General features: G+C 43.3%; 1 protein-coding gene across 2 annotated transcripts; it reads right to left on the bottom strand.

Annotated features, from left to right (window-relative positions):
• Positions 1 to 30,952: 30,952 nt before the first annotated feature.
• On the bottom strand, positions 30,953 to 128,936 carry LOC144817816 (endonuclease domain-containing 1 protein-like). 2 transcript variants are annotated; one of them, XM_078674648.1, is made up of 3 exons: positions 128,758 to 128,936; positions 34,716 to 35,028; positions 30,953 to 32,599 (listed from the first exon to the last, which is right to left on the bottom strand). In XM_078674648.1, exons 2-3 carry the CDS (start codon positions 35,001 to 35,003, stop codon positions 32,045 to 32,047), a joined length of 843 nt encoding a protein of 280 aa, XP_078530774.1. In that variant the 5' UTR covers positions 35,004 to 35,028; positions 128,758 to 128,936; the 3' UTR covers positions 30,953 to 32,044. The 2 variants fall into 2 exon arrangements, with proteins under 2 accessions (XP_078530774.1, XP_078530773.1); XM_078674647.1 differs by lacking the exon at positions 128,758 to 128,936 and adding an exon at positions 125,223 to 125,388.
• Between the last annotated feature and the right edge of the window lie 15,243 nt (positions 128,937 to 144,179).

Genomic DNA, 144,179 nt, shown 5'->3' with positions numbered 1-144,179 from the left:
GCAATGATAAACACAATCCTAAAAACATACCCTCACACAGCAATCCAAGGTTGCTACTACCATTTTAACCAATGTATATGGAAACATATACAAAAAACTAACCTAAGCTCCCAATACTGCAATGACAGCACTTTTGCCTACTAGGTAAAAAAATTAATTGCAATAGCCTACGTTCCTGTTACAGACGTAGTAGAACATTACAACCTATTAATAGACAGCCCCTACTATAAAAAAATGAAACTAAACTAAGCCCTCTCTTAGATTACTACGAAGACACATGGGTAGGAAGACTACACAGATCAGGACACAGAAGGCAAGGCAAATTCCAAATACCCTGGTGGAACACTAAATAAACAGGCTAAAAGTAACAAAGCAGTCGAAGGATGGCACAATGCTTTCCTAGCAAGTACAGGCAGAACTACCCCAACACTACATAAACTACTCCAATCATTACAAAAGGAGCAAAGTTACCAACAACTCCGAATGGAACAATCTGTTACACTAATTGGCTCTAAACTAAGTAAAAAAAAAAAAAATGTACAACACCTTACAAGAACAAGTTACCCTATACCCAACAGCCAGAGGGCTACCATATCTTTCTATGATCGCAAAAACAATTCTTTAAACACATCTAAAAATACCTATACATAACAAATAATTCACATAAAATATATGCCTAAAATACATGCTAGAATATGTAACAAAATTGTCAAATATATTTTATATGATTTTATAGAAATATATCTGAACAGTTTTCTTACAATTTCAAACATATAACCTAAAAAACTTTAATAATTACATAAACAATCCCACCCAAAACATAAAACTTACTCACTTTGTTGCTGAAGACAAACCTTTGGAATGAAAGAAATACTTCCATATGAGTAAACGATCGAAACTATCCAAAGTAACCCATAAAAATAGCAACAGATGCAAAAAATATCTTCTCCAAACCGATCCACTCGAAAACCCATAAAAACCCGAATAAACTTATCAAAAAGTAAAAAAACGCTCCAAGGAAACAAAATAGAAGAAAAAAAAATAAAACACATCCATGACGATTATTCTCCAAATCCGATGCAACAATAAACCATAAAAACCCGAAAAATGTAAAAAAGAAAAGAAACGCTCCTTGAAAACGCGAAAAATTAAGAAAGTGTGTTTAAAAATTATTAAATAATAATCTACACACTTCTTACTATAAAAAAACGCAATTTTCTCCCAAAAACGAGATCCACGCGAAGCACCTAAAAAAGAGAAAATAAACATACCCACCCACACACAATACACCCAAACATACATTTACAAACATTATTAAACATTACACATATCATTTTATCAACAATTCTAATGCTATTCCTACCTCAACATCGTAAGCCCAAAACGAGAAACCGGAACCAAGACAAAAACCGTAACTACCACCTAAAACACACACATCCTACAACTACACAACACTAGAGAACCCATACACACTCCACAAACACTCAAAAAATATATCTAACTAAAATAATATACCTAAAATGAAACGTACCCTTCCACACGCGAAACAGCGTCCAACTGCGAGCTCTTCCATGCCGATATAACACAAAATAACATTACGCGGTTACAAAATAGTCCCTAACAAACAAATAGTCCCATTCATATTAACATTAAATAACATTCTAAATACATTTAATACATGTTTAAATCAATATTATCAAATTATTGTATTTTTTTTTAATTATCTAAAAATATAACATTGTTATAAAAATTACTAACAATGTCCTAAATGTTATTTTCAGTTACTTATTATTAAAGTAGCAAACAAATAACTATATTATTGTATAAATATGGAACAATTTAAAACATGTTACTATAATTTACTGTTTATTTGTACAAATAATTAAAAAAAACATAACCTATGGAATAAAATGTAATCTCTGTAAAAATTAATATTATTAATATTTTATATATTAATAATCTTTATTTATTAAAAAAAAAAATCAATTATATCTCAATGTGAACAATACCTACTTATTTTTGATGATATATATTAATGTTTTCTTTCAAAAATGCGTGAATATACAAACACTGTATTAAAAAATATTACATATTTTAGTTCTATATGTATTTGAAAAAAAATCTTTGTTTCCAATAAAAATTGTGAAAAAAAGTAAAAAATGTACACTGAATAAAACATTTATTTCTTTAAAATGAATGTATGCAAAATGTGTATTTTGATCAAAAATATTTTTCACCAATAAAGAACTATGACAATAATATAAATATGTTGTTAAACTATGTATCATCCAAATAAAAAAGTGTACTTACCATTGATAAATATTAATACATTTATTTTCCGATTTTATAACACTCTTTTGAACATAATAAAATCATTAAAAACTGTTGCAGTCTAATTATTATAATTAGTCTTATTATCACATAATAATTATTTATATATTTTTTAAATTTTTACTATATATTTTATATTTAAATAAGCTTAATATCATTACATATAATCTTAAAAAATACTATACTGTCAATCCATAAAATGTACTATTCCCACTCCACCAAGTATAAAGTCAGAGAAGGTGCTGGACACTAAACCCATACAATTTACTATTCCCACTCCACCAAGTATAAAGTCAGAGAAGGTGCTGGACACTAAACCCATTTAATTTACTATTCCCACTCCACCAAGTATTAACTCAGGGAAGATGCTGGACATTAAACCCATACAATTTACTATTCCCACTCCACCAAGTATAAAGTCAGAGAAGGTGCTGGACACTAAACCAATTTAATTTACTATTCCCACTCCACCAAGTATTAACTCAAGGAAGGTTCTGGAGACTAAACCCATTTAATTTACTATTCCCACTCTACCAAGTATCAAGTAAGGGAAGGTGCTGCACAGTAAACCTATATAATGTACTATCACCACTCAAACAGACATAAAAACATTAAAAGTTAAACATACTAAACACTAACTATTAATAATTCCACTCCAAAAAATAAAGATTATGAATATTCTTTACATTTTTTTATATTAAAATGTGTACTAATATTTTTACAATTTTTTTTATTTGATTTCAAATTACAATATAACACAAACAAAGAAAAATAAATGTAAATTAATTATATTATCTATTATTTAAACTTTGCATAACCAAATAAACTTAAACATAATTTATATTTAATTCAAAAACAAAGTTTTTAATTTTTAATTTCACATTCAAAACATTCAAATACAATTTGCAAATTTAAATACAATTTTTTTTAAATTAATACACATCCTATACACACATAAATATACATAACAAAACATAACTACAAACAAATAAAAAAATTATAATTTACAAACAACACATTTTTTAAAATTATATAAAAATCAGCCCCAAATTATAAAAAATATCACATCAAAATCACTTTTTTTCAAAAAATTCAAATTTCAAATTTCAAATTTGAAAACAAATTTTTACAAATTATTTGCAAAAAATGTGGACATCAAAATGTTAACATTCTCACAACACTTTTCACCTTAAATCCAACATACCAATCATGATATTTAAATAAATTTAAAATAATTTTTTTTTAAATTACATTTTTAAAATATAACTAAAAATGTTAAATTATTTTTAATTATTTTAAACGAAACACACCCTATTCCCATAAAAACTCACATCCCATTGTACAAAATTATTACACCATTTTTAAAAAAATATTTCCAAATTTTAAAATATTTTAAAAATGTATTAAAAAAATGTTATTCAAATTTTAAATCCTTAAAACACTCCTCACCCTATTCCCCTAAAAACCAACATCCCACTCCTTAAATTTAATACACATTTATAATTTTTTTAACAAATTTACAAAATGTTTAAAATTAGATTTTATATATATATTTTAAAACACTCCCCACCCTATTCCCCTATAAACCCACATCCCGCTCCTAAAATGTATAATACATTTTCTAAATATATTTTTAAAAAAATCATACATTTAGAATATTTTTTTACAATTTAAAATGTATATATATATATATATATATATATATATATATATATATATATATATATATATATATTTTAAAACACTTCCCACCCTATTTCCCTATAAACCCACATCCCGCTCCTAAAATTTATTATACTTTTTTTTTAAATATAAAATTATATAAAAAAATTCACAAATTTCATTACAATTTAATTTCTATTTACTTAAAAAAATAAAAAAATATTTTAAAAAAACAACAACATTTTTCGAGATTATTAACAGTCTATATTTAATACATCGATATTCTAACACTCTATATTATGTCTTTCGATATTCTAACATTCAATATTTTATTTTTTGATATTTTTTACCTCTCAAACAATACGATATTTTAAACATTCGATATTAAGAACTCGATATTTTGAACTTCGATATTTTTTTTTCAAAAAAAATTTGATATAAATAACATCGATATTACTAACCTCGATATTACTTACTTCTCGATATTTCTGACTCGATATTCTTTCCATTCGATATTAAAAACTCGATATTTAGACTGTGCATCATCCCAAGTCATGCCCCTCGCTCCTGTGCTCTGCAGTATCCTGCACTGCAAAAGAATCCTGTGCGCTGCAGTAGCCTGCACTGCAAGAACATCCCAAGTCATGCCCCTCGCTCCTGTGCGCTGCAGTAACCTGCACTGCAAGAGCATCCTGTGCGCTGCAGTAGCCTGCACTGCAAGAGCATCCCAAGTCATACCCTCGCTTCTGTGTGTGGTGATCCTTCCGACATAACAACTGTGAGAGGATCCCAAGTCATGCCCTTCATTCCTGTGCGCTTCAGTAGCCTGCCCTGCAAGAGCATCCCAAGTCATGCCCTTCGTTCCTGAGCGCTTCAGTGGCCTGCCCTGCAAGAGCATCTCAAGTCATGCTCCTCGGTCCTGTGCGCTGCAGTAGCCTGCACTGCAAGAGCATCCCAATTCATGCCCCTCGCTCCCGTGCGCTGCAGGATCCTGCACTGCAAGAGCATCCCGAATCATGCCCCTCACTGCCGTGTGCTGCAGTAGCCTGCACTTTATGAGCATCCCGAGTCATGCCCCTCGCTCCCATGCGCTGCAGTAACCTGCACTGCAAGAGCATCCCAAGTCATGCCCCTTGCTTCCGTGCGCTGCAGGATCCTGCACTGCAAGAACATCCGGAATCATGCCCCTCGCTCCCGTGTGCTGCAGTAGCCTGCACTTTAAGAGCATCCCGAGTCATGCTCCTCGCTCCCAAGCGCTGCAGTAACCTGCACTGCAAGAGCATCCCAAGGCATACCCCTCGCTCCCGTGCACTTCAGTAGCCTGCACTGCAAGAGCATCCCAAGTCATGCCCCTCGCTCCTGTGCTCTGCAGTAATCTGCACTGCAAGTGCATCCCAAGTCATGCTCCTCACTCCCGTGCACTGCAGTAATCTGCACTGCAAGAGCATCCCAAGTCATGCTCCTCACTCCTGTGCGCTGCAGAAGCCTGCACTGCAAGAGCATCCCAAGTCATGCCCCTCGCTCTCGTGCGCTGCAGTAACCTGCACTGCAAAAGCATCCCAAGTCATGCCCCTCGCTCCCGTGTGCTGAAGTAGCCTGCACTGTAAGACCATCCCGAGTCATACCCCTCGCTCCCATGCACTGCAGTAACCTGCACTGCAAGAGCATCCCAACTCATGCCCCACTCTCCCGTGCACTTCAGTAGCCTGCACTGGAAGAGCATCCCAAGTCATGCCCCTTGCTCCTGTGTGCTGTAGTAACCTGCACTGCAGAGGTTTCATCTTTGGGGTGCAAAGACCAAAAGGAGAGAGGATACTGGTTGGAACAAACTCTGAAGGGAGACCAGCTAGTGACCCAGGGGATGGGATGTAGACCTATCCCAGAAGACCGCAACTGTACTGAGGCACTGTTCCCTTCTCCAGAGAAGTGGTAGGCATAGTGTTGCATGACCAAGGGCAACAGTGGGCCTAGTTAGGCTGAGTCCATGTAGACTGGGAGTGACCTAGAGGTATCTAACCTAGAGCCCGGAGGCTTCTTAGGGTAGTGTGGGACCCTGTTATGGGTGAAGGTCTCATGAATTGGAGGAGTAGGTGGTCTGAGCAGACAACTGTTGAGTAAGGAGGGTCTGTCCAGAACCCATTATAACTAGTTATCGCTGACTACATGAAGAGTACCCATGTAGAGTGGCTAATTCTACCCTGTAGGAATCAGCTAGGCATGGCGAGTGTTATAAGGTGGTTCGGACCATCTGAGCCGCACAGATTTTTTTGCTTTTTGGACACCTAATTGTGGAGCTTTTACTGTGGGAGAGCCTCACAATTGGGACTCACCCAGACTGCATGAGGATTTTACCGGTGTCCCCCTGGCTGGACTAGGCCACTACGCTGCAGCTGGAGTAAGGGACACCGGGCTGGGTACAGGCAGACACATGTGTACATACGTGTGCACACATGTAGGTGATGCACAGGGGAGATTCCTGGTGTGTGCAGCCCAGTAGCAGGTACAGATAGAACGGTGTGGCAGGAATTATGCAGAGCTGGGTGTGACATGGAATAGGCTTTATACAGTGGGAAGAAACAGCCAGGGAAATTCAGTGTGCTTTACGGTTTTTCACTTCATTATTCTCCTATAAGGATGAGAGCACCTGGGCTAGTTTCACTTTCCTAGGGCCTACAAATTCCAGACACACACTAAAGTCCACTGTAACTTATGTGGGAGGAAGTATTCTGCAGAGTCCAAAGTCATATTTGTACTGCTTTTGGGTCATCCAGAAATGTGAGCTTTCTTTGAGTCAGCTCATAATCAGATCATAGCTGGGCGGACCCTACCAGGCTGAATTAATGACCTTCCTTCCCCAAGCCAGCCCTGCACAACAAGCATTCCAAGGGCGAAGGCCTCTACTCCAAGAAGAGAAGATGGGTGGAGCTACAGGTTCATCCATCAGCAGCTGACACCTGGTGCCAGGCACCTAGCTGCTCTGGAGAAAAGGCAGTGAAGGGGGAAGGGGCTCTCAGAGATCATGTGGCATGAGACCCCTGGACGACGCCATTTTGAACAAACCCAGAGGCCTGGGCAGGAAGAAAGGAACAGGGGCAGAGAAGTGATTTGTTGCTGTGTGATAGGGCAAACAGAGACTTCCTGCCAACCCCAACCCCAATATTTTAGAAAAGTCTGCACAGGAAGAGAAGCTCTCTCTGGGGTGTGGTCTGCTGAGGAAGACTGGTGCTGGAGCCTGGCGCCATGGGCACCTGGAAGGAAGAACCTCCAGACTGGCCCAGGACCCTGCCTGGCGCCACAAGTGAAAACCAGGTCCAGTGAGCTGAAGTCTGGGCCTCTGCTCAGGGAGAAGAGAGGCCCAGGAGGAGAGCCAGGCAAAAGGCCTGCGCAGGGAAGAAGTGAAGTCTGCTGAGTAGCAAAACGATAATTCTGTAAAGGGCATATATTATTTGAACCCTTCCGTGTGGGAGACCCCCTACTCCTTTAAAAGAATGTCGATAACTTTCTTTAGAAAAAGAGTTAATTGTTACATTGTGTCCACGCTCATGTTTGTGGGGCCATGTATATTTAGTCATGCCCTTTCACAACAAGAGTGTATGGCTATAGACAGACACAATTTCACGTCATGATATAAAAATAGCTAGGGATATTGTAAAATAATTTAGTGATAATCCCCCGCCAATTGATGGACTATAGAATGCATATGTAGTTGTTATACGGAAATTCCGATGGCGCTTAAATCGTCAATTATGACAAGCTAGAACATGCGCAAATATAACAGCCAATGTTAGCAATTAGTTGAACAGCCAGACAGCCCGAGACCAACGGATTGAGTCCCAAAACAACAGATAGTAATCATGAAAAATATTCGTGGGAATCATTAAGTATACAAGGGTACAACAGTATATTTAAGCATTAATACAGTGCCGCTATTTACGTAAGAACGAAGGTGAAAACAGCCTTGTTTGTCGTTCGCAGATGGTGAAATTGAAAAACCACTACCTGAAGACAATCACAGGCACAAACGCCCAGATAATACACGCCCGCATCCAATTACGCGTGCAACATCAGTCCCTTAAAAATGATTTTGGTAAGTGACTTTACTTGACCCTTGGGCATAATAGACTCTTCTAAAATGAGGTTTATAGTATTTATTATATTTTTTGTTTTACCTTTTGCTCCTGCTGCCTCTCCTAATGAATATTTACAACGGTGGCTCCAATGTACATACAGACACTGTCCTATTAAGAAAGAATAAGGTAATAATTAATATAGAGACGTAATTAGTAGATATAAATATTATCATCAGTCAAAATAGCCTGGTTCTCTCAGTTTCTCTTGCTTCTCAAGGCTGTTTTAAACCAGAAGGACAATTGATCTCCTGTTATCTGATAACTCTTACGACTTGATCCAAGTATGCAATTTAGTGAACGATCATAGTTAGAAGAATGTAATCAAGATATTGTTATTCCATGTGCAGAATGTACAAAGGATATCAAATATGGTATATATAATTGTGCTGACCATATATGTAAGTTGTCAGAAAAACCATTAGATATAAATTTGTTCTGTAGCTCTGAACCTTAAATAACAGCTGTGCCCTTATTAATGTTCTTGGTTCAAAAATGTGTTTTTAAGCCTTCCAAAGTTGTACTAAAAAATATAAGATGTATATTATGTTGATAATTAATTGTATGTTTCTTATCATATAGAAAAACTGTCCTGAAGAAGGTGTAAATCCCCAAAAAACGAGACACTGCGTCGACAACCGTTTTTCCTTTTTAACTGTGTTTTTAGTGCACTTCCGTACAGAACCTTGTATTGTACTAAATAAATGATGTATGTTTAAATTACAGTGTTTTTTATGGATATGGTTCTTGAGCTCTGATAGATTTTATTATTTCAGTTCAATTTTTTGAGCCATATTTATGGACTAAGCGTTAGGGACTCTTTTGTTTTCTATATCTTTCCCCTTGTCCCAGATTGGATTTGTAAGGGGACCTCCCTTTTTTTTGTAGATGTCTGGAAAAGGGCATTCCCTGGAGAAGAAGATGTGTAATTGCACCAGAAATGCATTTACTAATGTGGACCTCTTCTGCCCCTCTGTTGAGCCAGCTTCACTGGCTCCCGGTCAGAAAACAAGCTATTTTTAAGATGCTCTGGGGTTCATTAGGATGACGGGCGGACTTTGTCCACCTGTCATCCTACCGGTAAATGGGACCACCCGCCATAAGGGCGGGGGTCCCGTTTTACATATTAAGATGCGCCTGCCACAGTGGCGGGCGCTTCCCGCATTTTTAGCATTGCGCCCGCCGCAATGCTAAAAATGCACGTTGTGCATTGAAATGCAGGGGGGTACCATAGGTACCCCCATGAGCATCCCCTCCAACCCACGGAGTCCCAGGGGGCCCGCAACGGGCCCCCGCAGGGGGACTCCGCATGCCTTTCCGTGGCGGCACTGCCGCCACGGAAAGGCATTCCCAAATGCCTATCCTAATATGGCTGGCGGTGTCTAATAGACACCGCCACCATATAAACCCTTTTCCGCCCCGGCCGCAAGGAAAAACGGTCTTTCCGTACGCCGCGGCCAACCATGCCATGATAATATGGCGGGGGTTTTTTTAGTCAGGATGGCGGGCGGATTCCCCCAGCCAGGCCGGCGGTGGCTACCGCCTGCCTGGCGGGGGTAATCCGCCCGCCATCGTAATGGACCCCTTAGTGTGGTCTTTAGATCACTACAGAGAAAAGGCCCTGCCTATCTTAGAAATAAACTCATACGGTAACAACCGGTTCAACAACTATGATCAAGTAGTGGCAATCTCCTGTGCATCCGAAGAATACACAGGGCTAGGATGGGGGGAAGAGCTTTCTCGTATCTGGCTGCCAGTCACTGGAACAGTCTGCCGCTTAACATTATGGCCTGTGGTGAGCTAACCAGTTTTAAGAAACTTTTAAAGACCTGGCTATTCTAGATGTGCACGCCCAATGAGTACCGTTTCATCAAAGCGCCGAGAGATCCCCTGGGGACGATTCACATGAGCTTTATAAAGAGTAAAATGAAAATAAATAAAGGAGTGATCGGTGTTGGTGATAAGGAGAGTCTCCTCAGTCTGGGAGAAAGGGCCCACAGCCATTTACACTTCCCAACTATTAGCATCGTCCCTGACAGTCTGGCAGGAGCTCTGAATCCCCTCTGATCCTGGCTACAGAGGAGATTAGAAATGTGCTGGATGAGGGTGGCAGGACGGCTCTAATACTGCTAGACCTCACGGCATCTTTTGGCACCGTAAATAAATCAGTGTCAATTAATAGGCTGCAGTACATGGGAGTCGCCGGTAAGGCCTTGTGCCTTGGCTCTTCTTTTCTCGAGTCCAGAAAACAAATAATATACAGGGAAGGTCTTAGATCGGAACAGTTCATCCTCCCGGGTGGAGTCCCCCAGGGCTCGGCACTTTCACCCACCCTGTTCAACATCTATGTAACACCATTGGCAAGACTAATCAAAAGTCACGGACCAGCGCTCGTGTCGTAAGCTGACGACACACAATTGGTAGTGTCAGTCACTCAAAACGACAATATATCAGCTGAATGTTTTTGTACCTGACTTTCCTCGGTTATGTCCTGGATGAATGCCAACTTCTTAAAATTAAACACAGATAAAAAAAACGAGATTCTGGAATTTGGAAAACAACCTTCATTCTGGAACCACCATTGGTGGCCCCCTGAAGCCGGCATTTGCCCGTCACTGGTGACCAAGGCCAGAAACCTCGGCTTTCTCATTGATATAGATCTGACCTGTGCTCCCTAAATTAACCAAGTGGTCTCTACGTGCTTTTTCACACTCAAGATACTGCGCAAAATTCTTCCATTCATCCCGGGTGGTTGGTGCCCTTATCCTATCAAGGATAGATTACTGTAATGCTCTTTATTTGGGCGCTGGAGTAAAACAGCTGAATAAGCTTCAGTCACTTCAAAATGCTGCAGCTAGAGTTCTGTATGGTCTACCAAAGCACCATTCCACTTCGGCCAGTATTAAACAACTACATTGGTTAACAGTGAGCTGACGGGTGGAATTCAAAGCCCTATGCCTAGTGCACAAAGCACTCTATGGAGGTGGGGCGGAAGACGTGCAACGACTATTGCCCCGTTAGATTCCTTCGCTTTGCTTAAGGTCCTTGGACAGTGGGTTGGTTCTTCCTCCCAGGAAGAAAAGGGTCAGGTGGGGGGATGGGAGGGGGCTGGGGGGGCACTCTTCATTCCAGGCAGCCAAACTATGGAATTCTCTCCCCGTGCCTCCCAGATTATAGCCTTCTTGGTCCATCTTTAGGAAAGCTATCAAAAACCAGGCTTTTTACACAATGCCAATTGAAGGTGCATTCTCAGATCACCCTATCCAGCGCCAAGACGCCTTAGCATAAGTGCGCTTTACAAGTACCCTCAGTCAGTCAGTCAGCTCTGAAGGTGAGACCAGGGTGGAAGTGCAGGTAGACCATGCAGGCAGCACATCTCAACAGGCAGACAATAGTGCTCAGGCTTAACAAACAGCAAGCATGAGCTGTGCAGCATTTGGCTGCCGCTGCACTCTGAACACACTCGCCAGGAAAAGGCATTCTTCAGAGTCTAGACTTCTGCTCTTTAGTACCAGGTTGGAGAGAGGACTGTAACATGCAGTTTAATTCTTGTACAGGTACTGAGATGATGAACTGTAGCATTCCTCAATGTCTGAAAAAATACAACAGTGCAAATATAAATAATTGACTTGGGACCTCGAATTGTAGGGGGGCCAGCTGAAAATAAAGGCTGGGCTGGCCCTGCTAGCCTTCCGTTGGCTATGCCCTGGTGTAAGGCAACGCCAGACACTGTGTCGGGGAGGCGTGCCATGGGCGTTTGTTAGAAGGTGGTTCTGAACATCTGAGCCACCAGGATTTTTCACTTTTTGAACACCTAATTGTGGAGCTTTTACTGTGGGAGAGCCTCACAATTTAGGACTCGCCCACAGTGAACTTATGATGGAAGAGACTGCATGTGGATTTTATCTGTGTCCTACTGGCTTGACTAGGCCACTGCGCTGCAGCTGGAGTAAGGGACACCGGGCTGGGTACAGGCAGACATGTGTACATACGTGTGCACATATGTAGGGGCTGCGCAAGGGAGATTCCTGGCGTGTGCAGTGCAGGAGCAGGTACAGATAGAACGGTGTGACAGGAATTATGCAAAGCTGGGTGTGACCTGGAATAGCCTTTATATAGTGGGATGAAACATGCCTGGGAAAGTCAGTGTGCTTTACTGTTTTTCATGTAATTATTCTCCTACGAGGATGAGAGCACCTGGGCTAGTTTCACTTTCCTAGGGTCTATAAATTCCAGACATGCACTAAAGTCCACTGTAACTTAAGTGAAAAGAAGTATTCTGCAGAGTCCAAAGTCATATTTGTACTTTTTTTGGGCCATCCAGAAATGTCATATTTCTCTAAGTCAGCTCATAATCAGGTCCGGGCTGGGGCCGACGCTGCCAGGCTGAATTAATGACCTTCCCCCCCCCCCCAAGCCACTCCAGCACAACAAGCATTCCAAGGGCGAAGGCCTCCACTTCAAGAAGAGAAGATGGGTGGAGCTACAGGTTCATCTATTAGCAGCTGACACCTGGCGCCAGGCACCTAGCTGCTCTGGAGAGAAGGTAGTGAGGGGGAAGGGGTTCTCAGAGACCATGTGGCATGAGACCCCTGGACGACGCCATTTTGAACAAACCCAGATGCCTGGGCAGGAAGGAGGGAGGGAACATGGGCAGAGAAGTGATTTGTCGCTGTGAAACAGAGACTATCTGCCAGCCCTCGCCCCAATCTTTCAAAAGAGTTTGCACAGGAAGAGGAACTCTCTCTGGGGTGTGGTCTGCTGAGGAAGACTGGTGCTGGAGCTTGGCACCATGGGCAGCTGGAAGAAAGAACCTCCAGACTGGCCCAGGACCCTGCCTGGCACCACAGGTGAAGATCAGGCCCAGTGAGCTGAAGTCTGGGCATCTGCGCAGGGAGAAGAGAGGTCCAGTAGGAGCCGGGTGAAAGGCTGGCACAAGGAACAAGTGAAGTCCACTCTCTGCTGAGTCCACCCCTTTGGAGACCAAGAGGGCAAAAGAAAGTGCTCCCAGTTGCTGGGGAACGCCACCAAGAGCAAGAAGGGGCCAGAATGGAGTCGATCGGTTGCCTGGGGGTTGAGATATGCCCCCAGAAGGTAGGCAGTCCTCTGGAATGCCCAACGACAAAGAGCGTGGGGCTCCGCTGCCAGTCCATGATGTGCCCCCGGGGTGGGTCAGGTCCCAGGGGCTGCCCCGAACATGAAGAAAAGCCAGGGAGCGCCATCGCGCTCCCCGTAAGGCGGCCAAGTGGGCAGCCAGGAGCCAAGCAAGGTAAAGCAGCTTTTTCTTGGCTTGTGGTGGCCCCAGGAGGATGAGTTCACCGTGAGAAGTGTTCAAAGGTGCAGGGAGAGCTGCAGGAGCAACGCAGTCTCCCCCAGCACTAAAGAACTAACCCCTCAAGGGCTCAGCTAGCATTTAATCATCTCCTAGGCTTTGAACTTTTGTTCTACAGCTGGGGGTGCATTGAGGAGGGCATCAAGGTGTGAAGGACTGAGTTGGGGATGTCTGGAGAAGGGCATTCCCTGGTGATTAAGAGGTGTAATTGCACCAGAAATGCATTTACTAACGTTATTTCTTTTAGAGGTAATGAAAGTCACAAGTGTTATGTGAAGTACCTGTGAAAGGTGACGTCATAAGCCAAATGGGGCTATGTTGCTAGACATTCCTGCTAGGGTGTCTGGCTGTATATGCTTAATCTTGTGATTTCATCTGTGATGCCTTTTAGAGGTTGTAAGTACAATGCATTATAAATGTTACCAAATCTAATAAGTACCTCATTTTAAAGGGATGCCTAAAAATGTATTCTTGCTGCTGCGTTAGGTGAAGAAGAACCCAGACTGTTAGCCCCTAAGATGTAGAGCTGTATACTTCATGGTTGGTATGGGATACTCAGCCAGGGTTATATGTCACCAGGGCAGGTGTGCCTATTTTAAATGCTGGTTGAGAAAATGGGGTGAGTCACCACTGGGATGGTGCCAGTGCGCAGGGCCCTTGCTCCAGGTTATGTCCAACTAACTGCATTAGGGGGCAAGATGATGTGCATACATGGATGTGGTGGTGCTAAACCCCACCCCCTGCGGGATGGGTGGGAATGTTAGGCAAGGTCACAAAGTAATTCCAACAGCTTATGTATATTTGTAAATTGGGCAAAACCAAAGGGGATGATGGACGGAGTGTTGAACATTGCAAGCACTCACCCCCAGTCAACTGATCTGTGTTTAATCCATTATCATCCTTTAGCCCACTCCATCACCCCAGTTCAGACATTGCCATATGCAAATCAGTCTGACCCTTTGCCTCAAGGGAACAGTCAAGCACGAACTGCCAAGCCATGTCTTCCCTGGACCGGAAACAAGCATCCTGGGACCGGTTTCTGGCTATCAGCCGTCATCAGCCAGGCTAGCTTTAATCCAGTGGCAAAGTGAGCAAGGCACCCACATCTGGGCATACCCTGCCAACTTAGGGTAAACGAAGCAAAACAAAGCATCCGGTCCCCGGAGATGTCTATAGGAGCTGCATACAAGCACCACCCATGCATTGCAAATGTAAATGTAGAGGTACTTGTATAGCGCACGACTACCCGGAGGCCTCTCGGCGCTTGTACGAATACCACTGAGAAACCCTTCCTGGCCTTTCCCTGTGAAGTGCCCACTCTTGGGCACCCCCAAGGATCCTAGCATTGTTGGGGCCATTGTGGAGATTAAGCAAGCTATTGCCCAGAGTTGCAGATTGGGACTCATGATTAGAATAGGCACCAAGGCGAGAATTATCAGGTCTGAAGAAATTGAGCCCAAGACCCGCCGAGGCGGGAATTGAACCCTGGTCCCGGGCCAGACTTCTGCATCAGGGTCTACCACTCTAACCATTGAGCCACACTTCTCCACATTCTGACTTCAGCTGCTTTCTTAAAGGCTGTCTACACCCTCAGGCATAGAGCCTATGGGCAGATTGGGATGACCAGTGTGCCGATTTCTAAATTGGGACTTTTTGGTAGGAAAAAGAGCCCACTTCAAGCATAGGGAAGTTGTGACAGTCAGTCAGAAATCTGTGATTATATAGTGTGTTCACCAGAAAAGATTGTTATCAAAGGTAAGTAACTTGTTATTCTGGTGGCTACAGACACCTTGCCTTGTGGATATATACCATATCACTACCTCCTGAGGTGGTGGTTCTGTGAACTGGCTAAGTCCAAAAGTTCCTGCACAACTAAACTGGTAAAATGACCCTCTTGATGGAACTAGCTGTCAAGGCAGTAGTGCTTCGTGAGTGTGTGTACTGGTGCCCACGTAGCTGCCTGAAAAAACAGGCCCTCCGCATGCAAGTGTAGTGGCAGGAGCTTTGGCTCTGGTGTAATGAGCCAGTAAGCCTTCTGGAGGCTGCTTCTAACCCAAGTGCATAGCAAATCCTAATGGGAAGAACAATCCATCAGGAGATATCCACTTTTGCACTGCTTTAACCTTCTTTTTCCTGTAGAATCCCACAATGATCTGATTGTCTGCCCAATGTTCTTTGGAGCTACCTATAAAAAAGCTTTGTGCCATCCTAGGGTCTAATCAATGAAACGTCTTTTCCCTGCTTAGCTGGATGAGGCGGAGAAAAGAATGCTGGAAGGATGATAGCCTTCCCGACATAATTTGAGTGAGCACTTTGGTATTAACGAAGCTCGGAATGATGGAGCAAGGTTTTATGTGTTAGAAACTTGCTTGAACGCAAACCTCTCGAATAACATGTAATTCATTAACCAACAAAAGACTGATATATCATCTTAAGACAATACCTGAAGAACCTGACCAGGTAAATGGGGTAACAAGTCAGTCTGGACCTTCAACAGAAATTGCAAGAAGGAGAAGTCCACGATTGAAGAGACTGAATAATAAATTCAAGGGTCTTGAATGAACATATGTGAGTCTCGAAGGTTTGGAAATCTGGAAATAAATGGAGAAAGTGATGAAGAGCTGAATGATAATCAAATTGACAAGTAAGTGAGACCAACTTGAAAATAACTCCTCAGGTTGTATTCTGAAAAAAAGTTACAAAGAGGGGAGAGAAATCTTCCTATTCTGAGATTGCCTTAATAGATGCTGTAAATTATGTATATGTAGCATATTGTTAGTGCTTATAGTATGGTTAGTACTGACGATAGCTATTCCCTATCTAATGCCAGTAAATAAACAGAATAACACTAGGACACATGGAAAGGTAGCTAACATTAGGCAATACAAAGTAGACTTAGAAGCACCAGATGACACCAATTTACATCACAAAGAAAATAAAAACGATACAGATTTAAATGTTTTTCCTGACTTGCTAGTGCATTATGTAGAAACCATGGAAGTTAGTGATTGTTATGCTTGTATGAAATTTCCAACATCTGTAGCAGAAGGAGTAACATATCATCATTTACAATTGACATATGGTATTTCATGTAGTATTTTAGCTACTTTATTTTATAGAACTGAAAAATTACAATATCATTATTCTAATTTAGATGTGATTTTCTCTGAAATTCCCCTGCGTAAGTGTGAGAGGTTGGCCTGGCATATGCTGTCCACTATTCTAGTGGGCACCTTGCACCAGTCCAAATGACCCTTATGGATGGTAGGTTAAAGACAACCTTTATTGAAAGCTATCCTAGTGGTAGCTGTGGAGAGCAACCTTCAGGCTAAGGGCTCCATCAGGATGACGGGCGGACATTGTCCGCCCGCCACCCTATCGTAGAACGGGACCGCCCGCCATAAGGGCGGGGGTCCCGTGGGGGGAATTAGGATGTGCCCGCCACAGTGGCGGGCACATCCTGTAGTTTTAGCATTGTGGCGGGCGGTGCACTCTGCACCGCCCACCACAATGTTAAAAATGCTTTTTTGCATTTGCATATGCAAAGCGGCAGGCACAGCGCGGTGCCTGCCGCTTTGCATATGCAAATGTGGGGGGGCACCATAGGTACCCCCCATGTGCCCCCCGACAGTGGTGGCAACCTGGGGGCCCTGCAGGGGGCCCCCGCAGCAATCTCCGCCTGCCTTTCCGTGGCGGCATTGCCGCCGAGGAAAGGCCTCTACTTTTGATGGAGCAAGGTTTTATGCGTTAGAAACTTGCTTGAACGCAAACCTCTCGAATAACATGTAATTCATTAACCAACAAAAGACTGATATATCATCTTAAGACAATACCTGAAGAACCTGACCAGGTAAATGGGGTAACAAGTCAGTCTGGACCTTCAACAGAAATTGCAAGAAGGAGAAGTCCACGATTGAAGAGACTGAATAATAAATTCAAGGGTCTTGAATGAACATATGTGAGTCTCGAAGGATTTAGGTGGGGAGGGGAGTTAGTGTTGGATTGGATATCAAAGAGGACTGCATGATGGTCAGTCCAAGGTAGAGGCAGGACAGGTCCTAAGACAAGGTGCTGGTGATTAGAAAAAAGTCTGTCTAATGTGTGTCCAGCCGAATGTGTGGGGGAGGCGATGATTTGTGTGAGGCCTACCGCATCGAGTTCGGATAGTAAGGCTGCGGTGTCTTGGTCATCCTCTAGCTCCAGGTGGAAATTAAAATCTCCTAGGATGGAGAAGTTGTTTTCGCCTGCCACTAATTCGAGTACACATCCTATGGACACCAATGTGCCCTCAGTGCAGACCTCAAATCACTCCTGAAGTGCACCCAGTCCTAATCCACTAAAGCCTGTCTGAGAGGTGGTTACACCTCCGTGCAACAGGAAACCTATTGTCCAGGCCTCCCCTGCCGGAGTTTCGGTCAGCACCAGGAGGCTAGACTTGTGCCTGTGGCTGCAGTATCCATTTTGTGTTGCCAGGCCTCTTTTAAACTGTTACCGGGTAGACTGGTGTGTACATGTCTCTCACTCTAGAAGGATGGAATTCTAAGCCCGCCGACCGGTCCTGGTGGGGGGGGGGGTAGGATTCAAAAGTGTTTGACACCAAATACGATATGTTTCCGTGCAGCCATCCCAAAGTTAGCATTTACCGCGAGGAAGAGTATATGGTCAGGCTGCATCACAGAACAGCCCCAGAGAATAGGTTCTGGAGGCTGCAGAGGGACACTGCTCATCCATGGGCACCCTCTCACATGAAACCAAGCACCCTGCTTTCAGGATTGATAAGGCCTGCCATAGGGGTGACTGATAGGTCTCTATTTATTTATTTATTTATGCGTTTTTATATAGCGCGGACTTTACCCAAAGGTGTCAGAGCGCTTCACAAAAGGAACAGAACTGATACATGAGAACATTACAAGTGAGCAAAAAACAAAAGCAAACGTTACATTGAATGAAGCAAAAATGACAATCGTGAGCCAGCAAAATACAAGAGGTAACAAACGGTGCATTACAAAAGTGACAATCGTGAGCCAACAAAATACAAGAGGTAGCAAACGGTGCATTACAAAAGTGACAATCGTGAGCCAACAAAATACAAGAGGTAGCAAACGGTGCATTGCAGGAGGAAAAAGTGACGTGTGCAGGTTACAAAAGCATACAAAATAAACAGAGGTATAATACTGCAATATATGGAGGACACTCAAGCACAAGAACAAACGTTACGTAGGCACTGGTGGCACTTGTGCAGGTATCGAAAACAAACAAAAGTAAGAGGTAGAAAACAGTGTGTTACAAGAGAAAGTGACGGGTGCATGTTACACAAGAGTCCCAAACACAGGTAGAAGGATAATACTGCAATAAATGGCAGACTCTCAAACCACAAGAAAACAATGGGAAGACACTTCCATAGACATGTAAAGTAGATTTTTCAATAATTGAAGGGCTCCTTCAGATAATAGAGAGGGCATGGATTACATTTGGAAATATCTTTGAAGTAGGAGAACTTTGAGGTCAGTTTTGAAGGCCTGGGAGGAGGTGGTGGTCCGGAGCTGAGGCGGAAGTGAGTTCCAGATTCTCACTGCACTGCCTGAAAAGGATTGGGCGATCGATCTTTCCTTCTTGAAAGTGGGAGGTTCAAGCAGTAGATTTTCCGCATTTCGTGATGGTCTGGAGCCTCCAGAGAGTTTCAGTTTATTCGCCAGGTAGCGCGGAGAGGAGGAGTGCAAGGCTTTGTGGGTGATGCAGGCAGTCTTGTAGATAGCTCTAGCCTCAATGGGAAGCCAGCGGAGGGAGGATAACATGGGAGTTGTGTGGTCGCTTCTTTTGGCCCCATAAATGAAACGAGCTGCTGAATGTAGAACAGACTTAAGGGGGGATAGGTGGGATTTGGGGAGGCCAGTCAGAAGAGAATTGCAGTAGTACACTCTGGAGAGGACCAGCGATTGGGTCAGGGTTTTAAGGTCATGCTCCGGGAAGAAGCGACGAATCCCCCAATGAAGGCGCAGTTGGTATCGGGCAGACTTTGCAATTGAATTAATGTGGTAGAGTAGATTGAGTTTTGTGTCAAGTATGACACCAAGGGATTTGGCGCTGTCGACAATGATGGGTTTATTGTTCAGCAGATTCATCTGGTCCATCCATGATTGAACCGGGGGAGGAGAAAGTGAGGAGGAGAGGAGGAGGAATGCAGTTTTGGAGGGGTTCAGAATCAGTTGATGTGTTGACATCCAGTTATGAATGGAGTCGAGGGTGGAGCTTAGGACAGAGAGATCGTGAGTGGAGGCAACCTTAAGGTAGATTTGAGTGTCATCTGCGTAGAGATGATAGTTGACCCCAGATTCACTTAGGAGATTTTCCAGAGGTTCCAAATAGAGATTGAACAATGTAGGTGCAAGAATAGAGCCTTGGGGAACACCTTGACCCACCGCTAAAGGCGATGAAAGACTGTCCGCTATTTTGATCATTTGGGATCTATCAGAAAGGAAAGAAGCAAACCATTTAAGCACTGTCCCCTCCATGCCCATTCTCTGTTGAAGAGTGTTGAGGAGGGTGTTGTGATTAACAGTGTCAAAGGCTGCCGAAAGGTCAAGGAGAATTAGAAGACAAGACCCCCCCCGAGTCTAGTATTTGCAGCGCATCATCGATCACTTGCAGCAGGGCAGTTTCAGTGCTGCAGTTTTGGATGAAGCCGGACTGAAAATTGTCAAGAAGATCATTGTCCTTGATATGACGAGAGAGTTGTTCTGCAACACATCTTTCTGTGATCTTCGCAAGAAAGGGTAGGTTAGTGATGGGGCGGAAGTTGTTGCGGTCATTCGCATCCGCAGTGGGGTTTTTAAGCAGAGGTGTGACCTGCCCAGTTTTGAAGGGAACAGGAAGGGAGCCTTGACAGAGGGAGAGGTTGACCAGAGTGGTCCAATAGGGAAGAGAAAGGGTGTAGAAGTCAATGGCAATGGCACTAGGGATGGGGTCGAGCGAGTGGTTGGAGGGCTTTGTTTCGAGGATGCACTTGAGGAGGACATCTTCAGAGATGGGGTCGAAGTTCTGCCAGATGGCTAGTGATTTGCGCTCCTCTGGAGGGGTAGGATGAGCGTCCTGAACCACAAGTGATTTCACTTTTTCGTCAAAGAACACCGCGGACTCAGCAGCTTTCTTTGTAGAATCCTCCAATTTGGAGGTTGGGGGAGAGTAGTTAGAATTCTTGATGAGATCAAATAGTTTTTGGGGTCTATTTTTGGCTGAGTCAAGGAGGGTTCTGAAGTGTGATGCTTTCCCAAGGAAGATGTGCTTGTAGTACTCGGATCTTGCTGAACGAAGCGTGGCCAAATTATCGGTGGAGGGTGCTTGCCTCCATTGTTTCCCCAGGAGTCTTAGGTGCTTCCTTTCTTCATAGATAAATTTGCTGAACCAGAGGGAATGGGCCTTTTCTTTTTGCTTTGGAGAGGAGCGACGCTATTGATTTCGACTGCAAGGACTGAGAGGCATTGTGAGGTGAGATCGTCAACATCTCGGTTCGGGTCAAGCCTTGGAAGTGACAGCAAAGCTGATTCACAGAGGGAAACAGTGTCAATATTTTGTAGTGATTTAAGGTAGTTATAGGTAACCTAAATCTTAGTAAGGCGTACATGCACCACCTTACCCAGGCTGCAGTAGCAGTCCTGTGGTGTCACTTTGGAAGGCTTCCCAGGGGTGGTACAATACATGCTGCAGCCCCTGGTAGGCCTCTGGGGTACATTTGCCCTGGGTATATATTATACCATATACAAGGGACTTATAAGGGCATTGCAGAATTCAATCTGTGGTGTACTTAAAGTACAAGGATTCCATTTTAGGGAGAAAGCAGATAGCCTGGGGTCCTGAATAGCAGGATCCCAGCCAAACTAAGTCAAAAACCAGCAAAACACCAGGAAAAAAGTGGGCACAATCATGCAGTTAGATTCCACTTTCCTACAGTAAGAAAATGAACCCTGTCCTTAGCAGATGCCCAATTTATGGGTGAATATTTTCTAGCAATGAAGAAAATAGATATAGCTGAAGCACATAACCGCAATTGAACACGTAAGTTACATGAAGAAGCAAATGTGTTTTTTAATTTAGTAGAGCAAAGGAGGCAGGATTGCCATAGAAGAGCTACTGAACTGAAACCTCAGATACCTATGAGGGCTGAGAGAGAGAATCTTATTGCAACTGGTAAAGATCATGCTGCTATGTCCCTGAGAGAGAGGATCTTATTGCAACTGGCAAAGATCATGCTGCTATGTCCCTGGACCTTGAAAAGAAATGGAACATCTGTCTTCATAGGTTAACAACAGAGTATAACAATATATGTATTGGTTCCAGTGAATGTGAGCACAATTTCCTGATAATTGGGGGTTGGGGACTAAAAGGAGGAACTGATCCAGTATTTGGTCGTTTGACTATCAGCTATAAATTGTGCTTGGATTACGAGAACTTAAAAGATATTATTGAACGTGAAAGGGTAAGTAGATTTATACGTATGGTGATTGAGTGAAACAATCGATCTCAGCATTTTGTGGGAACTGGTACTGACGGTAGCGTTGTTCTCCCCTTGTTTATTTGTAATAGAATCTATGATGAGCTTCAATAATAAGAAGTATTATAAGGAATAAGTTGCTTAAGGTGAGTAGGTCAGTTTAATATATAGAAACCATGGGATACTTTTGATGGTTTTATAACTCACGCTGCACTGCACTTATGTGGTATACAACCTTTACAACGCAACTTTTACAACGACCTACCATTACCACGCAATTTTTACAACGCAGGATCCATTACAACGAAGTACCATTACAACGCATGTATTTACAACGCAAGTACTTTTACAACGCATACCATTACAACGTAAGTATTGGTAAGTATATAATTTTATTAAAAATATTATAAGTTTGGGTTGGGTAAAGGGGTATTTTTAGGGTTCAGGGTCAGTTTGGGGTTTTTGGGTAAAGGGGTATTTTTAGGGTTCAGGGTCAGTTTAGGGTTTTTGGGTAAAGGGGTATTTTTAGGGTTCAGGGTCAGTTTTGGGTTTTTGGGTAAAGGGGTATTTTTAGGGTTCAGGGTCAGTTTGGGGTTTTTGGGTAAAGGGGTATTTTTAGGGTTAAGGGTCACTTTTGAGTTTTTGGGTAAAGGGGTATTTTTAGGGTTCAGGGTCAGTTTTGGGTTTTTGGGTAAAGGGGTATTTTTAGGGTTCAGGGTCAGTTTTGGGTTTTTGGGTAAAGGGGTATTTTTAGGGTTCAGGGTCAGTTTTGGGTTTTTGGGTAAAGGGGTATTTTTAGGGTTCAGGGTCAGTTTTGAGTTTTTGGGTAAAGGGGTATTTTTAGGGTTCAGGGTCAGTTTTGGGTTTTTGGGTAAAGGGGTATTTTTAGGGTTCAGGGTCAGTTTTGGGTTTTTGGGTAAAGGGGTATTTTTAGGGTTCAGGGTCAGTTTTGGGTTTTTGGGTTAAGGGGTATTTTTAGGGTTCAGGGTCAGTTTTGGGTTTTTGGGTAAAGGGGTATTTTTAGGGTTCAGGGTCAGTTTTTGGTTTTTGGGCAAAGGGGTATTTTTAGGGTTCAGGGTCAGTTTTGGATTTTTGGGTAAAGGGATAAAGGGTAAAAATTAAATATAATTAAATTTAAATTACATTAAATTAAATTGATTAAATTAAATTAAATTAAATTAAATTATTTTAATTAAATTAAATGAAATTAATTAAATTAAATTAAATTAAATTAAATTAAATAATATTAATTTTAATTAAATTTACAATTAAAAAAAGATTATAAATTTAGCAATACTTACGTTGTAATGGTATGCGTTGTAAAGATACCTGCGTTGTAAATACATGCGTTGTAATGGTACTTCGTTGTAATGGATCCTGCGTTGTAAAAATTGCGTGGTAATGGTAGGCGTTGTAAAAGTATGCGTTGTAACGTCATACATCCCACTTATGTTGGTTATAACTTGAATAAATTCAGATTGGTTTGAGACATGTTATGTCTGGTATACAAGGTTTTGGCTCGTTGAATAAATCTTTATCAAAAGAGCCTGCCTTAATTCACTTTGATTGGTGGCTCTTTTTGTACTATACACAATTTGGTTGTCTTTATATTCTCGGTTTCCGTTTCTCATTCACATCTTTTGGTGGAGGTTAGGCTTAACTTCTGACTGGGAAATGTGGTAGATGGTAATGGGTTATGCATATCTATCTATTACAGCCCTGATGAAGTCTTTTGGAAAATTTACCATAGACGAAACACGCATGTTGGCTGTATTGATGGTATTGTCTGAAAATTGGATCTGTGTTTAACAAGTCTTCGTGAGAAACCACAAGAATACGAAAATTAAAAAACTACGGATTTATGCTCATTGTTATTGAACTTTTTTGGGACTTATGATTGGAAACTTTATTGTATAATATAGAGATACATATACTGTGTCATTGCTCAGGGAATCTCAGCAAACTTTTGTCTTAACAATTGCTTGCAATTGTGATTCAACAGCACAGTGTGGTGGCTGTTTGAAGTTTCCCTTGGATGCAAACTTTGTGAATTTGGATTGAGGATATTTGGCCCATCAGACCTTGCGCAGCAGAGACCTTACTGCCCATTTGTGGAAATCAAAGTAAATTATGGGTGACAACATAGAACAATTAAACCAAATATGATGACTTCATACTAGTATGGTGTGATGACCTCTCCCCATCCCAATGACCAATCGAATGCAGGGAATATACGAATATTGAAACATTTGAGGGAGGTACATACACTGAGAATAGTATAACTAAGGTAGGCTTAGTCAGTTAGATTGTCCGACTTGTCACAGACCTGTCCCTGACCCAACGAAAACTGAAGAAGGTGGATGCCGCGGAGGCCAGAGGGCTAATCAAGCATTCTGGGAGAAGAATCGTTTGATTGCTGAAGAAGAATCGATCCATGTAGAGGGGACGAGAGTAGCACCAGAGAGGGGTGTAACGCTGGTGATGCACTTAGAGGAGGTTATCTGTATTGTCCTGCACCTGTCCTGATCAGTTGGTTCCTGGTTAGTTGGGAGCCCCCTTTTCTTTCCAGCCCTTGGCCAGGGGTTAGTCCTCGTACCATTCAAGGTAAATATAATCTATGTGGTATGTCCTTCTACCGTTCTTTTTCTCCACCCTTCCCAAGTACCAATGTCATGCTATTTACTAAGTTTTTATATTTTTTCTTTAAAATGTAATTGTCCTTGATAGGGTGGTGTTTTACATGTATTGGTATTTGAATCACAAATTATTGCATAGATAAAGATTTTAACCCCTTGGATGCTCATGACGAGCTCAGCTCGTCATGAGCCACGGGGCTCGTGTACTCATGACGAGCTGAGCTCATCATGACCGTTAGAATGCTCTCACGTGGAGCAAATTCCCCTGCTGTGCGAGCGTTCTACAGGAACAGGTGCTAGTTATGACGAGCTCAGCTCGTCATGAGCACACGACGACCGTGGCTCATGACGAGCTGACCTCGTCATGAGCATGGGGGCGCTGTGAGCACAGCACAGCGGGGGAATGTGCCCCGCACGGAAGGGGTTAAAACTCTCCCGAGTCTGTGGTCATTGTATGAAATAAGGTAAATTGTTGTTTATGCCTATTATTCTAACAACCTGATCTGTCGACCTGAGTAAATTAAGAAACAAAGTGACAAGAAATTGGTAAGATATGGTCTACAAGTATAACTCATTATAAGGTTAAATATTATTTCCTGATTCACAGCGAGTAGGTTACCAGCTTATTGTATGTATGTTTATGGGCCCAGGTGAGTGTGGTGTTTTAGATTAATCCAAGCTTGTAACCCACGCTCCATCAGGGTCCTCAACAACAATTTATCTGTAAGGAATGGTGTACAAAGTTGATTAACCTAGAGAGTCTGCAGTTTGCACACACACCTAGCAGTGGTATGTTATGGGATGAGAAAGGGTGTTTTATGCGTCAAACGTTTCAAGGAACAACTGTGCAATGTCTCAAACGAGGCACAGCAAAAACATTGAGTACTAATTTCAGGTCCCTCTGTGGTACCACAAATGTGGTTTGACAGAAATGATGCAAACCTTTAAGAAATCTCATCACAATAGGTGATTTAATTAAAGAAGGTCGATGATTTAGACAACTTGGCTTGCAGTGTATCAATTTGGTGGGCGCCGCACCAAGCCGCAAATTTGTCCCAACAACAGGCATATACAGATTTTGTAGTGGGCTACCTCACTGCCAAGATGACATCAATGACCCCAGGAGGAAGGTCAACTGTCACCACTCAATCCACTAAAGCATGAAGATTCCAATGATGCAGGTCCTGTGCAGTGCCCTGCCCAGCTGCTGCAAATGAAAATTCCCCAGAGTGGCAGCTTGATCAGAGAATAGATACTCATGTCCAAGAGTTATGAGTATCACACTCTCCTGGACCAATCAGTGCCATTAGGATTACTCAGGCCCCATTATTCCTGATCTTCTGCAGAAACAGGAGCAGGAGAGGCAGCAGCGTGAGACTTCTCGGGACTTCTTGGTAACGCCTATATGCAGAACTGCTGACATTGAGTATTCTCGGCGTTGGCTAAAATATCTAGCCGGTGTTCTCCCAATTAATGGAAGATGCCCTGCACCACCTCCAAGTGTACCTTTCATTTGTGGTCCACTAAACGTCAGAGTTTGACTTGGTCCATGTCCAACATGGCGTTTATAGATCCTGTCAGGTGGCTTACCAATAGAGAAATTCCTTGGTGCTCCTGCCACTTACATAGATGTAAAGCCTCCTGGCACAAGACTCAAGACCCCACTCCTCCCTGTTTGTTGCAGTACCCCATGCCAGTGGTGTTGTCCATAAGCAACTGCACCAGTGTTCCTCTGATGGTAGGCAAGAAGGCCTTCAATGTCAAGCACATTGCACTCAGCTCCAACAAACTGATGTGGAGTCAAGCTTCCACTCGAGACAAGCGGCTACTGACTTCCAACGCTCATAGATGGCCTCCAGAAGCTACACTTCCATCATAATTGTGAAATCTGGGTGGGGAAGGGCATGCCACTGAGCCAATCACAGTCCAGCAACCATAATTGCAGGTTTCTTGCAGCTCCTGGGAAATCTGGATACAATCTGACAGGGTTCCTTGGTGCTGTGCCCACTGGGACTTCAGGTCACACTGCAGAGCCAGCATATGTCATCTGGCAGTTTGCCTAGAAAAATGCTTTAAAAGCTGTAACCAAGACCCTTTTCTAACCCCTGTTCCAGCAGGCAGAGCCCCCTTGTTACACGAGAGGCTGGTCCTTGAATTAGACTCATTATGTGCAGTTCTTCGCAGTGTGTTTGAAGGCAGATCGATGGCCATCACACCCCTTTCAACTTTCACTCGCACCGGCAGATCATTCGAGGCCGGCAGGAGGTGTCACTAAATACAACTCCTTTTGACGACGCCTCATCCCAAGGGCTGTAGTCCTAGTTAAGTGGGTATTCGGGATAGCCAGTGCCTTCCCCTGAGGTGGAGTTAAATCCTGAAGTTCACTTGTCCTTCCTGTTGTGCTTTGCTCTCTGTTATATTCAAAGATACAGGTCTAACACGATGACCAACCATGGTACATCCCGAAAAATGTATTTACTTAGGTTACAGTTTAGTACTTGCAGTGCAACTCTTACCATAAACAGTGATGGGCTCTGTGCTTTCTAGTTTAAGACCAACCAACCCACCTGTTAGCAGCACAACATACAGAGGCCCAGATACCTGAAACCATAACATATTCCACAAGAGAGCATAGAGAAAAAGGCCTAGACCACACACTCAGATGTGTAGAAACCAGAAAACAAAACACTCCTCCCTCCTTAAATTCCAAACCAGGTTATCCTAGCAATTTACATACTGTGCTTTAAATCGAGTGCTATTAGACACAAGTCAAATATACGTAAATACAAACACACATGCATAACATAACATTTGTGCCATATTGCATTTATCCCAGGATAATAGATTGCATGGCTAAACACTTATAAGGTCTAAAAGGCGAGATCTATTGGCTACGAGAATACTTGTTCTGTTTTTAGAATTAAAAAATGGAACTGGGCGGGGCTAATCATTACTACCGCTTCTATGTAGCGTGTGGTCGTGTGTTTGCTGGTCTCCATGGTTAGGGCTAGTCAGCATGTTACTGCGGGACAATGAAACTCATGCTGTTCTTGCGTGCTATTCCCCACCAGGTCAGTGCCTTTCCAGAGATTCCATCAGCTTCACATTACACTCTTGTATGTTTGTGTGCACGAACTTGGGCAACTGGATTTTAAGAATTATTTTGATGGGTAGGATAACTTTTCCCATGCATGGATCTAGTACCTGAGGTTTATCTTGGGTCCTAGGGAGGGAAGAAAGGATGCAGCTTTCTCTATATTTTGTAATAAAAATGGGTAGGACACAGATCGCTGAACTAGCCATTAGTCTCTGTGAGTACAGGCTTTTGACCTCACAGAGGACCCTTACATCAGTAAGGAGCCGGATTAGGAAGCGATGCAGCATTTACGCATCATCTTAATGCCCTGGCGGTGTAGGGTTCGAACCACCATTTTGTGCTGGCGAAACATCAACATTTTGTACAAATTGTATATCAGCTGGTAATCGTCTGCCCTCAGTTATGCGGTGAGGACTGAGCAGCTCTCTTACTTTGCATATTGTGCTTCAGATCGAGCTTCTGTTGCAGTTTTATGCTTCCAATATAGTGCATGCAGGAGTTGCTTCCTTATGGGCCGGAAGGGGCGCTGGGTTTACTTCATTATTATTTAACACAAATATGGCGCATCGAATCATCCCGAGGGGGCTCTCTCGGCGCTTGGGAGCACATTGCAGGACCCTCACCCACTCATACCCTCTAAAACATCCAGGTTTTTAGACATTTCTTAAAATGCCCCAAGGAGGTGCAGCGTCTGATCTCTTCTGGTAACCTGTTCCAATGAAAGGGGGCAAGATAAGAGAATGTACGCTCTGCCATTCTTGATTTATTAATCCTGCACAGGGATAGTAAATTCTGATTACTTGATCTAAGCTGGCGGCCCGGGACATACTCTGCACTTGCACATAAATAATAGCAGAGTGTAAATAGTTGGTTGAAAAAGTAACCCGCGTCAGGAAGGTGCCTTTCAGCCAGATCTGGCTACACTACCAGCAGCACTTAGCAGTCTGGAAACTATAGGCACTTAGGGGTCAGCGCTGTGGATCAAGAGAGGGGCAGTTACCTCAAACAAATGCAATTGTTTAATCTGCAAATTAAAAAAATTATCCAAAGCCAGTGTTGGTTTTAATTGTAGAATACCTTGAACATTCACATTTACAACAATATATTCTATTTCAGAGGTAAGGTAATGATGTCACCAGCTCAGGTCTGCAGCACGTGCTTTTAATGAACACTTTTTTATAAAACAAATCTGTACTCTACGTACTGTTTGATTCCTTCATTACACAACACACCACATGCAACCAATCCACAGCACAAAGTACCACATCATCCCACAAAATTCAACTGCACAACACACAATTCCACTCCACAAGACAAAATATCAAACTGTATATTTACATTCCCTGGCAAACAATCCCACTCTACATTATTTCAGTACAATAAATACCACATAATTACTATCCACATAATTCCACAAACACACTTCGCCACATAATTCCACAACACAAATCATGGACAAGAGGCGTGTACTAATGTCAGGGAGGAAACTGCAGTGCCATTGTCCTCTTAGGGTATGCTGTAGTGCAATGCCCTTCCACTAGCGTGTTGGGAGCATTGCTGTATTATAGCCCCTCTGGTGTGACATAGTGGCATAGTTGCCACTAAGATTTTGTGCTGCAGTGAACTGCATATTCTGCGGTAACTTCAGGAATGCTGCTCATGCCCTTTCTTAAAATGCCTCCACCCTTATCAGAGATGAATCCACAATGGCGCGCGCACACACACACACCGCACCCCTGCCACAAGCACACAAAAATACACCAGACTTAATGCCTTTGTCAGTGCTTGTTTATTAATATGTGAGCACATCATTCAGCGCAGTTGCAAGGCAGCTTTGAAGCAAGTAGGAAAGAATCCCAAAGTCCTAAATACAAATGATGACATTGGCGCCTTATCAAGCTATTATATTTACATTCATTTAAAAGATTGTTTTGCTCTGAACATAAACCCTTTTATGAGGAGGAGAAATGTTTTTGCAAACAAAATATATTTTTAAATTTCACTGTATGTTTTGGCCATTTCAGTTTCTGAATCTTAATCAAAAGATTATTACCACTTTAGTAAGACTATACATGGGCAATAAGTGACTAGATTCATATCAACATATGAATCACATTATCATGTTATATACATGCTCCTCTGTGGTAAAAATCGTCCTTTTGAGGTTGCAAAAAGAAAAATTTGGAATCAATTAATCTGAAAGATGCCTCTAATATCGTATTATGAATGGCGTTTAGAAACATAACTGTAAAAGAGCACACAAGGGATTTCCTGGCAGCCAATCGAATCCCTAGTACATTTCAAGATGGCGGCTCTCATATACACATCTCTTTAGGCCGATAGCCCGGTTACCTGAGGTTTCCTCCTAGCAGGACTCCAGTCAGGATTGGGATGACTCACCAGTCTCTGCCTCTCTAGTCTTGAGGCCTCCAGAGGAAATTGTGTTTTGAGTACATGACGTGTCGTCATGCCAAAGCCCCGTGTGATACTTTCGTTCTGACCAGGTCACCATTTTATAAATCTTCGTGTCTGGGATATTTTCAGTGTGATATAGGACATCCCCTGGCACCATGGATTGTATTTTGGGCAGCTTTCCACTGTAGCTAGCTGGTTGTCAGCATCCCTCCTTACTTTGCCTGGTGGCTAAACTGTTCCTGTTGGAGCAGGACAAAGGCTGATTTGCATGTGACTGGTTCATGTCTGGGCAAAAAAAAATGCTGTCAATTTGTTTTGTATTCCTCCATGTGCAGCTGCGGTCACTGCAGGTAAGAGTGGTTGGGCCAGGTGGGGGGGAATTCGAGAGACGACCTTGAGGGAAAATTATTTATTTACTTAATTAATTGTCCCTTGTGGTCGTCTCTCAGAATCCCTAACCCCCCTCAGCGTGCCCCAATATTCTTTTCTGCAGCAGCTGTCCATGTGATGCCCTAAGTGCGATGGGTATGCCCAGGTCTGGATCCCCTGCTCACTGTGCCACTGGAACTAAGCTGCACTTTAAACCTGTATAGGCCAAGACCGAACTGGGCTGCCTGTGTTCCATTTTAACCTTTTCGACGCTGATGACGGAACCGCTCCGTCATCAGCCGCGGTGGCCCTGTGCTGATGACGGAGCGGTTCCGTCATGGCCCGCCCAACAAGCCTGCGCGGCGCGTTCTATTGAGCGGGCGGGGCCATGACGGAACCGCTCCGTCATCAGCACAGCTCACCCGAGGCTGGTGACGGAGCGGTTCCGTCACCAGCGTGTGAGCGCCCCGCAGCCCCCCTGCCCCCTTAGCGCTGCGGCGGAATAGCCGCCGCAGCGAAGGTGTTAAACGTGACCTGGAGTGGACTGTTCCTAATGGAGAAGACCAAAGCTGATTTGCAAATGGCTGGTTCCAAGGTCACATGGTGGGCAAAGAAAGATTGACCAGCATGCAGCCCTGACAAGCATCCCCCCACCCACTTCTTTGTGTTCCTTTCCAGCTATCAGGTTGCAGGGTCTCCTTTGCATATCACCTGCCTCTGTATAGAGCTTAGGTGTCAGATCTCCTCTCATCTGTTTAGAGCTTTGGTGTCATAGTTACTCTCACTGTATAGGGCTTTGATGTCTCATATCCTCGTATCTGCATAGGGCTTTGGAGTCATAGTTCCTCTCTCTGCATAGGACTTTGGTGTCAGATCTCCTCTCTCTGTATGAGGCTTTGGTGTCATATATCCTCTCATCTGCATAGGGCTTTGGCGGCATTATTTGAGAGGAGCGGGAGATGGACTGTGCATTCCATGCATTATTTCCTAGGAGTGGTGTGTGCGTCTTCTTGTTGGGCTTGGGTTATGTTTATAGCAGATCCAGCATCACCAGTGAGGCGTGGTGGGTTTGGGGAGGATACTATATCCAAAACAAACTCACTATGTTTCCAATCGGTATCTATTATATCTGTCATCTCATTTTTTTTATACATTTAACTATTTTAAGGCAAGGAACAGTGGTAGATGTATTTCTTCTATGTTTGTTCTCCATTATATGAGTTTTTGCCTTGAATGCATGTGCCTACAGGGTGAGCTGTACACCAGGGAGGAGCTTACACAGATAATATCCCCATAGCTGGTGGGTCTGTGGTCCTTTCAGTGGAGAGAAGAGGCTTCTAATAGGATTCTGAACTGTGATAGACACTGACTAGCATAGGATATAGATCACATGGCAGCCCAGGTATCCCTGTTCTACTGGGATCAGTGGGTCCCCAGGATGATTTTGATCATTGATTGATTAGAACCCACTTTGTTAGGATTAATAACATCTGTAAATCAAGCATTCATTTATTGATCTCCCACTAGCAATATAATTTGCAAAAGAGAAATGGGTGCCAAGAAAAGCAAAGAAGGCAATTTGAAATCTTAAGAGGAGTCGGGGATTAGAACTTTTTTGGGGCAATCATGATGGAAGAGATGGACACCTCTCCCTGTTGATTGCTTGATCTGTGCCTCAAGGTTTTCTATGGTGATATTTTCAACTTTATTTTGACTACTGTTCTCAGCAATGACAGCCCAGGCTTTCACCGTACGGTTTTCCATAGTACAACAGGCAGCAGCCCAGATGTAGCCAGGTACATTGACTCTCCTGGCTATGAAGTTGTTCCCAGGGATCGCCCCCACAATGGCGTATGTTCTGGTGCAGCCTTGAGCTCGGCGTCTTATTGTGTCCTCTTCATATTCTCTCCATGCCCCCTGGTTGAGTACTCTGTTCTGTGGCACAACATTGGTCAAGGTGAAGGTGGCCTTCGAGTCGCACTCGCTGTTATGGTGCAGGCTTGGGTTGATGTGTCCTCGGTCATACATGTTTGAGGCAGATTCGTAATCAGCATTTACTGCCTGGTTCATTCGAAGCAGCTTCCTATTAATTTGTGTAAATCGCTCCTCTTCCATTGTTTCAGGGTATGAATGGCCAACAAGCTGTAAAATAGAAAAGTTACAAAAGTTGTTACTACCGGTCTCTGAATCTGTTTTATCTTTCATCAGCTACTAATATTCCTTCTTAAAAAAAACATTCCTTTAAAGTGCTGCTTCAGCAAGGAGATTTGAGACTAAGAGCAAGATGGAATGGGCATCAATTAGGGATTCATCTTGGTACCCTTCTTGCTACCTTTCTTCAGCCTCCACTGTAGAAATTAGGAGGTTATGGGTGGGTCGGGTGGGACAAGAAGTCAACCCTGTGATGTCATCAGGGGGGCAGAGAACTTGTGATGTCAGTTCTGTTACCCCAGGCATTTTGTTGAGTTAACAACCATGAATGATGGAGAACCAGCAAGGAAAGGCAGCTCAGTGCAAATAATGAGGACATGCCTGGGCTTCCTCAGTGACTGAATTCAACTGGCAGAGTCAGAGTGATTGGCGGCACAAGGCATTTGTAGACTTCAAGGGTCCTTCAAGAGCATGAATGCTGCTTTATTTCACTGTCTATGGGTATTTATGGACTGGGATCCTGCACTCTTACATTATGAGGCATTCGCATTTAAGGTTTTAGATAGAGGTCTCATTGCATCTGTTTCATTTAATTTGTTCTGGGCAGTTTTCTTCCAGTATTATCTCCTCCTCCCTCTTCAGTCCAGTTTCCCTTATTTAAATATTTATTATTCATGTTTATCTTCCACACTTTCTCGTTGTTCATGGTTTTATATAGTGCAGAACTAGGCCCAAGTGCATTAGAGAGCTTTATGTGACCATGTATCTCTATCTCTACTTAATTCGTTTCTGACGGATAGAGACCAAGAAGTAGAAATAGGTAATTTGGTATCTGCCTCTTTTCGACTGTTGTTCTCTTAGCACTTCACTTTTCAATTTGTATGTCACTCTCCTGGCACAACTAATTAAATCCTTTGGATATGCCATGGTGTTGTTTGTTGATGACACTCAAATTATTATCTTACTTACTAGTAACATTCATGACACAGCATCAAGATTTCACAATTGTATGCAACAGATCAGCAACTGGATGTTGAAGAACTGCCTGAAATTGAGCTCAGGGAAGAATGAGGTCTTGTTTTTTGGATCCAATGTGTCCTTCTGGTCACCTAATTGGTGGCCTCAAGAACTTGTGAATCTTCCTTGTCCATCAATAAAAGCTAAGACTCGAGAAGTCATCTTTGGCACATCCCTGTCCTTCAGCATCAAGTTAATACCGTTACTTCAGCTACGTATTATACACTACAAATGCTTACAAAATGTTTTATTTTTTTACTTCAGGCTTTATACATATAAAATCAAATCACTAGATTACATAGCACAGTTTTGTGAAGCACAGGGACATTCATTTATTTACCCAAGACCACCGGATGCTGAAACGTGCCAGAGACTTAAGCCTGGTTCCCCAGTTTCAAGGTGGCCACCTGTAGCCGTTGAGCCACATCTGCTCCCCTCCTCCTCCTGGAGTTTGTTTTCCTCTTCAGGTGGTAAGAGACTCTGCCAAGGTTTCAGTGGTGGTCCTGTAAAGTAAGTGACATCTGGACTGTGCTAAAAGAGGAGGGCCCGCCTGACACCATATCTATCCTCGCCAGGTCTTCAAAGATAAGTGTTCCCATCTACAAGGAACACTTGAATACACAGGAATCACTCTATTTTGTGATACTTAAAATGGGGCAGTAGAAAAGAGAAGAGGGCGGGTAAGAATACTGCCATTTGGAAACTATCCTGGGATGGCCCTCCTCTGGCTCAGGCCATAATATTAAGACTCATGAAATGCCTTAATGTGGAGTTATAGAAGGTCCTCACCTGGGGCTCTATCATCCATTCAGTTCTTACACTCCTTGTAGCTTCGTAGATGGTTGTTCATGATTTCATAGAAAAGCAATTTCTTGGAATACCATTGCTGAGAAATCATTTCACCTAAACTGTTTAATAGAAACTTGATGGATGAATGGCATTTACCATTTCATAGAAACCGACTCATAGAATGTCTTCTATTTCGAAACTGGCTTGCACATGCATATTTTTTAAGGTCTGACCTCCCCTGACTCAACCATAACATGAAGACTCGTGAAATGCCTTAATGTGGATTATAGAAGGTCCTCACCTGGGGCTCTATCATCCATTCAGTTCTGACACTCTTCTCAGCTTCGTAAATATATGCAGAATATGTTGGAATGCGGTTCCTTCTGTCATACATTGTGGCAAACCGATACATATTCTCAAACCGCTGGCAAATCCTTGCTCCACCGTGTGGTATGATGCCAGTTGGCTCTTTGCCTTTGTAGAAGAAACGAGCACAATCTCTTTTTGTAAATCCATTCTCAAGTAATACTTTAGCATCCGCCAGAGCGTAGCAGCTCAGCGCTAGCGGGAGCAGTGCGATGTGGAACATGATGAAACTGGTGACAATCGTCTCCCTGAAAGAAAATATAACAAGTATCAGCTTATCAATTCAAAAGATGCCAATATGATCTAGATGTATTGTTTTTCATTATTGGTTCTGCCCAGAAGATCCATTAAGGCCAAATGCTATTGTGGTGAACCCTCCAATAAAACATGACACATTCATGGAGAAGGCATGAAGTCTTTATTCCTCACACCCACCCAGTAACCAAGACAGCCCTCTCAGTTTCACGGCTCCATGCCAATTGGTGAAACAGCCACTACAGGTGGACCCAGCTTTTCATTTTTTAGCCATATTTGAGCAACCACTAATAAAGGTGATACCCGGGTACCTCGAGGCATTTTTATTCTTAACCCCTTCCATGCTGATGACGGCCCCCGGCCGTCATGCACCACGGTGGGCGTGTGCTGATGACGGCTGGGGGCCGTCATGAACCCGCCCACTCATTAAAAGCGCCGCACAGGCACAGAATCGCGGCCGCGCCCAAGGGGTTAATGTCTATTCTTTTTATTCTACTAGAGTGGGTGAGGGTCTAACAAAAGAAACAATTGTGTTTCTAGTGCAGACAGTGATGATTTGCGAATGTCTGATGGCATCAACCAAAAGCATTGGGAGAGGGTACCCATTAGTGTGTATTATATGCAGACGTAGACAGTCAGGGAGGTGCAAAAAACCCTTCGATTGGGAAAACCAGGAAAGTAACCAGGACACAATTAGGATAATCACTGCGTAAAACAGTCGGTTAGTGAAGGTTAGAAAGATCTTGATTAAGAAGATGGAATTAGAAAAATATATATATATATCAGGGCAATAATTTGAGCAGGTCCAAAAGAATTTAAGGTAAAAGCAAAGGTTTGAGAGATTATTTGGTGAGAAGTAATTTTGACACCAGAAGTGAAAAGAAAATTTGGCTGGGAGAAAAACCGGTGGAGTTTTTCTCACAGAAATGATGCAAAGCATGTAACATAGTCCACAGAAATCCAAGTATGAAGTCCCACATGTTGCTAAAGTATGGGATACGAACAAATGTATAACATGCTAAAAGGATTGTGTTTTATGTATAGATTGCACATTTCAGATAAAAACGGATCTTGAAACCATGTTTGTGCTATTACTAAGAAAGATCCGAAATGGCGGTCACCTGTGAACAAGGCTCGCGCAGACAAACCAAAGTGCGTTTGGTTCATATCCCAATAAATGTGACTATTGGATGTCACCTGTACCCGAGTCTCAGATGTGTTCTAAGGTGATACACGGAGGGTCTGCTATATAGTAGTGAAAGTAATAAGGGAAAATGATACCTAAACTGGATATAGACTAAAGATATGTTCCTAAAATATAATTGGTATACTAAAATGATAAAGACAAGCAAATTAATCTGAATCACTCCACAAAATCATTTACCTGCATGCATCTTCTCTAAGGGGGCATATTTACAAGGGCTTTATCTCCACTTTTTTGGCTTAAACAACCAAAAAAGCAGAGATAAATCTATCACCCTATTTACAAGAGGGTGCTAACATGCATAATCGCATGTTAGCACCCTTTTACCCAACGCTTCCCTTTGCATCTCTAATGAGATGCAAAGTGGGCGTCACTGGGCGTACCCGGATAGACAATCTTGCAAATATCGCTGATGTTCACATCGCAATATTTACAAGGCTGACCCAGCAATTTAGCACAGCTGTTTTCTCCAAAAACTAACGTCTGCTAAAATGCAGACTTCCCTATCCCCAACATTGGGGTGGATTATGCTGATACGACACAGTGGGTCGTATCAGCAAGGTTATCGCTGTTTTGCAGGGAACATCACTAGAAAACCAGCAATGTTCCCCGCAAAAGGGCGATAACCTCGCCATCTCTGGAATTTTTATCACCCTGGAGAAATGCGTTGTTAATGCCGCGCTACCAGGGCGATAAATTCGAGAGATAGCCTGCGATAATATAATTATCGCTAAGCACGGCCAGCGATGATTATCACTGGCCGTTGATAATATGCCGCTAAGTTTGTTTACAACTTTACAAATGTTACTCCTATTGGCCAAAGCATTCATGGTAAGGTAACTTTATGACAGCGCAATCCCAGCCTTGGGACTGGCTTGCTCAACCACCCCACGGTAAAATCTTACTAACATTCCACCAACTTTTTACTTCTGCAGAATTTCCACTTATTTGTTCTACAACAAGAGGCGGTTCGACCTAAGACATTGTCTTCATCATGTCTCAGATGTTGAATCTGCCCTGGATTTCCGAACCATGGCCCTGTTGACATTGTGAGTGTGGCAACTTTTTGGATTCTCTTGCTTAGCAGGTATATTTCGAGAAGCAGCCTTGAGTGATATCCAGTTCTCTGACAACCCATGTTTTCATCGCTGTGGGTCACAACTTAAACAAGCATTGGCATAGCCAATAGGTCTCGCTTTTGGGACCTTATAAGTATTTAGTTATGCATTAACTGTTGCATGGCTAAACAGTTATAAGGTCCCTAATGGCTAGGCCAATGCCCTGGTTTTGTGTTCACATGAGGTGGGAGGAAGCAGACATAGGGTGCAAGGAGTAGTCTTGTGTTCCCATGGGGTGGGGAGAGGTGGGAGGAAGCCGACATGGGGTGCAGGGTGGAGTCTTGTATTCAAATGGGGCGAGGAGAGGTGGGAGGAAGTAGACATGGGGTGCAGTGTGGGTCTTGTGTTCACATGGGGTGGGAGGAAGCAGACATGGGGTGCAGGGTGGGGTCTTGTGTTCACATGGGGTGGGAGGAAGCGGACATGGGGTGCAGTTTGGAGTCTTGTGTTCCCATGGGGTGTGGAGAGATGGGAGGAAGCCGACTTGGGGTGCAGGGTGGAGTCTTGTGTTCCCATGGGTTGGGGAGAGGTGGGAGGAAGCAGACATGGGGTGCAGGGTCTTGTTCACAGGCAAGGTTATAAAGAAGAGCTCCGACACTGGAGCAAAGATGCTCAGCAGAGCAACAGATACGGTGCAGCCCCATCCTGCCAGGGCTGTGAAATTGCGGCTGTCCGGTGACTGTGATGTGGGATGGGACTCCTGGGAGAGGTGCTAATAGGTAATGTAAGGGTGTGGGGTCGGAGCCACGAGGCCACGTATGTAGATATTCGGCAGTATAAACTTGGCTCACGAGCATTTTGTTTTGAGAGCCTTTCGTTCCTTCACTTTACATAAAACGTCTCCATAACTGGAAGCCTTGCAGCCCTCGAAATGCACACTATGTAAATACAAGAAAAGCTCTACTCTAAAGATTAACTGGTGGAAGGGTGTAGAGACAAAGACATAAAAGAAGGACTAGACAAAGGTAAACATGACGCAGTTAAAAATGACAACGGACCAGAGAGGGAGCATGTCTGCAAGGAGTTCTGCCTCCTGATTGGCTGTTTAAATAGAAACCAGCCGACGCGGGAATCGAAACTAGTGGTGCGCGCGCACACCAGAGGAGCGGGGCAAGGGAGCGCGAAGACGCCGAGACGAGGTAGGGGATGTGTGTGTAAGTGCCGGGGGTTCTCTGCTATGTGTGTGCGTGCGTGTGTGTATGCGGGCGTGTGTGTATGCGGGAGGGGAGGGGGTTCTGTATGTATGTATGTGTGTGTGTATGGGGGGGGCTGTATGTGTGTTGTGAAGCGGAGCGCGTGACCTGATCCTGGCAGGCTGCTGCTGCGTGCTTGCTGCTGCGTGCGCGTGACAGTCTGTTGTCCTCTCCGGCTCCCCTTGAGTCCTTGAAAGCCGGAATGATGACAATAGTCTCGCTCTGCGACTGCAGGCCTTTGGCCTGCAATCGCAGGGCGAGACCTAAAAAAGTGAAGCGTTAGGAAAGGGTAACCGGGTGGCTGAGTGTCGAGTGTTGTGGTAAGACCAAAGAAGAGAGCCTAGAAAGCGATCACAGGCTTCTTAAATGCAGCAACCAACTGAATACATTCTTTAAATCACTCTATATATCTCCTTAACTAGGCTTGGGTGATCAGTCGAGGCTCTTTTTTATTTTTTATGCACACTCAAAAATAAATAACATCATCAATCACAACCATAATTGAATTTGAGATATATTGTCTAATTTAGAAGGCCATTCATAAGAACAACCCTCCATATGGAGCAGGCCCACTTACTCTGATTGACTTAGAGTACTGGGACGCAGACACACATTAATCCTAGAAGTTCTAAACCTCAGTCTCACTAAAACGGTTTCTCTCAAGGTCAGCTGCCTCACTTCAAACTCTCTTCCCTCTGATTTAAGAACATTAACCCTTCTTGCAAGAAACAGTTCAAGACTCATTTTTGCAAAGAATTCGTAAACTAAGGATGGCCTGAATGATTTAAACTGCTTCTCTGGAACTCACCATTGTTTTACTGCAAAGCAGCAAAACACCTAATTATTTATTAATAATTAAATATCATGGGAGCAAGTGGAGTTCTCTCAAGTGTAAAGGCGATGTGGCAGTGATGTGGGATGTTGAGGACGAGTCTGGCTAATGCATTTTGAATGTTCTGCAGTTTCTTGAGGATTTTCTGCGTGATGCCTGCATAGAGTGCTTTACCGTACTCGAGTCTGTTGCTGATGAACGCATGGATGATGGTCTTTCTGGACTTGGTGGAGATCCACCTGAAAATTTGACGAAGCAGACGAAGTGTGAGAAAGCATCCTGAAGAGATGACGTTGATCTGATGGTTCATGGTGAGCGAGGATTCCAGTATGATGCGGAGGTTTTGTGTTTGGTCCGTGGGTGTGGGGAAGCTCCTAGTGTGGTGAGCCATGAGGAGTTGTCCCAAGCAGAGGGGGTGGGGCCCAGGCAGTCTTGTCTGAGTTTAGCTTCAGGCAGCTGTCTCTCATCCAGGTGGCAACAGCCTTCAACCCGTCGTGGAAGTTGCTCCTGGCAACTGTTGGTTTGTTGGTGAGGGAGAGGATCAGCTGGGTGTCATCGGTGTAGGAGACAATGTTGAGTCTGTGGTTCCTGACGATGGCTGCAAGCACGGCCATGTAGACATTGAAGAGAGTGGGGCTCATGGAAGAGCCGTGGGCACTCCGCAGGTGATCTCTATGGGTCCTGAGAGGAATGCTAGTAGTCTTATTCTCGGTGTTCGACTGGATCCATTCCAGGTTCTTGGTGCGGATGCTGGTGCCGTGGAGTCTTGTGCATAGGGTGCAGTGGGAGACGATGTCGAAGGCGGCTGAGAGGTCCAGGAGGATGAGGGCTGCTGTTTCGCCTCGGTCGAGGATGGAGCAGATATAGTCTGTAGCTGTGAGGAGGGAGGTCTCAGTGCTGTGGTTGTTCCAGTAGCCGGATTGGGAGAGGTCCAGGACATGGTTGGCTTCTATGAACGCCAAGAGTTGGACATTGATGGCTTTCTAAATGGCTTTGGCTGGGAAGAGGAGCAGGGAGGTGGGTCTGAAGTTCTTGAGGTCCATCTGGTCAGCGGAAGGCTTCCTCTGCAGGGGGTTAATCTTGATGTGTTTCCAGTCTTCAGGGAAGGTGATTATCTTGATGGAGCAGTTAATGGTTTGGCGATGGAGGTGGTGACTCTGTGGAAGATGTGGTGTGGGCAGAGGTACGAGGGGGCTCCAGAGTTGATGCTTAACATGATCTAGAGGGTGTCGTCCACAGTGAGGGGGGTCCAGTTGAGCAGGATTTGGTGGGGTGCGGTGTCGTTGGGTGTGGTGGTGGGAGTTTGGGATGTTGAAGCTGTTGTAGATCTGCTTGATCTTGTGGTAAAAGAAGGTGCCAAGCTTGTTGCAGAGGTCTTGGAAGGATGGGGTGTCTGTAGTCTTGGTGTAGGCTTGGCGAACTCCTTGACTACAGCAAAGAGTTCTTTGCTGTTGTTTGCGTTCACATTAATTATATCTTGAATGGACGTTTTCTTTGTTATTTTGAGGAGGATGTGGTGTGCAGTGATGGCGAATTTGAAGGCTCCATGGGCTTCTAGGGTTTTTGTTGCTCCTCCATCTCTTTTCGAGCCATATGCAGGTGTGGCTAAACTCTTGAAGGATGGGAGTGAACCAGCCTGCTTTCTTGGAGTGTTGTTTGCCCAGGGCCTTCTTGAGGGAAGCCAAAGTCTGTAGATGAGGGTGCCACAGAGGGTGGTGTTTGGGTTGGTCTAGATCTGGAAGTGGAGGTGCTCCATGTTGGTCGTTGCATCATCTGAGTGGCTGGTCAGGCGGAAGGCGATTTTGTAAATGATGGTGAAGCCTCCCAATGGTTGGTTGGTGCGGTCCTTGCGAATTATCTTGCAGCCATCAGGGATGACGGTGGCGATGTCCGGGGCTGAGGTGGGGTTAATCCAGGTTTCTGTGAGGAAGGCATTGTCGGGGGAGACAGGGTTGAGTAGGTTCCAGATCTCTATGGCATATTGGTGGAGAGAGTGAGTGTTGAGTAGGATACAGCTGAGGTGGTATCTTCAGCTGAACATGGTTACCCAAGGACATCTCACCACCTTCCTCAGCAAAACTCCTCCACCAACAGCAGTGACAGCAGGAGACGGCATGGAGGGTGCTGACTTCATAGCTGTGGAGGGTCCAAGAACCAGGGTCCATGGTGCTGGGCGCAGTCCAGACATGCCGCAGCACAGCCGTCGCTTTTAAGTAGTATACAGAGGAAGGCTGGACATCTGGGAGGCGGGAAATGTGGGGAGCGAGAAAGGGGCACTGGAGAGGGCAGGCCAAGAGGGTCACAGCAACAGGGCAACAGCTGAGAAAAAAATGCCCAAAAGTGGCAGACAGGCAGAAGTGGCACAGGACAGTGAAATGGAGGAAGAGAGAGGAAACAGGAAGAAGGTAGAGCAGAGAGACAGAGGGTAGTGCAACAGCAGAACAGAGATTATCTACCATTGGACCACAAGGGATGAGGTGCTGGAGGTAGCCTGTGGGTGGAGGAGGGCCTCCCCTTATAAGTCCCTGGTGATTGGCAGGTAAAAGAGTCACCAGGGCCTGAAGCACAATTTGTGCCACCCTGAGTGACCCATGTAAACCTATGACAGCAGGCATGCCATTGCAGACTGTAGGAGCAGTACAAACTGCTCCAGTTCTACTTTAGCCTCACCATGTGCTGCAGAAGCCCATGTTTTGGGTAGCAATGCACTTTAAAAGAACCTTGGAATGAAATTAAAACGTGTGGCAAGATCACAGCACTATCTTTAAGTTGTGCTAGTCACTCCTAAGGTAGACCTCCTGAGCCAAGGAGGCATGGTGAATTATATTAAAGGTGTGGACATATAAGTGCAAGCTACATATAAGTGTAAGGTTTGTGGTCCTATAGTGGCCTTTTTCATTAAAGGCTACTATAAGTGATCAGGAGCCGTAGGCTAACATGGACTGGCACCTGGGCATTCCAAGGTTGCCAACTTCATTTTGGTTCTGCTACAGAATGTCATGTTTGGTATCAAACACATTGTTTCATTAAACCTGACTTCAATCCGAAGCCAGATTTAATATGACATGCACTCAGGTGACTACCTTAGAGGTTGCCCGCCTTGTTGCCCCAAAATGTCCTATACCCCAACTGACAGCCTGCAGCTGCTGCCGCCAAGACAGGATTCAGACTCTGCAATGAAGTGCGAACACTCCCAGGAGTCCAAAACAAAGGTCTGTCTGGGTAGGAGGTTTCACCTCCCAACCTGGCAGGATGGCTAGCGAAGTGGAACATCAAGGCAGCGAGCTTCAAAGGGATCTTTTTATATGCAAGTAACTGCCCCCAAGTACATTTGCACCTGGACAGGTGGGAAAATTATACAGTTAGGAGGCGTACACCCACACTAGGCTAGCCATTGCCATTGAAAAAGCTTTATTTGAGTTATAATCTCATAAAAGCACAAACATACATTTTAAAATTCATACATTTTAAAATACATTGCAATTAGAATTCATATATCATACATAAAAATACATTTTAAGCAGTTGTGCTAGCTTTAACAAGGGAATATTTGAAATGTATTGTAAAATTTCAATTCATATTGGGAGATAAAGCCCTCCGCCTAATGGACCATGCCCACCCCAAATACTTTGCTGTTCCCAACACAATGGGCATGTCAGTGGAGGTACAAATAATTCTCAACCCCTCAACACCACTGGGCACCCCAAGGTTTCTACAGACTGGGGCCAACCATACCCTCCTTGGGTTCGCATAGGCCTCACACAAAAATAAGAAGTGAGCTATGCTTTCGTTGGGGGCACCACACACCGGACAACATAAGGTATTAGTACTCCTCCACCTACCCGTCAATGACCTCAGGGGGAGAGAACCTGACCTTAACTGGAAAAATAACTTCCTATCCATCCGGACAGTAATACTGTCCCAGTACTTTTCTAGTAAAGGTCTTGTTTTGATTTCCAGAAATCTGCCCCCCATTGTTTCCGATTGTGTACTCCTCCAGAGCCTTTCTTCTATATAATCCCTAGGCTAGCCTCACCTCTAGGGTGGGATACCTGGTCTGTACAGTTGAAGATGGGTTCTGCCATTTTGAAAAGTGGCAAAATAGAGGGTTCTGGGTAGAAAGGGTGACACCCCCGCACCCCACTCCCCGAGATATGGTCACCTCTGGGTCAGATTAACTGCTGGAGCTAGTAGCCCACTCGCAACTTGTCCCCACATGCATAGTGCCCCTAAATCTAGGAATTAGGAGGCACCACCGGCAACAACTTACACCCAAGGATAAAGAAGAGACCTGCACAAAGCAAAGGTGCAAAACTCAGCACCTCTGGAAACCATTCTCCAACTGCACGAATTTGACTCACCCTAGACCAGACACCGGTTCCAAAGTCAGGAGGAACTTCTCTGAGCACCAACGGCAAATTCCTTGGACTACAGATGAACAGAAACCCAATGCATCAATTTACTTAATTGTGGTTTAATTAAGTTGCGTTGAACGGTGTTACCAACCCTGGCAAGATCCACTTAGCAACTGCCAAAACAATATTACAAACCACTACATATATGTCACAACCTAGCAACAGTTGCTAGGCTACAAGTTACTGCCTAATCATATTTATATTACATTATATGTAACAAGAGGTATTAGTCCCCTGCATTCCGCATGCTCCGATACCAAAGAACCACTGGCCATGAGGCCCGCCAAGGGATCTCCCAAAAGTAAATGGTCCAGTTCATTGTGGGAACCATAGTCTTGACCTCAAGTAAGTATGAGGCTGGAGCACGTCAAAGTAACTGAACGCTGTGTTTGCCGATGCCAAGGTTTGTTGGTGGCCAGCAAGGCTATTACCAACCTTGCTCGAAGCTGCACCTCGAGGAAATCCTGCAACACCTTCAACCACCCACCTCAGTGGCTCCGTTGGTGAGCCACCTCCAAGTGGTAAGTACAGCATCCTCAGTTACCAAGTTCAGTACCAAGTTCAGCCAGGATCACTGTGCACCCGGGCCGCTTGAGCCAGGTATAGTTGTACTGCCTGGTGAATATTGGTACAGGGACCCACACCAGCTTAACCTCCAGTGGGTTCCCTAGAACTCGACCTGCAAGTGTCCAAGTGTCACAAGTGCGTTTTTCTAGCAACTGTGGCTCCTGTTTTCAGCACCAGGTGACCGATTGTCAGCAGCTGTTTTCTCCATTGACCACAATGTTAAAGTTTGATGCTTGTACAGTGTATTGATTTATTCTTTATTCTAAAATCCATAACTTTAGTATCTGATTCGTATCTGATTGTGCTCGTTTTGGTGTCTAAATTTATATGAAAATCTGCTCTATTTTTTATAAATTGGTGTTGGATTTCTTTTGAGTCATGTTAATTGCTTGTTGTTCATGTTGGTATTCTAATTTATTTAACACATGTTCCTCTAGTAAAGCCTGACTGATCTGTGCCACACTACAAGGACTGAGTTAGGGATGTATTATTGTGAATCAAATGGATCCGGTTTGGGGCATTGTGAGAGTATTGCATAGTGAGACCCAACCAGCCCTGCTGCATAATACTCCATTTTCCTAAAGTGTTCTTCATCGAATCTTAGATTTTTGCATTGCTGTGCATTGAGAGATTTTGAGACCCAAACTTACAGTACAAAAGAGAAACACCCAGATTTATCAACCTTTCACGCAACGCAGTACAGCAATACACCTTGGTGCACTGAGCTGCTTGAAAGGGAGAGGGAAGGAATACAACATATTTACAAGCATATGGAGCAGTCCAGTCCTCTTCTTGGAGCGGCTCACAATGTGCTGCCATGCACCAACACAGGCAGCCTTGCGCCGTGGTGCAAGGGTTGCCTGCGGTGCAGGCAGGATTGTTTTTGTACAGGAAGAGACACCTTGCTGCACAAAAAGCATCCTTTGAGTCCTTTTCCTCTTTCTAAATGTGCTGCACAATGAAGCCATGTAGAAGGAGGAAACAATGAGTAGAATTAGACATATTTACGACTCACTGTAAATCCAGGAATGCACAAAAATCCATGGGAGGCTGTGTGGGAGCACTGCTGCTGCACACATGGAACACCTCCTTGAAGCAGAGTAACGCAAGGCAATGACCTGCGCTGACTTACGTTACTCCAGATTCACCAAGCACCACAGGGCCATGCAAGGTGGCCTTGCATTGTTTGGTAAATCTGACTTTATTGTTGTGATACCTTGCCGTATGCAGGGGCAATGCAAAACTGTGAGAACTCTGCCCGGAGTATCTAGCCCAGCATTCAAAGGATATTATCTGGAAAGTCAGTGTTAGACCTATCAGCCTTAGGGTGGACTTCACCCAGAAGTTTTCCCCATTTACCTCCTCTTTTTGCTTATTCGTTTGTTGGCCTTAGGACTCTGGGCACTTTACCACTGCTGACCAGTGCTAAAGTGCATGTGCTTCACCCCTAAACATGGTAACATTGACATGTACACAATTGTCATATTTAATTAACATGTAAGTTCCTTGGAAAGTGGAATATCATATACCCAGGGACTGTAAATTAAATGCTACTAGTGGGCATGCAGCAGTGATTGTGCCACTCACACAAGTAGCCCTTTAAACATGTCTCAGGCCTGCTACTGCAGAGCCTGTGTGTGCAATTTCACTGCCACTTCGACATTTCTAAGCCCTTTACCAAGTCTTACACTCTTGTTTTCTGACACATAAGTCACCCCTAAGGTAGGTCCTAGGTAGCCCATAGAGCCGGGTGCTGTGTAAGTAAAGGGTAGTACATGCACTTTTAAGTTTTTAATGTCCTGGTAGTGAAAAACTCCCAAACTCGTTTTTCACTACTGTGAGGCCTGCTCCTCCCCTCGTATAGGTTAACATTGGGAATTCCTTAATACCATTTTAAGCTGTAATTCCTGATTAGGAAGGAGTAGCTCTGTCATGTTTGATATCTTTGGAATGTTAATAATAAATCCTCTTTACTAGTAAGGTTAGATTTAACATTTCTATTTTAGAAATGCCACTTTTAGAAATTGGACATTTCTCTGCAGCCTGTCTTTAATACGGGAAACATCCTTTCCCCTGCAGTCTTTACAATGACCAGCCATTACAATGAAAACACGACCCAGCCTGCGACATTACCACGTGTTATTTACCAGGCAAGTTGCTACAACAACTTGCTGTAGGGGACACATTGTTAGACTGGTGTTGGATTTTTGAGTCCAAAACTTTCCCTACTGTTGTGTACACTGGAGTTGGAATAGTAATTTCTACTGTTCCAAAGTCCAGTGCCTTCTAAAGGAAGTCATTGTAATGACTTACATGCTAAAGTATAGTATTGTAACGTAGCAGGCGGGGTAGTGACTGTGTTGTAAAGGCATGTGGGGTAGATGCATGTGGGGTTCCATCACACAACCCTAAAATATACATCTGGGGAGTTTGATAGCTTCACTTTATGCATTCCCTCTAGAAAGCCACAAACACAGGAAGAGTGTCAATCTGCATTCTGATGGCTCATCCTGGACAGGATGCGAGGGAGGAGCTGGCACTTACACTTGAATGGGGAGAGTCCTGTCCCCACACAAAGGAATGATTACCACCAACAGATAGTCTGGAGTCAGGGCTGGGAAGAAAGGACTTTAGTGCATTTCAAAGACTCTTCTTTGACATCACCTGACTTCAAAGGCACAACTGGGTTTAAGCACTGGGTCTCTGACCCCCTCAAATAAGACACTTCTGGACCTATAACCAATCTATCTCATAAGAACTGCTGTGCTCCATCAAGGACTGACACTCTGTGGGACTGCTGATCTGGAAAACGTGTTTTTCCACTATGCTGCTCTGTTGCCTTTTGCTCTCTGACCCTACTGAGAGAGAGCTGGACTCTGCCTTGCAACCAAAGTGATCCCCAAGTGCTTGTTGCCTTGCCTCCTGTTGCTTAAGACTCAGGGCTGTCAAAGTATTACCCCTGCTCCAAACGTTGCCCCAGAGACTTGCACCAGTGAAATCGATGCATCTCCTGTCTGCTGTAAGTAGAACCTTAACAACACTACTGGGTTTAGGCTCCCAACAGTAAGGCCAAGCCTTTTGAAACTAAATAACAAGAAAAGATGCCAATACTGAGAATTAGTTTTAGCAGATTACCTTCTCACTATTTGAACTGAAACAAAAAGTGATGTGGACTATTTTTTCTGTCTGATTTAATCAGATTATATTAATTTATTCAACATCATGTGTTTTTAGGAAATTTTTACATACTTTTTCATTTTTTGGTAGCAACAATGAAACATTAAAAAATTATACAAAATGCAGATCCAAAAAACCTCAAGAGCATTTTCACATTCAACTGAACAATTTACATACCTTCATTCATACCTACTCCACACATTCATCCTACACAAAACATAAATATTTACAATAGTTCAATTTTTGATATATACAACATTGTTTAGTTGCTATAAAGAAATACATTCCGACGAGTTTTCTTTTCATGATAAATTTCAAAGGTTTCTAATTGCGAAACTTTTATGGCTGGAAAAAGGGGGGTCTACGCGTTTCGAACTCAGAACAATTATAGAGTTATCATCAGGACCAAAATAAATAAAGGTGCATAAGAATAAAGAATCACCCCCTGGAAGACCTATTGTAGCATCACAAGGTAGTCTTACGGAACATTTATTGATCTATGTTGATTTCTTTTTGTTACCCTTTGTACAAACATTGAAATCTTTCAAACGGGACACTACAGACTTTCTGGAGAAATTGTCATTTTTGAAATGGCAGGAAGGCTATACGATGTTGGTATTAGACATCAAAAGTCTCTATACATCGATAAAACATGATGATGGCCTGGAAGCCATGAGACATTTTTTGGACCAACGTTCGTTGAAATTCACTCTACACAGTACCATGATATTAGAGTTTGCTCATTTTTGCCTATTTTATAACATCTTTCTTTTTCAGTCCCAGTTATACAAACAATTGTCGGGCACGGCAATGGGCACCTGCTTCGCCCCCAGCTACGCAAACCTTTTCATTGGCTGGTGGGAGGAGCAGGTGGCCTGGGGGGCTATCAACGCGTCCTGGTCTGAGAAAGTGATAAGTTGGCATCGTTTTATTGACGACTTATTTATCATTTGGAATGGCACCCCTGAATCAGCCAGAGAATACATTGAGATTCTCAATCAGAATAAGGTCAATCTTGAATTTTCAGGAGAAGTGAGCGAGACATCTGTGAATTATCTAGATGTGAATATCTTCATTGAGGGCGGAGAACTTAAAAGTAGGTTATTCCGCAAGGCGACTGCCGGTAATTCTGTACTGGTACCGAACAGCAGTCATACTTCCAATCTTATTCGAAGTATCCCCTATGGGGAGCTCTTGAGGAATAAAAGAAATTGTACTGATGACAAGGAATTTCAAATTGCAGCCACACAAAGTTTAGAACGCTTTAAAATCAGGGGGTACAGCTCAGGCATACTATCGAATGCCTATGAAAGAGCAAATACCATAAATCGGGAGAACCTGTTCAAGAAGAAGGACATGAAAATCAACCAGAGTTCTGGGAACAGGTTCCGATTTATTACCACCTATTCTAGAAATGCCTCTTTTCTCAAAAAAACCTTGAAGAAAAGTTGGCATATTCTACAGAATGATGAGTGTTTGGCAGCAGATCTTCCTTCCAATCCTTTAATCACGTTCAGGAAGTCAAGATCTATAAAAAATGAGTTGGTCCAGAGTTATCAGACAGATATTCCCAAATCCCCATTTGGTGCGATGCAAGGTTTCTTCCCTTGTGGGAAATGCAAAGCCTGCAAATCTAGCAAAAGGGTGCTGTCCTATGACATTCCTAAGGCAGGCTTGCGGAGAAAGATCAACAAGTTCCTCACCTGCACCACACCTTACAGTATTTACTGCCTCTCTTGTCCCTGCGGCCTACGATATGTAGGGAGTACTGTCCACCCCATGAAAATAAGGATATTGGAACATATGAGAGTGATCGCAAACTTAGATGAGACATATCCTGTTGCACGTCATTTTAACCAAGTTCACCAACGCAACAGGGATCTTCTTAGCTACTTTGGCCTAGATCATGTTCCCAATAATCCCAGAGGGGGGGATAGACTCATCAAGCTTCGCAGATTAGAGTCTAGGTACATCATTGATTTACAAACAAAGATGCCTGGGGGACTCAATATGCATGAAGAACTTGCAGTACACTTAGAAGAATAATTTTCTGTCTGTATATAATGCAATTATTCTCTGTCCGTATTGAATGTAAATGTCTTCAGACTGAAATTAATTTTGTCTCCACATTGCTATATGAACTATACTGGTTGATTATGTGATTAGACCTATGCACAGTTAGTTCTATATTTGCTATTTGCTTTCCCTAGATTATTAATGTATACGCTCCATTATATGTTGTGGTTGTGGATGTCTGGAATATTTCCTGCTCTTGAGGGTATGCCCATCTGTGGGCTTGATTGATGGGATCACGATTTGGTTATTCATAGTGTTGGATCTGTAGTTGCTTTTTATTTATTTAGCTCTACACGTTGATCCTCCGATAAACAACACTAGATAGAGGCATGTTAAGATGGCGCTCAGGTTTTTCCTCTTTTTTGGAGCATTGTTTGTCCTATGCCGATTTCCACACACACTGTTTAAATTTTGATTTGTGTGATGCTTCGGTAAACATAGACGAAGGTTATGACCGAAACGCGTCTGTTTGCTGGTTGCTGTGTTTGTCTCGTAATAAACAGATTCAAATGGCCCCCGCGAGTGCTTTATTCCTGTGGATGACTATCTGCTTGGGAGTGGAGAGCGGTAATATTTATATATATATATTAACTTTCAGCACTTTATATTTATAGTATGTTTTCACTGTCCATCACAAAGTCACGTGGTGAGATCACAAATGAAAAAAAGAGTGTGTGCATTATTTAAAGTGTCCTTTACTGCATGTCCGCTATGTGATCAAGGGCAGTTCCTGCCCGAAACGCGTCGTGCCTATCTTGACCTGAGATGGATAATAAACTACCCCTGTAACACTCGATGAGCTGCGTGGTGGTCCGTGATTTTTCTGTGGTCGTAACCGTTCTAAGCAGAAACTGACCCATATATATATATATTCACTGAAAAAACCATAGGTTATAGACCATATATAGTTAGGAATTAGCATTTAAAAAACCTTATTTTACTCACACAAAACCATTGAAATTCCATATATAGTTAGTTGCACTAACTATATATCGCGCACCCGCAATCCACTGCTGATGATGTCACATATTACATCATTCATGACATGGTCAGTGACATCACTGATGACATCACTGATGACATCTCAAATGACATCACTGATGACATCACTGATGACATCTCAAATGACATCACTGATGACATCACTGATGACATCATCCAGTGTCTGTGTGTTTCTGTAAAGTTTGAATATGTTTGATATATTGAAGAATGAGTGGATGTATAAGTGTCTGGATGAAGGATTTAGTAAGTGCGTGACTGACTGTATGAGTGAGTGAATAAATGTGTCGTACTAAATGCATGGGTTAGTGACTAAACTGTCTGAATGTGTGCATCAGTATGTCTGTTGTGATGTAAACTGCTGCATGTGTTGATCATTAGCTATACGAGAGGCTATATGTGTTATTGATTGGTTGCCCAAGTATTTGTATGGGAGATTGAGTTTGTGTGGGGGTGGCTGGGAGGTGTGTGACTCTGTGCATAGATGTGTGAGCAGTTGATTCACTAGGTGTATGAGTTCAAGAGTGCATGTGGAAAAAGCTACATGGGCGGTTGACTGTGTGCATGAGTGTATTGATGAGTGAATGGATATCTCAATGCTACATGTCATAGTAAGTACATATGTAAAACACAGTACATGTGAGAGTTGGCATATATAAATAACTGTGCATGAGAGCCACTGAATGTGTGAGTGGCTGTATGGATCATTGTGAACTTGTATCAGGGATTGTATAAGAGAGTAAATATGTGTTAGTATATGTTTGAATAAGTAAGGTGTGTATAACTGTATAGTTGAGGAAATGGAGGTGAGATTGTTTCTTTGCATGACTGACTAGGTGTGTGAGTAACTCCATGGATGAGTGACAGTGTGTGAGTGTCTGTATACACTGAGTGTATCTAAGGTTACATTAGAGTCTGAAGAGGTTTATCGTATTAGCACAAGAATGATGTCAAATGAGATGTCATCAGTGATGTCATCAGTGATGTCATTTGAGATGTCATCAGTGATGTCATCAGTGATGTCACTGACCATGTCATGAATGATGTAATATGTGACATCATCAGCAGTGGATTGCGGGTGCGCGATATATAGTTAGTGCAACTAACTATATATGGAATTTCAATGGTTTTGTGTGAGTAAAATAAGGTTTTTCAAATGCTAATTCCTAACTATATATGGTCTATAACCTATGGTTTTTTTCAGTGAATTTTCAAGGTTTTTTAAATGCTAATTCCTAACTATATATGGTCTCTAACCTATGGTTTTTTCAGTGAATTTCAATGGTTTTTTAATAGCAAATATCATAAGCTGTGGAATGTCAAGTACGTGGTAAGTAAAAACATTTTCGTGTTTATGCACACTGATCTGCTTTGAATGCTGCCCCCCCACCTCATTTCTATTACGAGTACTCTCTCTTTGCAGATAGTGAAGGGTAGTTAACGCAGGCCTTTGCCCCCGTTGTAATCCGTCGTGCCTGCTTCTCTCTCCATTTGATTCATTGTTATCCAGGCATTTACTGTTTTAGAATTGGTTCGCTTTGGTTCATTCTCTATTTACAAACAAGCACAGAGTCGCAATACTCTGTTTAGTCTTTGCAGATAGTGAAAAATCGTGTAAAAAAAACAAAAGGAATCGAGCAAAATCAGTAGGCCACTAATGGGATCTCTTTTTGACCTCGCTAAAATAGAAACATTAGGAACAACCCCTCATGAGAAATACGAAACTAGTGAGATGAGCTGAGCTCCACGCCATGATGGCTGCAAGACAGCTCGGCTCCGCCACCCATCCCGCCCAAAATAACGATAAACTCTATGCAAATATTACAAATATATACAACACACCAGCAAAGTAACAGGGTTAAACGTTTTATTAAATAACTATTTACATAACTATTTTATACTTTTTGTTGCCCGATCCGGCTAGCTCAATCGATCAAGCATGAAACTCATGCACTCTGATAGTTCAAAGTTTTGAGGAGTGCTTGTTACACTGTCTGAAGGTTATTTGCACCTGCTACAGCTTCACTATTCTCAATGTAAGTGAGGGCTGTTTGAGGACGTGACTGCATTTGAAAACAATGTGATGCGGTGCCTCCCTGAACCGCTTGACAGAGGCCCCCGAGGGACGGTGTGATGGCGCGGACTGGGAGGGGGCGCTTGGCTCCTGCCCCCTCCCCAAGTCTTGTTGCCCTGGTGTGGCCTGAGATCGCCCCCGACATAGGCGGCCGGCTCCCGGGGTCAAGCGGAACTTTTTGCCTTTTGGTGACTCTTCCATTCTTGACCTTGTCCCACAATCCGTTTGACCTGAAGACACGCTGTAGTGGGGCGCCCCTTTACCGTTTCAGTTGCCATTCCGCCCGCTTTTGCTACACTGTGCCTCTTCCGCTATTCAGCTGTTTACTGCCCGCTCTTGCGACTACAGCGTTTCGCTCACCATGTAGTTGAGTTGCTCCTGCTCTTGCGGTGCAGCGATAGGCGGCTGCCACAGGACTCTCAAAATGGCGGCCGGCTCTTCAGATTTGGGCGTGGTCCACTAAAATGGCCCTGCGACACCTTGGAACTCGGACGCTTGTCTGCTAGGGCTTGGGCTCCATTCTCGAAAGCGTCCCCTCAGCCTTGAAGATTCTACAAAAGTCTTGGGGGCCCCCGACTCCCGCAGGCTTCTGGTGGGGAGCGGCTGCCATGATTGCTCGTGGAATGGCCACGACGGAGCTACGAGATGATGGTGCTCTCATGCTGACGCCAGCTTCAGTCTGAAACATCCAGAAACACTGTAGACTACCAATTCGATCAGTTCCGGTAGCGCCCCAACGTGACCCGGTAGAGAAGAACTTGCCCTCCCCTCTTTGACTGATGGTTCTTGTTGCCTGTCCCTTCTGTTGTCATTTAACAGAACTATTTAGCCTGCTGAAAGGGGTTGTGTTCCGACCGCTGGTTGGTGGAGACATTTTGACTATATTCTGGACTTGCGTTGTCGCGTAATGCGTCATATGACGCGCCGCGTTAGCGCATCCGGAAGCGATCCGGGGCGCGGCGCGCAGCACGTAGCGTAAGCATAACAGGTCATGTGAATTGTTAATAAAACTTTTCATTGGTTTTCATTTTACTTTTCTTATTCTAATGATGAAAGGCTTGGTCATATGACCTAAAAATTATGCTTTTTATTGCTTTCGAACATTATTTTTTCTTAAACATATATGTTATAATGTTCCAGGCTAACGTACTTTCCCGGAAAATTTACAACTGTCCTGCAAGTAAAATATATTCCTTTTTCGAGAAAAAGGGCGTTTCTTCATTCCATGACGGAGCCGTTGAGCAAAAGAGGCTCCGCCTGCTGTCTTAGTCGCCGATACGCCTGAATATCAGATTCTTATCGATCACTTTATGTTGCAGAAGTAGAAAACACAACAGCCCTTGACCATTTATCTTTACTGCGTTCCTGCGTATTATACCTTTTACCCTTCATGTAATTGGACTGCTTTATTTCACTTGCCTTTTACTGATTCGAAAACAGTGACTATTATTAAAAACTTTACCAATGTAAATACTACTACCATGTTTTCTTTTAAAAACCTTTATTGTGAAAATGTCAGTATACAAATACGGGCCTATAACCACGTGGGCCGGCCACGGAGCAAACTGTAATCGTATATGATGAGGAGACATTTGATGCCTGCATAGAGTGCTTTACCGTACTCGAGTTTGTTGCTGATGAGCGCATGGATGATGGTCTTTCTGGACTTGGTTGAGATCCACCTGAAAATTTGACGAAGCAGACGAAGTGTGAGAAAGCATCCTGAAGAGATGATGTTGATCTGATGGTTCATGGTGAGCGAGGATTCCAGTATGATGCGGAGGTTTTGTGTTTGGTCCGTGGGTGTGGGGAAGCTCCTAGTGTGGTGAGCCATGAGGAGTTGTCCCAAGCAGAGGGGGTGGGGCCCAGGCAGTCTTGTCTGAGTTTAGCTTGAGGCAGCTGTCTCTCATCCAGGTGGCAACAGCCTTCACCCCGTCGTGGAAGTTGCTCCTGGCAACTGTTGGTTTGTTGGTGAGGGAGAGGATCAGCTGGGTGTCATCGGTGTAGGAGACAATGTTGAGTCTGTGGTTCCTGACGATGGCTGCAAGCACGGCCATGTAGACATTGAAGAGAGTGGGGCTCATGGAAGAGCCGTGGGCACTCCGCAGCTGATCTCTATGGGTCCTGAGAGGAATGCTAGTAGTCTTATTCTCGGTGTTCGACGGATCCATCCCAGGTTCTTGGTGCGGATGCTGGTGCCGTGGAGTCTTGTGCATAGGGTGCAGTGGGAGACGATGTCGAAGGCGGCTGAGAGGTCCAGGAGGATGAGGGCTGCTGTTTCGCCTCGGTCGAGGATGGAGCAGATATAGTCTGTAGCTGTGAGGAGGGAGGTCTCAGTGCTGTGGTTGTTCCAGTAGCCGGATTGGGAGAGGTCCAGGACATGGTTGGCTTCTATGAACGCCAAGAGTTGGACATTGATGGCTTTCTAAATGGCTTTGGCTGGGAAGAGGAGCAGGGAGGTGGGTCTGAAGTTCTTGAGGTCCATCTGGTCAGCGGAAGGCTTCCTCTGCAGGGGGTTAATCTTGATGTGTTTCCAGTCTTCAGGGAAGGTGATGATCTTGATGGAGCAGTTAATGGTTTGGCGATGGAGGTGGTGACTCTGTGGAAGATGTGGTGTGGGCAGAGGTACGAGGGGGCTCCAGAGTTGATGCTTAACATGATCTAGAGGGTGTCGTCCACAGTGAGGGGGGTCCAGTTGAGCAGGATTTGGTGGGGTGCGGTGTCGTTGGGTGTGGTGGTGGGAGTTTGGGATGTTGAAGCTGTTGTAGATCTGCTTGATCTTGTGGTAAAAGAAGGTGCCAAGCTTGTTGCAGAGGTCTTGGAAGGATGGGGTGTCTGTAGTCTTGGTGTAGGCTTGGCGAACTCCTTCACTACAGCAAAGAGTTCTTTGCTGTTGTTTGCGTTCACATTAATTATATCTTGAATGGACGTTTTCTTTGTTATTTTGAGGAGGATGTGGTGTGCAGTGATGGCGAATTTGAAGGCTCCATGGGCTTCTAGGGTTTTTGTTGCTCCTCCATCTCTTTTCGAGCCATATGCAGGTGTGGCTAGACTCTTGAAGGATGGGAGTGAACCAGCCTGCTTTCTTGGAGTGTTGTTTGCCCAGGGCCTTCTTGAGGGAAGCCAAAGTCTGTAGATGAGGGTGCCACAGAGGGTGGTGTTTGGGTTGGTCTAGATCTGGAAGTGGAGGTGCTCCATGTTGGTCGTTGCGTCATCTGAGTGGCTGGTCAGGCGGAAGGTGATTTTGCAAATGATGGTGAAGCCTCCCAATGGTTGGTTGGTGCGGTCCTTGCGAATTATCTTGCAGCCATCAGGGATGACGGTGGCGATGTCCGGGGCTGAGCTGGGGTTAATCCAGGTTTCTGTGAGGAAGGCATTGTCGGGGGAGACAGGGTTGAGTAGGTTCCAGATCTCTATGGCATATTGGTGGAGAGAGTGAGTGTTGAGTAGGATACAGCTGAGGTGGTATCTTCAGCTGAACATGGTCACCCAAGGACATCTCACCACCTTCCTCAGCAAAACTCTTCCACCAACAGCAGTGACAGCAGGAGACGGCATGGAGGGTGCTGACTTCATAGCTGTGGAGGGTCCAAGAACCAGGGTCCATGGTGCTGGGCGCAGTCCAGACATGCCGCAGCACAGCCGTCGCTTTTAAGTAGTATACAGAGGAAGGCTGGACATCTGGGAGGCGGGAAATGTGGGGAGCGAGAAAGGGGCACTGGAGGGGGCAGGCCAAGAGGGTCACAGCAACAGGGCAACAGCTGAGAAAAAAATGCCCAAAAGTGGCAGACAGGCAGAAGTGGCACAGGACAGTGAAATGGAGGAAGAGAGAGGAAACAGAAAGAAGGTAGAGCAGAGAGACAGAGGGTAGTGCAACAGCAGAACAGAGATTATCTACCATTGGACCACCAGGGATGAGGTGCTGGAGGTAGCCTGTGGGTGGAGGAGGGCCTCCCCTTATAAGTCCCTGGTGATTGGCAGGTAAAAGAGTCACCAGGGCCTGAAGCACAATTTGTGCCACCCTGAGTGACCCATGTAAACCTATGACAGCAGGCATGCCATTGCAGACTGTAGGAGCAGTACAAACTGCTCCAGTTCTACTTTAGCCTCACCATGTGCTGCAGAAGCCCATGTTTTGGGTAGCAATGCACTTTATAAGAACCTTGGAATGAAATTAAAACGTGTGGCAAGATCACAGCACTATCTTTAAGTTGTGCTTGTCACTCCTAAGGTAGACCTCCTGAGCCAAGGAGGCATGGTGAATTATATTAAAGGTGTGGACATATAAGTGCAAGCTACATATAAGTGTAAGGTTTGTGGTCCTATAGTGGCCTTTTTCATTAAAGGCTACTATAAGTGATCAGAAGCCGTAGGCTAACATGGACTGGCACCTGGGCATTCCAAGGTTGCCAACTTCATTTTGGTTCTGCTACAGAATGTCATGTTTGGTATCAAACACATTGTTTCATTAAACCTGACTTCAATCCGAAGCCAGATTTAATATGACATGCACTCAGGTGACTACCTTAGAGGTTGCCCGCCTTGTTGCCCCAAAATGTCCTATACCCCAACTGACAGCCTGCAGCTGCTGCCGCCAAGACAGGATTTAGACTCTGCAATGAAGTGCGAACACTCCCAGGAGTCCAAAACAAAGGTCTGTCTGGGTAGGAGGTTTCACCTCCCAACCTGTGGAAAAGTAAATTTTGCCATGTTCTGTGTCCCTACGTGTTCCCCATCTCATGTTATATGTGCATGATTAATATGCATATGTATTCCCTTATGATCGATTAAAGACGCAAGTACAGTTGTGTCCAACTTTAGTATGCCAGTTCCCAGTTCTCGTGAAAGCTACGAGTATTAGGCCTATGTAAAGCTATGTTGCCACGTTTCACAGTGTGCACGTTAATTCAGTAAAAGTCCCCGTTTCTAGGCCTCAAAAGGGCCCGGACACCAGATTCAGCTCCTGTCTCCTGAACCCTCGCTGAGGAGCGATACAGCCCCCACCTGTATCCCTGACCCTTCACTTACTTCCTGCCTCACAGTGCCTGGCTCTGCCTGCCAGTCTGCCAAGAGTATGTTATGATTCTAGTTATCAGTCCAGCTCTCCTTCTCTGCATTCCTAAGCTACTGAATCGCATCAATAGTTTCAGTCATGGTCTAGCCTTTACGTCTCCATGTAAGAGAAATACTGTATTAATGGTCATTTAATATTCCTCAACACTCACTACATGTAGAATAATGCATGCACCAGTCTTAGAGTCTGTTAGCCTTTGCCCTGCTAACTTCTGGATTCTATCAACATGTTCTCTAAACATCAGATACTAGATAGTGTTTAGGTACATGTCGCTCTGACACTCCAGACTATTAGTCTCTTCTTCTAGCGCAGAAGTCATAGCCCCCAGTTCCTCCTAGTAACACGTCATTGCCAGCTTGCGCGCACCACTAGGTCAGAGGTCCCGGCTCCTTAGGTAGCCCCCTCCATGTTTCCGCCCCATTTATGACATATTCTGTTACGTTTACATCACATGTCTATGTATACGCCCTGTACACGCCTCTTGTTACACCTACTTTCAGCCTTATCTTTCGCGACTGCTATGAACTCCGCCCACTGCTACGCCTACTGTATTAACTGTAATGAAATTGTTTAACTATAAATATTGTGCACTGTTATTAAAAGTTACCCCTTATGCTCCCAGATCCTGCCCCCGGCAGCTGCCATCCTATTCCCGTGCAGGTTGTCCTGTTGCTGTCCTTTATGCTGTATTAAAACCTGCATACTCAAGATACCTCGAATCTTGACTCTTATTTATTGAGCTATCTGTTATTGTATATCTAGTCAAAAATAGAACAGGTATTTAATTATTTATTTACCACATAATGGCGCCCGAATAGGGACTTGCCCTTTCCCCACGCGCCGGAGAAGCCACGCAAGCCCCCTGATCCTCTGCAGTCGTGACGGAACCATCCTGCGCAGTGGCAGATATTTCTGCTTCAAGTATCCCTCAGGCCCACGGAGGAGACGGAGGTTGCGGTCCAGCATCCAGACGAGGCGGTGGAGGAACGCGGCGAGTCCCGACCAGAGCCCAAGCCGAGAGTCCAAGGTCCGAGGTATCCGGAGGCCCACCCGTAACTGAAGTCCGAAGTTCGTAGTCCGTCGTCGTAGCAGTCCAGTCCAGTCCGAGGCCTTCCGTTCTTGCTGCCCGGTGAGTACCGTTGCTGGGGTAGTATCTAGACAGGGTCAATCAATTTGTCTCTGGTCCGTGGGTTTGGGTACGCAGATCCAACACGAAGTGTCCACCTAGGTGGATGCGGGTCCTGACGTGTCTCTTTATGGGACCGGTATGTTTCGTACTGTTTCAGCAGTGCATCTAGTAATTCTAGTAAGTTCTGTTCTCGAGAAATTCATGTGTTTCTGTTCTCAAGTATCCCAGGTAATGTTTCTGTCCGAACTGTTATTTTAAATGTCATTCGATGTGTTTTCCATGTTGTGGTTTGAATGAGTTGTTTTCTCAGTCATTATTGTGTTCATAGTGTATTGTATTGTGTCTAGATCCCAGTTTGCGTTATGCCTCTGTTCTCCAAGTTACGTCAGTTAAGAACTAGAAAAGGTCTGCTCGAGGAAGCAGTTCCTGTCCCGCCTAGGGACAGTCCAAGTCATTTTATGTATCATAAGCATGGCATAAGTGTCATATTATATCTAGACTTATGGGTCGAGTACACCAAGGAATTAGAAGAAAAGTATAGATGGCCCGTATCAGGTACGTGGGATGCCGAGTGCATCATGCGAGTAGAAGAAGTATTATGGAAAAAGAAAGCCAGACAGTCACAGAAAGATGCCATCGAGTTATGGCGCAAAGAATCTCATAAAAGAACGGAAAAAGAAATCAGAAAGTCAGAATTAAGTAGAGAATCCTCAGAAAGAGCCCAAGAAAGGGAATTAATCGAAATAGGTGAACGAGTTAAAGCCGAACAGTCAGACAGACAGAGGAATGCCCTCATTAAGGGTATGTACCCTCTTCTTGCCGAGGGCTTGCCAAAAGCAACCCCAGAGGCATCCAGTAATTTTCCGCCACCCTTAGTTCCGACCAAGCTACGTCACAAACCGACCGCAGCCGATATTTTTCTCTCGTCCTATTTGGACGACACAGTCCCAGAATATGCAAATCCTGTTCCGCCAGCTCCTGTAAATAATGTAATTCCTGCTCCTCCAGTCACCGGGGCACCTGTTACAGCACCTGTTACGGTACCCCCGGTTCAGCCTACATTACAAGTACCCGCTACATTGATCACTCTGCCAGCACGAAGAGTATCAGTCGACGATTCCAGTTTAGGGGCCGCGGGAGGAGGTCCTCCTGGTACCCCGCCGCCACACAAACGTGTAACGTCAGTCGAGTTACATGAACGTGCGTTACAGCGTACGCCCAAACATCAGTCCGTTGCAGATATCAGGCGAGCTCTCACCGAATGCCGTTATGATCCAGTCCCAGGTGATGATAGTATGGTTATATATTCATTGCGTGTAAGACGGGTGACCGAGTATCTGGACACCCTACCAAATATGAAAGAAGATCTAGACAGAATATATCGTTTCATTCGTACAGGAACAGACCCAGAAAGTATTGGCGAAATCATGTCTTTAAGGAAAGCTGAGATTCAGCTCATGCTATTAAAGTTTCTAATTAATTGTTTAATAAGGGAACAAGATTATCCGACTAAAGATCCGACCGAAATGAAAGTTCTGACAAGGTGGAGTGATAATATAGCCGAGGGTAAACACAGGACGCTTAGTTGTATAGAGAGTATGTACAAGAAAATTCGTAAGGAAATAATAAGGTTACACGAGAAACGCAAAACAGCACAAGTAAGCGAGAAAGAAGACGACTCTCCTACCGAAGAGGTAGACGACGAGAATCCTTCCAGAATAGCGTATGTAGGTAAATCTAGATTTCCAGACCGACATTTACGCCTAGAACACAAGAAAGTCTTCCATCTTCCAGCACCAGAACAAGGTTCTCTAGAACAAGTATTTCAAGCTACCGATCACATTCTGAAATCACGAATCGGTTATAGTGAACTTAGTACCATGCATGAACAAGAACTAGTCCGATCAGCAGTCCGATGGATTACTGATTCTACCACTTTTCCAGACGAAATAGTGGCACAAATGTTTCTGAAACTGCCCCCAGCCGAGCAGCGACTGGTGGGTATGTATATGATCCAGCACCTCATTACACTGTATGAGGGTCAGCATTCCGATCCAGGTCCGTTACATGATGTTCTGAACGAGTTACTCCAGTATAAATGGAAAGGTCTAGGTACCGATTTAATTAGTACCATTCTAGAACAGCGCCACAAATATAGAACGTTCCTAAATCCGCATTTTGTTCACGTCCCACCTCCAGAAAGTAAACCGTTTTACATAGACAGACAGCATCCGCTACGAGAAGTACACCCAGTTAGGACACAGGGTGGTGAAATGCAACGAGTATTTGTTTACACCCCTATCACAAAGATGGAACTCTTAGAGATGAAGAAATTAATTCCCTGTCACGACAAAGATCCAGCAGGGTTCCATCGAGAATTAAAAGACATGCTCCGAATGGGAGAATACACGTATCCAGATATCATTAAAATGCTAAAAGTCCTGTTGCCCGCAGGGGTATACGAGAAACTCAAGGAAAAAGAATGGGAGGTGGGAGAGAAAAAGATAGATTGGGCAGTTCTAGAAGCTGAAGAAAATACACGTGTACCAGGTACCGGTCTAGGAGATAAATGTAAAGAATTACCTGAACTGTTAATACAAGTTTTGCCAAGATTACTAGCCACGAAAAAGGAAGACTGGGATGCAATCTCAGCCTGTAAACAGAAACCAGACGAAGATACTAGTGATTTTTATTCTAGATTCGAGAAATGTTTTAGTATTAACAGTGGTTTGAAGACGAGTAGCGAGTCATACCCTCATCTTTTTGTTACTAAACTAGTCAAGAATTCAAGTCCACAAGTTAAAAATCGAGTTTTGAAAGTCGAAAGTACCTGGCAAGCTAATACTCCGTCCCAAATGCTTCAGATGCTTCAGTATCACCAGAATAGAATCAGAGAAGAGCAAGAACACGAAAGGAAACGTATGAAAGACACGAAAATGAAAGTATTAGTTGCACAATCTGTTCCTCAAGACAGTCAGAAAAGGGGTCCGAATCAAGCCAGTCATCCTGCAGTTCCTGTTAAAGGGACCTGCAATTATTGTAAACAGCCAGGTCATTTTATAAACGAGTGTGCAGTTCTGAAACACAACATAGCTACCGGTAAGACTAAAGAAAGACCACGTCCGCCTAGACAAGAGCAAGTTTCACAGACTTCGCAGCCACAGAATGCACAACAGACAGTTCCCATACCGCAGCCTATAGCTGCAACACAGCATGTTACACAGCAGATGTACCAGTATGCCCAGTCCGAGTATCCAGAGTACCAGCCGTATTCATGAAACAGCCTAGAGAGGGAGGTAGGCTTGCCTCTCATCGAGATACCTGTAGATCAAGAGGGTCCTATGTTCACAGTCAAGTATTAGGGAAAGACAGAAAGTTTCTGATTGATACAGGGGCAAGTAGGACTACTATCAGTCATGACGAGGTTCCAGGGGCTCCGCTCTCAGGCTCTAGAAATGTTTCCCTTGGATTTTCAGGAAAGCCAATAGTTAACGAGATTTCCAAACCAGTTACTCTAGAAGTAGGTCCATTGTCCCGAACCACTGATTTATTACTTACGAAATCATGTCCAGAAAATTTGTTAGGCATTAAGACATTAAAAGAATTAGGTGCAGTTATTTGCTGCTCCCCAGAAGGAATACGTTTGTTTTTACGTGACTTTAAGGGTCACTATGTATTACGTGATTTTGATCCAAGATTACTGAATGTTCCCCAGCATCTATGGGCACAAGGTCCAACTGATGTTGGTTTTATGCAAATCACACCCCACCGTGTGACTCTGAAACCAGGTGTAGTGTTACCACGAATCAGACAGTACAGATTGCCACCTGAGGCTGTAGCAGCCTTATCCAAAATTATTGACGAGCTCATTGCTCAAGGAGTGGTTGTAGAAACTGACTCCAATGTATGTAATTCTCCTATTATTCCAGTCATGAAACATACTGATCCAAATGCACCTCCAGTATATCGATTAGTGATTGACCTTCGAGAACTTAATAAATGTATCATTCCCCAGTACCCAGTTGTTCCAGATATTTCTTCCCTATTGACAGCCATTGATTCTGAAGCCACGTTTTTCACTGTCATAGACCTCAGGAACGCATTTTTCAGTGTCCCCATTCATCCAGACAGCCAGTTCCTTTTCGGATTCTGTTTAAATGGAAGGAGCTATAAATTCACACGAGCTCCTCAAGGTTTCACAGAAAGTCCTAGTATTTACAGTCAAGCACTTAAGAGACAACTAGACAATATTCACATGCCAACTGACACTGCCCTGCTCCAGTATGTCGATGATCTATTGATCACAGCCCGTTCTGAACGTGACTGCGAGCGTGCATCACTTACAGTTCTGTATTTCCTAGCCGAGCAGGGGCACAAGGTGTCCCCTTCGAAGCTTCAATTCTGTGTCCAGCAAGTGATCTATTTAGGCCACTTACTGTCCAAGAGGGGTAGGCAGTTGACACCTGACCGTATCCAGTTAATAGCGAGTCTTCCACAGCCCAAGACCCAGAAAGAGGTACGAGCTTTTATCGGCCTCACTTCTTACTGCAGACAATGGATTCCTCAGTATGCATTCCTAGCCAAGCCACTGATACAGTTAACGACACAGGAGGCAGCCGTATCGACTGTCCTCCCTTGGACATCTGAACATACACTTGCTTTTAATGAATTAAAGAAAGCCTTATGCCAAGCTCCTGTTCTAGCAACACCGAACTACAGTAAGCCTTTTACGCTTTTTGTCACAGAACGTGAAGGTACAGCATTATCTGTTCTCACACAAGATCAAGCAGGACAATACAAGCCCTGTGCTTATTTTTCGAGCACATTAGATCCAGTAGCCCAGGCTCTGCCTGCGTGCCTCAAGTCAGTTGCAGCCACAGCTCTAGCTATCAGACAAAGTGATTCCATAGTATTAGGACACTCCCTGACAGTACAAGTTCCACACTCCGTGGAAGTTCTTTTAAACCGAACACAGACTCAGCACTTGACAATTGCACGTTTAACAGGTTATGAATTGACACTATTCCAGCCACACATAGAAATCAGACGCTGCAACGTTCTAAATCCTGCTACACTGCTACCGTCAGTTACTTCAAATCCTGCCGCACATGACTGTGTGGAAGTTGTTAACACCATGACAAAGCCAAGACAAGACCTGACAGATATTCCACTACCTGATCCCGACCTGACACTTTATGTGGATGGTTCATGTATGAGAACAAGTACAGGAGAACTAGTAGCCGCGTATGCAGTGACTACTGACACTGAAGTTATAGAGACACACCGTATTGACACTCTGTCCGCTCAAGCAGCAGAGCTAGTCGCTCTGACCCAAGCCTGCATACGTGCCAAGAACCTGAAAGTTAATATTTACACAGATTCACGTTATGCATTCGGAGTCGTACACGACTTTGGAGTGCTCTGGCAAGAAAGAGGTTTTATGACTTCTCATGGAACCAAGATTCAGCATGGTCTCCTCATTCAAGCTCTGTTAGAAGCAATACATTTACCGACAGCTATCGCTATCATGAAGTGCAAAGCACATACGAAAGTTACTGACATTATTTCCCAAGGTAATGATCTAGCAGATCGAACAGCCAAGCTCACAGCTCAGACTCCAGACATTCCAGTTAACATGACACAGACATCCACTCCAGATCCGATTACATGTATGACAGTTAAGGACCCCACTCAAGATGTCATAGATATCCAGTTACATGCTACTCCTGATGAAATCAAGAAATGGTCCGAACAAGGAGGGGTCCAGACAGATCAGGGATGGTTGACGAAGGGAAAAGCCACATGGTTTCTCCCCGACTCAATGGTTCAAGTCATTATTAATACCGCACATAGTCCTGCACATTTAGGAGAAAAAGCCATGTTAGACAGTATCCAGAACATTTGGTACAACAAGCATTTACGAGCTGCAGCCAAGCAGAAAGTCCGTACCTGTATGATATGTTGCCAGTTCAATCCAGGTAAAAGTGTCCCGGTGGAACAAGGGGGATTCCAGCCTCCTGACCACCCTTTTGAGGTCCTCCAGATGGATTATATTCAGATGGAGCGATGTCGAGGTTTCAAGTATGTCCTTGTAGTTGTATGCGCTTTGTCCAGGTGGACAGAGGCATATCCAGTCCCAGATTACACAGCCGCGACCACTGCCAAGCAGCTGGTTCGTGAATTTTTCCCTCGTTATGGACTCCCTAGGGTTGTGTATTCAGACAACGGCCAGCCATTCTCATCTGAGTTAATGAAGCATGTGTCCCTTCTGTTAGGGTACCAGTGGAAGTTTCATTGTGTGCGCCATCCTGAAGCAGCAGGTCTCGTAGAGAGACATAACCAGACTCTAAAAATCCGCATCGCCAAAGTCTGTAAAGAAAAAGGTGTGGACTGGCTAGTAGCTCTGCCAGTCGCCCTATTTTATATGCGCATGGTCGCACATTCCCGATCAGGTCTGTCCCCTTATGAGGTCGTATTCGGCCGCCCCCCGAACATGTGGGGTACACCTAGACCCCGAAGTATTACAGATATTTCCAGTAATATGCTGACAGATTACCTAGCTTCCTTGATGTCTGCCCTCCACTCTTGTCGTTCACAGGTTGCCGCCGCATTTCCAGACAATACCGAGGTGAAACCGCATGAAATCGTTCCAGGATGTTTTGTACTTGTGAGGAACTTTGATCGTTCAAGTCCGCTGGAGCCCCGCTGGAAACAACCTCAACTTGTCCTTCTGACCACCCGCACGGCCGTGAAGTTGGAAGGCCGCAAAGGCTGGGTGCACCTGTCTCACGTCAAGAAATTCCATGGATGTCGAATAAAAACATTGGACTGTTCCATTTTAAAGGACTGCCAGAATTCTAAAAACTGTCCTATTCTCAAGGACTGTCCCGCTACAAACTTTGATTCCAAGCCTCCCCTGTTAGAGGAAACTCCGCAGCAGGAGTATAAAAAGAAGCTCAGGTCTAGTAAAATAAGTCAGCCAGTTTAATTGTCTAAGTCCCCCTCGGGTGAAACGGTTAGACAGGTTTCTGACATGTATGAGATAGACCCCCATAGTGAGAGAGTTAGTCAAAACTCTATCAGATGTATCGTTGTTCTATGTTTTCTTCTATTTATGCACAAGTTATGCATTGCATTTATGTTTTCCAATTTCTCATGTAAATACGTTTTCTAATGCTACAGTGGAGCACACATTTAGTGATCTGCCTCCTCACGAGCTATCCTATCGTCTTGCTATGAGAAATAACACATTTATTAGAATGTTACACTATTCACACCAGACCAGCAATGCCACTAATTGTTGGGTGTGTGGTCGACTCCCCCCTTTCCAGACACCGAAGGGAGTTCTGCCACTCTTTCCTTATCCGTTTTCACATAATGGTTCGTGTGGAGCATGATCCACGTTAACGTCATCCTCAACAGATATGGCCCTTCTGAATAGTACATGTTTTCCAGACAAGCAAGGTCTCTCCCATAGAACAGGGTTAGATCTAGAAAATGAAGTTTATAATTTAGGAAATTATTCTTCGAATTTTATGGTCCTGAATGTTCAGTCTGATACCACTCCAGATTTACCTGCTATTTCAGTACTACCAGTCAAAGGCGAATTATGTGTCCGAAAGAATGGTTCCGCACATGTAGGACATAGTGATTGTACTACTATTGTCGAGTATAGTGACAGTGGGAAATCTATTTTCAAAGCCTCACGTCATTCTTATTTTATTTGTGGTCAGACCGCATATGTTCGTCTGCCCCTCGATTGGGATGGAACATGTTACATTGCCTTCCTACTGCCACCAGTTTTCCTAGCCCCATCCGATTATCATAGAAACACACATCTAGTACACATTAGACATAGAAGGGAGATCGAGTCCTCGATTGTCGATCAAACTGAAACTGCTCTAGAACAGTATACAGATTTCAATAAAGGATTCTTCTTCTTTATAGGCCCTATCCAGAATAGTAAGTTAATACGTAGATTAACCAGAACTCTTGAAGCAGTAGTGAATGAGACTACTTCTGCTCTAGGTAACTTAACCGAAGAGCAATCTGCTATGAGATTTGTCGTGCTCCAAAATCGTCTCGTTCTTGACGTCATACTGGCCGATTGAGGAGGAGCATGTAGAGTCATCGGATCTAGTTGCTGCATTTTCATTCCTAATAATGCGCCGTCTGTTTATTCAGCTATAACCAGACTTCATAAAATTGCCCATCAGTTACACCAGAATCCAGGCACCTGGACATGGTCCGGTTGGCTCTGGAGTATAATTTCCGCCTGGGGGTGGAAAGTATTGTCATTCCTAGGTATAGCAGTAATGATTATTTTCAGTTGCTGCCTCTGTTTACAATGTGGCCCTGCGATTTGCGGCATTTGTGCTACATCCTGTATTCCAAGTCCTAGTCCTAAGTCCCGTTCCAAGACAATTCGAGACGAGCAAATGATACTGTATGAAATGATAGATGGTATCATGAATATTGATGTTTCCTGATGGAAACGTAGTGACAAGGAGGGAATGTGGAAAAGTAAATTTTGCCATGTTCTGTGTCCCTACGTGTTCCCCATCTCATGTTATATGTGCATGATTAATATGCATATGTATTCCCTTATGATCGATTAAAGACGCAAGTACAGTTGTGTCCAACTTTAGTATGCCAGTTCCCAGTTCTCGTGAAAGCTACGAGTATTAGGCCTATGTAAAGCTATGTTGCCACGTTTCACAGTGTGCACGTTAATTCAGTAAAAGTCCCCGTTTCTAGGCCTCAAAAGGGCCCGGACACCAGATTCAGCTCCTGTCTCCTGAACCCTCGCTGAGGAGCGATACAGCCCCCACCTGTATCCCTGACCCTTCACTTACTTCCTGCCTCACAGTGCCTGGCTCTGCCTGCCAGTCTGCCAAGAGTATGTTATGATTCTAGTTATCAGTCCAGCTCTCCTTCTCTGCATTCCTAAGCTACTGAATCGCATCAATAGTTTCAGTCATGGTCTAGCCTTTACGTCTCCATGTAAGAGAAATACTGTATTAATGGTCATTTAATATTCCTCAACACTCACTACATGTAGAATAATGCATGCACCAGTCTTAGAGTCTGTTAGCCTTTGCCCTGCTAACTTCTGGATTCTATCAACATGTTCTCTAAACATCAGATACTAGATAGTGTTTAGGTACATGTCGCTCTGACACTCCAGACTATTAGTCTCTTCTTCTAGCGCAGAAGTCATAGCCCCCAGTTCCTCCTAGTAACACGTCATTGCCAGCTTGCGCGCACCACTAGGTCAGAGGTCCCGGCTCCTTAGGTAGCCCCCTCCATGTTTCCGCCCCATTTATGACATATTCTGTTACGTTTACATCACATGTCTATGTATACGCCCTGTACACGCCTCTTGTTACACCTACTTTCAGCCTTATCTTTCGCGACTGCTATGAACTCCGCCCACTGCTACGCCTACTGTATTAACTGTAATGAAATTGTTTAACTATAAATATTGTGCACTGTTATTAAAAGTTACCCCTTATGCTCCCAGATCCTGCCCCCGGCAGCTGCCATCCTATTCCCGTGCAGGATGGCTAGCGAAGTGGAACATCAAGGCAGCGAGCTTCAAAGGGATCTTTTTGTATGCAAGTAACTGCCCCCAAGTACATTTGCACCTGGACAGGTGGGAAAATTATACAGTTAGGAGGCGTACACCCACACTAGGCTAGCCATTGCCATTGAAAAAGCTTTATTCGAGTTATAATCTCATAAAAGCACAAACATACATTTTAAAATTCATACATTTTAAAATTCATACATTTTAAAATACATTGCAATTAGAATTCATATATCATACATAAAAATACATTTTAAGCAGTTGTGCTAGCTTTAACAAGGGAATATTTAAAATGTATTGTAAAATTTCAATTCAAATTGGGAGATAAAGCCCTCCGCCTAATGGACCATGCCCACCCCAAATACTTTGCTGTTCCCAAACAATGGGCATGTCAGTGGAGGTACAAATAATTCTCAACCCCTCAACACCACTGGGCACCCCAAGGTTTCTACAGACTGGGGCCAACCATACCCTCCTTGGGTTCGCATAGGCCTCACACAAAAATAAGAAGTGAGCTATGCTTTCGTTGGGGGCACCACACACCGGACAACATAAGGTATTAGTACTCCTCCACCTACCCGTCAATGACCTCAGGGGGAGAGAACCTGACCTTAACTGGAAAAATAACTTCCTATCCATCCGGACAGTAATACTGTCCCAGTACTTTTCTAGTAACGGTCTTGTTTTGATTTCCAGAAATCTGCCCCCCATTGTTTACGATTGTGTACTCCTCCAGAGCCTTTCTTCTATATAATCCCTAGGCTAGCCTCACCTCTAGGGTGGGATACCTGGTCTGTACAGTTGAAGATGGGTTCTGCCATTTTGAAAAGTGGCAAAATAGAGGGTTCTGGGTAGAAAGGGTGACACCCCCGCACCCCACTCCCCCAGATATGGTCACCTCTGGGTCAGATTAACTGCTGGAGCTAGTAGCCCACTCGCAACTTGTCCCCACATGCATAGTGCCCCTAAATCTAGGAATTAGGAGGCACCACCGGCAACAACTTACACCCAAGGATAAAGAAGAGACCTGCACAAAGCAAAGGTGCAAAACTCAGCACCTCTGGAAACCATTCTCCAACTGCACAAATTTGACTCACCCTAGACCAGACACCGGTTCCAAAGTCAGGAGGAACTTCTCTGAGCACCAACGGCAAATTCCTTGGACTACAGATGAACAGAAACCCAATGCATCAATTTACTTAATTGTGGTTTAATTAAGTTGCGTTGAACGGTGTTACCAACCCTGGCAAGATCCACTTAGCAACTGCCAAAACAATATTACAAACCACTACATATATGTCACAACCTAGCAACAGTTGCTAGGCTACAAGTTACTGCCTAATCATATTTATATTACATTATATGTAACAAGAGGTATTAGTCCCCTGCAGTCCGCATGCTCCGATACCAAAGAACCACTGGCCATGAGGCCCGCCAAGGGATCTCCCAAAAGTAAATGGTCCAGTTCATTGTGGGAACCATAGTCTTGACCTCAAGTAAGTTTGAGGCTGGAGCACGTCAAAGTAACTGAACACTGTGTTTGCCGATGCCAAGGTTTGTTGGTGGCCAGCAAGGCTATTACCAACCTTGCTCGAAGCTGCACCTCGAGGAAATCCTGCAACACCTTCAACCACCCACCTCAGTGGCTCCGTTGGTGAGCCACCTCCAAGTGGTAAGTACAGCATCCTCAGTTACCAAGTTCAGTGCCAAGTTCAGCCAGGATCACTGTGCACCCGGGCCGCTTGAGCCAGGTATAGTTGTACTGCCTGGTGAATATTGGTACAGGGACCCACACCAGCTTAACCTCCAGTGGGTTCCCTAGAACTCGACCTGCAAGTGTCCAAGTGTCACAAGTGCGTTTTTCTAGCAGCTGTGGCTCCTGTTTTCAGCACCAGGTGACCGATTGTCAGCAGCTGTTTTCTCCATTGACCACAATGTTAAAGTTTGATGCTTGTACAGTGTATTGATTTATTCTTTATTCTAAAATCCATAACTTTAGTATCTGATTCGTATCTGATTGTGCTCGTTTTGGTGTCTAAAGTTATATGAAAATCTGCTCTATTTTTTATAAATTGGTGTTGGATTTCTTTTGAGTCTTGTTAATTGCTTGTTGTCCATGTTGGTATTCTAATTTATTTAACACATGTTCCTCTAGTAAAGCCTGACTGATCTGTGCCACACTACAAGGACTGAGTTAGGGATGTATTATTGTGAATCAAATGGATCCAGTTTGGGGCATTGTGAGAGTATTGCATAGTGAGACCCAACCAGCCCTGCTGCATAATACTCCATTTTCCTAAAGTGTTCTTCATCGAATCTTAGATTTTTCCATTGCTGTGCATTGAGAGATTTTGAGACCCAAACTTACAGTACAAAAGAGAAACACCCAGATTTATCAACCTTTCACGCAACGCAGTACAGCAATACACCTTGGTGCACTGAGCTGCTTGAAAGGGAGAGGGAAGGAATACAACATATTTACAAGCATATGGAGCAGTCCAGTCCTCTTCTTGGAGCACAATTGTCATATTTAATTAACATGTAAGTTCCTTGGAAAGTGGAATATCATATACCCAGGGACTGTAAATTAAATGCTACTAGTGGGCCTGCAGCAGTGATTGTGCCACTCACACAAGTAGCCCTTTAAACATGTCTCAGGCCTGCTACTGCAGAGCCTGTGTGTGCAATTTCACTGCCACTTCGACATTTCTAAGCCCTTTACCAAGTCTTACACTCTTGTTTTCTGACACATAAGTCACCCCTAAGGTAGGTCCTAGGTAGCCCATAGAGCCGGGTGCTGTGTAAGTAAAGGGTAGTACATGCACTTTTAAGTTTTTAATGTCCTGGTAGTGAAAAACTCCCAAACTCGTTTTTCACTACTGTGAGGCCTGCTCCTCCCCTCGTATAGGTTAACATTGGGAATTCCTTAATACCATTTTAAGCTGTAATTCCTGATTAGGAAGGAATAGCTCTGTCATGTTTGATATCTTTGGAATGTTAATAATAAATCCTCTTTACTAGTAAGGTTAGATTTAACATTTCTATTTTAGAAATGCCACTTTTAGAAATTGGACATTTTTCTGCAGCCTGTCTTTAATACGGGAAACATCCTTTCCCCTGCAGTCTTTACAATGACCAGCCATTACAATGAAAACACGACCCAGCCTGCGACATTACCACGTGTTATTTACAACGCAAGTTGCTACAACAACTTGCTGTAGGGGACACATTGTTAGACTGGTGTTGGATTTTTGAGTCCAAAACTTTCCCTACTGTTGTGTACACTGGAGTTGGAATAGTAATTTCTACTGTTCCAAAGTCCAGTGCCTTCTAAAGGAAGTCATTGTAATGACTTACATGCTAAAGTATAGTATTGTAACGTAGCAGGCGGGGTAGTGACTGTGTTGTAAAGGCATGTGGGGTAGATGCATGTGGGGTTCCATCACACAACCCTAAAATATACATCTGGGGAGTTTGATAGCTTCACTTTATGCATTCCCTCTAGAAAGCCACAAACACAGGAAGAGTGTCAATCTGCATTCTGATGGCTCATCCTGGACAGGATGCGAGGGAGGAGCTGGCACTTACACTTGAATGGGGAGAGTCCTGTCCCCACACAAAGGAATGATTACCACCAACAGATAGTCTGGAGTCAGGGCTGGGAAGAAAGGACTTTAGTGCATTTCAAAGACTCTTCTTTGACATCACCTGACTTCAAAGGCACAACTGGGTTTAAGCACTGGGTCTCTGACCCCCTCAAATAAGACACTTCTGGACCTATAACCAATCTATCTCATAAGAACTGCTGTGCTCCATCAAGGACTGACACTCTGTGGGACTGCTGATCTGGAAAACGTGTTTTTCCACTATGCTGCTCTGTTGCCTTTTGCTCTCTGACCCTACTGAGAGAGAGCTGGACTCTGCCTTGCAACCAAAGTGATCCCCAAGTGCTTGTTGCCTTGCCTCCTGTTGCTTAAGACTCAGGGCTGTCAAAGTATTACCCCTGCTCCAAACGTTGCCCCAGAGACTTGCACCAGTGAAATCGATGCATCTCCTGTCTGCTGTAAGTAGAACCTTAACAACACTACTGGGTTTAGGCTCCCAACAGTAAGGCCAAGCCTTTTGAAACTAAATAACAAGAAAAGATGCCAATACTGAGAATTAGTTTTAGCAGATTACCTTCTCACTATTTGAACTGAAACAAAAAGTGATGTGGACTATTTTTTCTGTCTGATTTAATCAGATTATATTAATTTATTCAACATCATGTGTTTTTAGGAAATTTTTACATACTTTTTCATTTTTTGGTAGCAACAATGAAACATTAAAAAATTATACAAAATGCAGATCCAAGAAACCTCAAGAGCATTTTCACATTCAACTGAACAATTTACATACCTTCATTCATACCTACTCCACACATTCATCCTACACAAAACATAAATATTTACAATAGTTCAATTTTTGATATATACAACATTGTTTAGTTGCTATAAAGAAATACATTCCGACGAGTTTTCTTTTCATGATAAATTTCAAAGGTTTCTAATTGCGAAACTTTTATGGCTGGAAAAAGGGGGGTCTACGCATTTCGAACTCAGAACAATTATAGAGTTCTCATCAGGACCAAAATAAATAAAGGTGCATAAGAATAAAGAATCACCCCCTGGAAGACCTATTGTAGCATCACAAGGTAGTCTTACGGAACATTTATTGATCTATGTTGATTTCTTTTTGTTACCCTTTGTACAAACATTGAAATCTTTCAAACGGGACACTACAGACTTTCTGGAGAAATTGTCATTTTTGAAACGGCAGGAAGGCTATACGATGTTGGTATTAGACATCAAAAGTCTCTATACATCGATAAAACATGATGATGGCCTGGAAGCCATGAGACATTTTTTGGACCAACGTTCGTTGAAATTCACTCTACACAGTACCATGATATTAGAGTTTGCTCATTTTTGCCTATTTTATAACATCTTTCTTTTTCAGTCCCAGTTATACAAACAATTGTCGGGCACGGCAATGGGCACCTGCTTCGCCCCCAGCTACTCAAACCTTTTCGTTGGCTGGTGGGAGGAGCAGGTGGCCTGGCGGGCTATCAACGCGTCCTGGTCTGAGAAAGTGATAAGTTGGCATCGTTTTATTGACGACTTATTTATCATTTGGAATGGCACCCCTGAATCAGCCAGAGAATACATTGAGATTCTCAATCAGAATAAGGTCAATCTTGAATTTTCAGGAGAAGTGAGCGAGACATCTGTGAATTATCTAGATGTGAATATCTTCATTGAGGGCGGAGAACTTAAAAGTAGGTTATTCCGCAAGGCGACTGCCGGTAATTCTGTACTGGTACCGAACAGCAGTCATACTTCCAATCTTATTCGAAGTATCCCCTATGGGGAGCTCTTGAGGATTAAAAGAAATTGTACTGATGACAAGGAATTTCAAATTGCAGCCACACAAAGTTTAGAACGCTTTAAAATCAGGGGGTACAGCTCAGGCATACTATCGAATGCCTATGAAAGAGCAAATACCATAAAGCGGGAGAACCTGTTCAAGAAGAAGGACATGAAAATCAACCAGAGTTCTGGGAACAGGTTCCGATTTATTACCACCTATTCTAGAAATGCCTCTTTTCTCAAAAAAAACCTTGAAGAAAAGTTGGCATATTCTACAGAATGATGAGTGTTTGGCAGCAGATCTTCCTTCCAATCCTTTAATCACGTTCAGGAAGTCAAGATCTATAAAAAATGAGTTGGTCCAGAGTTATCAGACAGATATTCCCAAATCCCCATTTGGTGCGATGCAAGGTTTCTTCCCTTGTGGGAAATGCAAAGCCTGCAAATCTAGCAAAAGGGTGCTGTCCTATGACATTCCTAAGGCAGGCTTGCGGAGAAAGATCAACAAGTTCCTCACCTGCACCACACCTTACAGTATTTACTGCCTCTCTTGTCCCTGCGGCCTACGATATGTAGGGAGTACTGTCCACCCCATGAAAATAAGGATATTGGAACATATGAGAGCGATCGCAAACTTAGATGAGACATATCCTGTTGCACGTCATGTTAACCAAGTTCACCAACGCAACAGGGATCTTCTTAGCTACTTTGGCCTAGATCATGTTCCCAATAATCCCAGAGGGGGGGATAGACTCATCAAGCTTCGCAGATTAGAGTCTAGGTACATCATTGATTTACAAACAAAGATGCCTGGGGGACTCAATATGCATGAAGAACTTGCAGTACACTTAGGGGAATAATTTTCTGTCTGTATATAATGCAATTATTCTCTGTCCGTATTGAATGTAAATGTCTTCAGACTGAAATTAATTTTGTCTCTACATTGCTATATGAACTATACCGGTTGATTATGTGATTAGACCTATGCACAGTTAGTTCTATATTTGCTATTTGCTTTCCCTAGATTATTAATGTATACGCTCCATTATATGTTGTGGTTGTGGATGTCTGGAATATTTCCTGCTCTTGAGGTTATGCCCATCTGTGGGCTTGATTGATGGGATCACGATTTGGTGATTCATAGTGTTGGATCTGTAGTTGCTTTTTATTTATTTAGCTCTACACGTTGATCCTCCGATAAACAACACTAGATAGAGGCATGTAAGATGGCGCTCAGGTTTTTCCTCTTTTTTGGAGCATTGTTTGTCCTATGTCGATTTCCACACACACTGTTTACATTTTGATTTGTGTGATGCTTCGGTAAACATAGACGAAGGTTATGACCGAAACGCGTCTGTTTGCTGGTTGCTGTGTTTGTCTCGTAATAAACAGATTCAAATGGCCCCCGCGAGTGCTTTATTCCTGTGGATGACTATCTGCCTGGGAGTGGAGAGCGGTAATATTTATATATATATATTAACTTTCAGCACTTTATATTTATAGTATGTTTTCACTGTCCATCACTAAGTCACGTGGTGAGATCACAAATGAAAAAAAGAGTGTGTGCATTATTTAAAGTGTCCTTTACTGCATGTCCGCTATGTGATCAAGGGCAGTTCCTGCCCGAAACGCGTCGTGCCTATCTTGACCTGAGATGGATAATAAACTACCCCTGTAACACTCGATGAGCTGCGTGGTGGTCCGTGATTTTTCTGTGGTCGTAACCGTTCTAAGCAGAAACTGACCCATATATATATATATATTCACTGAAAAAACCATAGGTTATAGACCATATATAGTTAGGAATTAGCATTTAAAAAACCTTATTTTACTCACACAAAACCATTGAAATTCCATATATAGTTAGTTGCACTAACTATATATCGCGCACCCGCAATCCACTGCTGATGATGTCACATATTACATCATTCATGACATGGTCAGTGACATCACTGATGACATCTCAAATGACATCACTGATGACATCACTGATGACATCTCAAATGACATCACTGATGACATCACTGATGACATCATCCAGTGACTGTGTGTTTCTGTAAAGTTTAAATATGTTTGATATATTGAAGAATGAGTGGATGTATAAGTGTCTGGATGAAGGATTTAGTAAGTGGGTGACTGACTGTATGAGTGAGTGAATAAATGTGTTGTACTAAATGCATGGGTTAGTGACTAAACTGTCTGAATGTGTGCATCAGTATGTCTGTTGTGATGTAAACTGCTGCATGTGTTGATCATTAGCTATACGAGAGGCTATATGTGTTATTGATTGGTTGCCCAAGTATTTGTATGGGAGATTGAGTTTGTGTGGGGGTGGCTGGGAGGTGTGTGACTCTGTGCATAGATGTGTGAGCAGTTGATTCACTAGGTGTATGAGTTCAAGAGTGCATGTGGAAAAAGCTACATGGGCGGTTGACTGTGTGCATGAGTGTATTGATGAGTGAATGGATATCTCAATGCTACATGTCATAGTAAGTACATATGTAAAACACAGTACATGTGAGAGTTGGCATATATAAATAACTGTGCATGAGAGCCACTGAATGTGTGAGTGGCTGTATGGATCATTGTGAACTTGTATCAGGGATTTTATAAGAGAGTAAATATGTGTTAGTATATGTTTGAATAAGTAAGGTGTGTATAACTGTATAGTTGAGGAAATGGAGGTGAGATTGTTTCTTTGCATGACTGACTAGGTGTGTGATTAACTCCATGGATGAGTGACAGTGTGTGAGTGTCTGTATACACTGAGTGTATCTAAGGTTATATTAGAGTCTGAAGAGGTTTATCGTATTAGCACAAGAATGATGTCAAATGAGATGTCATCAGTGATGTCATCAGTGATGTCATTTGAGATGTCATCAGTGATGTCATCAGTGATGTCACTGACCATGTCATGAATGATGTAATATGTGACATCATCAGCAGTGGATTGCGGGTGCGCGATATATAGTTAGTGCAACTAACTATATATGGAATTTCAATGGTTTTGTGTGAGTAAAATAAGGTTTTTTAAATGCTAATTCCTAACTATATATGGTCTATAACCTATGTTTTTTTCAGTGAATTTTCAAGGTTTTTTAAATGCTAATTCCTAACTATATATGGTCTCTAACCTATGGTTTTTTCAGTGAATTTCAATGGTTTTTTAATAGCAAATATCATAAGCTGTCGAATGTCAAGTACGTGGTAAGTAAAAACATTTTCGTGTTTATGCACACTGATCTGCTTTGAATGCTGCCCCCCCACCTCATTTCTATTACGAGTACTCTCTCTTTGCAGATAGTGAAGGGTAGTTAACGCAGGCCTTTGCCCCCGTTGTAATCCGTCGTGCCTGCTTCTCTCTCCATTTGATTCATTGTTATCCAAGCATTTACTGTTTTAGAATTGGTTCGCTTTGGTTCATTCTCTATTTACAAACAAGCACAGAGTCGCAATACTCTGTTTAGTCTTTGCAGATAGTAAAAAATCGTGTAAAATAACAAAAGGAATCGAGCAAAATCAGTAGGCCACTAATGGGATCTCTTTTTGACCTCGCTAAAATAGAAACATTAGGAACAACCCCTCATGAGAAATACGAAACTAGTGAGATGAACTGAGCTCCACGCCATGATGGCTGCAAGACAGCTCGGCTCCGCCACCCATCCCGCCCAAAATAACGATAAACTCTATGCAAATATTACAAATATATACAACACACCAGCAAAGTAACAGGGTAAAACGTTTTATTAAATAACTATTTACATAACTATTTTATACTTTTTGTTGCCCGATCCGGCTAGCTCAATCGATCAAGCATGAAACTCATGCACTCTGATAGTTCAAAGTTTTGAGGAGTGCTTCTTACACTGTCTGAAGGTTATTTGCACCTGCTACAGCTTCACTATTCTCAATGTAAGTGAGGGCTGTTTGAGGACGTGACTGCATTTGAAAACAATGTGATGCGGTGCCTCCCTGAACCGCTTGACGGAGGCCCCCGAGGGACGGTGTGATGGCGCGGACTGGGAGGGGGCGCTTGGCTCCTGCCCCCTCCCCAAGTCTTGTTGCCCGGGTGTGGCCTGAGATCGCCCCCGACATAGGCGGCCGGCTCCCGGGGTCAAGCGGAACTTTTTGCCTTTTGGTGACTCTTCCATTCTTGACCTTGTCCCACAATCCGTTTGACCTGAAGACACGTTGTAGTGGGGCGCCCCTTTACCGTTTCAGTTGCCATTCCGCCCGCTTTTGCTACACTGTGCCTCTTCCGCTATTCAGCTGTTTACCGCCCGCTCTTGCGACTACAGCGTTTCGCTCACCATGTAGTTGAGTTGCTCCCGCTCTTGCGGTGCAGCGATAGGCGGCTGCCACAGGACTCTCAAAATGGCGGCCGGCTCTTCAGATTTGGGCGTGGTCCACTAAAATGGCCCTGCGACACCTTGGAACTCGGACGCTTGTCTGCTAGGGCTTGGGCTCCATTCTCGAAAGCGTCCCCTCAGCCTTGAAGATTCTACAAAAGTCTTAGGGGCCCCCGACTCCCGCAGGCTTCTGGTGGGGAGCGGCTGCCATGATTGCTCGTGGAATGGCCACGACGGAGCTACGAGATGATGGTGCTCTCATGCTGACGCCAGCTTCAGTCTGAAACATCCAGAAACACTGTAGACTACCAATTCGATCAGTTCCGGTAGCGCCCCAACGTGACCCGGTAGAGAAGAACTTGCCCTCACCTCTTTGACTGATAGTTCTTGTTGCCTGTCCCTTCTGTTGTCATTTAACAGAACTATTTAGCCTGCTGAAAGGGGTTGTGTTCCGACCGCTGGTTGGTGGAGACATTTTGACTATATTCTGGACCTGCGTTGTCGCGTAATGCGTCATATGACGCGCCGCGTTAGCGCATCCGGAAGCGATCCGGGGCGCGGCGCGCAGCGCGTAGCGTAAGCATAACAGGTCATGTGACTTGTTAATAAAACTTTTCATTGGTTTTCATTTTACTTTTCTTATTCTAATGATGAAAGGCTTGGTCATATGACCTAAAAATTATGCTTTTTATTGCTTTCGAACATTATTTTTTCTTAAACATATATGTTATAATGTTCCAGGCTAACGTACTTTCCCGGAAAATTTACAACTGTCCTGCAAGTAAAATATATTCCTTTTTCGAGAAAAAGGGCGTTTCTTCATTCCATGACGGAGCAGTTGAGCAAAAGAGGCTCCGCCTGCTGTCTTAGTCGCCGATACGCCTGAATATCAGATTCTTATCGATCACTTTATGTTGCAGAAGTAGAAAACACAACAGCCCTTGACCATTTATCTTTACTGCGTTCCTGCGTATTATACCTTTTACCCTTCATGTAATTGGACTGCTTTATTTCACTTGTCTTTTACTGATTCGAAAACAGTGACTATTATTAAAAACTTTACCAATGTAAATACTACTACCATGTTTTCTTTTAAAAACCTTTATTGTGAAAATGTCAGTATACAAATACGGGCCTATAACCACGTGGGCCGGCCACGGAGCAAACTGTAATCGTATATGATGAGGAGACATTTACACTGTAGAGGAACGTAACGGGCGGGCCATTAGGTTGCAAGAACTAAGGTGTCTAACAGTTGCGGAATCGGTGGACGTACATTTTATAATTAAAATACGACAGGGCCAGTTACAATAAAATTATCTAGATATACATTTGCGGGCAAGTACCATGGGTGACGTTAATTCGAACTTTCAATAGTACAGTAATCAATAACACATCAGAACTTAATATCAATAGGGATGTCGAAATATTCAATCAATTCTCATCCCCGCCCGCCATGTGCTTCAAAACTGCATACGTATCTCGTGATATCAAGGTTGTGCAACCAGTACACAACAAGGAGTTACGAGTCCCATTTATTCCAGCGCCATTTTGGGCGAGGACGGGCAGGTCCAGGATATAGTCAAAATGTCTCCACCAACCATCGACTATGATGATGTTCATATGCTGTATTTATCAGAGTAACACTCATCTGTCCACATGAAATTAATTTGCCACAATCTAAACATGTCATTTTAATCTTTCCAAAGTTCTTCTGAATATTTGGGACTGTTTCCCTTGCCTCTGATGCTGTCAGTGCCACTTCTTTGGTGAATGTACTGGCAGGTCGGGGGTTGTCCTCCAAATCTCTCTTTTGTGCACCACTATAATTAATCGGTGCCACCTCTCCATATGACGATGCATGGTATAATTACCATAACTATATTTTTTTTCGGTTCCTCTGGAGAGTACATCGTGGCAGATGAGGCAGGTAACGTACCGGGCATTTACCTTTTTTGCATGTAGAGGAAAGGAAAAAAATTTCGAGCGTCCGAGTTCTAAGGTGTCCCAGGGCCATTTTAGTGGACCAGGCCCAAATCCAAAGAACAGGCCGCCATTTTGAGAGTCCTGTTGCAGCCGCCTGTCGCTGTAGCAGCAAGAGCGGGCGAAACTCAGCTAGACGGCGCTCCACTGCAGATGAAGTGCCTCAACCTGGAGAGGCGGGAGAGGCTCGTTTGCGCCGCCTCCCCCCCCCCTCCGGGCACCCCACGCCGACTTTCGGCGCAGCATTGTAGGATGGCCACACCAGTGCGGCAACTTGCTAGACACCACCTCGGTGCCATCCGGATCTCGGCGCCCCACTGCAGATGAAGTGCCTCCACATGGAGGGAGAGACTCGTTTGCGCCGCCTCCCCCCCGCTTCTCAGAACTCTCAACTATGACACCACCTCGGTGCCATCCGGATCTTGGCGCCTTGTGCTGGTTCTGGCCTATTCACACATCGGTCCGCTACTGACGCCACCTCACAGGCCAACGGGGCGCCCCACTCCGACTTTCGACGCAGCATTGTAGGATGGCCACACCAGTGCGGCAACTTGCTGGACACCACCTCGGTGCCATCCGGATCTTGGCGCGTTGCGCTGCCTTTGGCCATATTCGCACATCGGTCCGCTACTGACGCCACCTCACAGGCCAACGGGGCGCCCCACGCCGACTTTCGGCGCAGCATTGTAGGATGGCCACACCAGTGCGGCAACTTGCTGGACACCACCTCGGTGCCATCCGGATCTTGGCGCGTTGTGCTGCCTTCGGCCTATTCGCACATCGGTCCGCTACTGACGCCACCTCACAGGCCAACGTGGTAACCCACGCCAACTTTCGGCGCAGCATTGTAGGATGGCCACACCAGTGCGGCAACTTGCTGGACACCACCTCGGTGCCATCCGGATCTTGGCGCGTTGTGCTGCCTTCGGCCTATTCGCACATTGGTCCGCTACTGATGCCACCTCAGAGGCCAACGTGGTACCCCACGCCGACTTTCGGCGCAGCATTGTAGGATGGCCACACCAGTGCGGCAACTTGCTGGACACCACCTCAGTGCCATCCGGATCTTGGTGCGTTGTGCTGCCTTCGGCCTATTTGCACATCGGTCCGCTACTGACGCCACCTCAGAGGCCAACGTGGTACCCCACGCCGACTTTCGGTGCAGCATTGTAGAATGGCCACACCAGTGCGGCAACTTGCTGGACACCACCTCGGTGCCATCCGGATCTTGGGGCGTTGTGCTGCCTTCGGCCTATTCGCACATCGGTCCGCTACTGACGCCACCTCACAGGCCAACGGGGCACCCCACGCCGACTTTCGGCGCAGCATTGTAGGATGGCCACACCAGTGCGGCAACTTGCTGGACACCACCTCGGTGCCATCCGGATCTTGGCGCGTTGTGCTGCCTTCGGGCCTATTCACCGCAAGTGCGCACGCAACTCAGCTGCATAGCGAGTGAAACACCAAGGGGCGCCCCACTGCAGCCGAGGAACCTCCATCTTGGGGGCGACGCACAGCATCACATTGCTTTCCAATGCAGTCAGATCCTCAAACAGCCCCCACTGACTGATGCGAACTCACAGGCCAACGGGGCGCCCCACGCCGACTTTCGGTGCAGCATTGTAGGATGGCCACACCAGTGCGGCAACTTGCTGGACACCACCTCGGTGCCATCCGGATCTTGGCGCGTTGTGCTGCCTTCGGCCTATTCGCACATCGGTCCGCCACTGACGCGCCTCACGTGCCAACGTATTTTCTACGCTTTTTATAACCCTATACCGCATAACAGGTCATGTGACTTGTTTATAAAACTTTTCATTGGTTCATTTTACTTTTGGTTTCCTAATGAGGAAGGCTTGATCATATGACCTAAAATAACACTTTTCATTGGATTAAAACATTTTTTTTTCCCAAACGATGAAAGCCCCACCTTGTTTCTGGATGTTTCAGACTGAAGCTGGCGTCAGCATGAAAGCACCACCATCTCGTGGCTCCGTCGTGGTCATTCCGCGAGCAATCATGGCAGCCGCTCCCCACCGGAAACGTGCAGGAGTCGGGGGCCCCCAAGACTTTTGTAGAATCTTCAAGGCTGAGGGGACGCTTTCGAGAATGGGGTCCAAGACCTAGCAGACAAGCGTCCGAGTTCCAAGGTGTCCCAGGGCCATTTCAGTGGACCAGGCCCAAAAAGGAAAGAGCCTGCTGCCATTTTGAGAGTCCTGTGGCAGCCGCCTATCGCTGCACCGCAAGAGTGGGCGCAACTCAGCTGAATGGCGGATTTTGGCACAGTGTACCAAAAGCGGGCGGAATGGCAACTGAAACGGTAAAGGGGCGCCCCACTACAGCAGACGAGCCTCCACCTGGGGAGGCCCGTTCACGCCGCCTCACCCTCCCCCTCCCCCCCGGGGCGCCCCACGCCGTTATTCGGAGCAGCATTGTAGGATACCAAAACCAGTGCGGCAACTTACTGGACATCACCTGGGTGCCATCCACATCTCAGCGCGTTCTGCTGCCTTGGGACTATTCGCACAACAGACCGCTACTGACAATGCCTCCCCCGGGACGCCCCACGCCGTTTTTCGGAGCTGCATTGTACGATACCAAAACCAGTGCGGCAACTTACTGGACATCACCTGGGTGCCATCCACATCTCAGCGCGTTCTGCTGCCTTGGGACTATTCGCACAACAGACCGCTACTGACGAGGCTTCCCCCCGCACCCCCCGGGACGCCCCACGCCGTTTTTCGGAGCTGCATTGTAGGATACCCAAAACCAGTGCGGCACCCAGGTAACATCACCTGGGTGCCGTCCAGAACTCAGCACGTTGTGCTGCCTTGGGACTATTCGCACAAAACACAGCTACTGACCATTGTTGCTTCTTTTTTCCATAAAATGTTTAAATGTATTTACTGTTTTTGTTGCGTTGTATATATTTATAAGTTATTAAAGTTTTATAATCCTACTACTTTGTTGGAGTGCTATATATTTTTTATGTGACACATAAGGGTAAAAACTTTGATGTACAAAGAGGCATCCCTGGAATCTTCCGCTTCAGGTTGGGTCCCCTCCCCAATCACAATACAGGATGGTTTTCAGATAGTAGGAACGCGTGTGGTGTGACGGATCTCATCGGGTGGGGGCCTTGATCTACTGTAACTCCTTTGAAGAGGGGTGATTCTTTACAGCTGGAGCCATGAACTACATCTGCAGGGCTAGGTGATAGCCTGGGACCGGCCTGGACAATCGGACACATAGGAAGAGGAGTGTTAGAGGGTGCGGTAGTGAATAGGACGAAAGGGAGGTGTCGAGCGGGCACAGGGTGTGATTCTCAGGGAAGAACAGCGCAGATGGGGGGAGGTTTATTGCCCATGCATAAGACAGAGAGCGGGGGTGACCAGTGCCTGGGGGAGATGCTTGCGAGGGTGGGGAGCCATGCTAAGGATCGACAGCGTGCAGAGAGTGGGTCTGGTCAAGGCATCTAAAATGGCTGCCGTGCACGACAAAAGTGTGGCATTTGAAAAAAGGCAAGATGGCGTAGACAATGTTTATCAACACTTCCTGATTTCCTTCGAATCGAACGTTAACAGACGTTATCTCTCCCACACTACCGGTCCCCCTGGGCTTAAACGCCGAGATGGTAGGGACTGCATCCCGTGGAGATAGGCCGAGACGTCACTCGGCAGAAAAAAAAAGAAAAAATCAAAAAAAGTCTATAAACATACAATAAGTTAAAAGTCAATCATTCTTGTTTCCTTGTAGTACGCTCCCCAGACCGCTTCCCGGTTCGCGAACCGGGCGCACCCCACGAAAAAAAAGCCTCCACATCAAACCTAGGGGGTCAGGGAGGATCTACTATGCCCCCTTATGGTCATTTGCCCCTTCGCTTTGGCCTCCTCTTGTCTCTCGATCCTACCGAGAGACAAGATGGCGGCCGCTACGGACTGTTTGGAATGTTTACAGACACCGGAGAGCCAATCAGCTTCGCTTCGCAAAGCTCCGTAACGCGAAAAGTACGCGAAACGGAGCGCTACCCGGGACGCTGTCACAGATATATATCTTTTTTTTAACGTTAATTTCTCAAAATCCACTGGAGCACATATATTGAGACCTAGCAAAGGCACATCGAGCTACCAGTCCCTACAAATTTGCCAAGTTTCGTGCAAATCCATTCAGCCGTTCGGGCTAAAAGTGAGGCCAACCGCCCTATGGAAATTAACATGGGAAAAACGCGTTTTGGGACCCCCCTTTTTTTCTCGGCCCCCCCTTGACGAACCCCCCCCAAATTTTCAGGGGCTGCTCAGAAACAAAATGTTCCATTTTCCTGAAAATTTCAGCCAATTCCGTCCACAAACGCCAAAGTTATTAGACATAGAATTTTCAAAAATCCCATAGAGAAAAAATCCTAACTATATATATACCTACTGGCGACCGCCAGTAGGTAATATATATATATATATATATATCCATATATATATAAATATATATATAAATATATATATATATATATATATATATATATATATATATATATATATATATATATATATATATATATATATATATATATATATAGAACAGGAATCCTGACAGGAAGCAAGTCGCGCTAAATCAGGTACAGACCACAGCTAGGTTCAAAGTGCAGGGTGCTTTATTCTTCCTTCATGGCAGCATGACGCGTTTCGACCGGGAAGCCTGGTCTTGATCACATGACATGCTGAAAAAACAGCGAGTTTAAATGCACAATTGTTGGATAATGCTCCACCCACAAATCACAATGACATAGACAAAATACTCCCCGCTATAGACAGCGGTAATCCAAAAAGTTCAACATGTAATAGCTAATAAAGTATACAAAATGCAGAGACATGACAAAATATACAAAAATAAATATATAAATATAATAAATAACAATGTATTCGTCATGTGCAAAGGCGAGGGATAAGAAGGTCAATCAAGGGCAAGTGCCCATAATGATTCCTATAATCCTCCAAACGGAACCGGAGTCATAATATAAGGAGGTTTGCCAGTCCATATTTCAACTGATGTGGATTACCAACAATGGCATTACAAGGAATGCAAAAAGTGAAAAGTAAATCACCTATTCAAGCATAGGGAATTCATTCAAAATACATAAAAAAGTGGAGATATAAATAACATTAAAGTGCAAATGCATAGTACTCCCATGCCACATAGAGTACAGATCATCTTGTAGTGCACTAAAAATAATGAATCAAAAAATCTACGGACCAGTCCATTATGTTGTTAGGAGAGAAACATTCAAATTCCTGTACAACCAATAAAAAAAATACATGAAATCAGCAGTATACAGATTAATCATAAAAAAGGGAAAGATTTCATCAGACCAACCAAATATTCATAAACATCAAAGCCTAAAGGTTTCATTGAGTCAAAGAGTAATGAATGGTTAAACACTTAAAGTGCCAATGTTAAGTTCTGCCCAATGAACAGCCACCCAAACTCCATATCCCATCTCTACCAGATTAAAACCAGTAAAAACCAGGGAACCGAGTAAAAAGTAGTTAAAATCTGATAAAAACAGGTATAAATAGAATTCAGATACAATTCATTAATACAAAACCACAAAAACACACTTTAAAAATCATGTTATGAATAGCAGCAATAGAGGAATACTAAAATGGAATAGCTAACAAGAATAAGATCTCATGATAGGGTACTAGTATAGAACAGGCCTGCCCCAAACTAGATAAAAAACAGAAATTCATACAACCAATAAATGCTCATTAGAGATATTCTCAAAGTTATAGAAAGTTGTATAAATCATCCCCAGTATTGAGACCATTTGGAATCTTGGTGTCCAAAAGTAAAATGTAACGGCTCTCCAACTGTCTTAATTTCCTCTCTCTATCCCCACCCCTTTTAAAATGTGGTACCGCATCAATGACAAAATAACTCAAATCCTTGAGATTATTGTGATGTACTAATTTGAAATGACGCACAACGGGGTAGCTGGGATCGGAGTTAACAATAGCACGGAGATGCTGTAAGATACGGTTGAACACCTGAAATGTTGTGCTTCCTATATACTGAAGTTTACGAGACCATTGTAAAACGTAAACTGCATAATCAGTTTTACAGGTGAATAAACCCTTAATCCTACTAACATCCTGGCTAAAAGCATCATGATATTCACGAGTATTAACTCCGAATTTACAGGCCCTGCAAGAGCTGCATTTAAAAAAACCTGTTCGATTGGTGAGCTAAGTAGATGTTTTTATCACTTCCGGACTGGTTTTCACTAGGGCATCCCTCATGGAGGGAGCCCTTCTGAACGTGATACAGGGGACCTCACTGAGTAAAGGAGCTAAAGTAATGTCAGTCCACAGGATCGGCCAATTAGACTTTAAAATTTCCCGAATCTTTTTTTCTTGACAACTATAAGTTGTAATCAGTCTAATAGTTGTATCCCCTTTATTGGACACAGCATCTCTAGCAGTAGTTACAGTCTCAGTAGTCTCTCCCTGAGATAGTTCCTTGGTTGTTAAAACCATTCTTTTCATAGCATTTCTCAAGTCAGCTTCTTTGTAACCTCAAACTAAAAACCTTTGAAATGATTCATTCAAGCAAAGTTCAAGATCCCTCTCATTGCTGCATATTCTTTGGATTCTCAAAAATTCCCCATAAGGAATACTTTTTATAGGATGGCGGGGATGGGCGCTAAAAACATGGAGCATAGAATTTCCAGCAGTTGTTTTTCTATGAAGTTTAGTTTGGATTGTGTTTTCAGAAATATAAATTTCAACATCCAAAAATTCCACTCTCTCATTGCTGATGGTCACTGTAAATTCCAGATTAAGCATGTTATTATTGATGTTAGCCACAAATTGTTCTGCAGTTTCTCTAGATTCCTGCCAGATTAAAAACACATCATCTATAAAACGCCAGTAATGAATGATGCCTGAATCATGGTTCCCATTGCAGCCACGGGCGCGGCCCAGGACATGCTCCTCCCACCAGCCTACGTGTAAACACGGGTAGCTGGGGGATAAGCATGCACCCATAGCCACGCCCCAGGAAAAAATTATTACAAAGGCACAATTCAATCATTTTAACTAGCATCTTACTGTATTCATAGAAGTTAATATCCCTGCGTGACAAAAAATGTTGACCATCATGGTGATTAATGGATGTATATAGAGAACAGATATCCATCACAATGAATTGATATTCTGGATTCCAAATAACCTCCCTGAGTTTAGTTAAGAAATGCCCGGTATCTCTGATGTACGAAGGAAGTTCTTCCATATACTCATGCAGGAAAAAATCTACATATTTGGTGATAGGTTCTAGAAGTCCATTTTGGGCAGATATGATAGAGCGCCCAGGAATAGGAGCTACACCCTTTTGAACTTTAGGCAACAAATATAAAGTGGGTGTAATAAGGTGGTCTTTTTTCAAATAAAGAAACTCATTCTTTGTAATCAGACCTTCCCTTTTCCATTGAGATAAATGTTTGTGTACAAGGGGCCATATTACCAAGGTGAAGTATCGCTGCTTTTTTGGCGAATTGTGCCGAGAAAGCGGCGATACGTCTAGCGCCCTATTAACAAGGGCATGCTAACGCCTGCCTCAAGCCCACTTTGCATGTCAGCGAGAACCATCGCTAATGACATGCAAAGTGGGCGTTCCCACGTCCAACCACATGTAAAATGTGGTTAGAGGTGGTAACACCCTATTACCAAGGCAGGCGTTGGGAGAAGGATACCTGCGATAAACTCGTTTATCACAGGTCTCCCAACGCCTGCTCTGATCAGGTTTTAGGCATTGATCATGGATCATATTATCAAGGCACACATTAGCGCGGGACAACAACGCTTGTTTTCATGCGCTAATGTTCCCTATCGCCGGATTTAATATCGCCTACGTGTTGCGCGTTGATAATGACGCGCTACCACGGCAATAAAATCCGGCGATAGCCGGCGATAGGGAAATGTGCGATGTGCGTTTTTTAACGCACATCTTGGTAATATGGCCCAAGATCTTTAACTTTAAAGCTAAAAGTTGAGTCTCTGCTACATCTAATTCAAGATCCGTAAAATATATATATATATATATATATATATATATTACCTACTGGCGGTCGCCAGTAGGTATATATAGTTAGGATTTTTTCTCTATGGGATTTTTGAAAATTCTATGTCTAATAACTTTGGCGTTTGTGGACGGAATTGGCTGAAATTTTCAGGAAAATGGAACATTTTGTTCCTGAGCAGCCCCTGAAAATTTGGGGGGGGTTCGTCAAGGGGGGGCCGAGAAAAAAGGGGGGTCCCAAAACGCGTTTTTCCCATGTTAATTTCCATAGGGCGGTTGGCCTCACTTTTAACCCGAACGGCTGAATGGATTTGCACGAAACTTGGCAAAATTGTAGGGACTGTTAGCCTGATGTGCCTTTGCTAGGTCTCAATATATGTGCTCCAGTGGATTTTGAGAAATTAACGTTCAAAAAAATATATATATCTGTAAGCGCGCTCCGGGCAGCGCCCCGGTTCGCGTACTTGACGCGTAACGGAACGTCGCGAAGCGAAGCTGATTGGCTCTCCGGTGTCTGTCAACATTCTAAACAGTCCGGAGCGGCCGCCATCTTGTCTCTCGGTAGGATCGAGGGACAAGAGGAGGCCAAAACAAAGGGGGAAATGACCATAAGGGGGCATAGTAGATCCTCCCTGACCCCCTAGGTTTGATGTGGAGGCTTTAAAAGGGCCCCGCGGGGCAAAAAATAAATACATTTTTTTTTGTTTTTTTTGCGTGGGGAGCGCCCGGTACGCGCACCGGGAAGCGGTCCGGGGAGCGTACTAAAAGGAAAAAAGAATGATAGACTATGATATTTTGAAATATTGTATGTTTATTGATTTTTCTTTTTGTTGTTGTTTTTTTTTTATTTAAGTAGCAGTATTAATGATTATTAAATATAAATGTATTTTTGGAATTGTGCACAGTATACTATAAGTCTGACTTTACATTATAATCAATTTGGTACTAGTTTATGAATCATATATAAAAATGATTAAAGACTCAAACAATTTTTTAATATTAAATATAATTTGATTTTTCTGATTCTTTTTCAAAATTTAATAGAACGTCTAACATTTGACTGTCCGATATGTCCTCTTGTTGAGTGAACATAACTTCCCACATTTGACCGTCATCATAATGAAGTAAATAATCCACAGATTCTACACATTGTAGAAGTTCATGGTCTTGTGATTCATCCATGAATTCCAAGTCAATCGGTTCAATTATTTCCTCATTATTCATGTCTAGGACAATTTCAAAGGAAACGTTCTGTTCTCCTTGCATTTTTGTGCTGAAATTTGAATAAAAAATAAATATATCAGTAGAGATAGGGCACTGTTGGGTTTAAGTTCAGACAGGTACTTTTGAGGCATGAAGTAGTACTATTAAAAAGTGCCTGTGAAAAAGCCTATGTAAATTCATAATTATACCACAGAAACCTAAATCAATCCATAATTATAATAAACAAGCCTTTCTCAATGTCTAACTCTTACAGAGGGATAGTATATAACTATCTGAAAATGTTTTCAAATTTATAAAATAACATCTTACCTTTTAAAAACAAGTTTAAGTTGTGAGTGAAAATGATCTTGCAATGTAGTTCAGGAAGTAGTAGTCAAAATGGCTGTGTTTCTCTCTCTTTTTTTTATATATATTCAGGTACATACCCAATCAAATGTCAGGTAAAAAAAGTAGAAAATGAAAGTAACATTTTAATTGGTTGTCAATTCCAACACTTCATATGTGTTTTGTGAAGTAATTTACCTCGGGGTATTTAGAGAGGTCTACAGGCTAAATGGCTAAATGGAATTCCAACCAAATTTGTGAAAATGGTAGGGTTTGGTATGTAGTATGAGTTAATCTATATTTGGTGACATTGTCTCCAGGGTTTCTTCTGTAAATTACTTTCCCACCTTTTTTAATGGAGCGCTTCCCGGTGAGCGCCCCGGTACGCGAACCGGCAGCGTTACGGGAGTCCACCATTTTGTGTTTCGGTCGAATTAAAATACAAGATGGAGGGAAAATAATGTTCAGAATGGGTAGAAGGGGGCACGGTAGACGTATCTTGACCCCCTAGGTTTTCTGAGGGTGGCTGAGGAGGCCCAAATGTGCGAGAAAAAAAAAAAAAATTAAAAAATTCGCGCGGTTAGCTTCTGGTGCGCGTACCGGGTAGCGCTCCGGGGAGCGTACTTTTTTGAAAATTAGTGAAAAAAGTTAGAGTAAAATAATAATTGTGAGTGATCAGATGTAGGGTAGCTCTGAGAAGAGCTTTTGGGTTTATGGTACATTTAGGTACTTATAAGTAGGTACCAATGCACAGTCTTAAATTCAAAATGAAAATTCTGTTCCCTTCATCTGAGAAGTGAACTCCATCTCCTCTGTAGATATCTTGCATGTAGTAACGCAAGTTATTGTTGTACATGGAGCCCATTCCATGGTCTCTCATGTAAGCTGAAACAGATTTGTTTACATGCTTCCTCGACTTCTCAATTTGTGGACAAAATTGGTTCGACCACCTCCATTTCTGTCTTTGGCATATATTTGAATATACCAAGGCAGTTTGAGGAAAAAGTGCCATCAATTGCTCAAAGGTGTCCTTTAAAAGCATTTCCAGACCTACCCCAGTCAAAGTGCCCAAGTCATTACCTCCACAGTGCAAAATTAACAGGTCAGGTTTAGGCAAATGCATAAAGGTTTTCACCAATGGTATCAATTGGTGACATTTTAATCCTCTGTTGCCAATCCACTTAATTTCCACATTTTGTAAATTGAGGTTAGGTACATTTCTGTTATCAGCATACCTCTGAGCCCAGTAGATGTAACTATGTCCAACAATCCAGACAGAAAACATGGTGAGAGAAGGTTCTGCTGCAGTCAGATGAAGTGTGGCAATGAAATGGCAGTTGAAAAAATAAGAGTTTAAAATGAAAAAAAACTGTGGAGTTTCTGTGTTAAGGAAGCAGTAGCAGTGATTGGTGGATTTTGATTGCTGAAAACAGAAAGTTAGGGTGCATGGATGAGTTCTTTGAAAGATGTAATTTTAATGGTCAAGAAATAATCATTTTATGAAAGATTGCACTGGATATGCAGGTGCACTGAGAGTTCAGAGTTCAATTGAAACATTGTTGTGTGAACTTGCAAACATCAGAGGTCTTTCAGGAGGTGGTTGCTATGCAAAAAAGGCAGAAAGGGCAGAGGGGGGAAGGTTATTGATTTGAAAAAAGTGAGGGAAGAGTTTTGATTGGGTGACATGAGAGATATGTGTGATGAATTACAGCTTTTCTGTGCTTTTTATGGCTGCAGACTCTGGAGTGCATACCTTTTGCTCTGCTAAAGACAAATTGGTGTGTTTCTGAGACTGTTTTGAAACTCTTAAAGTATTTGCTAAGGTGAGAAAAGATTCATTTAATTTAAATAGAGAATAGTATGCTTTAGGGAGAAAATTAATAAGAAAGTTGTGTATTTAAAATGTTGCTTTGTGTCAAGTGTTTTACAAATAGATTTTGATTCTTTGTGTTACATAGCCATGTTAAAAGTGACGCAAAAATAGTGCAAGGGTCTTACAAAAATGCTTTCATTTGTCGTAGGGTATTTTAACTCACTTCCCCATGAATGTATGATTATAATTTGTTTACAAGATGTGTTTAAAAACGTTTTTTGAAATCAATTAGGTTTCTTGATATGTACTGCTAGAGTTTCATAGGTTGCTTGGGGCATATTTTCAAGGCTTTTGAGTTCCTGTGATGTAATTTTTCCCATTTTAATTTAAGACCTTTCCCCGTGGTGCAAGCTCCTTGTAAATATGCGCCCATTTTTGCTTGGCAAATTTAGATTTTAATTCTTTGACTAACATAGCCATGTTAAAAGTGACCCAAAAATGTTGCAAGGGCCTTAAAAAAACGCTTTCATGTGTCTTAGGCCATTTTAAGTCATTTCCCCTTGAATGTAGGTATATAATTGATTTAGATGATGTGTTTAAAAACGATTTATGAAAACAATTAGGTTTCTTGATATCTACTGCTGGAGCTTCATAGGTTGCTTGGGGCATATTTATAAGGCCTTTGAGTCTCTCTGATGTTATTTTTCCCATTTTAATTTAAGACCTTTCCCTGTGGTGCAAGTTCCTTGTAAATACGCCCCCATCTGTGCTTGGCAAATTTAGATCTTGATTATTTGACTTACATAGCCATGTTAAAAGTGATCTAAAAATGGAGCAAGGGTTTAAAAAAAACGCTTTCATGTGTCTTAGGGCATTTTAAGTCACTTCCCGATGAATGTAGGTATATAATTAATTTAGATGATGTGTTTTAAAACGTTTTTTGACATCAATTAGGTTTCTGGATATGTAGTGCTAGAGTTTCATAGGTTGCTTGGGGCATATTTATAAGGCATTTGAGTCTCTCTGATGTCATTTTTCCCATTTTAATTTAAGACCTTTCCCCGTGGTGCAAGGTCCTTGTAAATATGCCCCCATCTGTGCTTGGCAAATTTAGATTTTAATTCTTTGACTAACATAGCCATGTTAAAAGCGACCCAAAAATGGTGCAAGGGCCTTAAAAAAACGCTTTCATGTGTCTTAGGCCATTTTAAGTCATTTCCCCTTGAATGTAGGTATATAATTGATTTAGATGATGGGTTTAAAAACGATTTTTGAAATCAATTAGGTTTCTTGATATGTAGTGCTACAGTTTCATAGGTTGCTTGGGGTATATTTAAAAGGCATTTGAGTCCCTTTGATGTTATTTTTCCCATTTTAATTAAAGACATTTCCTCGTGGTGGAAGGTCCTTGTAAATACACCCCCATGTGTGCTTGGCAAATTTAGATTTTGATTATTTGACTTACATAGCCATGTTCCATACAGTTCTCACCTTCTGCGTATCTCCTCTGTACTCTTCAACAAGCGTAAATTTCATCTGCAACACTGAGTAGGCCTCACCTTAAACAGACCTCTGGATAGGCCACACCTTATTGTCATCCTGAATCAATCATTTAAAATGTTAGGGACAGATTTATGATAGGCGTATGCCTCTTTTGCGTCTCTGTGCGTCATTTTTGTGACGCAGCGGCGGTGCAAAAGATTTGCTATGTGGCGACATATTTACAACTTGATGCATCTAGGCAGATGTGTCATGCTGTAAAGTCCCGTGCCACATGAAACCGATGCAGCAGTGATGGAAAAGATGCACCATGTTGCAAGACAGGCCTCACTTCATCTCCAACAAGATAAGAAGCTGAATCTTCTGTAAATGTCAAAATTGTTGTATACACTGCTGAACTTCTGTGTACTCTTTGATATGCTAGACTCCATATGCACGATGAGATACCTAAGCAAAGGAAACACAGGTGATGTGTATGGGGAAATGAGGAAAAGAAACTCCACATTTTTCAATTACATCACCTGTGTTTCCTAAGTTTACGAATGACATTGTGCAGATGAGGTTTAGGTCTGTCCACGGACACAGAAGAGGTCTAGCCTTTGTTCAAGAGTGAAGTGGATATGACTTACTTCATTGGTAGGCCTTCACATATATTATCTCCTCTGTACTCTTCAACAAGCATACATTTCATCTGCAACCCTGAGTAGGCCTCACCTTAAACAAACCTCTGGATAGGCCACACCTTATTGTCATCCTGAATCAATCATTTAAAATGTTAGGGACAGATTTATGATAGGTGTATGCCTCTTTTGCGTCTCTGTGCGTCATTTTTGTGACGCAGCGGCGGTGCAAAACATTTGCTATGTTGTGACATATTTACAACTTGATGCATCTAGGCAGATGTGTCATGCTGTAAAGTCCCGTGCCACATGAAACCGATGCAGCAGTGATGCATAAGATGCACCATGTTGCAAGACAGGCCTCACTTCATCTCCAACAAGATAAGAAGCTGAATCTTCTGTAAATGTCAAAATTGTTGTATACACTGCTGAACTTCTGTGTACTCTTTGATATGCTAGACTTCATCTGCACTATGAGATACCTAAGCAAAGGAAACACAGGTGATGTGATTGTGAAATGAGGAAAAGAAACTCCACATTTTTCAATTACATCACCTGTGTTTTCTAAGTTTATGAATGACATTGTGCAGATGAGGTTTAGGCCTGTCCACGGACACAGAAGAGGTCTGGCCTTTGTTCAAGAGTGAAGTGGACATGACTTACTTCATTGGAAGGCCTTCACATGTATTATTTCCTCTGTACTCTTCAACAAGCATAAATTTCATCTGCAACCCTGAGTAGGCCTCACCTCAAACAAACCTCTGGATAGGCGACACCTTATCGTCATCCTGAATCAATCATTTAAAATGTTAGGGACAGATTTATGATAGGTGTGTGCCTCTTTTGTGCCGCTGTGCGTCACTTTTGTGATGCAGCGGCGGTGCAAAACATTTGCTATGTTGTGACATATTTACAACTTGATGCATCTAGGCAGATGTGTTATGCTGTAAAGTCCTGTGCCACATGAAACATGCGTCAGGTTTCATATAGGTGTTTTGTTGCAGGGTGGGCATTCATTTGCATGAAAGCCCTGTAAAACTAACACAGTGAAATTTAGAAGATTTCACTGAGTCAGCTTTATAGCATTGCTGAATCAAATCCTTATGCCTGTTTGAAATAGCCTAAGGAGTGATGCACCATGCAATGTGTGGCTTCCTCCTGTGCATTGCAGTAGACATGTCGTGCTTATGACGTGATTCCTGCAATGTGCTGCTTTTGCGGCACAGATGCGTGACGCATCTGTGCTGTTTTTACTCAATGGTGCTCCACATTGTAAATGCGGCACACCATGGGTGGCAAAGTAGCAGTGCACGTTAACTGGTGCATCCCTGGGGATGTGCCAGTTAACATAAATCTGCCCCTTTACATTTAAGTATGTGCAGGGGACACAGAGTCGGTGAGGCTTATCCAAGGTTAAGAAGAGATGAGTCCTGTTCACTGAAAACTTGGACATAGGCCTCACCTCCTCAGCATCGCTGGACATGGCTAAATAATAGCTGCAAAATGTTACTCTTGATAAACAATTTTACTATTATAGTCTCTGAGATTTGTGTCTTACTCTGCAACATCTCATTGTTGTTCTCTTTTTTTAAAGATAACGACAACATCAAGCATGAGTGATAATGAGCAATCAGTTGATCTCGATCTTATCGTTGAACTTGTTATTGAAACGTCAGTGGAAGGAGATCCCTTAGATGATTTAAATCCTGAGGATGATGAAGAACATGATGAGGATGCCGATTTGTCAGAATTGTATGACATAGGGTGGGAAGCTGACCTGCTTGAGCCTATGGAACTATAAACATTTATTTTAAAAATTTAACGGAAATAAAAAGTAAAAATGTAAACCGTTTCATTTAAAATTAAACACAACTTCAAAAACAGGTTATGTGTAGTGTCTTTAATAAAATAGTATAATATGCTCATAAAATTAGATCAGATTCACATATAAAACAGCAGAGGTAAAATGTAGAAGCATTCCATTTCTTTGCTACTATTTGTGAATACTAAATTTGCCTATGCACTAAAAATTATTCTAAGTGAAAATGACAAGTAGTGTGTTAAGTTTTTGACGACTGTTATTGATTTACTGTTTGGTAATAGTGGTTAATAACATTTTTTATTATATTTTACCACAGATTCAACTGCAGATCATTTCAAAAGTAGAGAATGCCGTCTAAGGATAGAATCAGAAAGGCTACAAAACGTCAAAGACAGCAGGTTCATCAATTATTGCAGCAGTCCTCTACAATAAAAAATCGTCAAGTCACCAAGAAAGCACCGGGTAAGACAACAAAATCATTCATAAGAAACATTTGTAGAAAAAAAGTATTACTACAGAAAATGTTTCAGTCCAGAAAAAGAGAAGCAATTTAAACGGAAAGGAAAGGCCAATCAAAAATGTTACTGCTAGAGCAAGAGATAACTCTGTGCATGATAGTAGAAGGAAACAACAGTTTAGGGACATTCGTAGACGAATGTTCCGCAACAGGATAATTGGCAATTTGTTAAAAAATATTAAGAAAGGTCAACAGAAAGTGGTTTTTTTATAAGAGAAAAAAAAAAGTTGAGAAAGTTATTGATCAGGCATTTGAAATAAAGCGAAAGTTATTTATTTTGATAATCAATAGAATTAGGCAATTTATGATTTCAAAAGAAATAGTAGATGGAAGAGAATAGTTAATCGTAGTAATTTTTGTGAAGTTTTTTCCGGAGAATGGATGCATAGTTCAAGTTGTGAGGCATTTTTTAATGAGGAGAGTTATTTCCAGGATAATGATTTGGTGCATGCAGTTGACACCAGTGGTCGAGCTTATGAGGTGAAAGATGGTTGTCCAGTTGAAAAAGAAAAACTTGTGACAACAGAGACAGAAGAGGTGTTAGGTAATGAGGTTTTAGGAAGACGTCCTAAGGGTCCTGTGTACACCTGGAAGTGTAGTAGTATTTGCAGTGTACGACAGGATTCCATCAATTTGCTTTGTGATTTTGTACGGACATTTAATAAGAAAAGTTTGAAGCAGAAAATGAAGTTGTTGCAAGAATTAGATCCTTGCAGAGTGAGAGAAGTGACAGGTTTGCACGGTCATTCACTGGCTTGTCTTTCCAGGAGAGTATGCCAGAGTGTTTTTCATCATTTCAGGATGCTAGCAGTGCATCATAATAAAGTGAGGAAATTAGTTAGAATGTTGTATTATGCTAAGAGTCCAGCAGTTATGCTTAAACAATTATGCGCTGCTCTTTTGCATGGTTCTGAAATAGATGTGAAGAATATTTGTGAAGAAATTGAGTTTTGTTACTTTGGAAGTAAAGAGGAGAATGTTGAAATTGACCCAGAAGAAGAGGGTAATGTGGAAGATAGTGTACAGGTTTCCAGTACAGATAATTTTCAGAAGGAAATTGCCACGTTTCAGGTGAAATCAAGTGAGAGGCCTAATTTCACTTGTGTGTGTTGTCGACGCACTTATTATAAGAATCAGACTAAGTTAGTGGATTTATATGCGAAAAGTGAAAGGGAAAATAATAGTGAATGGAAGGATTTCGCAACATACTTGATGGTAGAAAATTGTTTTGATTTGGGATTGGATCAACGTGTGTGTACTTATTGTCGTAACAAATTAAATCAAAACCAGATGCCTGCTAGAGCGGTTCATAATAATCTGGAATTGGTTGAGATTCCTTCTGAATTGAAGGATTTAAATACTTATGAATCTATTTTGATTCAAAGTATCCATCCCTTTCAGGCTATTGTAAGAATGGAGCCAAAGACAGGGAAATTGCCTCCATCAGATTTACAGAGAGGATTAAAGGGAAGAGTTGTTTATTTGCCTCTAGATTTGAAGAAAAACATTAATACAATTGGAGTAGAAAAAGTGGAAGAGGAACCTCTGGTTATCTTAGTTAATGGGGTTCCGACAAAGAGTAAGAAAATATGGCAAGATTTAGTGGATGTTAGGAAAGTCAAAAAGGCAACATTGTATTTGAAAAAAAATAATAAGTACTATAAGAATGTATATGTTGCAGAAGAGGAAGTAAGTGAAGAAGAGGATAGCAATTTGTGTGCTGGTCAAATTGAGAAAGTAGAACCCTCTAAAAGTGAAGAAATATATGAACATTATAGTGTTCATCCTTTGCATTCCAAGGAAGTCATGGGGAATGCCATTGAGTTGTTTCAAATGAAACAAGCCAAAGGGAGTCCCATTAGTGTTTGGGAGGAAAGTTTGGAAGCTCGGTGTTTCCCACAGCTATTTCCAACAGGTCAAGGAGGAAGATATGATGAGCAACCTCATCAAATTCCTGCTTCTGAATACCGGACTTTACGATTGTATGCAGAAGATGCTAGGTTTCGACAATGCATTCCCTATTTGTTTCATCTCCTGTTTGAAAGCGATCTGTCTGGACTGTCATATGCAGTGAACCACATCTTGAAAAGTGGTATACCGATGCAAAACATCTCTGCAAGTGACTTTATGGATAAAGTCAATGTGCAAGACAGTATTTTGGATTGTCACCTGATTAATCTCATGGCGTGTCAGCGTGGTACTAATGAGTACTGGTACCGTCGTCATGGTGATTTAAAATGTATGCTGAGGAACTTAGGAACTCCCACATGGTTCCTCACTCTGAGCTGTGCCGAGTATGGCTGGGAAGACTTACTTGAATTTCTACGAGAGGCAAATGGAAACATTGAAAATATCGAATTCAAGACACCCGGAGAACTGTGCTCTTTGGATCCAGTGAATGTATGCAGGTACTTCAATCATAGATTTGAAGCTATGATGTCTTTCATCATGAATAAGAAGAATCCACCTCTTGGAGAGGTGTTGGATTTCTTCTGGAGAAAGGAGTACCAAGCAAGAGGTGCTCCTCATATACATATGCTGCTGTGGATCAAGGATGCACCTAAATTTGGAACAGATCCAGAAGACTTAGTGATGAGCTTCATACAACAGTATTCTACGTGTGCTGTTCCAAACGCAAAGGAGCAGAAAAGCCTAAGAGAACAAGTTCTACGTTTCCAAAGCCATCGTTGTGGAAAGTACTGTCGTCGTAAATTCAGAAACAAGGACAAGTTCTACACCAAATGTCGTTTCGGCTTTCCACGACCGGTGATTTCTAAAGGAAGAGTAAACAGTTTGATGTCTTCGCTGCGACATAATGTGATGAAGAAATCACCTAAAAACACATACAATTTGAAAAGGAACGAAGAGTCCAAGTACATCAACGACTACAACCCAGTGATTTTGTCCATGTGGAATGCTAACATGGATATACAGTTTGTGGCTGATAACTGTATGGCTGTGGCTCGGTATGTGACATCTTACATCACCAAAAAAGAAAAGACAGAATTGAAGGATATGTGGGAGGACATTTCCCATGAAAAGAGCCTCAGCAAGAAGTTGTACAGTTTCAGTCTGAAGATGTTGTCACATCCAGAAATCGGAGCTTACGAATGTTCTGACCGGTTGTCTTCAGCAAGTCTCTATGCCAAATCCAGGAGTATTGTTTGGGCGAGTCTTGGTCTTGCTGCAACGCGTAATCGAGTTCTGAAACCTGTGCGGGAAATTGAGTATTTGGCAGAAAAGGAGCTGAACAGTACCGATATTTTGAAGACCAACATGTTGGATACATATTATCCAAATCGAAGCAGTCACCTCGAGAATGTTTGTCTGTATGAGGTTCTACAAAATTACATATTCAAGAGGAACATCAAAGAAGATATTGATAAAGGAGTGTATGCTGTAATTAGAAGTGAGGGATGTCTGGTCAAGCACAGAAAATGCCACTTTGTAAACCATCGAAAATTGAGTGGCGAATCTCCTGAAAAAAAGGAGTTTTTCTATTTAGCACTTTTGCAACTTTTTAAGCCTTGGCGTGCAGAAGAGGAACTGCTTGGAGATTTCCTCTGTTACGAAGACTCTTTCACTGCCGCCAAGGAGACCATAGAATGTCCTGTTTTTCCCAAATATCTAGAAATGTTGAATGCGGAAATCGAGCAGGAAGCAACGATTGCAGCCGAGATTGCCAGAGACAGTTCTCAGGACAGTCAGAGTTCTGTTTCATTGAGTCAGGATCCACTAGGAGGACCTGTTATCGAAAATGAAGCTGCCACTGCCATGAATGAAGTGGAAAGAGCCATGGCACATGCTCAGGAGGATGCGGTTAACTTAGAAGACTTGGAAAGACAACTCAACGTTGAGCAGAGGAAAATATATGACGAGGTTACCAACCAAATTGATCATGGATTAAGTCATGAGAAGAAAGAGTGCTCATGTACGTCGTTGAAGCCTGTCCGACTGTACGTGAGTGGAGAAGCGGGAACTGGAAAAAGTTTCCTCTTTAAAGCAATTTCATGTTGTTTGCAGAAAAGGACTGAGTCATCGCTGTCTTGTGTTGTCACCGCTCCAACTGGACTGGCAGCACATAACATACTGATGCTGCCAGTGGAGCATGATAACAAATTACAATACCACAAGTTATCTGGAGATGCTTGTTGTGAAGTTTCAAGAGTCTTGAGGAAAATGAAACTTCTTATCATTGACGAAGTAAGCATGGTTTCCAATGTCATGCTTGCCTTTGTGCATTTGAGAATGCAAGAAGTTCTTAAAACAGAGTATGATGTGTTGTTTGGTGGCAAACACATCATTGTTTTCGGAGATCTTCTGCAGCTGACACCAGTGAAAGGACAACCTGTGTTCAAAATGCTCACGCATGAAGATACCAGGAAGTGCCTAGGGAGCATTGGCAACGTCAATATATGTTAAACTTCAATTATGCTGAACTGCATGAAAATATGCGTCAGGCGAAGGATGAAGATTACAAGAATATTCTACAAGATGTTAGAATTGGAAAAGTGACCGAGCATGGGAAAGAAGCTTTACATGCACGATTACTGTCAAATTTATATCCAGAGCAAGACGTTGTGCCTGAGAATATTTTTCAGAAAATTACTGAGAAGAAATCTGGAATATGTTTGATGCCAACTCTTGCAGAATGTGCCATCTTCAACAACAAAATGTTGCATTTAGAAAACCAAGAGATTGTGAAACTGGAAGCTATTGACAGAGTAGAGCATATGGGATCAACAATTATTTTGTCTGAGAATTTGAAAACAAAATTGGATTCATTAGAGAAGACTATATCTAAAACTGCAGGTTTTGAAAAGACTCTGAATGTGTGCTTAAATTGCCGTATCATTTTAAGAAGGAATTTACATGTTGAAAGAGGTCTGGTAAATGGATCAATGGGTAATGTTGTTGATTTTGTGAAATACAGAAATAGAGATGGAATTGAATTTTTAAAAATTAAATTTGATGGCATTGAGGAAGTACAGCTAATTGGTCGTTGTTCTGCTAGATTTTTGCTTGTAAAAGACTTATATGTTCGCCGTAAGCAGTTTCCTGTTTGCTTGGCATATGCGGTGACAATCCATAAATCGCAAGGTTTAAGTGTAGACAGTGCATTGGTGAATATTGGCAGTTCTGTGTTCAAGGAGGGTATGGCATATGTGGCATTGTCACGAGTTAGAACTTTATCGGGATTGTACTTGATTGAGTGTGATGTCACAAACATTTGTGCGGATCTAGATTGTGTTAAGGAATACAATAGGTTAAGAAGAGAGTATGCACCACATTTGCCTCAATATCCTTTGTTTGAGAAACATGTGGTAGGCCGGAAATGAAGAAATGTGACCAATACTAGGGAGGTTGTAGCAAAAAGACGAAAAGTCGATGAACCTGAAATTATAAGCAGAAAGAAAAAGGATTCTGTTGAAGATGTTGTTGGTTTTCAATTTGAAAACAGTTCTGGTGTCAACTGCTATGCTAATGTAGTGGTTAATGTTTTGTTTTCTCTAGAAAATGTAAAAGAAGAGATTGTGGTCAATTTGGATCAAAGATTTTGCAGTTTGTTAAATTCTGTGTTACAGAAATGTAGCACTGATAGAACAAAAATAGAAAGTGTGTCTGAAATTCGAAATCTGTTAGACAGATGTTCAGGTCAAACACAATTCTCTCAAAATATTCAGCAAGATTGTCAGGAGTTTTTAATGTATATGCTTGATGTATTACATGCTGAAGGTGTAGATGTAGATCACCTGTTTGGGCTTTCTTATCAATGGCAGCATGACTGCGAGAACTGTAGGGTATCAAGTACTACTAGTGTAGACTCAGAAAGATTTATATATTTAACTTTGCCAGACAGTAAATCAGTGTCCTTTAATAAGCTAGTAAAAGCAGCTGATCACAACATGGAGTGTAGCCAATGTAAATCTGAAATGATGTCAACATTATTTATACGAACATATGGCCAGTATGTCATTTTAATGTTCCAACGATGTAGGCCTGATGGAACAAAATTGACAACTTTAATTTAAAATTTTGTGGCTTCGCAGTTGTCAATATCAGGAAGGACTTTTGTAACTGCAGCAATTATATATCATGACGGTCCTTCAATAACATCAGGACATTACACAGCTTATTTAAAGTCTAGAAATGGCTGGTCATTCTGCAACGATTCTGTTTTAACTTTTAAAAAAAATTGCCTTTGACCTTAAAAATTCTTACCTGGTGTTTTTAAAACCAAAATTTTAGAGAAGGAATCTCGGGATTTGCTCTGAGGAATTTCAAGAGGTTCTAATGGCTCCTACATGATTTGGCCTTGAGGATAAGTGTAGTACAGAGTCAAAAGTTATTTTTGAGTTTTAAATAGTTCCTGGAAAAAAAGAAGATTTTCTTACAGAAAGTGGTGGGCACAGATTAGTTGAAGGACAACAGAGTATTTCCCAAAGCAAACGGTGTTCTTACCATAACACTTGACGTCATGGAAAAATAACTGCACTTTGAATGAGTTCAGAAAAACTGTTTCTTTTTATAAGCTAATTCAAGCAGCCAATCAAAACATGGAGTAGAGGTAATGTAAGTCTGCAATGCTGTCTAGATTATTTGTCCAAACTTTTGATTATAATGTCATTTTAAAAATCCAACTATATAAACCTGATGAAAGTAAGTCTTCAACTTTAATTACAAATGTTGTGGCTACACAGTCGTTGATTTTAGGAAGAACATTTGTAACTGCAGCTATTATATGGCATGATGGTCATTTGACAAGATCCGCTTATTACACAGCTTATTGAAAATTTTAAAAAATTTGCTGTTTCGGAAATTATTCCCATTTGACTACGATACAATGTTGCCTTTTTACTTAAAAATATTCTTACTTTCTGTTTTCAGAAAAGAGAATTTAGGGTAGGTAACTGGCGTATAATGATTCTAGGGGTTCATATAATTTTATCTACTGTTTGATATTGCTTTGTGATTAAAAGTGATGTAGAGAATTAAATAATTGTAGTAGTCATAGAGGTAGTGTAAGTCTGCTTCATAGTAAGCAGTATCAGTGTCATAGGAAATGTAGAACATGAGTGAGCAAGAAGGGTAAGATATTACTAGTCCAGGATTGTGAAAGTGATCTTGAACGTTTTCTTTCTGAAAGTTGCGGAAATACAAAATGACGGGATTTGCTTACAAGAATTCCAAGAGTTATAAATGGCTCTTACATGATTTGGCCTTGTGGAAACGTGTGGTAGAGAGCGAGAAGTCATTTATTGTATGTAACATATTTTTCAAAACGATGGAGGTTTTCTTTCAGAAAGTGGCGGGCTGAAAATAAAAACAGCACAACAGAGTGTAAGCTGTTCATAGGACATCCTTCGACATCATGGAAAGTAAGTTACTTTTGAGGAGTTCTGATTTCTGATTGGTTATGTTATATGGGTTTTTTAAACACAATCATTTTGATTGTGTTTTTTTTTCCCCGCTGTTATATGATGAATACCTTCAAGTCACTGTTTTTAGTGAAATTTGATACATTCTGAGAACAGCAAAAATAAACCATTTAACATGTATAATTAATTCTGTACTTTTTGTATTTATGATGTACATTTAGAACTGTGTAGGAGGTATGGAGAAGCTGAGGCTTCTGTAAGTGTCAAAGTTGTTGCATACAGTGCTCACATTCTACGTAGTCTTTCATATGATAGACTACATTTCCACAATGAGATACCTAAGCAAAGGAAACACAGGTGATGTGATTGTGGAATGAGCAAAAAAAAATGCACGTTTTTCAATTACATTACCTGTGTTTCCTAACATTACACATCACATTGTGTAGATGAGGTTTAGGCCTGTTCCAGGAGACAGAGGAGGTCTGACATTTGTTCAAGAGTGCAGTGGACATGACTCACTTCGTTGGTAGGCCTGCACATGTATTATCTCCTCTATACTCTTCAACAAGCCTACATTTTATCTGCAACCCTGAGTAGGACTTACCTGAAACAAATCTGTGGATAGGTTACACCTTATCAGCATCTAGAAACAATCATTTAAAATGTTAAGGGCAGTTTTATGAAGGCTGTGTGCCTCTTTTGCGCCGCTGTTCCGTCACTTTTGTGTAAAAGATGCACCATGTTGCAAGATAGGCCTCAGTTCATTTCCAGCAAGATACCGTCAGTTTAAAATGTATATAATTAGGACTGTGTAGGGGGCATGGAGAAGCTGAGTCTTCAGTAAGTGTCAAAGTTGTTGCATGCAGTGCGTACTCTTTCATATGCCGGACTACATCTGCACAATGAGATACCTAACCAAAGGAAACACAAGTGATGTGATTGTGAAATGAGCAAAAGAAATTGCACGTTTTTCAAATACATTACCTGTGTTTCCTAACATTACGAATCACATTGTGCAGATGAAGTTTAGGCCTGTCCAGGGAAACAGAGGAGGTCTGAACTTTATTGGTAGGCCTGCACATGTATTATCTCCTCTGTACTCTTCAACAAGCCTAAATTTCATCTGCAACCCTGAGTAGGCCTCACCTGAAACCAACGTCTGGATAGGACACACCTTATTGCCATCCTGAAACAATCATTTAAAATGTTAGGAACAGTTTTATGATGATTGTGCACCTCTTTTGCGCTGCCATTGCGTCACTTTTGTGAGACAACAGCAGTGCAAAAGATGCACCATGTTCCAAGATAGGCCTCACTTCATCTGCATCAAGATACTGTTAGTTTAAAATGTATATCTTTAGGACTGTGTAGGGGGCCTGGAGAAGCAGAGGCTTCTGTAAGTGTCAAAGTTGTTGAAAAACTGTTTGTCCTTCAATCTTTTCCCTTGTCTTTTCTCATTTTTAAATACATGTTTTAATATTTTTCAAATGTTTGTTCTCTCTTTCACAGATTGAAAGTATAAAAATAACAAGTGACTAAGTTAACGACAATTATAAGGTAAATGTTTTGTACTCTTTTCATTACATTTCTATCACATTTAACTACTATTAGTTCCACTGCTTCATTTCTTTAACCCTCACTTTCCTGCCTTTGCTACTTCCCTCATTCCTTTATCTATTACTTACTTACTTACTCTACTCCTTCCACTCCTTTTCTCAGTCCCTCTCTTCTCATAGTTACTCACTCTTGTTCACTCACTCCGTCTCTATTACTCATCACTGTCTCTGACTGATCACTCTTTCACTACTTGTTCATTATGCTTTCTCTGTGTAGTTGAAGCACACTAAGGGGCATATTATGAACACAGCCAATAAAATTATTGCTGTTTTTATCGGCAGAAAACTGCTGCAAAAGCGGTTTTAGCTGCAGTTTTCTGCCGCAAAAGCGGCTTTAGCAACACATTTCTGCCGATAAAAGCTGCAAAACTTTGATTGCCTATGTTGATAATATGCCCCTATGTTATTTACATTTCTTTGGTGTTTCAATTATTCCTTTTCTGTTACTTCTTCTTTTCTGCTTTCTGTTTTTTCTCTCTGTTATTCCACATGTTTTAATCTTATTTTGAACATTCACTCATATTCTCTAAGAAACTCTTCTTTGTTATTCTTCTACTCTCCTTTTTTTCTTTCACTTCCTTATCTATTTTGTTTTTCACAATTATACCCTCTTCCATCTTTTCTTCGGTAAATAGATCTATTAAACAGTATCTCTGGTTTAGTCCCTATAGCTGTCTTTCTTTTAACATTACTCTCTGTTTACTTCCCTTATACTTACTCTTCTTTTTTTTTTTTTAATTTTTGGTTCGCTCCCGGTTTGCGTACCGGGGAGCGAACCGGGAAGCGAACCAAAAGAAATAGAGGTTGCCAGAGTGCTAAACATTCTAGCAATTTTTTTATAAAGGGGAGGTAGTTCTGAAAAGAACTTTTTTTTAATGTTTTTGTTGTTTTATATTTTTTTTTATTTTTCTGAACATTTTTTGGGTTTTTGGGTTTTTTGAACAATTTTATGTTTTTTTTGTTTTTTGGGGGGGAACAACGAAAACAGAAATCAGAAAGGGCTCAACAGGAGCAAAAAAAAAAATTATTTTTTGGGGCGTTTTGAGCACTTGTGGTTTTCATATGCTCGGTTTATCAAATTAATACTCATATTGGCACATGAGAGTAGGCTACCACAATAAAGACACACTATCTTTATGTGCACAACATTTTCTTGAATGTTTGGCACTGTTTCCCGTGCCTCTGGCCCCGACAGAGTTACCTGTGCCGATGTCCTGGCCACAGGAGTTGGGGGGTTGTCTTGAAGGTCACGAATCTCTGCCCTGCTGTAATTTAGTGGATGCCACCTCTGCATATGACGATGCATAGTATAGTTGCCGTAACTATACTTCTTATCTGTGCCTCTAGATAAGTCTTCTTTGCATATGAGGCATGTCACATAGCGAGCATTCACTTTTTTTTGTCCTTGAGGAAAAGAAAAAAACTGCCAAATAAAACTATTTTTGCGGTGAGATATCCGGGGCTCCTCACGTAAAAACTGGCTTGGCTGTACTTCCTCTTCCTCTTCTTGGTCCTCTTCCTCCTCTGTGTTGGGAAGGAACTGTGGAGGTGGTCCTCTCTTACTTGCTGGTGGTGGTGGTGGTGGGGGTGCACCAGCTGCAGCTACTACTGAAGCCATTTTCTACTCAGCAAAATAGGTCTTCCTTTCACAAAGTTGAAAGTCAGAGTGAGAAAAAAGGTGGGGGCTTTCATCATTTTGGAAAAAAAATAGTTCTAAACCAATGAAAAGTGTTATTTTTAGGTCACATGACCTAGCCTTACATCATTAGGAAACCAAAAGTGAAATGAACCAATGAAAAGTTTTATTAACAAGTCACATGACCTGTTACGCTTATGTTACGTGCTGCAGGCCACGCCCCGGATCGCTTCCGGTTCGCGCTCCGGAGCACTTCCGGGTGCGCTAACGCGGTGCGTCATAAGACGCATTACGCGGCAACGCGATACGTCGCGCTTACGCAACGCGCCCCGGATCGCTTCCGGGGAGCTGCGCTTCGCGCCTCGGTTCGCGTACCGGAGCACTTCCGGGTGCGGTAACGCGGCGCGTCACAAGACGCATTACGTGACAACGCGATACGTCGCGCTTCCGCGACGCGTCACGATGTTGATTTCTAACGCGGCAGTTGCGCAAACGGAACGTTTACCGGTTCGCGTACCGAGTCGCGGCACCAAATTGAGCTAACGGGAAGCTACCCGGTTCGCGAACCGGGAGCGAACCAAAACATAATAATAAAAAAAAAAATATTAATAAACATATAAAATATATTTTTTGATTTAAAGAAGAATACATTTTACAGCTATAGATATTAGCTTTTAAAAAACCAATGAAATTCACTGAAAAAACCATAGGTTATAGACCATATATAGTTAGGAATTAGCATTTACAAAACCTTGAAAATTCACTGAAAAAAACATGGGTTATAGACCATATATAGTTAGGAATTCGCATTTACAAAACCTTATTTTACTCACACAAAACCATTGAAATTCCATATATAGTTAGTTGCACTAACTATATATCGCGCACCTGCAATCCACTGCTGATCATGTCACATATTACATCATTCATGACATGGTCAGTGACATCACTGATGACATCACTGATGACATCTCAAATGACATCACTGATGACATCACTGATGACAACATCCAATGACTGTATGTTTCTGTAAAGTTAAAATATGTCTTACATATTGACGAATGAGTGGATGTATAAGTGTCTGGATGAAGGATTTAGTAGGTGCATGACTGACTGTATGAGTGAGTGATTAAATGTGTCTCACTGAGTGCATGGGTTAGTGACTAAACTGTCTTAATTTGTGCATCATTATGCCTGTTGTTCTGTAAACTGCTGCATGTGTTGATCAGTAGCTATATGATGGTATGGGTTATTGATTGGTTGCTCAAGTATTTGAATGGGAGACTGAGTGTGTGTGTGGGTGGCTGGGAGGTGTATGACTCTGTGCATAGATGTGTGAGCAGTTGATTCACTAGATGTATGGGTTCAAAAGTGCATGTGGAAACAGCTGTATGGGCGGTTGACTGTGTGCATGACTGTATTGGTGAGTGAATGGATATCTCAGTGCTACATGTCAAAGTAAGTACATATGTAAAACACAGTACATGTGAGAGTTGACATATATAAATAACTGTGCATAAGAGCCAGTGAATGTGTGAGTGGCTGTATGGATCATTGTGAACTTGTATCAGGGATTGTATAAGAGAGTAAATATGTGTTAGTATATGTTTGAATAAGTAAGGTGTGTATAACTGTATAGTTGAGGAAATGGAGGTGTGATTGATTCTTTGCATGACTGACTAGGTGTGTAAGTAACTCCATGGATGAGTGACAGTCTGTGAGTGTCTGTTTACACTGAGTGTATCTAAGGTTATATTAGAGTCTGAAGAGGTTCATCGTATTATCACATGAATGATGTCATCAGTGATGTGATCAGTAATGTCAACTGAGATGTCATCAGTGATGTCATTTGAGATGTCATCGGTGATGTCATCAGTGATGTCACTGACCATGTCATGAATGATGTAATATGTGACATGATCAGCAGTGGATTGCGGGTGCGCGATATATAGTTAGTGCAACTAACTATATATGGAATTTCAATGGTTTTGTGTGATTAAAATAAGGTTTTGTAAATGCTAATTCCTAACTATATATGGTCTATAACCAATGGTTTTTTCAGTGAATTTTCAAGGTTTTGTAAATGCTAATTCCTAACTATATATGGTCTATAACCTATGGTGTTTTCAGTGAATATATATATATACAGGATGAAGGCCACTTGAGGCCCTCATGACACAAAGGAACCTCATCCTCCCACCAGCCCTGCTGGTGGGAGGATAAAAACAAATCAAAGCTCGGTCTCCCGCGCATCGTTCCTTTTAAGCCCCCGGTTGAACCAGGTTGGATATGATCCTCTGAGAAACCTGTCAGATGAAGTGCAAGCAGTGAGGCCCTAGCAGGCTGCTTCAGATATCCTCAATTAATTGAAAAATAGACATATATGCTATAAGGTACAGATACAAAGATGTGAAATAAAAGCTTTTAAGTAAGCCATTAGAGTTAGTAGTGCCAAGTGAATGAATGTGCACCTGTTTAAGGTATCTGCTGCTCATGCAAAGCGCACCAATACCTTTGGGTCGCATTTGTACCCAGTGTACTCTGACGTTACTGGCACAATGCACCGCATCCATCACAGTCTGATAAAGATATCTTTTCTACAGAATTGCAGGACTAGAAACACAAGCTTTGTAATACCTAACCGGCATCTGCTTGTCAGATGCCCCACAAGTCTTACCTTTGCTTGTGACGCAATTCCGCAGAGACGACAAGAGCACCCGTCCCTGTACCCACCTGACCCTCGTGGAAGGCAATATCCAGCAGGGATGAGATGGACGCAGGGATGGGAGCCAGGGGTGTAGGGTAGAGGATAGCGTGGAGCTGGCGGGGCGTCCGGGTGACAACTGGAAACCAAAGAAGATAGATCAGAAACTGAGGCAGACCCGAAAAGGAACCACCCCCCACATACACACACAGACCTTGTCACCCTCTGAGGACTCACCAATGCTTCCGGGAAGGAAGATCCCCAGATGAGAACAGCTCCGGATGTGAATAGCGACGGAAAGGCGCTCCTGCGCGTTCCAGTCAAGTCCAAACTAAAAGAATGCGCTCATGCGCGTTTCACCCAAGCTAAAACAAAAAAAGAAAGCGCTCCTGCGAGTGTAGTAGCAGCCAACGGTCAGCAGTCACTCCACCTGTGGTAACCCCGATAAGGAACCTTAGTCTGTGGACAGAGTTGTTCCTTTTGGCGCTCCTGCGCGGTGGGACACCGAAGTACAAACCCCAAACCTAACTGGGTCCACTAAACACCCTCAAGGCGCTCCTGCACATCAAGGGTTAAGGAAAACAAAAAAATAGCACACTCCTGGAACCCCCAGGAGAAGGAATGAACAAGCGCCTCTGAGTGGCGCAGACGTGAGGCAGGGTTGTGCTCCAGCGCGGGTTGCCTCCTCGAAAATAGACAAGTGAAAGGAAACGCTCCCAAGTGTGGCTGACGTGACAGCCGAACAGCGCTCCAGCGTGGCTCGTCTCAGGACTGCGTAGGCAGGTCGCAGCAGCGGGATCCCAGCAAGGAATCCGAAGCACCGAGCCGGCGGGAAACGCGCTGTTTAAGCGTTTCCCCCGGAAGTGCTTCTGTGCTCCCAGGCCTCTGCCCGGGACTAGACCGGGAACTCGACTTCCGGCCGGAAGTGAGTATCCCGGCTTCCATGTGTGTAATGCGGGGAATGGCGGGCCGCGGCAAACGCCGCGCACCGTGACACTGCTCAATAGTTGGTTCCCAGGTTTGTTCCACCCATGCATTATGGTTGGCTGTTTTTTAAAGTATTGCAAGCATTCCGAGTAACTAAAAAAACAACCACGGTTCCCTTAATGTGTGGTGATGGTTAAATAAATTAACCCCCCTTTTGTGTGCTCTGTCTTCATCTTAGATAAAATGGTACTGCCTGTTCCGTTAGTATACCTTCTGGTACGCAGCTCACCCTCTAGAGGTAGCAATCTGCAGTGGAGGAGCTCTATTCATTTAGAAGGACCCTCACTCACCACTAATTGGTGACATGCTTCATCATCGGGTCCCCGCTAGGGTGACCGAGTATCACCCTAGCGTGCTACAACGCCTGACTACAGCGGAGCAGGATGTGGTGAGTGGAACAGTGCCCAAATCAAAAAGTGACTAAACGTGTGGTGTTAGTGCAGTTTAAAAAATGCGTAGGTTGTAACCAGGTCAAAAACTTTTAATGATGGTCAACCCGCATTGGTTAAAAATTGTGAGTGGACTAAACAAGGTTCTGAGTTAGGGAACCCGAGTCCTAAAAATTGGTCGACATGTTTCTGCTGTTTTTTATTGCTTTTTGCTCAGCATTCTTCAGGACCTAATGACTAGTCCTCCGGTGGTGTGCGCGCGCTAAGGCGTACCCTCCCGAGAGGCTCTAAATGTGAAAAACAAATTAAATATAAAAATGTGTGAAAAAATCATCGCACATCAGTAACCATGTCATCTCATGCCATTTGCAGAAACAATCATAGCAACCTGTGAAGAAAAAGACAAAGACAAAGACAAAGACAAACAGTGGCACATAATTAGATCTCAAATTTTGGTCCAATACATAAGAAGAAGCTGCATTAATGGAGCTGACTTATTGTGTATCACACAGGAAACACAGCCCATCCATGTATGACGGTGCAGTGTATTTTCATTTGTGTGAATGGGTGCAAATTGTTTCAAAATTATGGAACAGATCACAACATGTCCGGCCAATTCTGCCGGTAAATTGCGGGGCAAATCGCATGTATATCCTGCTTTTAATTTAAGCCAGACTTGCCTTATACATATGGCTGATTCGTCCTATATTAATAATCACAGTCGAGTGAAGGATTAAATATTCCGCTTTTAAAAGTCATGTATACAATACATAACTCCAGGGCTCTGAACCTCTGCCTCGCAGAAAAATAATGAGAATGCTGTATTTCATTGGGATTCTGAATTACTCACAAAAAGCGGGACATTAACATGCCCCTTCGGTGAGGGTGGCGCGGGTGTACTTCACGCGGTGACTTTCTACAGTGAGAAAGAAGAAAGGGAGGAGGCATGCATCAGTGTCCCCACTATAAACAAAAACAATAGCGCGGAAGAGCCGAAGCCCCGGGGGATTTTTTTACCGGTCAGATGTAACTTACTTCTGCACTCGCGGCTCCCCGCCCGTGACCTGCTTTCTGGTCCAACCCTCCCGGAAACGATAGTTCCGAGGGGAAGACAGGCCTGTGTATATGAGACGCCCTGAGTGGCTCAGAGTACACCACGTGTGGTGGTTACAGTCACGTGGTGTCGTCCGTGGTTGAACTCTTAAAGGGATACAGTACTTCAAAAGGGTTACCAATGCCCTGCATCACGGGTTCGAGCCCCGGTATCGACATCTATAACCACAATGTGCTGTAATTAGTAGTATTATCATAGAACCCACAGTTAATCTGTTTTAATCACTACAAAAGTGTCACCTCAAATAAAATGTGTGATAATTACTATATCAAGGAAACAGAGTATCAGAATGCTAATTGCACTTCCTGCTTCTTCATGAAATGAAGAGATTAATGATAATAATAACTGAGCTCCCCAGTCGAACACTCAACACACTCCCAACCTAGGTTCACTTTTCAGAGATGACAAACATGCCGAGTGTGTCCCAGTGTAGACGTTAACTGTTATATGAATAGGGAAATAAGGACATGATTAACCATGGACATAGTGTGTTCCTCTATCTTCGCAGGACACTGCCCCATGGGATATCATCATTGAGACCAACCCTATTTGTTCCAAGGCGATACACCCAACGTTGCTCACGTTCAAAAAGCGACGCCTCGGACCCATATTCTTGATGTTCTAGAATAGTCCACTGTAAGTCATTAGGGGTATGTCCAGCCTGTAGAAAGTGTACGGTGAGTTTTGTGGTCATCTTTTTGCACCGTATATTACTTCTATGTTCACAGATTCTGATTCTTGTACGCCGCGTTGTCATTCCCATGTATTGGAGGCCACATCTGCACGTTATGAGATACACCACATTGGTGGTGCAACTGAAGAACTTTTTTGAGTCCGTTGGAACAGATCAAACAACAGGATTAAAAAGTGACACTGATTTCAAGTTGAAATCTAATTTTGTGCCCCCCCCCCCACACACAATCGCTCCCGAGATTCTGGCCTTTGAGCAGGCAGTATTCAAGGAAGTGGAACAGATGCAGGAACCAACACCCTATAAAAACCTAACTGCAGATGAGTTTAAAGCAATCCAAACTCTCAAGAAAAACGACAAGATCGTTATTAAAGGAGCGGACAAGGGGGGTGGCATTGTAATTCTTAACAAAGAAGACTATGATGCGGAATGTCTACGCCTGTTGAACAACGCCACCAACTACGTCCCCCTAATGGTGGACCCGACGGATGATCTACGAGATGAGATTTGTGAGTTGGTGTTGACAGCGGAAAGGGATGGTTACATCACTAAAAAAGAGGCAGATTTCCTAACAACTTCAGAAGGCCGGGTACCCTACTTTTACATACTACCTAAAATTCATAAACGGAAGTTACCCCCTCCTGGAAGACCGATAGTATCGGGTCTAGGATCATTACTCGAACCTCTTTCAAAATACTGTGATTTTTTCTTGCGACCCATCATCCAATCCACGAGTACCTATCTGAAGGACACGAAAAGCTTCTTGTCCTTACTGAGATCTATTACCCTACCAAATGATCAATGCTTTCTTGTCTCAATGGACATTGAGAGTCTATACACCGGCATCCCGCAGGATGAGACTATCAAGGTTGTGAAAGAAGCCCTTGAGAGAACACCTTGGGAATATGCCACATCAAAGGTATTTGTAACGGAATGCGCTACCCTTGCCCTGAAACGTAATTTCTTCGAACATGATGGCAAGATTTACCTACAAGCTACGGAGACATCGATGGGCAGTACCTTTGCTCCGTCGGTGGCGGGCCTGTATGTCTTCGATTTTGAGGCTAAAAACATTTTGAGCGCCCTGAACCCGTTTGGTAACAACATACTCATGTGGCAGCGCTACATAGACGATATTTTTTTGATTTGGCAAGGCGATGAAGCGGTTTTGTTGAACTTTTTTGCATGGCTGAATAGACTTGATGAACATTTGAGATTCACCCATGAATATTCCAAAGATGAATTGACCTTTTTGGATGTCCAAATCAGGAGGAAGGAGAATCGGCTTGAGACAACCACATTCTACAAGCCCACTGCGAAAAATAATTTGTTGCACTTCACCAGCTACCACCCGAGAGCCCTACGGGAAAATCTCCCGTATGGGCAGTACTTAAGGATACGTCGCAACTGCAGTAACCTCACTGATTTCAAATTACAAGCCAATGCTTTGTCCATCAAACTACAAAACTGAGGATATCCGCAGAGGATAATCAATAAGAGTCATAAGAGGGCTCGCAACCAGCAGAGGGACATTTTGTTGGATGACAATCCCCCTAAAGAGAAGGAGGAAATTCCTCTTACCTGCGTAACTACTTTTAATTCGCTGTCCAACGCAGTGAGTAAAAGTATCAAGAAGAACTGGAGGATCATAACCAGCAATAAAACAAATTGGAAGAAACCTTTACTGTCCTACAAGAGAGCAACCAGCCTGAAAGACTCGTTGGTCCACACAAGACCCAGAACCGAAAGGACCACTGACCCCACACCAAGCGTTCTCAATGCATGGGGTCTTCCACCGGTTAAAGGCCATTTTTCATGTGGAAACTGCAACGTGTGCCACCTGACTTCCAACACCAAATATCTGGACTTGACAGATGGCACCCGTTGGGAACAACGCAGCCATACAAACTGCAACACCACCAATGTGGTGTATCTCATAACGTGCAGATGTGGCCTCCAATACATGGGAATGACAACGCGGCGTACAAGAATCAGAATCTGTGAACATAGAAGTAATATACGGTGCAAAAAGATGACCACAAAACTCACCGTACACTTTCTACAGGCTGGACATACCCCTAATGACTTACAGTGGACTATTCTAGAACATCAAGAATATGGGTCCGAGGCGTCGCTTTTTGAACGTGAGCAACGTTGGGTGTATCGCCTTGGAACAAATAGGGTTGGTCTCAATGATGATATCCCATGGGGCAGTGTCCTGCGAAGATAGAGGAACACACTATGTCCATGGTTAATCATGTCCTTATTCCCTATTCATATAACAGTTAACGTCTACACTGGGACACACTCGGCATGTTTGTCATCTCTGAAAAGTGAAACTAGGTTGGGAGTGTGTTGAGTGTTCGACTGGGGAGCTCAGTTACTATTATCATTAATCTCTTCATTTCATGAAGAAGCAGGAAGTGCAATTAGCATTCTGATACTCTGTTTCCTTGATATAGTAATTATCACACATTTTATTTGAGGTGACACTTTTGTAGTGATTAAAACAGATTAACTGTGGGCTCTATGATAATACTACTAATTACAGCACATTGTGGTTATAGATGTCGATACCGGGGCTCGAACCCGTGATGCAAGTCATTGGTAACCCTTTTGAAGTACTGTATCCCTTTAAGAGTTCAACCACGGACGACACCACGTGACTGTAACCACCACACGTGGTGTACTCTGAGCCACTCAGGGCGTCTCATATACACAGGCCTGTCTTCCCCTCGGAACTATCGTTTCCGGGAGGGTTGGACCAGAAAGCAGGTCACGGGCGGGGAGCCGCGAGTGCAGAAGTAAGTTACATCTGACCGGTAAAAAAATCCCCCGGGGCTTCGGCTCTTCCGCGCTATTGTTTTTGTTTATAGTGGGGACACTGACGCATGCCTCCTCCCTTTCTTCTTTCTCACTGTAGAAAGTCACCGCGTGAAGTACACCCGCGCCACCCTCACCGAAGGGGCATGTTAATGTCCCGCTTTTTGTGAGTAATTCAGAATCCCAATGAAATACAGCATTCTCATTATTTTTCTGCGAGGCAGAGGTTCAGAGCCCTGGAGTTATGTATTGTATACATGACTTTTAAAAGCGGAATATTTAATCCTTCACTCGACTGTGATTATTAATATAGGACGAATCAGCCATATGTATAAGGCAAGTCTGGCTTAAATTAAAAGCAGGATATACATGCGATTTGCCCCGCAATTTACCGGCAGAATTGGCCGGACATGTTGTGATCTGTTCCATAATTTTGAAACAATTTGCACCCATTCACACAAATGAAAATACACTGCACCGTCATACATGGATGGGCTGTGTTTCCTGTGTGATACACAGTAAGTCAGCTCCATTAATGCAGCTTCTTCTTATGTATTGGACCAAAATTTGAGATCTAATTATGTGCCACTGTTTGTCTTTGTCTTTGTCTTTGTCTTTGTCTTTTTCTTCACAGGTTGCTATGATTGTTTCTGCAAATGGCATGAGATGACATGGTTACTGATGTGTGATGATTTTTTCACACATTTTTATATTTAATTTGTTTTTCACATTTAGAACCTCTCGGGAGGGTACGCCTTAGCGCGCGCACACCACCGGAGGACTAGTTATTAGGTCCTGAAGAATGCTGAGCAAAAAGCAATAAAAAACAGCAGAAACATGTCGACCAATTTTTAGGACTCGGGTTCCCTAACTCAGAACCTTGTTTAGTCCACTCACAATTTTTAACCAATGCGGGTTGACCATCATTAAAAGTTTTTGACCTGGTTACAACCTACGCATTTTTTAAACTGCACTAACACCACACGTTTAGTCACTTTTTGATTTGGGCACTGTTCCACTCACCACATCCTGCTCCGCTGTAGTCAGGCGTTGTAGCACGCTAGGGTGATACTCGGTCACCCTAGCGGGGACCCGATGATGAAGCATGTCACCAATTAGTGGTGAGTGAGGGTCCTTCTAAATGAATAGAGCTCCTCCACTGCAGATTGCTACCTCTAGAGGGTGAGCTGCGTACCAGATGGTATACTAACGGAACAGGCAGTACCATTTTATCTAAGATGAAGACAGAGCACACAAAAGGGGGGTTAATTTATTTAACCATCACCACACAATAAGGGAACCGTGGTTGTTTTTTTAGGTTCTTGTGCCAAGTCACTCCTCTGTTGTTTTTGTATGAATTAGCCCGGGGTCTAGGAGTGCCTACTCATGCCCTCTCTCTCTTGTTGCTGATATATTAAGCATTCAGAGTATACAGAGCTTGATTCAGTTTCAGAAAAAAATATTAGAATTCCTGAAGGAGACAGCAATTTGTGCAGAGTTCATTTTCCTAAATAGAGTTAAGTGTCAGATGTATGTCAGGATATGCAACTCCTGCAGATCTTTATATATCAGTTCGATCGCTCGCCATGCACCGACCTAAATCTGTCACCCTACACCAACCAAAAGTGGTCATTGCATGTCTGGACCAGACCAGAGCACTTGCACCAGTTACGCTTATGATTCCTAGATGTAAGTTTGTGGGGGCAGCTAGAGTGGAGAAGTTATGTTAAAGGGTTTGGAAAAGTCGCAAAGTAACGACTTTGCAGGTGTCCTTCATAATGTGCTTCACTCTGCGATGGACAGGACAGTATCCCTACCAAAGCGCCCTTAACCAAGGATTTAATGCAAGCTTGCTAATAACTAGTACTCAAAATGCCATTATAGACAACGCCCAACAAGCTATCTTCTGGTCAGTCTCCTCCCGGCCTTAACTGGGAAAAGGCCTTGAAAACAATATGACCAACTAACTGTGTGCCCTAATTGCAAAGGAAGGTCCGCTAACCAACATGGAGTGATTAGATTTAATTCTTGTAACTTCTGACTTCACTACGCATCAATATGTTCACAACTCCCAACAGTACCTACAAACCCCTCAACAACAGAAGACGTCGCAAATCTAAGAAATTGTCTTTACAACTGCAGTCATGGATGGTGGACCACATCCTATACCTAAATCCAGAGAAAACTGCATTCCTCTTCAAATCAGCATCCCTCAAGAGAAAGCTTGACTCCTCAGGGGAAACAACCTTTGCAACGCAACCATTACATCGCACTACACTTACAAAGCAGACATTACATCGCAACATCCTTTACAACGCATGACACTGCAACTCAGGCATTACACGCATACCATTACAACACATACCATTGGAGTTAGAATAGTAATTTTTAACCCCTACCCTAACCAACACTTACCATACTGTTGCACCCCCTGGAGTTAGAATAGTATTTTTTAACCCTCACACTATCCAACACTTACCCTACTGTTGCACCCCCTGGAGTTAGAATAGTAATTTTTACCCCTATACTATCCAATACTTACATTAAATGCACTGTAATGGTATGCATTGTAATGGTATGCGTTGTAAAGGTAGTATGCAATGTAATGGAATGCGTTGTAAAGGTAGTTTTTTAAAATGAGATGTAGTGTCATGCGATGTAATGGAATGCGTTGTAGAAGATGTTGCGATGTAAAAACTGCGTTGTTAGTGCATGCGTTGTAAATGTAACATCATACATTCACTCCTCAGTACTGGATTTGCCTTATCGTGAGGGCTTCTTCTCCCCACCCACTAGATCTGATAAATCCTGGGGTTATCTCTAGATTCAGCTTTCACACTTCTCTCGCACATCATCAAAGTGTCAAAGACGCCTGGCTTTCATAGACATGCTCTGAAAAAGTGTGCAGGCAGGTTCCTCCTGACCATCTGAAAACAGCTGCACACTTACTAGTCCTATGTAAATTGGACTTTGCAAACACCACTCATTATGTGAGTATAGATGGATGCATATGGTTTTTCCATAGCGCAAACCTGGCCAGAAGGCAGAGGAGCACTGCACAGGGTCAAAGTTAATTTGCATCCCTTTGGCCCTACCCCCAATCAAAGCTGCCTTCGATTTGTAGGCCAGGCTTGTACACAGTGCCAGCAAGTATTATCACATCACCCTCATCATTTCTGACCTACTCTGGCCCCCAAAGCCAGCCAGAACTGATTTTGAGATGCATTGTCTAGTTCACAAGGTCACTTATAATGAAGCCACCATACCGAGCAGACCTCCTTACTCTGGGGGACGGACAGTACTGGGAAGCAGAGACACATTGCTCCTAGAAGCCCCCGAGTTCAAAATCTCTATCACACTCAAACACATCTTTCTCAGGGTGCATTACCACACTTGGAACTCTCTCCCCTCTATTCTAAGAAAATGAACCCTGCTTTCAAGGAACAGTTCAAAGACCACTTCTTCAGGCAATTCCCAAACTAGTGATTGCCTGAAGGACTCAAACTATAACTGTGGAGCTCAGCGCTGTGTCACTGTAAAGCACCCCGACACCTACTTCTTCATTCATAAATAAATGTTAGGACACCCACATGTCCTTGAGAATGAAGCCTCAGGATAACAAGCTAGTGGCACGTGTACAAGAGAACAAGAGACATGGGTGAGTTAGATTACCAAGATAACGCTGCCATGAATACATCACACCCGTTGTGGGTGATAGACACACGTTACGACGCTTAATCTAGAATAACACAGATCGCCAGCCCAGCAGCAGTCATTAGAACACATGTAAGCACTCTTAAAAATCCAGTCAATACCATCCACCCTACACACTGACTCACACAAGGTCTCTCCACTAACACCCAGGATAGAGCAGGCGTGTCCCATACAGCAATAAGGACTGCCAAGACCCCAAGCAGACAGACAAACTTACACAATTAACACAGGCTAGGCAAGGAATCAAAGAACACACACACACAGGCACACACGCACGCACGCACGCACGCGCACACACACACACACACACACCCACACACACACAACCACACACACACACACACACACACACACTACAATCAGTGATTCATTACAGGGACAACCCTAAAAACAACTAACCCTCATCTAGGTTTGGCCTGCAGGTCAAAATGCCCCGTCTGACCCCTGCCGCAGAGAACATGCAGGGAAAACACACCATTCAGTACAATATCACCCTCAAGATGTACAGACACCCCAGTAGATGCGACGTGTGCCCTCAATGATTAAAGAACCAACAGGGATGCAGCAACATTCTCCTCAGTTAGAATGGTGACTGGTCACGCTTCTAACAACCTGCTAGCCTCCAGCATCTTTTCTTTATTCATATTTGTGCTAAGAGGCTCCTTCAGATCAGATCCTCTGTCCCTCATCAACACTGATTCTTTTACCTGTGGTTATTTGGACTAAAGAGCACAACCAGGAGCTTTCCCTTCCCTCCTGATCACTCAGGATTGCCAAGAGGGAGAAGGAGATTCAATTAAATACACGGCTAAAAAGGAGCGCATCAAAAAACATGATGTCAAGAGCCGGTTTAAAGAAAATAAAAAAAATTGGGGGATAATCATAAACAGAGGGAACAAAGTTCATCAGAAGAAGACAATCAGGCAAATAGTGAGAGGACTCAGGGAGTAAAGAGGGAGAGGCAATGCAAGAAGCAGACAAGGTAAAAAACAGAGACAATGTAACAGAGAGAGATAATGTAACTAACAGAGAGAATAACTGTAACAAATAGAGAGAGACTATGTAACAAACAGAAAGAGGCAATTTAACAGAGAGAGAGAGAGAGACAATGTAACTAACAGAGAGAATACATGTAACAAATAGAGAGAGAGACAATGTAACAAACAGAAATAGACAATCTAACAGAGAGAGAGACAATGTAATAAACAAAGTGAGTACATGTAACAAATAGAGAAAAAGACAATGTAATAGACACACATTACTCCCGAGAAAGTCAGTAAAGAGACAGCAAGAGGCAATCATAAAGAGAGGATCAAACCTCATGAGGGAACCATGTATGTATGTATGTATTGTGTATTTGTATAGCGCTTTACTGTCACCCCAAGGGCATCCTGGCGCTTGAGATCACTGTCAGCAACAGAACCATCTTACACTGCCCTAGGGAACAAGTGGGTCTTCAACGCTTATTTAAATGGTAGAAGGTCCCTTTGATCTCGTAAAAGGAGTGGCAGAGAATTCCAGAGTTTAGCCGCTGCGACACTAAACGAGCGTCCACCCATCCTCACTCTCTGGAATCTCGGTACCACCACCAGCCACGCAGAAGAAGAGCGCAAACATCGCGTGGACGAATACCATGAAAACATATTCTGCAGTGGGACCGGGCCCTGTCCGTGCAAAGCCCTGAACACCAGGCAGGCAGCTTTGTACTGAACACGTAAATGGACCGGCAACCAATGTAAGTCCCGGAGAGCAGCGGTGGAAGAGCTGAAGTTAGGGCGAGAGAGGGCCAGCTTGGCCGCCATATTCTGCACCCGTTGCAGCTTACATAGCAACGTTTTAGGGGCTTCCAGAAGTAGAGCGTTGCAATAGTCTAAACGACTTAAGATGGTCCCACGCACTACTTCTGGTCTAGACTGTTCAGGTAGAAGGGGCAAAACTTTACGGAGCATGCGCAACAGCATCATGCACGTAGCCGTGGTCTTATTTACATGTATATCCAGCTGCAAGTTAGGCCCAAAAGTATCCCCTAAGTTACGTGCAGACTCAGCGGCTGACACTGTCTCAGGAAAGGTCGAGGGCCAAAAATTGTCGGGGAGTGAACGCGGTATTTTATCAGAAGAACAGTAAAGCACCTCCATTTTTTTGCTGTTGTACTGAAGGGAGTTAGAGCGAAGCCAGTCAGCTGTAGCTGACATACAGCGGTGGAATGTTTCCAACGGGATCGAGTTGTTTCCTTCCAGTGAAAAGACCAATTGGGTATCATCAGCATAATTGAATGCTGAGATACCGAATGATTTTATCAGATGGACCAGAGGGCGAAGGTAAAGGTTGAAAAGTATGGGGCTGATGGCCGAGCCCTGTGGTACCCCCTGCCCCACATTCCTCACCTCCGATCTAAATGGGGGCAGCGCCACCACCTGCCGTCGGTTGTTCAAATAAGAGACCAACCAATCCCTTGCCAGCCCGGTGACCCCGCACTCTTCCAGTCTCCTGATGAGGGTAGAGTGGCAGACCGTGTCGAACGCGGCCGACATGTCGAGCAGCACTAAGAAGGCTGCCCGACCCATGTCAACCCACGAACGAAGATTGTCCAACACGGCCACCAGCGCAGATTCAGTCCCATGCGCTGGACGGAAGCCAAATTGTGCCTCATCAAACCAGGTGTTCTCTTCCAGGAAGCCGGACAGGGCGCGGGTCACTAGCTTCTCCATGATTTTGATAGGGAACGGCAGCAAGGAGATGGGTCTATAATTAGACAGGCAGGCAGGGTCCAATGTGGTCCATGAACAGAGGGTCAGGAGGCCATCAGAGTCAAGGAGAGGAGGTAGACAGAGAGAAAGGACTCAAGAGGGAATCTTGAGAGACAACAGGAGATAATCAGAAAAGAAGAGGCAAGACTTGGGAGGCAGTTGCGCGTGTTTGCAAGTGTATGTGGTATTTGTAGAGCGTGAACCTCCCTGGGAGCCCTGGAGCTCTGGTATGGGCTCTGGCTCAGGGATGTGGGAAGGTTTCCAGCAGTTGGAGAGTTCAAGGGGCGCGGATCCTACCCTGTAGAGGCGTCATGGTTCTGAAGCCTTTCCACGACCAGGAGTGTCGGGAGACCTGATGGAGGCATTACCAATATCCTGTGGGCAGAGCTATCAAAGGCCCGTCCTGGGGTTCTCTCATAAAAGCGGCGTAACGAAACTTGAGGGGGCCCCCCAACCTTCAGACCCATTCTGGAGCTCTCAGGCTGGATAGCGCACAGTGCTGGAGAGGCCCCCCTGGAGCTCAGGCCCCATGCACCGCAGTTGTTGTTATTGTGATGCTACTGGAGTGGTAAAATAAATGCGGGGTAAAAAAGCGTTTTAAAGTCATGCATTGGTTTTACCAATGTTGTTCTGTCATACAGCCATATAGATATTGCTATTTGCAAAGAGGAAAGTAACGAGCAATGTGATATGATGTGTTAGTGGTATATATATGATTGAATCCTCATGCATGTAGGCATTATTCTAATCAACGAGGATCTAGTAGGAATGTGACAACCTGACATGTTTACATGATCAGTTCCCCATGCATATATGCAGGCATTATTCTCTGCAAAGAGGAAATAGTGAGTAATGTGAAAATCTGACCTTTACAATATCGATTGCCCGTGAGTGTAGGCATTGTTTTCTGTGAAGAGTAAATAGTGACGTGACAATCTGACGTGTTCTTTAAATACCTGGCATGTTTATGAAATACAAATACATGATCGATCGATGGGGGCACTGGTCTCTGCAAAGAGGAAATCGTGAATAATGTGAGAATCTGACATGTTTACAAAATACCCTTACACAGTAATTTTTCCATAAATATGGTCACTCTTCTTTGCACAGTGGAAGTACGAGGATCATTCCGCTAAGGAAGCACACTGCTTTTCATTCATGGATACTTCCGAGGCATTTTTGGTACATTTACAGCCTTATTCATCAAGCCGAATTGCGCTCGCAAAGGGCCAGATTCTGAGAATCTGGCCCTTTGCGAGCGCAATTTTTGCATTTGGGATTCATCATCCCAAATGCAAAAATCGGTAATTGCTAATTCGCTAAATTGCGAGGAACTACATTTAAGGAATCTCTATTTGAGATTCCTTAAATGCAATTCATGAAGCATTTTAAAATTGCGAAAATGCAATTTTGGGCCGCTATTTACCGAGAGGTCAGACCTCTCGGTAAATAGCAAAAACTTAGAAAAATGCTTTTAAAAGCATTTTTCTAAGTTGCATGTTGCACAAACCCATGTCCCTTGGACATGTGTGTGCGCAACACCTGTTTCAATTTGCATTTCAGGGGTGCTACAGGGTGTCCTTTGGACACCCCTGGCACCCTTTCAATCGCTATCTTATTTGCGATTAGCTAATTGCTAATCGCAAATAAGGAATACTCCCCATTCATTCCTATGGGCCTTTTGGCCCATAGGAATGAATGGGAAGTTATTCCTTATTTGCGATTAGCAATTTGCTACTCGCAAATAAGGAATGTGTAGGAATCGCTACTTATTTAGCAATTCCTACACGAATACCGTTTTGCGAGTCCTTAATAGCGATTCGCTATGAATCGCTATTAGGGGCTCGCAAAACGGCCCGTTGATGAATAAGGCTGTTAATCCTTTTGGTAAAGAAAAACATCTGAGCGAGTAATTATTATGCAGTTTCTCACGCAGTTAGCAGAAAGGGCCTTATGGAACTGCGGACCAACCACGAACACAAAACATTGTTCAAAGAGCATGGAATAGCACGTTGTTCTTTAAAGAATCCATATTATAATAAATAACTCTTCTAGTCTTGAACGTTAATCTGTTAAAAAAAACTTTCTGCTCAAATTACAGGAGCTATTCTTGAACTCTTAGAAACCTATTTACACTTGTTCGTATCGAACCCGCCCCTGTAACTCCTTTCATGTGTGCAATTGCAGCCCATTTCAAGCGCTCATGACCTACGCCCGTAAACACTATTAACTTCAGAGCTGTTCTTATAATACTTAGGAGTTCCACCCCAAACTCTCTGCCAATCTATACTACTGTGCTGAGGGGCCCTGGAAGCAAGCGCGGCGCGGGGGCTGCGGGGCCCACCCTGTTTCAGAGACTCTTGACTAAGCATGAGCGCTAAATCTGCTCCGCTCGCGGATTCCGCAAATTTTCGGTAAATTCGCGATCCGCGAACTCTCGCGAATTTACCGAAAATGGCAAACCGCGAGTGGCGGATTCCTAGGTCAAAAGTTCACGCCTTGATGGCCTGTTGTTGTAACTATTTTACGATGGCGCCGGCAAGCTGCCAGCGCCATCGTAAAATAGTTACTAAATTAGCTTCAACAGGAAGCTCGAATAGATAAAATCAAGCAGGCGCTCGTACATCTGCTTTATTTTATCTATTAGAGCTTCCTGTTGAAGCTAATGTGGCAACTATTTTAGGGTGGCGCTGGCAGCTTGCCGGCGCCATCGTAAAATAGTTAACAGGCCAGGCAGCTGTGCCCTCTTCCCAAAACGGTGGCGTCTTCTTGAATAATTATGAAGGGCAGGGTGCCTTCATTTTTCTTAACATGTGCGCACTATTATGCATATGAGTGTTCGCAACATTTACATTTAGATGCCAATTTCATACAATTTTTATTTTTCATATTATTTTCCAATGTGATTTATGTAGTTGTGTGAATGTAAAGCTCCATAGTCATTATTCTTTTTTTATTCGTTTTTATTTTTGGTTCAAAATAGATCTATTACCTGCCTCCAATGCAACTTTATTGAATTGAACATGACTTAATCTTTTGTAGGTGTGCCCTAGTTGAAGCTTAAATTCAGTGACTCATTTATCGGCCCCAAAAACAATCGTGAGCGTTGTCAAGGCTGGGCAGCTGTCTCTGATCGGTATCTGACCTTTTATACACACAAGAGGCATGTGCACTCGCATGGAAGCCCCGCCCCAAATCCGTAATTACAAAAATACGCAAATACGCGGATTTTGCGGATCCACGATCCGTGAATACGCAAATTCGTGAATCGTGGATCCGCAAAATCCGCCCATGCTTACTCTTGACTCACCTGAGACGGACCTGCAGCTTCGGTGGCAGGCACAGACAGGCGGTGGAAGACTGTGGCTAGCAATTTATTTATGTCCTCACGGTCCCTCTCTGTGCCCCGGACTCCCGGCCATCTAATGTGCAGTTTTAATAGCGCACGACAATACTATGGATCCCTGCCTCGCCCTGAGGCTGAAGACTTAGACCACTGTTCTGCGCGCATGCGCACCATGTAGCCAGTACGCACGCACTATTTAATTTATGAGGCGAGGCTGCAACAACGGTGAGCGTAACTTTAAAATTACGTTCCAGACAGATGTCAGAGACCCTGCTGTCAGCCAATGTAGTACTGCGTGCTGTACTGTCCTGAGGGGGCCTCTGGAGCGCAGCCCCCCCCCCCCCACCCCCAACCCCCCCCCTCCGCAGCGCAGGAGCTGCGGGGGCCTTTGTCCCTTGTTACACACGGTTTGCTACCTCTCACATGTTTTTGCCTTTGATACTTGCACAAGTGCCACCTTTGCCTACTTAACGCTTGTTCTTGTGCCTGTGTGTCTAGCTCATATTGCAGTATTATACCTCAAACTATACCTTGTTTTCTCTTATATCCTGCACACTTGTCACTTTTTCCTCTTGTGCACTCCTTACTACCTCATGTATTTTTTGGTTGCTCACAATTTTTACTACCTCATGTGTTTTATTCGCTCACAGTTGTCACTTTTACCTTATGTAACGTAACGTCTACTTTTGTAATCGGTTCCTGTGTAATGTTCTCATCATGTTTGTGTTCCTATTGTGAAGCGCTCTGACGCCTTCGGGTAAAGTCCGCGCTATATAAAAATGCATAAATAAAATAAAAAATAAATAAAAATTGTTACGCCCATGAAAGCAGGAGGAGGAGGCCTTCAGAAAAACAGGCAGGAGTCAGTCTGACAGAGGGCGGGAACTCAGGAGAGAAACTGATCGATAAGCCAATAGTTACTCGGAGAGAGGTTGTCAGGACTGTGATGCACACAGGCAGAGTTACTAAGAAAGTAGGACAATTAGGCAAAGAGGGTGAGGATTCGGGAGGCCAGCGGGTAAACAGACCAGTAGTGAAGGTGAGGGTCAGGAAACAGTCCATAAATCAAGACAGGGGCAAGAGGCAAAGCAAAGAGTAAGAGACAGAGGCAATTATCAAGAGGCTGGGGGTAGAGAATCCAATCCAGAAAAGGGATGCAGGGAGGAAGGAGAGCTGGGGCAGAAGTTAAATAAGAGAGTGGGAGATAATCAAAAGAGAGAACATATTCAGGTAGTCAGAAAGTGAGTAAGAGAAGCAATAAAACAAAGAGACCGGGAAGCCATTGGGAATAAATGAGGAAATTAGACAGACAAGCACAGAAGGCAGATAACAGATACAGGAAGTAATTCAACAAACATAGGCAATCAGAAACAGATATTAGGAAGCCATGAGACAAGGGATAGACCACAAGATGGCGGTGTGTCATAATACCTAGGCCAGATTTATCATAGTATTAAGCTGCCCTTTCCTCTCGCTGTGCGTTGCAAGAGCAACACAATCCGTAAGCCAGATTCACCAAGTAACACAAGGCCACCTCGCATCGCCCTGGGTTGCTTGGTAAATCAGGAGTAATACAAGGCAGTGTAAGTCTGTGCCTTGTAATGCTCTTCCCTTGGAAGGCGTTCGATGGGTGGAACGTGTCAAGATTGGCAGACCTGCGAATGTGTCAAAAAGTTAAGTCTTCGCACGGAAGGTTCAATGGAGAAAAATATCTGTATTCATCCTCGGTGTTTCTTCTAAGTGTGCTGCATTCTGCAGGCACTTAGAAAGAGGACAAATCTTCCAAGGACTGTTTTTGTGCAGGAAGGTGCACCCTCCTTGCAACACTTCCACCCTTTCACTATGGTGCAACGGTTGCTGCATTGGCGCTGGGCAGCACATAAGGACTTATTTATGAGAGCCCTGCATCTCTATTGCACCAGGAAGATTTATGAAAGCAGGCAAAGCCAATCTGCATGTCTTAGGTTGCCTCATAAATCATGAATAAGGTGATGCAGCGCAAATTGCTGCGTTGCCATACTCTGCGCCGATAGGTGTTCTAGGAGCTTTACGGTGAGTTTTCCCAGGCAACACCCATTGAATTAGATGCTGCCCCAGATTTACAAAGTCATGTAAACATAGTGAAGCATCAAATTCATTCAACTCCCAAGGTTAGTCGGAATGAGGAGAAATGCGTTAATTTCTCCTCTTTTTCTCTCTCTCCGTGCCTGCTGCATTCTGCAGCACACATAGAAAGAGGAAAAAGCCTTGTAGCAGGCACGGCCCATACAGGTAAGAGTGGTGGGCAGGGGGTTGGGGTGCGGGGAGTTGACAGACGATAAGGTAAACTTAAATAAAATAAAATAAAAACACATACCTTACGCTCGCCGCATCACCGACTCGGCAATGTGGCAAGAGCAAGGTAAGTGTTTTTTGGTTTCAAAATTTTAAGTTTACCTTATCATTGTCTGTTGACGTCACCACCCCTCCCCTCCCCCCATCCCGCCATCCGCTCCACTACTCTGACCTGCACGGGCTGCGCCTGCCTCTTAGGATTGTTTTTGTGCATGAAGTTGCCCTTACCTGCACAAAAACAATCCTGCCTGCAACAGAGGCACCGTTGCAACATGACTCACGCGTGCCTACATTGGTGCTTTGCTGCTAAAAAGGCACCAGTGCAGGCGGAGAGGAAAGAAATGCAACGTATTGCTAAAATAAGGTGCATTCCTGCCCTTCTACTTTGGCATAGGGCAGCACAGCAAGGTGCATTGCTGTTCTGCTCTATGCCAAAATGCCATAAATGAGCCCCATAGTGTGCAAGGTGAGAGCAGGAATGAGCCATATTATGGTGAATACAGCACAATCCTGTCCTCTCCATGTAATCCAGCACAGAAAGTATGATAGATCTGGCCCCTAGTTTTTCTTATCCACATGTGAAAATGACGAGGGGAGCTCATAAACAACTGCCTTGAGGTCCCAATATGTTTTGAAAATTACAATTCTAAATATTTTATAGAAATACCACTTTGCGACTTTTTTTGCAAAGATTATATGAGGGCACATTTTCTAGCCTCTATCCAAAAGTGCATGTTAATCTACTATTCCACAACTTTATTGGTGGTGGACAGGTAAAAGCATGGATTTGAAATGATACAGCAGCAGTAAATCATTAAATCTCAACACACCCCGCAATTGTGATGGATATCACCATCAAGCATTGGTGAAAGTTTGAGAGATATGGCTGCACCTTGGTGTGACTTTCAAAGCAAAATTCTCTTCCTAGGTTTATCAGTAAGTGGGTGGGTGAGAGTGTGTAAGTGAGTGAGTGAGTGAGTGAGTGATTGAGTGGAAAAGTGAGTGAGTGACTGAGTGAGTGGAAAAGTGAGTGAGTGAGTGATTGAGTGGGAAAGTGAGTGAGTGAGTGAGTGAGTGAGTGAGCGTTAAAAATAGCACGCATCACAGGTCACACATCTCCAGGCACTAGTAATCTAGTTCTCATAACACAGAGAGTGACACTCACCCAAACCTCGTGCAGCCTCCGACCTCTTCTCAAGGGCAGTAATTCACATACAACCTTTGCGACTGCACCGTCAATGACACATATAGATGTCTATATCCTGTTGATTTTCAGGGTTCGATCAGTAACCAAGCCCTGCTTTGCTACCGGATGGATAGACATAGGAACACTTCTGTGACAGCAAGTGAAACAGAGAAGTAAGTGGGTTTTTATTTCTGGTAAAAGTAGTTTGAAAGACACAGGATGTTGACACGTCAGGGCCCCTTGGTTTTCAGAGGCACTTGTTATTATTAAGCACATTTCGGTTGACCACAATTCGCACTGTTTTTACTCTATACATGACAAACCAAACTCTATGCATCACACCAAATCCCGTACAATATTTAGTTTAGAGACTTGATATGAAATAAAAATGATAAATACTTAACAAAGTGTTAAATGTCATTATAGTTTTCATATATAAATATATTGGTGCATGCTTGCTGAGTTTATGATCAACTCTTTGCATAGAAAATACTGATGCGCGATGCACCACATACAAATCTTGTCAAAAGTAATCTGAGAACTCTGTGAATGATCTGGTCACCAAACATTTTCCAATACTGACAAATAGTCATTGATAACCGAAAAGAACAAGAACCGCTGGACGGCCAAATGTTCATGGGGAGACAACAGTGTATGGGGGGTTTAACACATGATTGACAAGCTTATCAACATCTTTGTGGGTAGCACTGAGTTGGCTTTAGTGTGAGAAGCTGGGTTAATAATGCACCATCGAAAGTCCAAACATCATGCCTGATTCTTGCTGTTACACCTCTCAGTACCCAGACCAAAAATGTGATAAGCATTTCTGGGGCAAGGAGTTCCTACGCCAAGGAATCAGAGGGACACACTGCACCACCTGCCTTCTCCAGAATAAGGTACCATTGGGTAACTAGCACGTTTATCTGTCCCACCTCCCGCCAGCATTGGGGTGGAGGACTTCCATTTATCTCAACAGGGTGGGTGGGAATCAGAGGGACACACTGCTCAGAATGTATGATGTTACAGTGCATACATTTACAATGCATGCCTTTACAACGCAGTTTTTACATCGCAACATCCTTTACAACGCATTCTTTTACATAGCATGCCATTACTTCGCATTTACAGAAACTACCTCTACAACGCACTCCATTACATCGCATTATACCTTCACAACGCATACCAATACAATGCATACCACTACATTGTATTTAAGGTAAGTGTTGGATGGTATAGGGGTAATAATTACTATTCTAACTCCAGTGAGTGCAACAGTAGGGTAAGTGTTGGATAGTGTTAGGGTACTATGCATTGTAATAGTATGCGCTGTAATGACTTGCGATGTAATGCCTGCATTGTAGTGACCTGCATTGTAATGACATGTGTTGTAATGACATGCAATGTAATGACTGCTATGTAAAGGTAGCGCGATGTAATGACTGCGCTGTAAAGGTTGTTTCCCCACTGCGCCATCTGCCTTCTCCAGAATAAGGTACCATTGGGTAACTAGTGCGTTTATCTGTTCCACCTCCCCTCCAGCATTAGGGTGGAGGACTTCCATTTGTCTCAAAAGGGTGGGTGGGAATGAAGAAGACAAGCTGGGCTACCTGCCTTCTCCAGAATAAAGTACCATTGGGTAGCTAGCATGTTTACCTGTCCCCCTCCCCCTGCCCCCTCTGGCATTGGAGGGGTTGGACGTCTGTTTGTCTTGCTCAGACTTGAAAATACACTGCACCTGAGCATTAGGGGAACAGAGAGAGGTGTGTCTGTAGGTCATGCACCTACTGGATGACAATCTGCTACTCAAAGCTTTGTACGCCTACATAAAATCAAGAACATTTTGTGCAAAAAAAAATCAAAAAGATGAGAGGGGGTGCTGTGATGGAGAGGGGCAAGAGGCAAACAGAAAGAGGAAAGGAAACCCCGGAGGCAATCAGTAAAGTGTAGGTTACTCAGAAAGAGCGTGTTACGACTCAGGGAAAAATTCCAAAATAGAAGGAAACCTATAGACAATGACAACCAGAATGTTGTAAACTTGCAGCTCTGTGTGGTCATATGGTTTGTAAAGAGTGAAGTGTTTAGTGTGGAGCTCTCTGGGCCTGAGCTGCACATAGGGGGAAATGCAGGAAGGAGCCCTGAAGAGGTGGAGTTTCCTTTCATATCTCTTATTGTAAACTATACATCTGGTGCAAATGGGCCTTTTCTCTATACCATTCCTTCCTTTGTGCCAGTGAAGGAACATGGACAACTGGAACTGGAAACACAGCTGTGCTGCAAAACTGCTATTTTGTTGAGGACACACAACACAACCCCAAAATGTTATCAGAATGTAGAACATCCTAGAACCAGCTTCAAGCTCATTTCTAACTCAATGTTTAGCATCTACATAAACTGGACCCGACTAAGACAGATCCGAAGCCAGCATAACGGGTGCAAACCTATACGTGTCACTCACTGCAACGCTTAGAACCCTACACGCCATCATCAAATCTAGAACCAGAGCCTCAAACCAGCATGTATCACTTCTTCCGGGAAACAACGTTTACAACGCAACTTTTACAACGCACTACCATTACAACAAAACTTTTACAACGCAAAATCTATTACAACGCATACATTTACAACGCATGTTTTTACAACGCAGATACCTTTACAACGCATACCATTACAACGTAAGTATTGGTAAGTATATAATTATATTTAAAATGTTATAGTTTTGGGTTTTTGGGTAAAGGGGTATTTTTAGGGTTCATGGTCAGTTTTTAGTTTTTGTGTAAAGGGGTATTTTTAGGGTTCAGGGTCAGTTTTTGGTTAAAAGGGTATTTTTAGGGTTCAGGGTCAGTTTTTGGTTTTTGGGTAAAGGGGTATTTTTAGGGTTCAGGGTCAGTTTTTAGTTTTTGGGTAAAGGGGTATTTTTAGGGTTCAGGGTCAGTTTTTGGTTTTTGGGTAAAGGGGTATTTTAGGGTTCAGGGTCAGTTTTTAGTTTTTGGGTAAAGGGGTATTTTTAGGGTTCGGGGTCAGTTTTGGGTTTTTGGGTAAAGGGGTATTTTTAGGGTTCAGGGTTAGTTTTGGGTTTTTGGGTAAAAGGGTATTTTTAGGGTTCAGGGTCAGTTTTTATTTTTTGGGTAAAGGTTTTTTTTTAGGGTTCAGGGTCAGTTTTGGGTTTTTGGGGTACAGGGGTACAGTGTAAAAATAAAGTAAAATTAAATGTAAATTAAATTAATTTAATGAAATTAAATTAAATTAAATTATATTATATTAATTTTAATTAATTTACATTAAAAAAATTAATATATACTTACCAATACTTACGTTGTAATGGTTTGCGTTGTAAAGGTATATGCGTTGTAAAAACTTGCGTTGTAAATGTATGCGTTGTAATAGATTTTGCGTTGTAAAAATTTCGTTGTAAAGGTAGGCGTTGTAAAAGTATGCGTTCTAACGTCATACATCCCTTCTTCCAATATTCTACGCTTTCCTCTTTTGTAGGCTGTTTCTGACGGCTCAGTACACTTTCCCATTTCACTCTTTAAAGTTTCAAGTGCTGGATTGAGTGTTAAGGTTTGTGAAGCTCTGTTTGTTTTTCTTCCCTAAAGGTTTAGGGGCAACAAGTCACCTTGCTGCACTGCATGAAAGAGAAAGGGTAGGAATGTGCCGTATTTAACATATTACAATGCATTCCTGCCCTTCCTTTGCACTGGTACCATTTTGACTGCCTAGCCCCAATGCAGGCACCCTTGCGCCATGCTGCAAGGGTACCTGCATTGCAGACAGGATTGCATTTGTGCAGGAAGGAACACCTTCAAGCACAGAAACAATCCTCTGAGGCTTTTTTCTTTTTCTGTGTGTGCTGCAGAATGCAGCTCACATAGAAAGAGGGAAAAACAAGGAGAAATAAAGATATTTCTCCTTAATACGCCTCCCTTGGGAAGTGTTGATAAATCTGGGAATGCACCAAATCCATAGGTGGATACGTGGGAACACACATGCTGGACCTATGGAATGCCTCTCTGGTGCAGAGTAACGCAGCGGGCTGTGCTGTGTTACTCTGGATTTATCAAGCCATGCAGGGACATGCAGGTTGGCCTTGTGAGGCTTGATGAATCCGACTTAGGTTTTGGTTTGCCCTTGACCCCCTTGCATGGCTCAAGGGCGACGCGAAACCTTCATAAATATGTCCCTTAATTTCATTTTGCTGGGGTGTAGAAACAAAAAGTAAGGAGTACCAATGGGCTTTCATGTTTAGAGGTAAACACACTTTGTTTTTTTCAAATTGAAGACAGCTTACTTGATTTTGCTGGTAATACCCCTGAATATGCTCACTATATTTTTCTGAAGTATCTTCTCTCGTCGAGGCGCCCATGCACCACTCAAGTAGCTGTAGTAGTTCATGTTGCCAGGAGCGGTGCACGCTAAGCCCAGGTGCCATGGCAGTGGATGGAGTGCGTGCGGGGAGGTTGGGCCACTACAAGGTGCCTTTAGGAGGTTTCTGAGATCACCTGTTGTGGGACGGTTGAAAGCGAGGATGGACCACCGGAACTCGTAATATCACTAGATTTGGTGGCCACGTTTAGTGGGGATGGTCTACCTTAAAGTGATTAGGAGGTGGGGAAGCTCAATTGTGTGGATTACTGCTACCTCACAGGCAGAGAGGGCAAACAGAGGCAGAGGAAACAGAAAGATGCTGAAAAGTGTGTAAAGAGGTGAGGCCCACAAGAGGTCTAAGAGAGGCACGCCAAGGGGCGAAAAAGAGGTGAAGAGCGAGAGAGCGGATCTAACTAGAGATGGCAGAGGAGCGGTGAGAAACACTTGAAAGAGTGTGAGAGGAGAGCGAGAGAGCGGATGCACTGCAGCCAAGAGAGCTGGGTCCGAAAGGGCCTTGACTGGTCAGTCCCAGGTAAGTGGAGCTGGGCCTAGACACCTCCGGATGGCAACAACATGGGAGATGCCGGATGCTTTCTTAAAATAGGCAAGTGCTTATATTCTTAGATAGTGAAGTATCAGTTTCTGATTTGGCAAAATAATTGCTAATTGTGATCATGCTACCAATATTTTGCTCTTTCTCTAATTTATTATGCACGAATTGTGACTAGAAACCACTTGATTCTGGTGGGTGAGCCTGGTTTTTAGGAGACTTTCCTGTTCCAATAGAGACTCTGTCCGATTCCTTTAACAATTTGCTGCACATTTGGGACAGGGAGCAATTTCAGATGTTTTACTATTCAGTAGGATTACACATTTGAGCTTCATGGCATTCATTCTGTATCACTTTATTTCTGTGGTATTTGTAATGGACCCCCTTAACTTTTCCCAATTATTTTGTCGTCCAAGTTACTTATTAGTACTTGTCTGCTAAATTGATGTTGGGGACTGATTCTTTTCCTGAAAGATTAAACAGGAGGAGAAGTGTCCAAGGTAAACATTTGTGTACTCTGAATTTTTAAGGGTATCCTAAATATTGGGGTACGGTTCTTGTCCCACAGGGTTAAGGAGATCTTCTCTTGTGAAGTAAAACTCTCGGTTGTAAACTGGATTTTTGTGCTGTTTAAAAGGTGGGTAGAGAATTTAGAGTTTTCTCCACTTCAGTTGAGTTGTATGTTTGCTACATGGTTGAAGGTCATCTGTTTTTTAAGAGCATCAGATAGTATTTCTTCTCTTTCATTCAGAACTAAGACTATGAGTTCTACTATCTTTTATCCCTGCTTTGAGGTGATGGCTAAGTTTTGTGTGGTTGAGTGTTGAAAGTCTGAAAGAAAAATTTTTGCATTTTGGGCAGTTGGTGTCCAGCAATTACTCTAGTCAAGCGTGCATTCTTATAGGCCGGTAGTTCCAGCTGCAATTGCTAGATGGATATATTGGGCTGTGAATGAACAGCTGTGCATATAGGTGGCTTGTGGCTTATTCCACTAGAGAATCTTTGGCATGCGAACTTAGGAGTGTTTTTGGAAGACATTTTGAGAGCAACAAATTGGTCGAATGCAGGTGCATTTGGGAAGTTCTATTTGAGACCATTTGACTATGTTGCATGTGCAGTATTTACAAAGATTTAAAAATGCCCAATGATCGCCTCAGGTTTTGCATCAAAATGTAGATTCTCCAAGCGATAATGTTAAACGAATCTAGGTTATCGCATTATCCCTCCCAAGCCACCCTAGGAGGGGCTGGTTACTTTGCAATTTTTGTGACTTCATGAATCTTTTAAAGCAGGATTATTTTTTCCAGATAGATCTAATGAGTACCTTTAGGAAGATTTTAACTGTACGAAGAAGTAAAAAAGGGCATGTGGCAAGTTGAAGATGGATGTCTTGGATCAGTCCCAAAAGACGAAGGGTAAGAAAGTTGATATATGCTGGTTTGATGTTCTGTTTCTAGTGTTTGATGATGTCGTATAAATGTCTACGTTCTGCAGGCAGTGGCAAATAAAAGACTGCACACATAATGCTAGCCCTGTGTCTCTAATAAAATGCAGATTCTCCTAACACTATAACTTGGATAATTTACATTCCTCCTAAACGTCCATAGAGCTAAACACCCAGCTTCTGAAGCCTGGCTAGCCAACATGAGCCTCAATGGTTTCATCTTCAGGCTGAAAGTGATGGTGAAATCTCATAGTTTTACCATTAATAAAGGGCTCTCTTTCAAGTAACACATAACCTAGAAAAAAAATAAGGTAACATGTTACCAGCTCTTCCACCTAAGAAAAGTGAAATCCTTGCTACCCAATCAAAATGGTTCAGATCAACAAGCCAGACATTGGTCCTCGTTTAGATGAATAAAACTGAATGCGAACTCTAACAATAGTGTTCGGCCCTCTGGGCACACTGTATGTATCGCTGTCTCGCGGTTTTAGCCAATAAAGTTTTTAACCTGAATAATCCAACAGTAAAACAAAGTTTGTTTTTTCTTCTTTCTTCCAATTTTATTACTGTATTCTTATATGTTGTAAATCACATATAATTCTTCCGAAAGTTTTTCCAGACAACATTTATGAGGCTGTGCGTCACTTTTACGCCGCCGGTGCATCACTTTTTGTGACGCACCAGTGGTGTAAAAAATGTGCCTTGTTGCTCCATATTTAAAAAGTGACGCATCTAGGTAGATGCGTCACTTTTTAAACCCCTGCGCTACATTATACCTGCGCCAGGTATAATGTATGCAAGGGGGGCGTATTGACGCAAGGAAGGGTCGTAGAAGTGACGCAGTGAAATCTATGTGATTTCACTGCGTCACTTTTAGGACACTGTTGCGTCAAAATCTTGCGCCTGCCTCACAGCAGGTGTAAGACTGGCGCAGGCTCTTTCACATGGGGCTTGCCCCATGTGAAAGGGCGCATTGCTGGAGTTGCGTCACTTTTGTGACACACTCCAGCAATGCATCACTTTTGCACTTACAGATACGTCAGAAATACTGACATATCTGTAACTCCTTGCGACATGATGCGTCATACAGTAGAAATGACGCATCAGGAATGTCGCAAGGAGTGTGCACTGAGAAGTGACGCATCGCTGCTTTCACGCAGCGATGCGTCATTTCTCATAAATGAGGCCCATAGTATTTACACATCATTCCATTTTCGTCAGGGGAATCTGATAAAGATAATACATATCATCAATGAGGGTACCTAATGAATTATGTATGTTATTGCTTTCTGATTATAATCAAAAAAGTAGAAATGTAATAGTTTGTTAAATATCCATGGGGTGTAGAGATACTGTTAATCGGTGAAAATGCTCGTGAAATTATATAAAATCGCGATCTAGACCGTGTTTTATTAAAAAAATAGGTGCTCATGTACAAATAAATAAGAGGATCGTGACGCAACAAATAAGAAATGTGAAAAGCGGAATAAAATGCGTGGTGGCTATAGAAATTGTGAGCGTGCAGTTGAATAAATCGGTAAACCTTAGAGTCTAAAGCGTGATGTGACGGAGATATATCTTAGGGAAGGGGACTGAACGTGCTGTCTCAAGTCTCCCGATAAACATTGTAAACAAAGGTTTCTTACCGGGATATGTTGGTGTCTGTGCTCTTGTATAAGTTTGCTCCGCTGTATTCACTTGTGGTTTGTAAGTGCCGCCATTATAAACGGCTTGTGCGCAACCACCCCCTATTTTTTAGAATTATTTGTCTCGTTTAGATGAAGACATACTCTAATTAATGGTGTCCCTGACTCAAAATTGTCATCTCTTATCTTTTAAAGATGCTGAGGATCATCAAGGAAAAGAAGGAATTAAAAAAAAATGTTGGCACTGAAGGAGCTTAACTACCACTGCTATCGGGCTTAGATAATCTACAAGACCAGTTGCATCACCTATAAAGCTATCATAAAGAAAGCCCCATGAAGGAAATTGGGTTATTAGTTGTGCAGGGTGCAAGGCCTGTGCAAGTAATAGTTCCACAATTTCCCATTACTGGGAACCAAGCACCCCACTGTAGTGTTTGACTGTCTCAGGAGAGGGAAGTCGAACAGTCCAAGGCCTACTCAGGGGGGTACGGTGGGCTAGTAGTCACTATTCGCTGGCACGCAATATTAACACTCACTAAATAATTGTGCAGCCAGTGTTTTTTCTTTTCTTTTGATGTCCATCCCACCTGGACACCCCACATGGTCCATTCATTTGGAGAAGCACAGGAGCCCACCCCTGGCTGCCCTGGAGCAGCATCCTCCTTGTTGCGGCGAGAGCCAGCAGCTCTTCGTCCCTGCCTACTCCATGTGGGCAGGGAGTTTGTTATGCGGCGGCCAACCTGCTCCCCCCAGATATGGGGACGGGGAGCGGGAGAAAGGCTGCCACCAGTGGGGGCCTGTAGATGGCTTCAGGCCCCTTTTCTCTTTGCTGTGGGGAAAGTGCGCCATCAGTCTCCATCACCACTGGGAAAATGGGGAAAAGGGGCAAATATGGAATTTGGGTGGGGGCCCCACACATTTAGCCTCCCTAGGGGAAATAAATAAATTATTCCTGCACTGACCCGCCGGCCCCCACTGGGGGTAATTTTCAAATCTTGCAAAGGAGCTCCATGCGTTCCATTTTTCAGAAAGGGTCAAAGTCACCAACATTAATAAAACAATAATTCGGGCCTTTTGGACTGATTTGGATGATCCTGGGCTCATTGTCCTCCTGGTGGTGAACTCTAGACACTCAAAAAAGATGGGGGAGCTAAATGTTTTTAGGCTAGGTTCACCCTCCTTACTCAGTAATGAACACAGAAAACAACTGGAATACCAGAATTAGAACCTAGATATGGGGGATGAGAGACTTCTGCTCAAGTGGAGTGGGAAAGTCTACAGATCAAGAAAGAAGATTTTCTTTCTTGAGTCCCCTCACTCACCAGGGATTCTCCTTGGTGACATGCTTCATAATAGGGGTCCTCTCAATCCGCTACAGATTGAGACGTGCTGCGACTTGCAAAATTACGTAGGAGCACTTATGTGAAAACATGTGTAGTGCAGTGGAGTGGAGTGGGAAAAGAAAATGTTAAAAATACCTATCTAGTGAGCGAAATACTTTATTCTGGCTCCTAGTCAGTATGTTTAAAAACAGGGCTAAATACTAGGGAAAACAGCATAATCATGATGAGTTAGACGTCTTTAGTATTAGTTGACATGTTTCGAGCCTCCCCAAAGCTCTTCCTCAAAACCACACAGGGACCAGCCCTGTGCGTACCACTCCTAAGTGACCTAAAAGTGAGGTAGATGAAGAATTAGTGAAATATAAAGTGCCACACCTAATGTGCGTGCACTATTGGTTTAATTTATATGATTTTACTCATCGGTACGTAGTATCTGTAGGAAATAAAGCAGAACATTGTTTGAGTAAGTAGCCCCTACCAGAAAACTGGCAGGCATCCATACTAATATTATAAAGAGAGACCCCAAACCTTTGAGGCGGGTAATCTCAGTAACCACAGCACCAATCACAACACCCAATACAGCGTTGGAAAGGGCAGTTGCAGCAGAAGGACAAAGGGTATGCAGACGGATAAAAAAATGTATAAAAAAAATTGCAAAAAACTACATCATCCAGAAGGCCGAGGGCCAAAATTACATCAAACAGGAAATTATGTAATAATGTGACTCACTATATTGATACTGAGAGCCTGGAGCCAAATTGATCGTGAACAAGGGATATGCTATCCCGAAACGGGTAGATGTGTGCCTGCCTGCTTGAGAAGCTCCATGCTGTGAGGATTAAATAAAAAAGCACATAAGTGAAGACGAACGCGAGTTTGTCCCGTTTTTCTCCCAGCTGGGGGAATTGGTTGTGGATTTAAATGCGGCGTGGTTCTGCCGCGGGGATTTACGAACCGGCGAGAGAGCGCTGCATATTCTGGCGAAAAGGAACCGAGGGGTATCAATCCATACTAATATAATAAAGAGAGAGCCCAAACCTTTGAGGCGGGTAATCTCAGGAACCACAGCACCAATCACAACACCCAATACAGCGCTAGAAAGGGCAGTTGCAGCAGAAGGACATAGGCTATGCAGACGCCCACCATATACATTTAAAAGGTAAAAGAACCGTGCCAGCAAAGTAGTCCCTTGTGGGCGTGTCTGCGTTGTGCTGTGGGCATGAGCTGGGGGCGTGACAAACGCTGGGGGCGTGTGGTACGTTCCGCCCTTCATGCCATGTCTCATATTGTGTGCTGTGGGCGTGTGCTGGGGACGTGGGCTTGTGCGGGGCGCGGGATTATGGGGAAAAAAAGCAAGCGTTGTGCCCAATATTTCATTGTTTTTTCTTCCCAGGTTCTGTACATTCCAGCTCCGGGTGTCCACCCTACTCCCTTTAAATACCCCTGCACCCCATAATCATAACCCACCCTTACTCCTTAAAATACCCCAACACCCTTAAACACTAACCCATCTTAACTCTATAAATATACCCTGTACCCCAAAACCCAAGCCTATCCAGAAAAAACCCTAAACATACCCCTGTACCCCAAAACCCAAACCTAGCCCTGAACCCTATAAATACCCCTGTACCTCAAAACCCAAACCTACCCCTGAACCCTAAAAATACCCCTGTAGCCCAAAACCCAAACCTAGCCCTGAACCCTAAAAATACCCCTGTACCCCAAAACCCAAACCTACCCCTGAACCCTATAAATACCCCTGTACCTCAAAACCCAAACCTACCCCTGAACCCTAAAAATACCCCTGTACCCCAAAACCCAAACCTAGCCCTGAACCCTAAAAATACCCATGTACCCCAAAACCCAAACCTACCCCTGAACTCTAAAAATAACCCTGTACCCCAAAACCCAAACCTACCCCATTACCCTAAAATACCCCTGTACCCCAAAACCCAAACCTAGCCCTGAACCCTAAAAATACCCCTGTACCCCAAAACCCAAACCTAGCTCTGAACCCTTAAAATACCCCTGTACCCCAAAACCCAAACCTACCCCTGAACCCTAAAAATACCCCTATACCCCAAAACCCAAGCCTAGCCCTGAACCCTAAAAATACCCCTGTACCCCAAAACCCATACCTATCCTTAAACCCTAAAACTACCCCTGTACCTCATAACCCCAAACTATATATGAACCCTTAAAATACCCAAACACCCCAAAACATATACCTCAGTACCCCAAAACATATACCCCTATACCCATACTTACCTTATCAAAACATTTTTAAAAATCATGCTTTTACCATTCATGCATTTACAACGAATTTCGTTGTAAATGTATGCGTGGTAAAAGCATATAAAATGTAATGCCATGCGTTATAATGGGATTGCAGCGTCATGGTACTTTCGCAATGAAAGTATGCGGAGTGATGGTATGCGGAAAGAAAGTTGCGGAATAATGGGTGTTTACCCTCCCCCGGCAAGTACATTGGTGGCACGGCGGCCCACATCTCCAGCAACATACTCATATTTTTTCACCACCGATTTGAAAAATGCACAGGTCTCTCTCATTGATGGCCAGCACCGACATACACTTTTAGACACACCTCCCGCCACAAGTTCTAGAATTGTGAACTTTAGAGCTGGGGAGCTACGTTCGAATCTCGGCATCAGCTCAACATCCTGTGATTCCAGGCAAATCGCTTTGTCTCCCCGTGCCTACCACAAATGAATGTGTTCTTCTGTAATGTAAATTGTGCTCATGCCATGTTGTCGAGTTCACGCTATATAATATTGCAAGGAAAAATAAAGTAGGGAAACTCGAGTTCACACACTACTGAACGCGCACTCTTAAGTGCATCAGCAGTGCACTGTGAATCGGATCGTTTCACAGGCCTGTCACAGATAAGAAATGCTATCAAAACAAAATGCTACAAAACAATATACTACTGGCCGGCAGCAATTCCTACCCGGACAACGTCGGGAGGGGCTGCTATATATGTATATATAAAGAGAGAGCCCAAACTTTTGAGGCGGGTAATCTCAGTAACCACAGCACCAATCACAACACCCAATACAGCGTTGGAAAGGGCAGTTGCAGCAGAAGGACATAGGCTATGCAAAGGGACAAATGCAGTGTGTGGCTTGGCCTGGGTGCGTCTAAAAAGCACTCTGGCCGAAGAGCGTTTGTGTGGGTCATAAAAAAATAAGAACAGCGGTAAACAATCATTCAAGACTCACACAACTCTAATTGTTAGACGGTCGCCGCTGGCCCTTAAGCGGGGGCACACGCGACTGAGCGTGTCTGCGGGGACAATTACTACAGCCTCTCATGCACGCTGTTACTGAACTATCACATTAGACCAAATTACACGCGCCTGCTAACATCAGCCAGGGCTGTAGCCGGGCTCAGGCGGCAGATCAGTACACTAATTACATGCGCCTGCTAACATGAACCAAGGCTGCATCTTGGCCTCAAGCGGAGGGACACGCGCCTGCTAACATCAACCAGGGCTGCAGCTGGGCCTCAAGCGGGGGAACACGCGAATGACCGTATCTGAATACACACATTACACACATTCTATTTCATACCCGGATAACGTCGGGTCGGGCTGCTAGTCATAAATATATGCGTCATTCTGATTCCTATAAGTGCTCCTATATGGTGTGTGTAGTTTATCAACTACTGTGTATTCCATCTTGCTTTGCAGGAGAAAATACATCTGGTCAATGTCTCCAGTGGAGATCGTGATTATAGTGCTATTTAACATAAAGATAGACACCACGTGACATACAACACCTAAAACAAACATGAACATATGAAGTCACATACTTTATATGTGGCTCCAATATGCCCCATGGTCTGGAGGGGTTGAGGGGCTTGTAGTCAAACTCTGCAATAATAACGGTAACAAAGCGTGGTTAATATTAGCCCTGTAAGGAAATGCTGTGAAAACGTTGTCAAAACGGGGCTTGCCCGGTTCCTCCATGTGGCCACCAAACCGTTCGGTTGTACCTCCACTATAAAGGGAAAGGTTGGAGGAACTTACTTTGTCAGAGTGCGCCTCACCGTTAATACACCTACTCACTCCCCTGGAGACCGCATATTAACGCGTTTCTCCTCGGGTGCTAGCTAATATACTTTCGCACCCACCCAGTCATCGCTGTGTTGACTGGAGAGGTACAGAACTAAGATGGTCACCGGTAAATGGCAATATTGGCGGCCATATTGTGTGTATGATTTATTGCTGGTTTGATACAGCATTAGTATTAAACGGGGCAAAACCAGATTTGGAACGGTCAGATTAGAAAAAATATAATTAGGAGGAACTGCAGATGTAATTTGCCAAATGAAAAACACGTAATCCACTTGTATGTCAGTCTCTATATATATTGTTACTTAGTTATGAGAGACGCTACACATGCATATTAAATATATTTATTAATGGTATTCTGATCATTTAGGAATGCAAGTGGCTAGACATATAATCTTGGAAAAAACCTTTCTCGTGATGTGTAGAGTTTGTAACACCAGGTCAGGGATGATATCCATGATAGTATGGTAGTTGTGGTTTGATATGCCTACTGAGGTACACCTGTCATACCTTGATCAAATTTGTTATCCTAGACTGATGAATTTTACTTTGTAAATTGACCCCAGGTGATGTTATCATTAAGACCTTGGGTGTCTGTGTGTAACTTAAAAACCCAGCATTGTTCCTTTTCCAGTAGCCTGTGTTCCAGGTTGTCAAGATGTTTGATGTGTTCCAACACCACCCATCTGAGATCATTGGGGGTATGTTGTTTCTCAATGAAATGTGTGGTCATTTTTGTGGAGGTTCGCTTACACCTGATATTACTACGGTGTTCTACTATTCTGGTACTAACCCTCCTAGTGGTCATACCCACATAGTGGAGGTTGCAAGTGCAGGTGATCATATAAACGACCCCTGAGGTGTTACAATTCATAAATTTACGCAGTTCCCATGTCATGATGTTATTAAAGACCACTATTTTGGTTGGGGACGTTAGGTGGCACACACTTAGTTATTGCAAGGGTAGTATCCCCCTAGTAAGGTTTGTAGTACTCGCTGGGTCCCCTCAATGTCATTTGTCATTGCACCAGAATGTCTCTCAGGTTCTTCCCCTTTCTGTGGGAGAACATTGCGCTTAGTATGTCCAATTTGCCACTGTTAAGGGTGCACCAGTGCTTCTTTACTATTTTCGCAACCCGGTCTGACACTATATTGAACGTGGTGATGCAAATCGGGCACTTGTCTTTCTCAGGTTCCTCTTTGTGGTACGTTTCAAAGAGCTCCTCTCTGTGGTTGTTAGCAGCTCTCTTTCTTGCCTTTGATACCAAGTGTGGAGGATATTTCTTCGCAAAATAATTTTTCAGATAGTTCCTTTGGTACGTCCAAGTTGCCACTGTTAAGGGTGCGTCAGTGTTTCTTCACTATTTTCGATATGAGAGACATTCTGGTGCATACACGCCCCAAAATGACAACTGACATTGAGGGGACCCAGTGATTACCACAAACCTTACCAGGGGGACACTTCCCTTGCAATAACTGCAGTGTGTGCCACCTAACGTCCCCAACAAAAAAAGTGGTCTTCAATAACAACATGATATGGGAAATGCGTAAATTTACGAATTGTAACTCCTCAGGGGTCGGTTGTATGAACACCTGCACTTGCAACCTCCACTATGTGGGTATGACCACTAGGTGGGTTAGTACCAGAATAGTGGAACACCGTAGGAATATCAGGTGTAAGTGAGCCACTACAAAAATGATGACACATTTCATTGAGAAACAACATACCCCCAATGATCTCAAATGGGTAGTTTTGGAACACATCAAACATCTTGACAACCCGGAACACAGGCTGCTGGAAAAGGAACAACGCTGGGTATTTAAGTTACGCACAGACACCCAAGGTCTTAATAATAACATCGCTTGGAGTCAATTTACAAAGTAAAATTAATCGGTCTAGGATAAAAAATGTGATCAATGTGTGACAGGTGTACCTCTGTAGGCATATTACACCACAACT

The sequence above is a fragment of the Lissotriton helveticus genome, chromosome 2_1, assembly GCF_964261635.1.
Source record: "Lissotriton helveticus chromosome 2_1, aLisHel1.1, whole genome shotgun sequence".
Classification (NCBI taxonomy): Eukaryota; Metazoa; Chordata; class Amphibia; order Caudata; family Salamandridae; genus Lissotriton; species Lissotriton helveticus.
The sequence above is the reverse complement of the archived record's forward strand: the minus strand, read 5'-3'. Positions and strand labels throughout refer to the sequence as shown.

What these genes read in the sequence shown, in the direction of transcription:
- LOC144817816 (XM_078674648.1), bottom strand. Translation starts at nt 35,003, where the DNA reads ATGTTCCACATCGCACTGCTCCCGCTAGCGCTGAGCTGCTACGCTCTG. An exon ending in AATGGATGATAGAGCCCCAG is followed by an intron (nt 32,600 to 34,715) that starts GTGAGGACCTTC and finishes TCTATTTTACAG; the next exon opens with CTTGTTGGCCATTCATACCC.